Source organism: Aulostomus chinensis, chromosome 2 (assembly GCF_037954235.1).
Source record: "Aulostomus chinensis isolate RoL2024-O1b breed Wild chromosome 2, RoL_Achi_v1.0, whole genome shotgun sequence".
NCBI lineage: Eukaryota > Metazoa > Chordata > Actinopteri > Syngnathiformes > Aulostomidae > Aulostomus > Aulostomus chinensis.
In genome coordinates, this window is record NC_141321.1 from 17,859,279 (window position 1) to 18,001,616 (window position 142,338).

Below are 142,338 nucleotides of genomic sequence, written 5' to 3' on the forward strand. Positions count from 1 at the left end.
CTCTGCTCAAAGAACCTGTTTGACCTCCTCTTCTTATCTCATTCACTGGAATGACCTTCAAGAGAAAAACAGTTAATCTGGAATACAGAGAGAGGGTGTGAAAGAAGGGCCAGAAAGAAGTCATTAGCTTTGGTGGGTCAGTTATTTTGGAAAGTGCAAATCATTTTGCATCATCTAAATTGCCGACTCCAGTCGCGTAATGTTAAAATGCCTTTCCAGTTCAATCAAAATCTGCTTTCTCTTTTTCCTCAGCAAAAAATAAACTCCCTCTGAGTTGTGTGAAGTATAATTTGAAATAATTCCTCAAAGAATCAATGACCAGAACTGAATAAAAGAAAAGTCATTAAACAGACAAACAATTCAGACACGCATAGCTCACATTTGTATCTTTGCCAAGGGCGTATTAGAGCTCTACCCGTCTGGGATTTTTTTTTTTTTGTCCAATCCTTCCAATCCTTCAACCATTCGTTTCTGCAGGATTATCCTTTAAAAAATGATACATGTTGGTACAACCAGTCAGATTGATAATGGTTAAAAAAAAAACCCAAAAAAAAACAACAACCTTCAAGCAAATCCACCTCGAACAGGAAGTCGAAACTGGATGAGACGAGAATGCAGAGAATTGAGAAAAGATGTATCTTCAATATTCAGGACAAGTTCAGTGTATTTTAAAGAATGCTGTTATATGGTCAAGTTCAGCTTGTCACATTCCCACAGAGGAGCACCCAGACTAAAGGATTTAGTGTCCAACAAAGTTGGAGGGACACTGAACAGAATCACTAAAGTCAGGTTTCCAACCAAATGTATAACTGTATTTTCAGAAAAAAATTAGCAAAAGAAAATGCAAAATTTCTACATAATTCCGTCCATTCTTGTTACGTGAATATTACGTATTTCTTCATCAAGATAAGCAATAGGTGGGGCACTAATTCACCCCTCTACTGACTGGAGGAGGGTGCAGCTCAAACCTCAAATGAACATAGACACAAATGAAGGAAAACAAAACAACAAGATGGATATAAAACTTATTGAAAGTAAGGTAGCAGACTTGATGACCACCAGACTGAACTACATGAATGGGTTGCTGAATGTTTCCATTTCATTTTTTTTTCGCAGTTGTCTTTTATTGATACATCAACTTTTCCACCTTGCCTCAAGTGTTAAAAACCTAATTGTGATATTTTGAGACTTTATTCCAATATCGGGAGTTTCCTGATGACTCTTCATTAACTCACATGATAACTGTAGCTTGCGTGATAGCCTCTTATACTGAATCACAGCAGCTGAACTGCTAAACCAGTTGATTACTGGCAGGAGAGAACCCAGCAGGAAGAAATAAATCATGATTTCTGATTCTAAAAGTTTCCCTCAGATTACTGATGCTACACTACTCATCAAAAAGCTTTTGGCATCACTTGCTTTTTTAACTAACTTATGCCATATCAGTTTCTGCTGGGACTGGGCTCTATGACAGCTGTCACTCAAACAACACTCCTCTAAACTGGGGATCTCAGTCAATACATTGGGTTGTTACTCTTTACTGTAAAAGAAAAATGCAGGAGTGGTTTCTTGCCGTGAAACAACAGAAAAAGACATTACAGACATTGGACAAGGTGTGTATTTGCACAGGAAGACAGAGTGAAAAAGGGGAGAGAAGATGTTGCTGCTGGCCGCAGACGCAGCTGGTTCCTGCAGAGGAAGCCCAGATGGAGGCCCAGGTCCTGCTGCCTGCTGCTGTCTGCTACTATCACTGAAGCCAGCCCTGCTGCCTGGCCTCCCCAGGGGCAGGCAATACACACACACCACAAAACGCACAAACACACACTTCTCTTTTGAGCGGCAGTGTCAGGCAGTGCAGGAGGAGGGTTCACACAAGAGCACAACCCCTCAGGCTGAGCTATGAGACAAGATGACCTGACACACATACACTTACTTCTGTGTGCGGTTGCTACATACATGCTGCTGGAAAGGAGCAAGAACAACAGAGAGATGAACTGAAACGAAGAAAGGGAAGAGGATGGACAGTAAATGTGTCAAGTCTGCTGGATGTGGGTATAAACCTGTGTATCATGCGCGTTTATAAAACCAAGCAAAGTCATACGGATACATTGAAAAAGAAACTACCAGAACAAGCAAGAACCATCAGGAGGCGAAAGAAAGCAATCTTTGGAACTTTATAGCTCAGCCCATCTCTCTCCAGGGCAGTTCAATGGGTCATACCAGGATTTACCAAAGACTCATGCTGGCTGAAATATGAGGAGTGACTTGAGAAGCCTCAAGGCCACATTATGGGAGTGAAAGTTCAGCCAAAAAGACCTCTAAACTTGAAGTCTTAGTAGAGTTTTATTTTTTAATTTGTCTTTGCAACACCAAACTTCCTACAATTTATGTACAAGTAAGAAAGTCTGCATCATAACAGCTGAAAACATGTCTGCTGAAGTCCACTTGGAGCACCAGAGGAAGGCTAACCTGAGCGCTGGATCGCCATCATCACCGGCATTTACTCCTCGTGTCCCTACTGTCATGCTGGTCAGTCGCAGTGAGCTGAGAGGGAAACACTTTGCCCACAGAGTCCAGCATAGAGACCCTGATGTAAACCTGGCACCTGGTGGCCTATACAAATGTAGCGAAGGTAGGAGCCTGTCATTTCAAGAAGCCTGTTCTATGAAATCTTTTGGCACCATGTTACAGTGATGAGTGATGAAGCGACCTGCAGCTGTCAGGTCTGCTCATTACGTCAGAGTGATTGATGGATTATCTGTTTGTGTTGACTTTAGCAACACAGGGCAAAGTGAGCTTTCTTCATCTTGCTAGCAGACCTCATATTTGTTGAGGCTCTCAAGGTTAAACTGACATCAAAAATTACAGTCTAATCTATGAGACGATCTGATACTTCCTTCATGCTTTGAATTTTTGTTGTTGTGTTTCTTCAAAAAACCTCATGTTATAGAAGTTGAATTAATGAGTTAATCTAAATGAAAATGACCATCGAGTGCGTCTTATTCTGTCATGCATTGTGATTGTCACATGAGCTGTCAACCCAATTTAGCGTGGACAAACTCAGTGAAGCTAATGTGTCCTGTAGCATGGGAAAGGAAAAGGAAAGAGATTTTTAGAGAATTGTGTGGGTAGGGGATTTTCCTCTGGGCTTCCCCACACATGCGCACGCACAAACACACACACACACACGCAGGGAACTGAAGCACTTTCTGGAGTTTCATAGCTAAGGCTCCACTGTCTCTGCAGCATTAATGCAGGTTATGAGGGTACATCCCAATGAATGATGGAGCAAAAACTTAAAGGCAGCATTTTGCAGACAGATGAAGGATGCTTGAAAGCCTTCCAGGAGAGGAAGGCGAGAGAGGAGAAAAAAGGTAATTGATTCTTAAAGCACTGGCAACACTGAAGTAGTGCCTTGAGGTAAAAATGAAAACCCTCACTTAAATCAGCAAAAGTTCAGGAAGAGAGAGATGCATTAAGATTCAGACATTAAAAGCCTAATTTTATGGACTCTAAATATGTTGGAACCGTAAGCCAGAGAGGACTAATACCCAACGTAGTGAATTACCTGCAGCGCTTGCCGTCTCTTGGCAGTAATGAGCTTTGTGAACATTGCACCGATAAGGCCTCTATAATTAGGCTTAGTCATAAGCATCCCCCCTGTAATTCTGTGATAAAAACCCAGTAGAACTGTGGTGTCAGTGCTCCAACCCATTTGTCTAACATGCACACAGACACACATACAGACATGCACACACACACACACACACACACACACACACACACACACACACACACACACACACAAGTACTTCCATAAGAAATGAAAATGTGTGAACAGTAAACACAACTCTTTGTCTCAAGTCATTTACCTGTAACTGTGTGTGTGTGTGTGTGTGTGTGTGTGTGTGTGTGTATGTGTGTGTTTGTCAGAAGGGCTGTGGTACAGTCCAGTAATATGTTCACACTGTATATAGTAGACGCAGTGGTAGTGTGTGTCTGTGTCTGTGTCTGTGTCTGTGTCTGTGTCTGTGTGTCCTTGTCTGCGTCTGTGTCTGTGTGTCTGTTTCCGTGCGTGTGAAGCGTTGTGAGCTGCAGCATAGGCTTCCTGTGAGGGAGCAGATGTCGCAGAGCTCAGGCACAGCTGCGACGAGCGATAACCACGGTGGCAAGAATATGTCGGCACGCTGGCTCTTCTCCCTAGGCCTTATCAGCCGCGCACAGCATACAGTCAGACACACACACACATGCACACACACACACACACACACACACACACACACACACTCATATAGACGCTACAATAAGAAACTGCCACCCAGCTCTCGCACACCCTCACAGCAGGCCCAGATAGAAGGAGGAAAGCAATGTGAGAGAAGGAGAGAGAAGAACAGGAGCAAGGACTAAATGAAGGAACTTTGAGTGAAATGGTGCAGTGAATCCCTAACAGAGTCTTGGCTCACGTCTGCTGTATCATGGATGTTGTAATTTTGTGCCAAAGCTAATCCTTCATAGCTATGAATAGACTACTCTCTCGTTCCAAAAAAAAAAAATCATCTCAACGGTTACAACTTTAGTGCATATTTGGCTCTCAAATGCTGTTTAAGATCAAAATGATTTTGTGACAAGTATCATTTGAAAAACAACTCTGCGTTCAACCATGTTGAAAACAGTCACACATCACATTGTCTTATCAAGTGTAAAAATCTGTTTTTGTCAACGATATAATGAAACAACCACTATACTTACTCCAACTGTGGGAAAAGTTGTATCTTTAGTTTCATCACAAAATTCATGGTTCATGTTTCACTTTTGTTAAGTCACCTTATTGCAGTAGTGATCATAACCAAAATGACAGTCCATCCATCTTCTTCCACTTAAGGGTCAAAGGGGGGCGGGAGCCTATCCCGGCCAGGACTCGGATCCACAACCTTCTTGTTATGAGGCGACAGTGCTAACCACTGCACCACCGTGCTGCCCAAAATAACCATAGGGAAAAAAAAAACACTTAAAATTTACTGCAAACATGCAGTTTCACCAGTCCACTATTTAACATATCTGTCAAAAAACACAATGAAATAAATGTGGCTGGTAAATAAAAATGAAAAAGATGAACATTGATACTGATTATGCAAAGAGAAAGAGAGTAAAATAAGAAACTGGGAGAGGGGCTTGCCAAGTGTTACAGGAGAGGTGAAGTGTCAGTGAGAAATATGTGCGTGTGTGTGTGCGTGTGTGAGTTCATGCATGTGTGTAACAGGAGAGAGACAGAGAGAGAGAGAGAGAAGTGGGTAGAGGATAGAGTGAGAGCAGTTATCCTCTCTATTTTCTCAACACCAGCTTTGTGGTTTTGGTGAGGAACAGATGTTCACAAGTTGATACAGTTCCTCATCCTCCTCCACTCTTTATCTCCAGTGCCACCAACTGTCTGCACACACAAACATGCACACACCTTCTTGAGTTTTCATCATTTTACAGGATATAACTTTGACTACCATTCATTCCCCGCAGACTTACCCAAACCCTGACCATAATCACTACTATCCTACACTTAACTTAATTTTAAACCAATTCTCCATCCTATAATCCAGTGATTTATTTTATTGGGACTTCTTGTCCATATTAGGGAGGTGGATGTGTAGACAGAATTATGTGCTCCCAACACAAGCATATTCACCAAGATGCTGAGGATTTTCACTGTCCTTTTCCCTCGACACTCGGTCTGAACGCAGCTCTTCTTGAGTCAGCACTTTCATTTATCAGGTGTCACATCCTTTGATGCCATTTTGCGCCTCAGTTGGTCAGCCGCTACCTTCCAAAGCCGTTACAAAGCTGAAGTCCTTCACAGAGTGCAAGGAACACATACAAAAAACAATAAAATAACAAGAAACACAGACAGAAAAAAACACTAACACACATGCAAAGCCAGAGTAAAAAGAGGTACATCAAAAAAATCTAAAGAGAACTGTTGATTTGGAAGAAGATGAATTAAAAGCAATGGACACATTTAGCTGGGATTTGAAAGTAGTGAGAATTGAAGGTTTTTTTTCACATTTGATCAACATAGAAGTGGTAGATTCATCACATTAATGACTAAAAATGAACCAGCATCCCTGAGAGATCTACAAGCTTCTACCAGGGTCAGGTAAAAGTATCTTGGACCTTTAAAGTTCAGTGAGTTTCAGAAACTGAGCTGTTTGGGTTCTTGTTACAACTTTGGCAACAGCATTATTGATTAAGATCACTAAGGTGGTCGGATTGCTGTCTTTCTGGGAACAGTCCGATGTGGAAGTCCAGCTTGCTTGAGATAAAAACGTACAATTTTGTCTAGATTATGTATTCTCAACAAGTCTCTGAACCTTGTGATATCTATAAGGTGGTATAAGGTTGATTTTCTTATGGATTCAATGAGACAAACATGTAAATGGGAATCCAGGACAATGTGGAGGAGAGAAATAGATTCTTATTTTTCAAGGACAGACTGTTAGGCTGAGCACTGACTCTTATTCCAAATTCAGTGAGGTCAGATTTGTCTTCATTAAACTGAAAAACATGTATGAACATCCAGCTCATATACTGTCCAAGGAGGTCTGTAGAAGTGAACTAATTGATTTGACTTTTAAATTTGACTATAAAACTCTGAATGGATTAAATTCTGATCAAATTGCAGAGGCCCGAGCACTGACCCTTGCAGAACTCCATAGGACTGGGATCAACTCATGACCATCTAGGAGAGACAAAACCAGTGTTCAAGCCTGTCTTTTAGTTAATAGTGTTCACAGTATCAAATTCAGCAATAGTATCCAATATCGTGAAGCTTGATGTGAATCTATTAATGTCACTCAGGAACTTGATCAAATCAGTGCCTGTTTACAGTGATTGGGTCCAAATCAAGGTGGTTATTTTGAGCTCAAAATATGCTGTGCCAGCTCTCAATATTTTGGATTTCCAGGGGTGTTAGTAGTTTTTGAGTACTGTTGCATGTTTTTTGGGGGGTTTTTTTCAGCTTGATTGCTGTGGTTTTCTGGGCTTTGAAAGACCGTGGAGGTGAACTGCCTGACATCCAGGCAACAGAAAACTTAAAAAGACATCAAAATCTTTACCAGACCAGCTTACTGTGATTTATAGTTTAATTCTTCAGTTATTCCTTTTTTTGTGAAGGGCAAGGTCATTAACTCTGCAGAAAGAAATTTCTGAGGTATTGATACTCATACATTGATTAATTTACCCACAGTGGCAAACAGTGTTCAAGCATAATTATCTTCTAAATTAATAATAGGAGACAGAATTGATTGTATTGCATTTTTCAGCACTAAATTGATGCTCAAGCCTCTTCCTTAAGACACTTTAGTACATTTAGAGTTGGGATTTATTTCAGTTGATCAACATTTCAGCAAGTTCGTTGAGTTTTCCTCCACGATGCTCATGGCTTAGTTGAAGATTCTGGAGCAGCTCATCATATAGTGAAGATTTTATAATTAAAATTGGTAGATCATCATACAGATACTGCATTAACTGGTTTTATTATGACCTTGTTGTAGTAAATGATCCAAAAAGTTAGCATGAAGCTCAATGGCAGTGGTAATATTAAGATCTTTGGAGATAAGCAGGTCCAGTGTTTGCCCTTATTTGGAGTAGGCTCTCTAATGTGGTCGAGTGAGACTGATCATCCTGAAGACACTTAGAGACAGCATCAGTGATGCCTTTTTTTTTGGTTTAGGAAGTGATGATGGATCGTCTTTACATCAGACTAGAGGGGGCTGGCGTCACCAGAGGACGTTTCTTGGAGGTCGCTCCATTCCATGTTTAAGGGTAGGTTTCTGGAAGGAACTTGTTTTCAAGTTGCAGTACTTCAGAGGTTCAGGTTTGAGTAGTGAGAGAGACATTGGACCTTCTGCCCCTTCTCCAGGTTCAGATGCAGACCCCAGCTGCCTTTGAGCCCAACTATAGAAGAGCTGTACCTCAATGTCTCTCCCAAAAAGATAATGTTATCTTTGCATATCGAAGCGAAGTAAAATCTGGTCAACTGGACGTAAGTTTAATAACAATTATCTTTGCATTTATTTGTTTGACTGTCTCTATTGACCGTCTGCATTATGTGAAGAAAAAAAAAAACTACCTGGTGGATTCTCATGAAACTGTGTAGTTTGGTGGCAAATAAATAGGCTTTATCCTTAAATTTTTATTAATTTCTCAGGATACTTAGATATCATTGTTTTACTTCTTATGTCTGGAGCTGACTGAAGAAATGTTTTTCTAGGCTAAAATGATAAAGCTCTCAAACATAAAAGACTAACAGTGGATATCAGTAAGGATAAATACGTGGAGTAGAATTAAGCTACCATACCAGAATACCAACAGTAACGGAGTGTGTAGAGCTTTTATTTATGGGTTGTTTTAAGCACACAAGTTAAGTATTTTAAAGGAAATTACTCATTCCAAAGAGCGTGAATGAATTTTGAATTCCTGTCTTGGCTGTCGGATTTTAACAACCAACACTTTGCTGCTCGATTGCAAATGAAATGTTTGGGGGGGGGGGGGGGGTCTATGTGTGCAATTTGTAAAAGCAGCATTCCAGCATACGTGCTTGAGTGGGTGGGTCAATGATCCGTTTCACCACGCCGTATTAAAGAGAGTGTCCGTCTTTTGTGGAGCAGTTTGAGGACATGATCATATTAAAGATGTGGAGGATGTCACTCTGTCAGAGGAAAGAGTGTTTAAGTAAGACGACTCATATTCACTGAGGATGCATGTGTCTAAACACAACACCAATCATTATCTGCCTTTCAATCAGTGAAAGACAAACCAGCTTCTGTTTTCAAGTGAGACGTTTCATGATGATGACAGGAACTCACCTAATGTCTTTAACATCATCTCCATAAGAATCTGGTGTGTGAGAGATGGGAGAGAAATGAAGAGTGCAGGAACACAATGGGTCGAGCATTCCCTTTCAGTCGACTTCAGGGTCTTATCTCCTTTCAGCACACCAGCCTATGACTGCCATTATGGGGAAAGATTTACAATGTGTGAGGTGTGGAAATGCTGCAAACTTCTCTCTTTCATCCTACTTTTACTCTATCTCTCTTACCCCACACACACAAACACACACACACACACACACACACACACACACACACACATACACACACACATACACGCAAATACTCATACATGCACACATCATTTCCATACCAGCTAAGATCAAACCACAACTTCTTGCATATTAGAAAGTACCGCGATGCTGTTAAATTAATAGAGTCCAGAGGAGGTGGATGGGGGGGGGGGGGGGGTGTAAGGGGACAGAGAGATACAGATGGTGAAAGAAAGAAAGAGGAAACAAAGCAGTGTTCATCATTAATGCCTTCAAAGGGACTTCCAGTCGCAGTATTATGGCACAGAGAGTTCATCGAAGCGAGTTCCCACCTTGTGTGTTTCATTGTGCGGTTTATCAGGCCGACCACATGGAGTGTTGGAGCTAACCCACTGACCACTCAACAAAAGGCCAAATTAAGAGGAATGAGAGGCTGTTGTGGAGGGAGGCTGTCAGGCTGATGGACGCCGTTCTTGAGGAGAATAGCATCCTGTCAATCTTGGAGCTGTCACCTTGACAGGAATCCTTTCTTTGGATGCAACCCCTATCACGAACCTTTCTGTCACTCAAGACCACACACACACAAACAGACAGACACGCACACACGCACGCACGCACGCACGCACACACACACACTTTTTCTCAGTATTCTGCATCAGTGCCTCACTGGAAACAAATAAGGGCCAAAGACAGAAACAGAAATATAGAAACCTTCATCAACTCTGCATTCATCTCTTCGACCACTATACACACTGCTTCTCAAAGGCCGCACTTCTAATGACCTGTGAATTTGTGCATATTGTTGAAGGACCGTACTAAATGTGTGTGTGTGTGTGTGTGTGTGTGTGTGTGTGTGTGTGTGTAATAGTAATTTAGATCCACACATTTGGATGGGTGTTATGTAGTTAGACTTTGAATTTACTCCGTCAAAAATTGGTATGAGAACCTGTAATGTTCCAGTAACAGAGAGACGGGGCTTCCCCCTGCAAGCACATTATTGAATCAGAAGTGAAGTCCCAGGCTTCAAATGAAACTGACGTTTGTGTTGGAGGCTGGTGAGGCTGGTGGGACAGGAGTCGGGGCAGAGCAGCTGTCTGTGTGTACTTTACAAGCTGGTTCTGTTTGTTCTGCAGACACAGGAGGGGTCAGGAGTGTGTCAGCTTTGTCTTCTGTCGTCCTTCGTGTTTGTGTGTGTGTGTGTGTGGGAGTGAGTGAGTGTGTATATCTCCACCAAAAGAGTTAGTGCGGGAGCAGGTGGGAGGGGCAAACAGTGACCAACAGTGTGGACAGGTGGAGGATTCTCACTATGGAGGCTCCAGATATACCTGGCTGTGACTCTCTGATATTAACATCTTTTTGATTAAATATCCATTTATTTTGTGATTGACATTACAAAATTACAACATTAAAACCTGACGGAACTATTAGTTAATTCATAAATTTCTCTGTTGTATCATATAGAAATTTCCAATCACAAAACCATGAATTTTAAGGAAAACATGTTAAATATTCAATAAAATTCTTCATTCATTCATTTATTCATTCACGGAGTAATGTAATGATTGATTTGGTTAAAAAAATTTCCAACAAACATAAAGAGAAACAAAAACAAAACAAATTAATTCTTGGGAAAAGCAAAGTTGTGAAAATTTTCCCATTCTGTGCTGCTCTTCCATCCATTCATCTGTAGTCTACCTGGGTTTCAAGACTTTTCGGGTATTTGGGGACACACACACACACACACACACACACACGCACACACACACACACACACACACACAAATAAACGCGCACGCACACTCACACACGCATTCTTTTATTTCTACTCACCCCCAGAATGGAACCCACATTCAGTTGTGGGTGTTAAATCGCGAAAATCAAGTGTGCAGTATTATGAATTGAACTGGGACCGATGAGCCTCTCCTTGGTGTCCTCCTCGTCCTGATATGAGGAAACAGCGGCCCCCACGGGCAGACAGCGGTACTGTCAGCTAGGCGCAGCTCGATCTGCTTCTCAGGCTGTTGGGATCCGAACAGTTTATGAGAGCAATAATTAGAAAGCGTAAAATTCGATTTAGGCCATTTAAAAAATATGTAACGTGACGGATTTGCAGTGTAGTAACTTTCACATGAATCGGTAAATATCTTGTTGTTTCGGCTCATATTCTTGCAGAAATATTACTGTGTTTCATGATAGATCTTCTCTTAGAAAGGATTCCTGCACTGTAGCTGCCAGCTCTGATGGTACCAGAGAGAGAGAGAGAGGGGGGGGGGGGTAGCAGCTCCAGATGGTGTTTAAACGCAGACAGAAGGCTACAGTGGGGACAGAGAGAGAGAGAGAGAGAGAGAGAGAGAGAGAGCGAGAGAGAGGCGGAGGAGGAGAGAGCCGCGGTTACTGCGCACAGTGGACCCACCAGCTTCATTCATCACTGAGACTAAATTAGAGTGAAAACCCTCAATTATGAATTGACGGTAAAACAAACCTCAAAAATAATCCTACTTGATAGGGATTAATTATTTCTAGAAGTCAGTCTGGTGGCAACGCCATCTGAAGACAGACAGAGGATCGGCGCCTCGGAGGAGCAGAAGGACCGAAACGTGGTCGTCCGTCCACAGGGTGAAAAGAAACTGCATTTTCACAACAGAACAAGCGGACTAATTGATCTCATCGGATGTATAAGGACTTGTTTGTGACAGCAGAGACTGACGGCTGAACTGAGAACTCACAAGAGGGTTTAAAGTTGGAGGACCCGGCCGGAGACGCACCCTGCAGAGGAGCCGCATCTTCGTTTGTGTTTTACAGGGAGACCAGAGGATTTGTGGACTTACAGAGACGAGAACAGACACCGGTTCTATCCTCATAGTAGAAACCGGAACGCTTTTACTGCTGAAGCAGCATTTTTTTAAAACAATTTTGCTTTTTTAAACCTCCACTTTCTATAATGTTTAACATGCATAAGAGAGCGGATTTATTACATGAGCGGGACAAGTTGTGATCTTTCACATCAGCGTCAACAAAGAAGACACAAAACCAAAGACATCAATGTGCTTAAGGATCCCATATTCTCCTCCTTTTTCGATAGAACAGAAAAGAAATACCTCATAATTTATTATTCCTGGAAAGTCAAGACCCCCTTTTGAACTCCCAAAGGAAAGGAAACCATTTTCTCGGGGGTTTGATTTTGGCTCCTGCTTCTCTTTCCACTTATTATTAAAATAAAAAAATAAAAAATAAAAACGTCCAGAAAAAGGGAGTAACACCTGAATAGTTTTCCACACTATATAGCAAATGCTTTATCCCCCTTTTTGCCCAAATAATGAGGATTGAGGCGACATCAGAGCTGAATTAGAAACTATCTGCTGTGGATTATCACCGCCACATTTACCTCAGCTTGACCTCGACCTTCACCAAGTAAGTAGCACTCTTACTCCACAAACACCGGAAAACATTTCATTCACAATAAATGCGCTGTTTTGTGGTGATTTTTCAAAAACAGCCCTATCAGAACGTCGTTATGATAGAAGAAGACTGTGAATTATCTTAAGTTTATACTCTGTAACGATTGAACATCTACGGATCCTTGTTGTGAAGGTCAATACCGACCAGGCTGTTGTTTGTATTAAGCAGGTTCTTAACGAATGTGTATTTTTTTCTCTCTCGTGTTTTTTTTTTTTTACACCATTTCTGCCCTTTTAAATTTCATACCGTGGAATAGTGAGCTGAGTCTTCAGATGCAGAACGAAAAAGCACATTTCTCTCTTTCTTTTTGCCGTTGTGAGAGACATTACAGCAGTCCACACATCTCAGATGCACATTATTATCGCGAGTGAAAGTTAATTTCAGCTCCTTTTTTCATGGTAGTGTGTAAAATAGGAGAGAGAGGAGGGAGAGAGAGCAACAGAGAGCGAGTGTGTGTGCGTGCCTGTTTGGGTCTCATGAGTTGTTTTAGTCTGTGATGAACATCAAAGTAACGTTGAAATAAAGTGATGACACAAAATCTCTGGTCTGTGTCCACCTGCACTGGATGAAGGTGATGGAGGTGTGAAAGGATAAATAGAGACATTTACTCTGAACTGACACAGCAAAGATTCTCCGCCTTTCATCTGGTGCTGCATCATCCACTTATATCCTGTCAAGACATCTGAGTGAACTGTGGTCTGGCAAGTCAGATATTAAAGAGTGTTCAGCTGAACTAAAGATGGCAAATACATGTAAAATCTGAGTTTAAAAATCAGGATGTGAGAGTTTAGAGACACTCCCTGACAAGAAACCAAATGTTTTAGTCCCACTTGAACAGCCCCAACGCTCTTCTGCCTGTGAGTGCAACAGTAAAACACTCAGGCCTTTTTCTCTGCAGGACACAGCTCTGTATAATTGGCCCTGGTAAATATCATCTGAATTATTGAACAGCTGATAATAGTCTCAAACAATGGATGGGAGGTTGCAGAGGTGAAACCGCACTGCAGACACCCTGCCTCACCACACATTTTACTTCCATCACCGACCCAAGCGAGCATCTCTGGATGGCTGACCGCCTCGTCGCTCAGCTCGCCGCTGCCAGCCGCCTGCTAAGGCAGATGTCCCCACTTCATCATTAAGTAGCTCTCTTAAAAAGCATGCCATTCATTATGACCCCAGCCTCTGCTGAGTGTTTATTCAGGTTCCTTCTAGCACGGATGCATGAATGGGATGGCTCTCGTTTTTATACACACAGGGAAACATGCCAGGAGACTTTAAAAGACAGGAATACTCAATATTGTCTTCTACTTTTTAAGAAACAGCATCTGGAAAAGTCACAGGCCATGAAGTCTGCTCTATTTGATGACAGCGAGAAGAAACACACACTTCTTATTGCTTCATGGTGCTGTGTTGTTTTCTAGTTTTTATCATCCTGTGATTCATTGCTGCTATTTCAGGCGAGCCATGAGCAATGTTTTACCATCGAGGTATCTAAAACACAATATTTGTTGTGCTCTCCAACATGCCAATGCTTACTGGATACCTTATCAGCAAATTATGTTTAAACAGCAAAAAAAGTTGTTGACGGTGAAAGTTCTGACTATTTTTCATCACCTCGGTCAACATCTCTGTGATTAGATACGGCATTTAGTCGCAGCCTCTGTATATAATTTAAAATGTATGTTTCTCTATTACTTCATATTTAGAATTATACAACCTCTATCAAGTATAAAAAGTTCAGACGCAATAGAAAAAAAAATTTGATCAGGATATCGGAGGCTGCACAGATGAAACAACAGAAAACAGTTGTCTTATCTGATCATATCTGATGTAGGGCTTTTTGTTTTGCAGTCAACAGATGTTTAAAATTCTGGAAACTGTGATATCCTTAGCGTGTTTGTAGCGTTAATGTGTGGTCTCAGTGAGCGTGCTCTATGTGAGTGGTAATTATTGTGGTCTAAATGTGAGCAGTGCAGGTGAAACTGGCTGTCTCCTAATTAATGAGAGGAGCAGATGGCCTCAGGTGGGCGGGAGCGATGAACTCACAGTGAGCCAGTCAGGTGGTCAGCACACACAGACACCTGGGCCACAACAAGCAAGATGAGTCAAGCAGTTGACACAAGCCCAAAACATCCCTGTGCGTATGTGTGTGCGTGTGTGTGTTGAAAAGCTGCTGCTACCGATCATTTTAGTGTGAACAAAACAACTTGCTGCTTTTATGAATTGAAAACAGTGGTTTCGCTTAAGTTTAATTTGATCAGCACATGTGCATGAAACTACACTTGTAAAGATTATTAGCAGTGTTTAGACACAGTGATGCAAGCATATCCCATTTACTCTGTCTGTGTGTGTGTGTGTGTGTGTGTGTGTGTGTGTGTATTCCACTTCCTCGCATCCTTTTATTCAGTGCGTGTCTGATTAATGAGCCCCTTTCTCTCTAAAAAAAAAACACCCCGCCAAACATTTTTTTTACATGATTCTAAAACACTCACGCAAGGTGAAAATGAGGTCATGTTTTTGCATGTTGACATTTGCACGTGTGTGTAGCTCATCCATATATGCAGCATCGTCCCTCATAGATGTCGCACGAACGCAAGGGAGGCTGTTTCTCCGCTGAGTTGATAGGCTGTTGTGGCTCAGGTCCCCTTCTGTCCACGTGTTGAAGTGTCCTTGAGCAAAACTCTGAACCCTGAGGTGCTGTGAGTGTGGATAGGTGAAAGAGAAGCCATGTTGCTATATAAGTGCAGTCACAGAAGACACAGCTTCGTGTTAAAAGGATCAGTAACATTTAGTTGAGGTTTTTCTTTATCATGCAAACAAATGGAGCTGTAGAGTCTTTTGAGTGGTGTTTGACTTGTTCTTGTCTCTGTTTTGATGACAAATTCCAGGCTGATTCTCCCAGGAGAAACATTGAGGGCTGATAAACTGAATTTAATGGGATCAGTGTGTAAATGGAGTGACCCAGTGCTGAATCTCTATGCTTTCAGTGCTGTTTCTCTTAATATACAGTGGGAAAGACGGTTATGGCCGCCCGCCTCCTGCTCCGCTTCGCTCTGCCCTGCTCTGTTCCACATGTGTTTGACATTACTGTGACAAGGCTGCCCAGCCTCTCATGGGAGAGATGGGGAATGTGAAAGACTAGAGCAGAGAACCGAACAGCTTCCCAACATCTGATGGAATGAGAAACACACTCACAGGATGGCTGGCCTGCTGACGCCACAGCGTGGGAGCAGAGCGGAGAGTGGAGGCCAAGTAAAACCCCAAATGTGTATGTCTGTGTGTGTGTGTGTGTGTGTGTGTGTGTGTGTGTGTGTGTGTGTGTGTGTGTGTGTGTGTGTGTGTGTGTGAAATATCACTTTTTCTCTTTTCCTCGTCCTTCCTTATATGCACACATATTCGCATAGATTCCCAAGAATAACATATAGAGCAAACACACCCACCATTTCTTCACTGCTTGTCTGTTTTACATCCCGTGGAATTATCAGGTGTCTGTTCTCCTATGTCTGTATGCGCACGGCAGGCTAACGCTCCAGTTACCCCTCCTGTGACTGTCAGTGTAGAAAACTAACTAAATTATTTGGTGATTTCACTCTTCATTGTGCTAAAATTCTTTTGCAACTGCTTTTCAGAGGCTAAGGGAGGCACTTTTCTAGTTGACAGAATCATAAATGCTATCACAAACAAATGTCAAACCATGTACATATCACAGTTGAAGACCAAGGAAAGCACTTCCTCCTCCTCCCTTCCTCGTCTTGTTCCTATTTCACCTCATCCTTTCCTTCCTCACCTTTTACTTCCTCAGTTGCCCACTGACCCTTGACCTTTTTACCCTCTTTTTTCTTTTTCCCTCTTCTCCTGGCTGCACCACATCATCTTCCACCTATTCTCCTTCATGGGACCTCCTGGTAGGAAGTGTGTTCAGATCAGAGTCAGACACAGGAAACAGCTGGGCTAATCTGCAGTAGCACTGGGCTCTGTCTTAAATGAGGCAAATGAATAGGGCAGCAGAGAAAATGGGAAGTTCATATCGCCGCTGTTCCTGGATATGATGTATCCCGCCCCTTCCTTCTGCTTCTTTCTGCCCCACACAGTGGCCTTTATCACAGGCGGGGAGTAAACAAGCCCAAAAGAACATAGACTGACATGATTAAGGCCTCCACTCTTGATACGATGCTCTCTGGATGTCTACAGAGGTGCTGCAACGAAGGGGCATGCAGATTGGGAGGGAAGGCATCTCTCCCACTTCCTCTCTCCGTCTCTCTCTCTCCCTCTCTCTCTTTCTCTGTGTGTACATTATTTGTGAAATTAAAAAAAGCTGTTATCTCCTGGAAACAGATCCTGTGCCACACAGATGGTTCCGTCTTTCTTCAAATGGGAGGCTGAGCTGCCGAGTGCCGTTGTGTTACCAGTCAGTAGTACAGACCTTAATCTCGGCTCCAGCCTTCCTTCCTCTGCCTCTCTGTCTCTGCTCACACACTAAAACAAATGCACACGCACACACAAACCATACCACCACCCCCTTAAGATAAAATGTAGCACTAATTTCTCTATGAAATGGATATTTTAGCCTCCCGGAGGTATTTGAAGTGCAGAGGATGGAAATGTTCTTGAAATGTCAAAGAGCAGTGGTCACTTTGAGGGAGCAAGTTATCATCTGGTATTTCTAGACACCAGAGCCTCAGCAGGGTGTCAGGGTTGTGTTTGATGGCTTCCACTCAGCCTTTCAAGAGCCGCCTCAGAGAGAGATGATCCCATTAGTAATATGGTCTGACCCCTGCAGGTTATCACCCAACGAGAAGTCTGTACTTACCTCTGCAGGCTTCCAGATAAACAGCAATGAGGATTTGTGAATATATACGTGAGACCAGAGATTTACAAAGCCATGTTGTGAAGTCTTGTGATGGACATTTGATCACTTAAAACAGACCACATACACGATTCAAATGATATGTGGACTCAGGATGTTGGTGGTGCAAAAGAGTCATGTTTGCTTCTCTTTGAAGGAAGTCAATTATCCTAAAAATTAAGCAGGACTGAGTCCAGATTTAATTAAAATAAATGTAGTAAACTCAACGCTCTAGGATGGTTGCATTTCTCTGAGCAGACTGTTTATGCAGAGAAGAAGCTGTTTTCACCTGCTGGAAAGTTTCTCTCTGCTCTCCTTAAATCAGATGCGTGCCTATGAAAATGAACTTTGACCTCACAGGTTTGGGGCTCATTGTGCAATGTACACCATTATGATGTGTAAGCTAGAGCACATACACTAAGAATAGACTACATTCATTACTGAAAAGTATTTGTAAATTAATGGTGTTCAGGGATTTTCACAATAACAAATTATGTCTGACTATTTCATGAATGAGACCTGCTGTTTTTTTACACTAGAAGTCCATGATACCAGAAAAACTTACATATAGCAGCATTATTTGCCACCTATTCAATCTGACCATGACCAGGTTGCACTAATGTGCCAATTAGCTCATACAATCATCATTTTATTGGCACAGTGGTTACTTGTTCTGTTTCTGCGACGGCGTCCCATAGTCGGCTTATGTCCCAGAGGAGTAGCTGGTATTTATTTTGTCAGCTTCCAGTGTGAGCTGGCTGTAGGCTATGGAGAAACTGTCAAAGCTTCTCTCAAACCTGTCAAACGAATGCCCCTCACTCTACCACATTCTGTTTCCCAATGTGTGTGTGTGTTTGTGTATGTGTGAAACCTATGGCGTCTCGCAGGATAACACAGAGCCCTACCCACGTCTGGCTAATGTCACGAGCTATTGTTGCTGTGTCTGCAGGCCAAGCAGAGAGGTGCGAGAGTGCTGGCAGGCAGGGGAGCAGCTCGGGCTATTCAGACAGTTTTGTGAGCACTGACAGCTTCGTAGTGACAGAGCAGACATTTAACACTGAATGAAATGAAATACATGACATGAAGCAGGAGAATGACTAATCGCCTGTTTGTTTTCCTATCTTAACTGTGAGTGACAGCTCAGTGTCAGCTTTGTAATGCACACAAAACAAAGATCTGGAGACATGAGTGGAAATAGGCACCTACAATTCACACAATCCTTTCAATACAATGACATGATTTGGGGTTTATGAGGAGGAAGAACTGTGTTGAATGCATGTGTTGCCAGGCTCAAATCTAAGTCTTTTGTGCTTCATAAATTAGCAGGCAGCCATGGTGACGTCAGAACAAACAGTGTTGCTCCCTGCTGCAGCTGGTTGGAAGGAGGGAGAAACAGGAGAGAGGAATACAGAGAGGGAACAAGAGAGCAGGACAGCAGCTGTCAGGCCTCCATTGCACACCTGTCACACAGGAAGTGAGCGCTGGCCACTGTTTCCTGGATACACCTCCTCAAACACTGCTCCTGAAAGAGATGGAGGGAAGACATCTGCTCGATGTGAGGGAGAGACAGGCAGGCAGGCTGGAAGATCAATAAGTACGCATTTGTTGAGGATGTAGAATATATGCCATAGAAAACCATCAAATACAGAGCAGCACATGGCTGTGTTGCTTTTCTCATGTCAGCCGGTCTTGTTTGCATGTGTGTGTATTAAGAGGATGTTTGTGTTACTGCTGAGCTCTATGACAGACAGGTCACTCTGTGGAGACTCAAGCCCAACTCTCCCACAAATACAATAAGCCTGCATGCCCTAAACTTAACAGTGGGACATTCCCACGCTTACTCGTCTCCCCACCCCTTCAACCCCCAGCTACCCCCCCTCCTGTGACCAATATGATCTAATCCAGATGCAGTGGCCACTCAGATACACATAACTCTCTTACCCTAGTCTTCTGCCCCTCTCCTTCTTCTCCATCACTCATGTTCACAGTCTCAATCACCATGTCGAACTGATATGATCAGGAAGTGATGTCACTCCGCTGCGGCACTCAAAGCTCCTGTTTTGTTTCTCCTCTCAGCCTCCAGAGCCACTGTGTTGGGGCTGCTGTAGTAGAAAAACCTCCTCTTTGTTTGTCAAGCTTGTCAGGCTGGGTCCTCGGGAGACCTTCCTTGCCCTATTCCCAGGCTGTCCTTCATGCTGCCTGTATGCAATTAAGAGAGTAATTAAAAGGCTGATGAGCTAATTGGTGCTGGGTGAGGCTGCAGGTGTTTGGATGGTGAAGCGTATTTGTGTAAGTGCATTCAATATTAAAATCCTTTGATAAATAACTCATGTCCTTCTGATTGAACTATTGATTATTGATTAGAGCAGTCCATGCCAGTTAATTGAAATGATCAAAGGCAGTCCATTCAAGTTACCTGACAATGAGTTTAATTAAGGCAAGAGCAGAGGTATTCTCAGTATCGATTCTGTTTAAATAACATATTGCACCTATCCAATATCTGTGTCTTGTGAAATACATACAAGCACTGTACATAACCCTATGGATGTGATATGTTGTCATCGTTGCTGTATGATCTGGCTCAGGTTAAACTCTCTTTATTTCTGCTTCAGCTGGATCCTGGAGGCTATGATGTAAGTACATATAGCCAGGTGCTCTAGGCCATAGCCTGACATGCACCTACTTAGAAATATAAATGCACATTGCAGCGATGTTTACAGTAACAGCTGGGACAGTTCCTCTTTGAAGCATTCTCTGTGCACAACCACACCATCTCTTCCTCTTTTGTCATGGCATTGCAGTTACTTCGATAAGAAGCTCTATAAGTGAAGCCATGGTTCTCTGCTGGAAAACAGTGGATTGCTGTGTCCAGGTTGGTAGTGAATGAGGTATTGTTGGCGTGTCTATGTGGTAAGAGGTCTTGTGGTAGACCCAGAATATTCCAGAAGGATTGTAAGTCATCTTACCTGGGAGTGCCACAAGTGGAGCTGGGTAGAGGGCTGTCTGGGTTCTGTTGCTCAGTCTGCTGCCCCGTGATCCGGTTCTGGTGAAGTGGCAATGGATGGGTGGATGGAACTGTAGCGTGACCCATACACACCAGCAAATGTGTAAATGATCTCAACAGCATAGAGCTGCTGTATTTATGCCGCTGTTGTAGAGCAGTGAGGCAGAATTGATTTTCCCCCTTTTTGGAGCGCATGAAGTAGGTGGTATCAAGTCAGTGCATTGTGCCGTTTTTACTCATGATCAGCAACATTTCTGATAGTGAATTGCAACAACTCTAGTCTGCAGAGGGCTGGTTTCTGTACTGACCTCCCTCTATGAAACTTAATTTGACATGAAAATTACATCTTATGTGTACTAACAATGGATGTGGTTTTAAAAATAACATGAATGCAATGAAAACCTAGTTGAAGTAATTTATTCAGACCTTCTATGCATTAACAGATTTTCATTGCATTGTGGGGAGAAGGACAGAGTTTATTCGATTTGTTGGATTGTACAGTTAGCTATCAGTAATGGATGAAAGAAATATAGCTTCTGGATTTAGGTTTAAAACTTTGCTGTACGAGCCAGGTTAATTCAAGTCAGGTTCGTGCATCAGGTTTAAGTCCATGCACAAAATATATCAGTCATTCTCTAGGTATTAATATAAATTATGACATGCATGCTAACTGAGATCCTCTGCAAGAGAGAAAGACGAAGGAAAGTGGGATCTGATGTTAGAATGTGGCAGCCTGAGGCGAAGCTCTCAGCTGGCAAAATGAGGCACACGGCTGACAGGACGAGGAAAAGAAGAAGAGAGGGAACAAAGGAGATGCAGAGCAGAAGCTACATGTAAATCTCTCCTCATGTCTGTCTGCCTTTTCTGTTTCTCTGGCCCATTCCCAGGCACGGAGTCACTTCCTCACAGCTCTGATTCTCTTGTTCCTCACTTCTTCCACCATATCTCTGTTTCCTCTCTCTCTCTCTCTCTCTCTCTCTCTCTCTCTCTCTCTCTCTCTCTCTCTCTCTCTCTCTCTCTCTCTCCTCCCCTCCTCCTCCTTTCTGGCTGTGGCAGCTGTGCTGGTGATGGCTGTGAGCCCATGGTGCAAGCTGGCTGTGGGGTCCCAGGTGGCCCACATGACAGTTATTGATGTTCAGGTGTTCAACTCCTCTCACACAGAGACCCTGGAGCCACACACACACACACACACACACACACACACACACACACACACACACACACACACACACACACACACACACACACACACACACACACACACAAGTTCTTTTCTATCACTTCAGAGGATGTTACATTAATTTCCATTCATTTCACTACACAGTTAACAAACTAGAATAACTTTAAACCAAATGTTCAATCTAAGATTAAATTATTGGATCATTTTCATCATTTTCATTGAAGTTGAGGTGAGTCCCTACAATGTAGACATATGTATGTCTCCACAATATTAGGATTATCTGATACACACATGCGGAATTGTAATACCCATGGCTGCACTTCTTTGTCATTCACATGCATACACAGAATACATACAGAACCATGTATAGTTTCATACAAACTGCTAATCCATCCATTGCTACTGAAGTGTAACATATATACAGATGCTGTCGTGCAATGACAGTTTTCAATATTGAGGCAATACAATGTATGGAGTCCAGAGTGTTGATCTCTATGATTCAGTGTTTGTGATCATTTTCTGTGTGTGTGTATATGTGTGGTGGGATAATCAATGTTGGTACTAGTGCCCAGTGCAGTCCTATAACACACTCCAGATGTGTCTGGTTAGCTGAGGAGTTGTTCTTGGCACAGCCTGCCTCGGCTGAATGTCGCAAATACTTTCCTTTATTTAGGAATGGCTCTGGGTTAGTGGCTGGAGTGAAAGGAGGAGGCGAGGATGGATGAATCATGGTGGGAGGAGGTATGGAGCAAAGGGAGGGGATGCAGATGAAAGAAACAAAATAAATGATTAGCGATGTAGAGGAGCAGGCGAGGAGGGCTGAGAGAGGAGATATAGAAGGACAAAAAGATGGAGAGGGAGGAGGAGGGAGAGGTGAAGGAATCAGCCCCAGTCTAGCATCTGGATTTTATTAGCAGCCGTTGGGAAAATCTGAAAAGGAAGTTTTTTCTCTGCGAGCACGTCGGCAGCAGTGATATGCTGCACATAACCACTTCACTGCCGATGTGAGGAACCGGGCCCTCCCAAAGGAGAACAGATGGTCGCTAGAACTTCAATACAATTACATCAATAACAGCTTTCACAGATATGAGCACTGTATGACAGGATCCCTGCAGCTCAGAGAGACAGAAATACACCTCCTCTACCCTTCGCACCTAAGGTCCTGGATACAGTGTCTTTAATCCATGCTCACTCCCAGCTCGTCCTCAGTGTATCTTGGTCCCAGGATACCCATTTAAACTGTCTTTAAATAAAAACAAACAAACAATGATTTCATTGTAATATGCCAGTGATGTGTCTCTGGAAAACATATAGAATGGCTTTTGACAAGCCATTAAGGAGAATCTACCCACCCCCACCCCTCACACCCCACCCCATTTGTTTTTGTTCAACTTGTTTGTTCAGCAGACACTGCATGTGTACTATCACAGGGATGCTCAAGTAACATGGGGGTTGTGTCCACAGCACGAGTGTACACAATTCTATATATTCTATAAACTTGTGAGGGTCCATTTGTGTGTGTGTGTGTGTGTGTGTGTGTGTGTGTGTGTGTGTGTGTCTGTCTGTGAGTGCGTGAGTGCGTGTGTGTGTGTCTGTCTGTCTGTCTGTCTGTCTGTGAGTGTGTGTGTGTGTTTGTGTGTGTGTGTGTGTGTGTATGCACGTCAGTGTCTGTGTCTGTGCACTATAGAAGCTTGTCATTAGTTAGGGCTTTAAAGCATCTGAACTTTAAATCAGCTCAAGATGAGTGTGGATCTGTCTGCTGAGGCTCAAATACATGCTCACCCTCTCTCTCTCTCTCTCTCTCTCTCTCTCTCTCTCTCTCTCTCTCTCTCTCTCTCTCTATCTATCTATCTCTCTCACACACACAGACACACACAGATGCTCACATCTTACCTGTGACACAGTTTCAACCTCACTTGGATAACAAGGCATGTATCAAAGTATGACTATTAGGCATGCCCAGAGAACATATGTTCTTGCTGTAGACAGCTTTAGGTCAGCAGCACATGAGAGCTTTGCTACTGCAAGTCTTTCTTCTTTTGATTGGTATTCGGGCTGATAGTATGGAGGGTGCTGTAGGTGCTGTATCCCTGATTCTTAGGTCCAGGGCACAGGGCTACAATCCCCATGTTTTGATATGAAAGCCTGGTGGGGGGCTGGGGGCCAGAGGCTCAGGCTCTGTTTGTGTGGACTCCTCAGCGGCCTGATAGGGAACAGATGTGGGAAGGCAGGCGGCTGGGCAGCCAGCCAGAGCAGCTGGGAGAAATTAAAAACAACAGCATTCCTGGAGACTGGGGGAATTACAGTGGGAGGGAGGGAAGCAAGGAGCAAGAGGCAGAGAGAGTTTTAAGGCAATGCGGTCACTGACGAGAGTCTCTGTGGAGAACGAGAGATTGAGTAGACAGGGGGGATTTAAGGGGACTGTTCTACAGTGGTTTGCTAAAGTTGCAGCTAATAAGTTGCAGCTGTGTTTCCAGCAGAGGCACGAACACATGCACAAAGATATTCATACAGTCAACACACAGACATATGTGAAACAAGACTGAAATGCACCAGCATCATCTGATTAATAATTATTTACCCTTCTAATTGCTTATCATGACAAGATGGCTTCTATATATGTTTGCATTGTTTGTTTTGGGGGCTTTAGTTAATGTATATGTTCTTAAATCTATAATGAGACCTTGAAATGGCTTTATAAAGTTAGACAAACCAATACACTGTTTGCTCAGTAATAATAAGCTGTACATTACATAAGCTGTGATTTTGTGTCTTGCACCGATTTTTTTTTCATTGTCACATGTGAGCAGCTCAGAGGAGATATTAGAACTCAGACTGCTTACTTGGTGAGCAAACTTTTAGCGCCATTTACATAAAACGTGCTGAAATACAGCTGTTCAGAGAGTCTGAGATCGAGATAGAGAAGCAGAGAGGTGTTTCATTCTCAACTTATTCACAGCTCATCTCAGAGCACTAAATGAAAATCCTGAAGGTTACACACTGGAGCGTGGTTCATATGCATGAACCACCTCACCTTTACCTGGTATTTAGTGCCCTCCCCCTCCCCTTCTCTCTCCCTGAGTGTTTTGTCCTTCAGCACAAAGCACAATGGGAGCGCAGATGGCCACAGATGGGTTTGCAGACCTAGCAGACTTCCGAATGTATTAAAAGTGAAATCCAGAGCATGGTGTGTGTGGGTCTGCCTTGTCCCTGTAGCTGTTCAGATTAAACAGCTGTCTGTAATCCCACGTATGGAGCAGACAGACAGCGCTGTGCCCCCTTATCCTCCTCTATTCTATTTTACTTTCCTGTCATAGGTACACCAGCATCTGTTCCTCTACAAGTGCTTATTATTGTATATTCCAATGAATTTGTGCATATTGAAACACTGTCACAGTGAATGTGATCAAGGGAGGAGACAACCCACCAGTTCAGCATCGAGGATGACTTGTTTTTGTGTTTCTGTTTCTTTCGAAGAGAGTTGCTGCATCTATTTATACCCCCCATCTGCCTCTATCTACAACCTTGCGTGTTTATGTTTAGAGTGTCTGGCATGGGGAGAGTGCCCCTCGTGTTCTTGCGGATCACTGTGTCAATGGCCCTCACACAGCACACTCCAGAGTGGCACTCTTTAAATACAGACACCAGCTGCTGAACACTTCTACATGAGCTCTCAGAAATAGGCTAACACTGAGGAGCGAGGCCAACTGAGGCAGGAGTTTGTGTTGAGGAAAACATGGGACTCAAAGTTGCAATTTTGATTCAGCATCAGCTGGGGATGACAGTGAACATGGCTTACAAAAAGGCTCATAAAGACAAGGCAAAAGGAGGCCTTTAGATGTAGAGGGATGCAGAATTAGTCTTTGGCATTATTAATTGTTGTATGTTTTTGGACTGAGTAGGAACTAGAAATGCAGAGAGTAGAGGGAGAATGTACTGGAGTTATCAGGAATCAATGAATGGAACAAAGTCTGTTCAACATGTGCTCTTCTTCTTACTCTTTTATTATCAATGTACATGTGTAGTACAAGAAACGTTCATATTTCTGTCACACACTCATATGGAGTTGATTGTTTTTCATTGCATGGTGCACATTTATGCGCTCACTTGCGCACATGTAGACAAACTTTGAAACTGTCAAGCTGCTAAAGTCATTGCACTTCACAGCTCAGGTTTACATTGCGTGGAGATCTTGTTTTAGCAGCTGAAGACTGACAGACCAACAGAAACGTAAAGACACACCACAGATACATCAGCAGATACATATGCTGGTTGCTCAGGTGCAGCTCAGTTTTGTGTGGTTAAAAACAGTTTTGGGAGATTCTGGTCTTCACGCATGATTGTGCCCACTTCCATCCTGTCACCTATTTTCTTCTCATATCTCCCACTTGTCATCCATTCGCTCCAGTGTGGTGTTGCCTTGTTTGGTCCTGGTAGAGGACAGTGGAGCCTCTGGTAGCAGGATGGAGCTCTACTGAAAGCCAGACCACAGTGATGGACAGCAGCAGATCCAGCTGCACTTGTCACTAGCAGTCAAACCGGCTGTCTGAAGCTAGGGGACAAGATGGGACAGCCGGGGAGGAGTGTGTGTGTGTGTGTGTGTGTGTGTGTGTGTGTGTGTGTGTGTGTGTGTGTGTGTGTGTGTGTGTGTGTGTGTGTGTGCGTCGGGGGGTTGGAGGTTACAGTGGAGGGGCACTGATTGGGATGTCAGAGCTGCAGGGTGTGTGTGTGTGTGTGTGTGTGTGTGTGTGTGTGTGTGTGTGTGTGTGTGTGTGTGTGTGAAGGAGAGAGGGAAGGGGAGGGGGGGGCAGCAGCTGAGTGAGAGAGCAGGTGTTACTGTATGTCTCCTAGGCCTACGAATCTTGAAAGCGAGAGACACAATACAAGTTTGAATCCATTTCCACTCCCTGCATTGATTTGTTTTGGTTGTTTGATGGGGCTTTTGGTTAAAGGAAACAATCGATGGTTCCCAGGTGAAAATGTCAGTGCTCTCATTTCAAACCAGCTGTTTCTTTCCATACTGGATCTTGAGGACTGTTTTCTTCTTCTACGTCACAGGTAGCAGAGTGCAGAAGGTTGGAACAATGCCAGATTCACCTGCGGATGTGAAAACCCAGCCCAGATCCACCCCACCCACCATGCCTCCTCCACCCCCGGCTGTCAGCCAAGCTACCAATCGCAACGCTTCATTCACCCCAACCACCAGTAAATCAAGTAAAGACTTTCTCTACTTTCGTCGATTAATAAAAACATGACCTATGGTTGTTTAGCTCTGATGCTGTGGGATGTACGTTTCCTTTGACTTGAAGCAGCGCTGCCTCCCTCGCTTGACTGAGGCACCATGTCAGCAGCCAATAAACTAAGCAGGTGTGAGGAGTCTAGCAGCCGGTTACTGGAAGAGCTCACACTGAGCATCTAACCAGTCAGACATCAATGAAAGCTCAGCATGCTTTCATATTAAATAGGCTTCCACTTTTTGAATTCAAATTTTAAATTGCATTTTGGCATCCAAGCTCGAGCATGCATGTCACAGACAGGTAATGACTGACTTCACTTTCTGCTCCTGGTTCCCGTCAGGTCCATTGTCAGTTAGAATCAACAATACCCTAAAAAAAATACTCACAAGTGTGGGTTGTGGTTACATATTACAACTCCTTTTGTGTTACTTATGTTAAGATGAAATAATTCTTCCTTTATTGCAATCAAGCATTTATTTACCTCAATTTATTTTGTATTTTTTTAATGATATACGAGCACAGTGCATTCCAAAACACTCATATACAATGAAACAAGATGTTTGTTGTTGTTGTTGTTGGAATATGGGCTAAAGAGTGAGCTCCTTAACAATAGCCTGGAGTTTAAGAGGAACATTTAAAGAAAACCGATAAAGTAATCTGTATTTATCAATATCTGTATTTATTCTTTAATTGTCTCATCTTACCTAAATGAAAGCTTCTGTGTGTTGTGCTGGTGTTCACATACCATTTATACAGAAACATGATTCATCTAAGTTGGGAATGTATTTCCTGCAATAGCAGAATGCACCATCATTTGTCACTCATGAATGAAAAGAATTTCCAAGTATGTGGTTCTTCTCAGCTCTGGTGAACATGCGTTGAAGTTACTTGTGTGTCAGGTGTGTGTGTCTCTCAAATCATGTGTGGCGTGCAAAACGCCCTTGATGTTGACAAGTGTCTCTGAGCTCATGGGTGTCCGTGTTGTTTACCAGCTGGTGGGGTGGCAGCGATGCAGGGGGCATCAGCCAGGGTGGCGTTGGGGTGTGTAGACTACTTTCTTCCCTATATAGCAATGACAGGCTGTGTTGTTTCACCTGTTGTGGCGGGTGGTCGGTGGTGTAGAGCTCCCTCCTTGCACCTCTCTGTGTCTCTCTCTCTTCTCGCTCTCTAAAACCAGAACACAAGTGTTGCTATGGGTTAGTCCATATGTACTCAGGCCCCCAACCCACAGATTAGAGCAGCGAGCATGCTGGGGAGCAGCCATGGGGAGTGAGACGCTTGAAAACTGCATGCAGTCTTGTTTTCGAGACTAGTGGACAGGGTCTTGTGTTACAGTCCTAAATGGCTCTCTGTAGCATCCTGAAAATATAGTTTGAATTTTACTCAAGTATATTTCACACACTATCATGTATATATGTATCAAACTGGAGAGGGAACTGTTCAATAATGCAATTCAAACAAATAATGCATGTAAACATGTAAAAGTTAGGACACTTAACTGAACTTTTATTCACAAATAAATCACATCTTATACTGATGACATCTGATTTTGTGATTTGGAAATTAGGGCGAAGGTTAAAATTTTTTAGACATGTTTATGTATGTCTGTGTGTGTGGGAGCTCTGGTGTATTTGTGAATTTGTTTGTGTCCACATTAAGAAAAAATATGTGTGTGATTATTTATGTGTATGAACGCTGCGACTATTCTCAAGCTTAAAGCTGCAAATCTACTTTCAGCTGGTGGACATGTGCGCCGCCACATTTAGCTACACACCTGCTATTGGAATAAAAGTAACACAGGCCACAGGACTATTTTTGGCACCTCATTAACAAGTTCCTCTTATAGTTGTGCCCCAGTGAGTGAGTGAGTGAGTGAGTGAGTGAGCTGGTGGTGGGAGAGAGGGGTGAGGAGAAGGGTGAAACAGACTTCTACAGGGGCAGATAGAGAGGGGAGGAGGGTCAAATGGTAACACTTGTGAGAAAGATGGAGTTTCTGCCAACACACAACCTCTAGTGGCATAAAATTATGCCAATTAATGTATGCGTGAATCTCACACAGTAGGCACAGCGTTGAATTTGAGCCTTACGTGCTTTAATTGTCCACACTATCGATAATGTTTCTGCCTCTGAGGCCCCTCAGAGTCTACTGACCCACTTCAAATTGTCTCACCCGTCTTTCTGTTTATCTGCAGTGCTGAATGGGAGCAGTCACTCCCCCACATCGCTGAACGGTGCTCCGTCCACCCCTAACGGTTTCAGTAACGGACCGGCCATGTCCTCAACGGCCTCACTGTCCAACCAGCAGCTCCCACCGGCCTGTGGCGCCCGGCAACTCTGTAAGCTGAAGCGCTTCCTGACCACGTTACAGCAGTTTGGCAACGACATATCGCCTGAGATCGGAGAGCGAGTGCGGAGCCTAGTGTTAGGGCTGGTGGTAAGTTGGAATTTTGACCCTTCAATAACTTTTCTCGGGTGCAGTCATTCCAGGTAGTCTGCATGTGTGTTTTCCTGTGCGTCACATGAGCTCATTCTTAGCACCCCTTTTTGATGCTTATTCATACTGGCTGTTTTATCCTGGACAGAACTCCACCCTCACCATCGAAGAGTTTCACTCCAAACTTCATGAAGCTACCAACTTCCCTCTGAGGCCTTTCGTCATTCCCTTCCTGAAGGTAAATGTCAAATTTATGTCCTCAGGTTAAATTGTGTATCCATGAACAGTACTGTATGTGTGTGTGTGGGGGGGGCGGGGGGTTGCGTGCATGAATGAGTGTCAGACCTCCTGGCGTGAGGTGATCCCACACATCTGGGACACTGCAATGGAGTCTGTGGTTTATCAAGCAGACAGGTCTGAGAGAGCTATTTGACAGCACAGACACACACTCTCTCTCTCTCTCTCACACATACACACACACACACACACACACACACACACACATTCAATATACACATCAGCACATCACAGAGAGAGACACATGACAGTGGAATGTGTCAAGGGACCTGTCTTATCTCATTGTGTCTCTTCATCTATCACATTCTCTTTTTTTCCCCTCTTGAGTTGGCATTATTTAACTCTCACCCCAAATATTGACTGTTCCTCCATGAGTTTTGAGGCTCACCCCTTGTCCACTCAACACCTCGCTCTTCTACAAAATATTTTACTTCTAACACAAAGGTGTCTGTTTTCTCTCTCTCTACATTGCTCCAGGCAAACCTGCCCCTGCTGCAGAGAGAGTTGCTCCACTGTGCCAGGCTGGCCAAGCAAACGCCAGCTCAATATCTGGCCCAACATGAGCAACTGCTCCTGGATGCTAATGCCAGCTCGCCCCTTGACTCTTCTGAGATCATGCTGGAGATGAATGAGCATGGCAAGAGAAGGACCCCTGACAGGTAACACAGCTCCGTTATACTGTTTACGAGCATAGACACTGTAGAGGCGCACAGACCAGACATAAATTAATTATTTCAGGGTATTTCAGAATGCAAGTGACAAGAGGACACCATAAATCCTCTGTGCGGGAGGCGGAAGTCTGAACTGTCCTTATGCCAGGATGGCTCTGCCAGCTGACTGGGAGGACGACATGAGATAAATATGGAGTAGGAAAAGAAACAGGAGAGAGAGAGGGTGAGAGGGAGAGAGATGGCAAGAGGGAACAGTAGATGTCTTCAGCACAGTTTAATGATGGACACATAAACTAACAATGCGCAATGGTTCATTCCTGTGGTAGGATATCTTCTTTTTCCTTTAATTCTACCTTCCTCTTGGCATAATGCTTCATGTTGTATCACTTTAGTCTCTTTATCTCTCTCTCTCTCTCTCTCTCTCTCTCTCTCTCTCTCTCTCTCTCTCTCTATGGCTTTCTATCTCGCTGACCTGCGGGCTCCCAGCAGCTGTCCATATGTCTGGGATGTGTCCAGATGGTGATGTGCTGACCGTAACACTGAACACATCCTGAGTGGGGTGAAGGGGGGCGGGTGGTGGTTTGGATGGGACTGAGATGGGAGCAAAACGTGCAACCCCACTGTAATCCGCACACCTCCGCCTCCCGACCTCTGGTTTATACACTACGGGCGGGGCTCACTGGAAGGGGGTCAGGGAGGGGCAGGGTCTATGTCGTGCCAGCTGTACCTCCGAGTAGTCAGCTACCAGAGCCAATGATGAGTATAGCCAAAATGTTCAAAATACACACATGGATACCCACGCTCATGCACATTAACACACATCTACATGTGGCAGCGTTGCATTTATTCGCCTTTGATCCTCAGGATGATAAAGAGTGATTTCCATCCATGCCTGGGTATTGCCATCCAGCTAAACAGATTAATATCAACACTCCCATTTAAACTGTCCAGATGGCTTGAAAACACAGGCCCCCCCCCCCTCTCTCTCAAACACTCACACACACACACACACACACACACACAGTGTCACCAAACATCTGTCCAAAACACTGTATTCAGTCCATATTGCCCCTTAAGCCCGAGAGCAGGGTGGGAGGGAGAGAAATACTTGCAATCTAAGAGTAGGCCGAGGGATATTCAGATTAAGGGCTTGAGACGCAGGGTGTACGGTTGGACTTGGCTTTGTCTGATACATATGGCGTACAGCTGTGCAAAAGCTTTGGAGAGGCACTGCCTTACTGTAACCGAACAACAAGCAGCTCTGTGTGTGTGTTTGTGTGTGTGTGTGTGTGTGTGTGTGTGTGTGTGTGTGTGTGTGTGTGTGTGTGTGTGTGTGCGCGTGCATGCTTGCTTATACACGATGTGGGAGTTGATCTTAAAAACAGAGTTCATGCTTGCTTGAGCTGTCGGTATATTCCACAATAGATGCTGTAATCTTAACAATATGGCAGTTTGTTTATCAACTATGCCTCTCCTTTGACAGATAATCTTTAGTGATAAGGTAACATGTTTGTTTCTCCGCAAAGCTCAGTCCAAGAGTTCCAAGCATTGGCATTTAAAATCTTAGTCGCTGAGAATCTGCACATGTATGATGTAGGTAATAATGGTAGAGTTACTAAGATCTGAGTCCTTTTTTTCACGAATGTTGAGGGTTTGTTTACCTGAACTGTGAGGTGATACACTGTTTTTGCCTATTTTTCCTGGCAAAGTCATGTGTCATCCAATCTAGACAATAATTTCCTCCCTAACACATCAGCATGTCAAAAATCAGCCTTTAAATATATTTTAGTGTAGGAAAGAGCCATAAATTGCAAAATAGATATTGTTTTTGAACTTTTAAATGAGGAGGTTTGTGTTATCCTCCGTGTTTACGTTTCATGATTGATCCAGATTTAATCTGAAGGAGCCGAATCCATTTCTCTGATGGACATCTGTGGACACGCAATGGATGTAAAAATGTAAAATGTAGTCTGGCGATGCAACCTTAGTGCATATTGGCAAACTTAGAGCTGTGGAACAAAGATCCGTTTTGTTGTTAGATCATAATATTTTACTCATCCCACACTTCATTCCTCCAGCTGGAAAAACACTGCAGGCCTCAGTCTGTCGGCGGCCAGTTCAGCTCTCTCTGTGCTCAAATGTTATTTGTGTTGCTGTAGATGGCAGAATGTACAACATTATAACTACCTTTGACATTACCAGGACTAGTGCAGTAGATACCAGTAACAAGTGCACTCCCATACTGTGGATTACTGAATTACCACAGAATACAGTCGGATCCTTACAGAGCAACAGAAGATGGAAATCAAGACGTGCTTTTTTCTTGAATGCTATTCATTTATTTTTCTTGGTCTGCATTTCTGCTTAGCGTCTCACTGTTTTACCCCATTCTGTCCCCATTTACAGGACCAAAGACACCTCAGAGAGAGACGGCTTGCACCCTGAGCACATGGCAAAAAGACCCTGCACCATCAGTCCCAGCCAGCGCTTTAGCCCCAGCACAGGGCTTCCTGCTCACCCGCCTCCCAATGGCCTCCCAACACACCCTCCAAACGGCCTGCCGCACCCACCAAATCCTCAAATGGGTCCCCAACACTATCGCTTGGAGGATATGGCCCTTGCACACCAATACAGAGACGCTTACAGACATAATGAACACCGTGACACCCGAGACAGACACCGGCAGACAGGTAGAGCAACTGCTAGTCAGATGAAGTGGCGTAGTTAAATGAAATATTTGGCTGACGTGTATGTAAGGGGTGTGTGTGTATGTATAGAACAAAGGCCAGTTGTCACTCTGGTGTGATAATCCTCGTAGCAGCATGTCTATATAAAGCTCACAGCCATACACTCCCGTGTGCTACAACTGTGGCAACCATATATGCCTTTATGCTGCTCCCCCCAAAAGGAGCGAGAAGAATTCTATCTCCCTGATTAGCAGCGAGGCTATTGTACTCAACCGGCAAATGATTGCTCTCTGCTTTGTGTTATTTAGTGCAGCAGTCAGCTGAAGTTGCATTTTGAATCAGATGTGTTTGGGTAGTTTTTATAATTAACCGTCCAATGAACACAAACCACAAAACAAGCATTTAAGGTGTCACTCAAACGCCATTTCACATCCTTCACTGCCTTGCTGCTTTGTCAGAGTAAAGTTAGTCTTTGCCAGCCCGGGCGATTGCCAGGAGCTTGTCAAGTTTAGACTCGATTGAGGGCTAAAGAAGGCTAGTGTTTTAGAGTAAATTGGTGTGGGTTCCAACATTTCACGAATGAGGCCCAAATATACGAGGTATTGACTGTGCTGAATCTAAGACCTGTCCTGTGTCGGTCTGTTGCAGCAGTGCACGGTGCCCGCCAAGAGGAGGTGATTGACCACCGTCTAACAGATCGAGAATGGGCAGAAGAATGGAAGCACCTTGATAACGTAAGTATGGAAACGCCCCTCGGTTTCATTCTATGTACCTCCTCACAAGGGGAGGGGGGGATAAAAGGTCAGTAGCTGATTAAAGTTGATGTTAAAGACGCAAATGATGGGGACAGAAACTGTTGACACATGGAAGAGTCTCAGCTGAGTGAGCAGTTGACGGACATGTAACCTTAGGAGCTCTGTGTCAGTGTGATGAATTAACAAGACACACACCTATGTGGCTTCCTAGCATGCAACTTCATGATGGCAAAAAAAAAAAACATGAGAGACACACACACACACACACACACACACACACACACACACACACACACACAGAAACAGGGCCCCAGATGGAGCTCAGGACCCAGTAGAGAGCAGCTCCAGCTGGGGAGAGCAGCTGAGACAAGAGCTGCAGTCATGGAGAGAACCGGCCAGGCCTGGACCCTTGCCAAATTAGAAACACTTCACTGAAATAAATATAGCAGACAGAGAGGAGCTACAAGGGAGGGGCTAGTGGGACGGGGAGAGTGAAAGACAGGGAGGATAGATGAATAGGAATAATGATATGGATTGAATGTCAACCATGCTAAACCCAGTTAGTGCCACAGTTTGGTGTGTGTGCATGTGTGTGTGTGTGTGTGTGTGTGTGTGTGTGTGTGTGTGTGTGTGCGTGTGTGTGTGGGGGGCAAGAGGGAATCAGTTGAGTTGGCAGCGATCGGAGCAGAAGGGTGGAAGGAATTGGCTCAACTTTTTCATCAGCAGCCCAGCTGTTACATTATCGTAATGCTCTTAGACGTTGAAATTCACTGATGAGGACACATTCATGAACCGGGAAAGAAGCATGTTAGCACACATGCATCTGTTAGGTGGTACGAGTTGGAGGATAAATCAATGTATTTACTGGACTTTCCTTGTAAAATGTTATATCTGACCTTCCAAGTTCTATTGTTGTGTATGTCTATTACATGTATCCAGTGGTCTTAACCTATTCTTATATCAGCTCCTCAACTGTATCATGGACATGGTGGAGAAGACGCGCCGCTCTCTGACAGTGCTTCGACGCTGCCAGGAGGCCGATCGAGAGGAGATGAATCATTGGATTCGGCGTTACAGTGACGTGGAGGAGATGAAAAAAGGTGGGAGCAACGGACAGCACTGCCTTCCTCCTCCTCTTCCTCCTACTCCTCACCACAACTCCTCCTCCAACACAGCTAGCAGCAGCGAGGCACTGCCCAAAGGAGCCTCCTCCACTGCTGAGAGGCAGACAGGCAGACAGACAGGTAGACAAACACTCACAGGGTATGTTTGGCAAAGCAAAACACTCACAGCCAGGTAGGGATCATGGAAAATGAAAAGAAAAAAAAGGGTCATTTAGGTTCATGTATTTCTCAACAAATGTACATCCTGGATTCTGGATCTGATGATGAACAGACTTTTTTTTTAAAACATTGATTAACTTTGGAACTGCTTGATAGAAGTATGCATCAAATTATTTCTGAAACAGGAGATTCTTCCCTTCTCGTCGTAATATTGGTCAGGGCTCGTGCAGCATCGGTAGGAGGTACAACTCCTAGAATGTTACATATACATGTATGGAAAATATGCTAATAAAAGACTCTTTAAGGGAAAAGCATAATTTTAGTTTGAGGCACTTAACACCTTAATACAACTTTTCACATTGACAAAACAAAATAATCCTGTTTGTTTTGTTAAATATAGTGCTGATACAAAAATAATGTATGGCACTGCACCATTGCTGCCGTTGTACAACACTTGAAAGAATCAGCCCCCTTATATCCTGGTTTTCCTTTTTCTGTGCAGATAGAATAGATTTGAGTGGGTCAGCTGATTGATTGTCCTGGTGTGTTACCAGCATCCTTACATCCTTATAACCAATGTTAATTATTATTATTATTATCATTGTTATTATTATTATTTTCAAGAAACAGCCTGTTAATGGAATACATACTTGGTATTGATCCCTGAAATACAAAAGTATATGATAGGGAAGGCATGGGGTGTGTGTTTGTGAACATCTGTTACTTTGTCTAATGTGTGTGTGCGTGTGTTATTGACTGTGGGCTTACATATGTTTGTTTCAGAGATCCACAGAGACTTCTTACACAGGCCTCCATCGGGATACCTGCCGGAAGAGATCTGGAGGAAAGCCGGTAAGAGCCAAGCATCCGCATCCCCTCCTCTCTATTGTCTTGTGGATTGATCTCACACAGACTAACAAAAGTGTTTGCACACACTCACACACACACACACACACACACACACACACACACACACACACACACATACACACACACACACACACACACACACACACACACAATCACCATCATCAGTCTTCACAGCACTCACCCTAGCTACTGAGACAGACAGGACGGACGCCTTACAGTCGAGGGTCCATAAGGCCAGAGGATTGGAGGCTCTCTGTGTCATTAGGGCTAAATGCCCTCCATCTGTCACCACTATGAAAGGCCACTGCAGTTAAGCTGCAGTGAAAATGCAGTCACCTGGCCCAACGCAGGCCACAGCAGCGCAGCATGGTTTGGAGTCATAGCTTGATTTGTCTCCGTTGTTTTTAGAATCACACACGCTTGAGTTATCACCTTTTTCATGGTTTCTGAGTCTCACATATTACTGAAATTAGTCAAATACAGACATTTAGATCTAAAAATACATTTGTGGCTCTGTAAGAAGCTGAAGAATAGCAGGTGGAAGTGTTGCATTTCCTGGCCCTTCCTTCTTGTGTTCTGCATGTTGGGTAAAGCCAATCCCAGGAGTCCACCCCAGTCTCAGCACTATTATGTTCATACTCCAATACCCTGCGGAGCAAAGATGCTGCTGCTGTCGGCGAAAATTCTGTGCTGCATTTTCACCAGCAGAAAAGCTCTTTTAATTGCAGTTGTTTTTCATACAGGTACTACAAGCATCCCGCTCTCCCCAGCACTAAAGCACCTCCAAAACAAGCAGGGTGAGTAACAGATCTCACTCCCAGCCAAAGTGTGTGTGTGTGTGTGTGTGTGTGTGTGTGAGTGAGTGAGTGAGTGTGTGTGTGTGTGTGTGTGTGTGTGTGTGTGTGTGTGTGTGTGTGTGTGTGTGTGTGTGTGTGTGTGTGTGTGATCTCTATTTCAGCCAGGTAGCCTGACAAAGCTACTGCACTGCTTGCTTTTAATTAAAACCAGACACGTATTCTCTGGTCTGGTTCAGGTTGAGCGACTGCTGTGCTTTTGAAAAATAAGATCTGAAGTGTGAAAATGCAGACAGAAATAACACGTCTCAGGGACTTGGCAAAATCCCTGTGGAATTATAACATTAATATTGCTGCCCCCGTGTTTTCCATTAAGTGCTAATTGCCTCAGCATCTGCTATGCAGTCTTCTTGATAAGAATTAATTAAATTTGCAAACTAATCTTTGTGGTGCATGCATTAGGCCAGATAATTGAGAAGCTCGGGATAATGCAGATAGTGTTTGGAAGGGGAAGAAGAAAGACAAGAAGGGTGTAAGAATGGGGGGAAAAGAAGGGGAAATGAAATGAAGGATAAAGGTAATGAAGGGACGAGAGTTTGTGTTGACATGAGTGACAGAATATTACATTTTTCTACGTAGGAATCAAGCTCAAATATTCATACACAAACACAGTGCACAGTAGTTTGAAACAACCAGATGAAGCAGCAAGGAGAAGTGACAGTTATTTATGAATTCCCTCTCAAAGTGGAGGAAGTGTTGGAGAGAAATGAACCACCTCTTACTTGGCTGGTCTTACGCACCTGGAAGCCACTTGTATGAGTGTGTATATTCAGTGTCTCTGTGTGTATGTGTATGTAACATCTTGGTACATCTGGAGGAGGTGGAGCAGGAGGCAGAAAATTCATTTAATCTTTAAAAATGTTGCTGCCTTTGATAACAGAGAATAAATTATAGACTTAGTAGAGGAATTTATATCTTGTGATCAGGATATTCCTCATTAGCATTTGATTAATTGTTTATAAATGTTGGTGAAATTGGCAAACTATTTCTCTGGAGGCGAAATGAGAACGGTACATTTGTTGTGCACCACAAGACCCATAATAGCAAATATCTAAACGTAATCACTCCTGCATCTTACTGAGGAGAGACTGCAGGAAGGTTCTATTTTAGACCTTTTTCAGCTTCCTCACTCATTTACCGTGTAGCTGCTACACTCAATATAATCTACATTGCAGGAATGAAGATTTTCATTTCTGCTGCCTGGGAATTTATTCAGGTTGTTCTCTGTCTAACCCTTTTTATTACATCATTATGCAAACAGGGAATCCCAAGATGGTGCACCAACAGCTTAGCTGCTGACACCAGTTTGGAGGCATCTGCTGGACATGATACTGAAGTCTGACTATTTCTTGTTTTAAATCTCAGATGACAACAAGCATTCAGCTGTAAGAGCTTCAAGAAAGAATGATGGAGGAGGCACAAGCACTAACACCTTACTCTCTCTCTCTTTTCTCTCTTTCTCAGAGGAAGCAGTGAATGAAGTGAAACGACAGGCGATGTCGGAGCTGCAGAAGGCAGTGTCTGACGCTGAGAGGAAGGCTCACGAGATGATTTCAGCTGAACGCTCCAAAATGGAGAGGGCATTGGCTGAGGCCAAGAGGCAAGCCTCTGAGGATGCACTAACAGTCATCAACCAGCAGGAGGACTCCAGTGAAGTGAGTGTCACAGACCCCCACCAGCACCAACTACCCCATTTTTTTGTGATTCCTCGTCAGGCCTCTTTTCCTCTTTCTCAACTAACTTAGTTCCCTTTATCCTCCGCGGTTTCCTATTTGGGAATATGTTTGAGGTTTTCTAGCAAAGGTTTGGTTTGCTTCATTCAGCTGACTGCTCTTGGCTTGGTTCACCACCATGCTGTCACCATGACTGGAGAAGCAGTCCAGTTGTTTGTGTAATAAGGGCAGACAGACCCAGATGGTTAGAGCAGGGTGCCAGACTGAGGCCAGTGCAGAGCAGATGACCACCACCTGCTGGTAACACACGCCAGTGGCCCTGGACCAGGACTTAAATACTCCAAATCCTTGTGTAAAGAGAAAACATTTAGGAATTACAATAAATACTCATTTTAAGTATGAAACATAAATTTAAGTTATGTCAACATGCTGTCACGTCTTGGAACAAAAAAGAGACTTATTTTTATCAACCCACTCTCTTCCCACTGTCTCCCCAGAGCTGCTGGAACTGCGGGAGGAAAGCCAGCGAGACGTGCAGCGGCTGCAACACAGCTCGCTACTGCGGCTCTTTCTGCCAACACAAAGACTGGGAGAGGCACCACCATGTCTGTGGTCAGGGCCTACAGGGGCTGCCAGGGGGCAGCAGCGTCCCTCTAGGCACACCCTCATCCTCCACCACCTCCTCGTCAGCATCCTCCAGTGCACCCCCTACCCACTCAGAGAGCACTCCTCCAGGACCTCTGTCCCTGGCAGGCCAGAGCAGTATTGCAGGAGGAGCTGGCAGTGGCAGTGGAAGTGTTTCCGCTAGTCCCAAGGAGAGCAGTTCTAGCAGTGCCTCTCGCTCCACAACTCCAGCTACTCCTGCCCTACTGGATGCCACCTCTCGCTGACCTTTGACCCTCTCCTGCGTATTGATGCGACAGTGCCCACACTCCACACAAAACCAAACTGAGGAATCTTCATTGCACATTGCTCCATTTTCCACTTCCCTTATTTTATTTGATATTTGAAGAAGAAAAAAAACGCACTACCTGAGTGGCTTCCTCAACTTGTCATCCAAAAAGTACTTTCTCTCATTTCAGAGCCACAAATATTCCAACTTTGGGGTTCATTGTAGTGTGATAAGTACAGTGGAGTAACAGAAACATATCACATGTGTTTGCTGAGAACATGAGCTTTGACTTGAAAACTTGACTAGGATGTACGCTCAGCGAGCACAGTAAAACTACATCCAGCTAAGGACACAAGATAAGGGCTGTGGTAAAGCATCATCGATAGTGGGGGGGGGGGGGGGGGGGGGGGGGAGTGGGGTGACAAGACCAATTAGCACTTGATTTCCCTTTAATTTTAGCACCAATGAAAGAACGATACCCAGCCTTGATATGTGCACTACCAGTCAAAACATTTCACTCATGTGGCACTTTTATTACGGTGACCCAGCGGAGACAGGTTGAGGACAAATTACTTTTTTTTTTTTTTTTTTTATTCAAATGGATGAGGGAAGTGGAAAAACCAGTGATGCAATTTATTCCTCAGAATCACAACTTAGTATTTATTATTATATGTTTCTTTCTGGCTTTAAAGGAAAATAAAGAAAAGTCCAAATATTCTAAATAAAGAAAATAGTGATAATAATGATGATGCTGATGAATACCATAATAATGATATGAATTTTAAACTGCTAACTACCTTGCTAGCGAGCCAAGAAAAATCTACACCGGACTCACCTCTCTACACCATTGTGAACCCAAATGAATTCAAAGATGAAAAAAACAACATGATCCAAACCTTTGTATTACACTGCCAAAGTGAGTAAGTAAGCGATAAGGAGAAGCACTCATCTTATAACCAAACGCAAAGCAACATCACCTCCTCAGCAGATAAGCCAGCCCTGAGAGACGCCGGCTGCAGAACGGGACGCAGAGGTAGTCTGACATCTTGGATCTGCAGCTGGACAGCGATGCTTCAGTGACGGCCCAGACTAGTGAATAAGGACGATGCTGTGAACTTGCCTACAAGACTTAGTGAAATGGATGGAAATCCTGCCACAGTGTGATTTGTGTGAGAGGACAATATAAAGGAAACAAAAGAGGGAAGGAGAAGCTACACAGCCTCAAAGGAAAAATACATATGGCGATGGAGCTGCCAAAAAAAAAAAACTCGAAACAAACTTGAAAGCATTGTCAAATACTCTAGAGACAAATTCGTTTTTTTAAAAAGCTCCAGTGACGAGGTGATATTTCAAGGAATTACTCTTACCTTTACATTCACTCCCTTCTTTTCCAAAGCATGATGAACAGATGAATGAGCCTAGAAAAGGGCGTTGTAGACTTGGTTCTCCTCTCTCTTTCTACCTCCCCTCACCCCACATCACCCTTCTACGCTCTCGCCCGACTACTTGACTCTGCCCCTGCAACCCCAGCCTGCTTTGGACGGAGCCTCAGAGCAGTCACGTGGGAAGGGATCGAACCTGCTTGTAGATATTTTTCCTTTTTTTTAAAACTTTTCGATAATGTCTATTGTCGCTGATGTCCACATGTGCTGCCCTTGTGTATATCCAGAAAGATGGACTTTGTTTTGGTTTATTTTGTTTTCCTCTTTTTCCGTTCGGGCTGAGCAGTGAAGTCAGAGCAAAGACACTTGTTTATGAGAGGAAGCCCAACATTGTACTTACTGTTTGATTTGTTGTATCTATATTAATGATATGAAACCCCTCTTGTAGAATATTTTGTATTGCTCACATTGTAAGACAGTGAGAGGACGGAGGTGCAATATGAAGAGAATTCAGCTACTGAATGGAACCTCAGCAACTGCCCATAGGGTGTCATATAATATAGATACATATAAATATATTTAAAGTAACATCAGTAACTTAATGTGAATGTACATAGTATTTAAAGAGGTCCAAAAATGTGTTTGCCAAATAACAGAAACCTTTAAAATTTACTATGATTTTCTCACAGTACATTTGTTTCTCAAATTCTGTTTTTTTTTTTTTTTATCATACAAACACCTTCAATTCTCATAGAATCCAAGTGTCATGTGACCCTGCGCTGAGGAAACTGTTGGTAACTGAGGTAAATACATTAGCTGGTTCAAACAGATCCAGGGTGAATGGACTGCAGGATTTTCTGAACATTTTCTGGATGAATTGGTCCATAATATCTTACAATTTGAGACAGAATGACTTGCATTATGCTATAGAAAATACAGCTTTTATATTTTGCTTAATAATGTCAAATATTCACCTCTTAACTATATACAGTTCCTTCACCATCCTGTGCTTCATTCAGCCTGGATTTGTTTAATTGCTGCAGGAGGGGACTCAACAGTGGCTTAGTTTTCAAACTGATACTTGATGCCAGATTTATCAGATTTTGCCATGTTGTGAATCAGTGTGAAAAACGTTTTAGGCCACTGTAGTGAGTGACCCTCACCAACCTGTGTGTGTGTGTGTGTGTGTGTGTGTGTGTGTGTGTGTGTGTGTGTGTGTGTGTGTGTGTGTGTGTGTGTGTTTGTGCGTGTGTGTGAGTGCGGGCGCGCGCACATGTGATTAGCTGTGTTTGTTTGGCACAGGTGCAGGATAACAAGCCACTTTAGGACTAAACAATATGCCAGCGTTAAGCTACAGTAAAGCCAACCACAAAGCTAATTTTGATTCTCTTATTTTGGTTTTACTGATTTGAAATTTTGAGCATTAGAAGGGAGAACCATGAGGGTAGTTCAGCATTCCTCACATTTACCAGCAATATAATTATAAGTGGACTGGCAATTTAACTTCTACCGGTGCCACAGAGGGACAAACTAGTCAAGTTCAAGCTAATTGGTCTCATTAACACATGGACCAAAATTTTAGCGAGTGATTTAGCAGAAAACTAGGTAACACAACAGATGGTTTAAGGAAATACTTAATTTGGTTCAGACTATCTGAGACAAGGTCCCCCTGCATCTGTGTGTAGCATCATGTATGTGTGTTATGATGACCTTGCTATGACCTCAGCTTATTTTATGTCCCCATTCCTCCTCTTACTACCCCTCTCACACAAGCTACCTCCTGTGACCATACAGCTAATCACCAGGAGACATTGACCTGGAGTTTGAAAAGCTGGGCCAAGAGCAGACATGGATGTGCACATTCAGAAAAAAAAATCATTTCAATCTTTCTAAAAATGATTTGTAAAGGGTGTTGAAAGGCATTGCCGTTACTGCTGACTAATATCTTTTTCCACTAGATCTCGCCTTTTTAATCGCATCTAGCAAACGAACACGGACAGTGAAGCATCTTACTGAACTGATCACATGTCATTTGTTGTCCAAAACCAATAAAAGCACATACCAAAGTACTCCTGCATTGCCATAAAAGGCTTTGATATGGTGTGTATTGACAGACCAGACATAGTTAGGTGAGAGCTCCACTATACAAGTTAACCAAAGTGTCTGACATGCACAACACTCAGAGAACAAGGGAGGAGAGTGCGCTTTCAAGTGTATAGAATTCAAGCAGTCAAAGTGCTTGCTGTGTACATGCTGAATGGTGAAAACAGTAGAGGGATCTGCTTGGGAAAGCCTACTGATTGTGAGCTCTCGCCGTTACAAAGCCTTGCAGAGATCAAATGAATGCATGCTGGGTGAGTGTGAACGAGGCTGTTTGTTTTGTAAAATATTATCATTTTTCTGTGCGTCTCTGTACTTGAAACCTTCTGAGCTTTAATAAAACATCGCAGGCAGATTAGAGAGATTTATGATATGTAGCAACAGCTTTCTGCAGTAAAATACTGTCTTTACAGCCACATCAAAACAAAACTGTAGTAGTGACAGTGCCTTTCAACCTCAAGTGCATCCTTGCCTGCAAGAAAGCCCTCAGATAAACATACCAAACCCAACAGACCACTTATAAATGACCAAAATACAACCAGAAGTTTCATTATTCTTGCTTTGATTCCCCTTTTGGTTATTGTTTGTGTCCCAGCAGGGTCACCTGAGATTCTCCCTTCAGTTTTCAGTTTGAGCTGGATATATCAGACACATTAGGTCATGAAACAGGTGGGATTCATGCCAAGGTGTCATATACATTTCTTTACTCTCTGTGAAGATATCATAGATGGCAAACGCATAAGGGCTCTGCTGTGAATACCATCCAAATACATCAGTCACTCTTCTGTTGGTTTAACTGTGTACATGATTTGGGCAAAAACGCACGTTTTAAAAAAGACAGATTTTTTAGCAGGTTGGCTTTTGTCTCTCCCTGTAACCCCAGACAGTAACTCTACCAATGAAGGCTCATCTGATGGTGACGCGTCCTTCCTGTGGAACAGGCACTGATGAATAGTAGAAAGCTAAAGTGGCAAACAGTGGACACAGCACTTGTTTTCCTAAAAAGCCATGGCTCAGGATGGTCCTGTTTCTACCTTTGGATAAACTGATAAAAAAGGTTTTGTTTTTTTTTTAATGTGTAGGGAAGCATTCTATACTATATTGTGCAATACATTATTACAGAAAAAAAACATGTTTCTGTAGGAAAGGATGGCGCTGAAAATATTTCTCCTTTGTTTAATTTCCCTCTTCAAATTGTCCTGTTGCCGTTTTTAGATGAAGTACTGTGCCAGAGGAATTAAATTCTGATTTGTATTTATTTCTTGCATGCTTTCCTCCCTGTTGCTAAATACCGCTCTTTAACTGTTCGCTCTGTTGGATGTGTGAAGCTGTAAAACATTCTAATTCAGGTTATTGTCTGTGTTGAACAATGTAACTGTGTAATTAAAATATGAAATGAAATATTCATCACTCCTTCTGCTTTTCTTCTTGAAATCATGTGAGATTACACTCTACACTTGGATCAGATAACGTTTCGCCGCATTTTCGGAATGGCTGAAGAACTTCACGAAAACTAGCATTTAAATATTTGGTATTTGGTAAGTTTGAAAAAAATACACCAACTTCCCCTTCGACAAAAACACAATTACAGCGTCAATACATTGTATGCAGCGCAAACTAATACATTTTGTGGAGCTGTTAAACAGTAGTGGTTGATTCAAGGAAGTATTCCTAATATTTTGCCCCCTAACTTCATATACATGGGATTAACAAAATGTTCGACACACCTGTGTTGTTGAGTGGCACCACAAACTGCAGCCCTAAAAATGACCATTAAAACAAATTTACTCTTTTGTCAAAAAGATTCAGCAAAACAGTCTCTGATGATTCAGTTGCATCTCCATACAACCAGTTTATATCAGTTGGCTACACAAGCTACAAGAGTGTGCATGGCATTGTGGATCTACTGAATAGTAACTCAATAAAGTACGAGGACGACATGGTTTTGCACATGTGTTGAGAAAACAATACAGCAATGCGCTGATATTCAAAAGAAATGCACTCATGAATACTTGCTTATCCTTAAAAGCTAGTACTCCAGTTCTGTTACAAGCAACTTCCACTTGTGGCACATTAGTAGTCGTAGTAGAGTATCTCTAGTTTGAATGAAGTACTGGGGTTGTGCGGTGTGTGCTACAGTCTTTACAGTATATACTGTACATGTGTTGCTGTTTTTTTGATAAAGTTTTATTGAATCCAGTTGAACTGATGCACGTTGCTACTGATTGGCTTTGACTTTTCAACATGGAAAAAGTACAAGGTGCAAAGAAATCTGCAACTAAAATAAAGACACATTAAATATCTAATCAAATTTTGACTATGACCTTAATTTGTATTGGATACTTTTGGCTTGAGACTACAATAAATGGACCAGAAAACATCGTCTGTCAGAGTTTGGATCCCCACTTGAATATGAAAAGAACAAATGTACTCTGATTTTGAGGAATTCTAAATACAGGAAAAACTATAAACTTGCTGCAGCTGAATTCACATTTATTTTACTAGCTTTGAAACCTCAGCAATGATGGGGTGGGACGGGTGACCAGTGTTGGGGTCTGTCTTAGATGCGCCTCTGGGATGTGCGCCCTCCTCTCCCTGCGTCTCTCTCACGTGTACCTCTCCGCTGTCAATCAAACCCAACACGTCACCGTCAGACAGTCCCGTTCACAGGTGATGCTTATTAGCTTAAATGTGCTGCGTCCGTGGAACCGTCGTACCGTCTTCTTTCCCCTGTGAGCTATTTCTCTGGCCGTCATTGGCAGGCTGCGGTCGGCGGTGCTGATGCCATGTTGGAGCATTGAGCATGGCGGCGGAAAATCATCTGGACTACGGCTACCTGGAGGGCGAGGCCGCCGGGGAGCATTACACGGAGGACCCGGTGAGTGTGTTTGTTTATTAGCAGTAGCGTGAGATAATAGTGACGTTACTGTAATGCTAACAAGCGCTGTAAACTGAGGTGTGGTAAGCTAGCGCATCACCTAAACGTTCCAGGCTACGACTGAGCCACATTCCCGCATCAAGCCGAGTGACAGTCGGGTCCGCATTTCTACATGAAACTAACACACACACACACACGCACAAACAATGGATGTTACAGACACTAATAAAACCAATTGATGGAACTCGGAAGTCAACATCTTTAAGATGCACAGATGCAAGTAGTCACGTGGATTTAGGTATGGTACAGTCAGGCTGTCACTAGATGTTGGGATGGTAAAACGAATTTAGCGTATTAAAGCTGCTTCTCATTGACTCCAGCATTTGGCTCATCTGGATGCAGCTCATTTCTAAAGACATACCTTTTTTGAAGTCTTCAGTCGTCACTCAAATCATCTCCAGTAAATGACCTGACGACATCGTTTTCATTCAGATTCATTACATGACCTGGTGTCTCCCTCCTGCTCTGTATGAAAGCAACTCATCTTTGTTTCTGCACTTGTTTGTCACCTTCTTGTTTCTCTTCAGTGTCACTTTAAAGAAACGTCGACTCTTGGGGAAATGTCGTCATTTGCAGTCATCCCCAGATGACAACCTGGATACTATTCTCTCCTCTGTAGGAGCATTAGATTGGTGGGACCCTTAAGAGACCAGCTTACCTTTTTAGTTAGCTTAGCATAATCAATGATAGCGAAGTGGCATGTGAGCATACCTCTAAAAGTGACTGCATTAGTAGAGCTAGGGTTACGCATAATGTTTATAAGATATCCATTTAAACCAGACTACAGAGGCAGGAAAACAGAGTTTCAAAGCAGGCAGGATGGAGGTATGGTAAACTGTCAATCCACTAGCATTTACTGTGCTAAGCTAACCAGCAGCCAGTGTGTCTCCCTGGGTCTCAGCTCCCTGCTGCTTGCACATAGGAGAGAAGGGTATCTAACTTGTCTCGCTCTGGGGAGTACAGCAAATAAGTGTTTACCCAAAAGGTGGCATGTTTTCATGTCAGTGGCTTCAAGTGATGTTTATTCTCAATCACAGGAACTAGCGGCCATCAAGGCCAGAGTTCAGGAGCTGGAGATGGAGGAGTCGGAGAGACTGAGGGAGGAAGAAGACCGGTGTGACGCTGGAGAGATGCAGCTCCTGACCAGCAGCCCTCGTCCTGGTGAGCCTTCTGTCTGCCTGTGCTTTATTATTTGTCTTTGGTGTTGAGTTGATTCTGCCTTGTGGGGGCCTTGATGTTGTATTTTTAGCCAGGTGTGCAGCGCTGCAGCCTCAAGGCAGGTGAGTGAACCACATGTGACTAACACCTGGGCCGCTACAGAGTGGAGGTGACATGTGCCTCATCACTGCCCAGTGAGACAAAGCTTCCAGGGAAGCAGAAGGGTCCTTTTAGTGGATATATTCCCCCCTCCCTCCCTTGTACTCTCGCCCCACCAGAACAGCAATATTATCAGTAATGTGTATGTTGGCGCAAGTAATCATTGACCTGGAGCTGTGTATAAGCAAGAATGTCTCTTTCTTCCTCAGGGCCTTTCTACAACATGACCCCTGAGGAGAGGATTGATGCCGACAACAGATCCATCTATGTGGGAAACGTAAGGCCTGAATGTTTCCCTTCATACTGAGCATGTGTCTCTCACCGTTTGTTCTGACACTGTTCACCAAACCTCAGGTGGACTATGGAGCCACTGCAGATGAGCTGGAGATCCACTTCAACGGCTGCGGCCCTGTCAACCGAGTCACCATCCTCTGTGACAGGTTCTCCGGACATCCCAAAGGGTGAGTTCAGAGTAAAAATGGAGCCCACTTAGCTACTTGATATGACCCAACTTTACTTTAAGTTTACAGTCAAGTGGAGTCCATGAGCAAATGATTATTGCGCTCTGAGTGAACCACCATCATGGTTTTCTACCTATTTTGTTTTCTTTCAGTTTTGCTTACATCGAGTTCTCTGACCGTGACTCTGTGCAGAGTGCTATCGGTCTGCATGAGACCCTGTTCAGAGGAAGAGTCCTCAAGGTGAGAATCATTGAATGCATGTTGATGTGGAAGGAAAGTGGCAAAATGTAATTGTTGCATGTCCAGTCGAAACTGGACTTTTGAATTCTTATCAATACCTCTCGAGCCCTGCGGTGCACCTGGATCTCCTATCTAAAACCACTGAGAGGGCGGAGCATCGGCCTCGACAGACAGCTCCTGCAGCCAGTCAGCGTAACACAATATGTAACCTGCCAAATCCAGATTGAAAAGTGATGAAGACATCTCTTCTGCTGATTATCTTCACCAAGTGCATTCTCCTGTTCTTGGTTAATTGCTATTATTGACTCTTTCTCCAATAATTGCACTTAAAGTGGTGTTTATTCTCCTAGTATTTCACCTTGTTGCTTCAAGAGACACCATTTTCTGTATACTACTCATTGCCAATGACATCAGCTACCAGAACCAATTTGGGGCGACATTACTGTTGGGTGCAGAGGAGCGATGAGAACAGTTGTGAGGAGCTTCATTACTTCCTGTACAGTGGTTCTAGATGAGACGTAGCTGCGGGGCTCCACTTTAGAGCTCAAGAGATTTGAATGGCTTCACCAGGCTAGAACTTTAGTCCATCCCTGACAGTCTCGGGCAGACTGCAGGTTAATTTGCAGGCTTCTCTCGTGCTAATAAAGCTGTTGATGTGTATTTGCAGCACAGAGGAAGCAAATGTCATGTGCGATTAAAAGTGACTTCTGTTTATTTCCAGGCTGTAGGAGAGTTCTGGTCTGGGTGTTTTTAATCATTTGGATGGCTTTCACCACTTTGCTCAAAACAATTATAGCGAGTGAACAAAACCAATAGGTGACTCTTCAGTTAATGTCTGCTGACTTTGACCTTTGACATCAGCAGTGGGGTGTCAGGCAGTTGAGGATAATTTCCCTTAAAATGGCCATCTTTGGTTTTTCTTGAATCCACTTTGAAAACACTTTATGCTAACGAAGATGATTTGTCATCTCACTTGATTACAGGAAGATGGAACAGTCCATGTGAGCTGTGGTGATGATCATTAGGCAGTCCATGTACTGGATAGGCCCACTTTCAATACATGGATTTGTTAGATGCTGCTCATTCATTTGGGGTGTCAAAAGGCTTTTATTTGAAAAAAAAAAAAAAAAAGCTGTTTGTCTCCTTGCTCACTCTCATGTGCACTTGTTATAATTGTTTTGAGACATTTTATTTTGTACTATACAACATTTTTTAAAATCATGATATATTTCGGCTTCAGGTAATGCCCAAGAGGACCAACATGCCAGGAATAAGCACCACAGACAGGGGCGGGCACCGAGGTGGCCACTCCAGAGGCAGAGGGCGAGGATTCCGTCCCCCCCGGTCCCATAACAGCTCTCGAGGCAGGTTCCGCTACCAGTCTACCAGGCCACAACACCAAACACCTCACCCTTACTATGGCAGCTCCTCGGTGGGGAAGAGACAGTGGGGACACATGGATTACCATGAACAGATGCCTAAACGTTACCCGTGTCTTCTTCTAATCACGCCACCATCCGAGGAGCTGGGGGCAGGGTTGAGCGGAGAGCACTACCCCCAGCAGCGCTAGCACCACCTGCCGCTTGCTTACCAAGTGTGTGAATAAACTGATTTTTAACAAGCAAATGTTTACGAGCTGAAAGATTTGACTACAAGCTGCATCAGTCCTTCACGTAGATGTAGTAAAGATTGGGGTCAGGGCTTTTTGCTAAGGTGTTGTTATACGCTTCTGTTGCCGTGGTTGCATGGGACAATCTCACGTTGTTATGCTGCTTACCATTTTTTTACAACTTGATGCACATGTATTGTTTTCGCCTGTAATGTGTAACTAACTTATTTCTTTGCTATGTACTGTAAGTGAATGAATAAATAAAATGACCTGGTGTTGATTTTGTAGTAAAACGATGCATGTACAGTAATATGTTTTTATTACATTTCAATAACCAAAGCAACACAAAAGCAGGATTTATGTACAGAGGAGGAGGAGAACAGATGTCAACCCGACGGAACCATCATTCCAGAAACAATGCCATCAAAAGCCCTGGGGAAACCACAGCAGTGATTAAAATCTTCATGTGTTTAGATGTAATTTTACTCACGTTAACTCACTTGGACTTAATGGGGTCCCCAGGGTTGTGGAATGGGTTGCACATTACATCAGTAAATGAGTTGTGCAATTTTCGGAACATCTGGAAAAGTAAGAAAAACCAAGACTTCTGACACTGAATGCAGTCGATAAAAACAAGAAGGTAACGTGATGCAAGACTGAATCTTTTCTGATTATGTATGAAAAGTTAGAATTTAGATTTTGGCACACAATGATAAGTCATTCGATAACTAGTGAAGAAATGAAAGGCAGAGCGCAGGAGGACTGAATAGCCAGACAGAAAAAATTCTTGAGGGTTTGAACGTGTACTCACTCAATAGACTGTACTTACACTCCTTATTTCATTATCCCGCAATGAGGTATTAGACGAGTCCACAACAATGACAAACTTCACCTTGGAATTGGTTACGTACCCATATCTATTAAGAAAGTCAAGGATATGGACTAATATTTTTACCAAGGAAATCTTGTACTTTTTAGGCCACAACATGAACTCACTCACTCATTGCTGTTATTTACTGTATGAGGTGATTCTGATTATGAGGTGAACAGTGATTCTGTTCCATTGACTGAATTATTTATTCCCGCCTTTTAACAAATTATTTATTGTCATTCATCTAACACCTGACCCAACTTGAGGTCAGGAGAGTTGCACACATTATATCAATAATTAAATGTGATGAATATGTTGTCCCTCCGGTCGAAAGTGCGAGATGAATAGAAATGTTTACATACAGTTAAGGATACACTTTGTAGTCTTCGGTAGGATAGAGCAGACCCAGGTAGAGCTCCCTCTGGTCTCCTAGAGACTTGCCCACAGCTGAGATCTTCTCCTCCACCACATCCAGGGACGTGTGAACCGTATAGTGGAACTTCAACTCATTTTGAGTGGGAACACTGCGGATGTACAGCGGGTAGTTCTGGGGGGGTAAAAAAGACACGACAGAGGACAATAATACGACTCAACCTGCAGAACTACGACTGAGATGTTTACAATTTTGACACCAGCTAGCTTGAAACAATGCTAACATGTATATTGCTTGCTACGATTAGCGGGATTTCAACTTGCTGGATCATCTAGTAAATAGAGAAAAGTGAAATTTACTCAGAGATGATAATTTGATTTTGTAGAATATTCTTGCAGTCATAAATGCTGTAGGTAATTGTAAATATGAGCAGATAGCATTACCTCTTTTGCGATGACTGCTATGCACACCGCCATGTTAGTTTTTCTCTTCCGCCTGTCAAATGGAATCATGTGATGTGCCGCGTTCACGAACTATAAGAAAAATAGTAACAAAACGCCTTCGAAGTTCTGAATTTTACAATTTCTCTGGTTTTCGTCCTAAAACAACGATATAAAAGTCTAAATCTTAAAGTTGATTGTTTTTATAAATCCATCAAATCTCATATATATATATATATATATATATATATATATATATATATATATATATATATATATATATATATCAAAGCACGATTTTACCGACCTCTACCGGCAGTCAAACGACTAAAACTCAACACCGCGTTACCACCAACAGTAACAGCGAACTATACAATTTTAAAATTTACCAAGTTAATGAACTTATTTGTTTGAAACTAACGTGTAAACGCGATTGTCGCGCCGCGGAGTCACCTGAAGGCAACAAACTAGCAACTGCTTCCTCGAAGTTCATATGATCGGAGCAGGGCAGTCCGAGTGATGTCTACTCCAACTTTAGCTGTCTTGTGTGTGATATTATGTTGTTCCTGGGCACAGAAGCAGACAAACACTTCATCTCCCAACATTATAATCATGCTTATGGATGACGTGAGTTGTTTTTCTCGTATTTTCCTTTCTTGCTTTGCTTTTGTTTATCCATCAACAGAAATGTTGTGTGTTGTGTTGATGTTGACGTTGATTTCCGTCTATGAATGAGTGAATGATGAGCCTGTATTTGTTGCTTCTCTGGGTGTGTTCGTGCTCCTTATCAAGAAACTCTTGTCTGTTACTCAGATGGGATGGGGGGACTTAGGGGTCTTTGGCCAGCCCTCTAGAGAGACCCCCAACCTGGATGCCATGGCCGCTCAGGGCATGCTGCTTCCTAACTTCTACACTGCCAATCCTCTTTGCTCCCCCTGTAAGTCACCAAAAATGCTGCGAAACCTGAACAAGAGTTTCTTGTTTCCTAGATTCTAGATATGTCTTGGTCTGTCACGCTATTTGTGTGTTTTCATTTCTACATATTTAACGTTGGGAAAGCACTAAATGTTTTAGTGCTTATTTTATTTGTATAATAATGCTTGTACATTAACAGAATGGAACTTGTTGAACAGAGTTCAGTAGGCTATATCTCAATAGTGTGCACTGGAGGGAAGCAGGTATTGTAACACGTGGAAACCTTTTTTTGTCCATCTCAGACTTGGACATCCTCAATTGGGATGAATCTGGCCATGAAACCTCTGATAACCCCGCTGATAAACTTCAGAAACGAGCCTGATAAAACTGGAGACTGCTTTTAATCGTTTAGAATTACATCTGGCAACAGCAAAACATCAGTGAAAATGAATGCAGCAGTAAACCTGGATGATGAATGAGTAGTTGGTTGCAGTCGATATGAGAAACAGCTCACATAGTTTCACTTGCAATGAGATGCTTCCCTGCTGTATTTATTTGAACTCATTTTAGTAAAATACAAATGTTGAATTCATTTGTTTTTTTATGCGCAAGTTTATTTACACAGCATCTCATGCATGGAGGTCTTTCAGAGTGCTTTTAAAGAAAAAGACATAAAAGTAGAGATTTTAAGGATAAATTATAAATGCGGTTAGATTAGATATATTGATGAAAGGTCAGACGAGTTTGAATTCCAAGCAAAAGTAGCATTAAAATGATTTTATTTTTTGGTGAGAGTGTTAAACAGATCAGGGTAGCATTTGCAAAGTGGTGATAAACTTGATAGTTGTTGTTTTTTTTTTTCTTGAGAAAAGAGGAAGCAGGTTGAATGCCCAAGAATTCAAGAATAACCCAATACAAGTTTGAAACTTTAGTTATTTTCCTAGAGTTTGCCTGTTAAACACGTTTATAAAAACCAATAAATGCTCTTATTTTTATGTTGTTTTTTTTCTTCATGTAACACAGCCAGAGCCGCGCTGCTCACCGGGAGGCTGCCCGTCCGAAACGGTTTCTACACCACGAACGGCCACGCCAGAAATGGTAATATCTTAACTGTGCCATTTATCAGTTGCAAGTCATTTCCTGTAGGCTCTCTGGTTATGTAGTTTTAATGTACAGTGTGTAATGGAGGCATGGTCTGTAATTGTTTCCTTTTCATAGCATACACACCGCAGGATATAGTGGGAGGAATCTCCAAGAATGAGATTTTGTTACCTCAGATGCTGAAGATGAAAGGCTACGTCAACAAGATAGTTGGCAAGTGGTGAGCTTTTTTTTTTTTAAACAAATCTATAAATAAAGGGTCATACCACTATTTTATTTTCAATTCCTTTTCTTCCAAGGGAAATTTTTTAAACAATTTTTTTCCAGCTTCTCAGACAGGAACTGATGTGTATAGACATCTGTATGAAATTTAGTCATCAATAGATGACTATTATTTAGATGTATTAACTCAGCCAATGAGACTGTTTAAACCCACGTGGGTTTTTTTTTAAATTTTTTTATTAATTTGTTCACATGGCGGCACGGTGGTGCAGTGGTCAGCACTGTTGCCTCACAGCAAGAAAGTTCCGTGTGCGAGCCCCAGCTCCAGCACAGGATCTTTCTGTGTGAGTCTCCATGTTCTCCCTGTTCCTGTGTGGGTTCTCTCTGGTACTCCAGCTTCCTCCCACAGTCCAAAGACATCAAGAGGGGACGAGGCTGATTGATACTCTAAATTGACCGTAGGTGTGACTGTGAGTGTGAAAGGTTGTCTGTCTGTATGTGTTGGCCCTGTGATGGACTGGTTCACATTAAATTAAATGTTAAAACATGTTTGAAGTGTTGGTCAGTTAGTCACAGTGATCTGATTGTTACTACAGGCATCTTGGCCACAGGCCGGAGTACCTCCCTCTGGAGAATGGCTTTGATGAATGGTTTGGTGCTCCAAACTGCCATTTTGGACCTTACAACAGCATCAACACACCCAACATCCCGGTCTACAACAACTCTGAGATGGTTGGCAGGTAGCATCACACACAAGCACGTACATGTGAACAAGAGTGAGATGCAGACAAGAGAATGAAAATCTATAAAAATCATCATCCCTGTGACTCAGTGGAATAGTTTGGCTGGCTGCTTTTCCGGATGAGCCGAGCGTCTCCCCTCCTCTTCCTCAGCTGTACCAGCTGTGCTTGTATATTCCATTTTACGCCCATTTGTTTTCCCCAAAACAGCCATATGTGTATTCAGGGTCATTGGAACTGGCAGCCGGTCGTGTTTTTCGCTTAGCCATGAGTTTAATCAGCGCAACATACCTGAGTCACGGACAGACACACGCTCATAAACACAAATACAAACACACACACATGCCCTCGAGAGATGGCAGGTTGCGTTTGCTGTGTGCGTGGACACCTGGAAGAAGTGAAGCGTAAGAAAGAGAGATGGCTGTCACCGCTTCTCTGCTCGCTGCGCCTCAGCAACACCTCAGAACAGTTCCCACTGCTCAACTCTGCTGAGACTGTCTGTCTGAAGTCGTTCTGTTCAATTTGAAGGTGGATTGAAAGTCCTAACGAGCCATTGTAGAAGATTTATGTGGGCGAATGAACAGAGGAGAAATGAGTTTGTGTGGCAAACAAACTAACAATCAAGGTGTCCTTAATGACTCATGTCAATAAACTTTTCTTCCAGATACTATGAGGAGTTTAAGATCAACAGACAGACTGGAGAGTCTAACCTCACGCAGATGTACTTGGCGGTAAGTTGTACACAGAGCACAGCGCGCCCTGTGTCGAAAGGGCTTAAGTCTCTGAAATTGGAGTGGAGTATGTCAGGTGCACCCCATTTAGTTTATAACTTTCCTTTTTAAAGCAATTAAATAATCTATGTAACACTGCAATTAACGCCTGATTTTGGCCTTTGATCATGACTGTGACTTCCATCAGCAGAAGTGGATTGTTGACTTTTGCGCACGCTTGTACTGATTATCTCCTCTTCCTGCGTCAGCACCCTAACCCATTCTCTTCCTCCAACTTCAAACGACTCTGCAGGTGTAATGTGTCCTCACAAGAAGAGGATGGATGTGTCGTGCAGAGATCAATAAAGATCTTATTAGCATGTCAGATGCGACAAGACTGCTGTTGGAGCACGTCACTAACGAGGATGATTGCTCATTATTAAAACAAAGGGAGGATGGTAAAACAGAACATTATATTTGTTGTTAGATTGTGTTTTACCAACCACCAGAAATACAGAAATAAACAGTTGATTAAGGATGTGCTGGTCCAATACTTGGTATCAGTATCGGCCCGATACTGGCCTAAATCACTGAATTGTATACTGGAAATATGTATAAACATGGTCCCATCCATTACCCTAAATTACCATATAAATGCTCAAGCAAAGGCTGAGCAGCGTGTAGAAAAGAGAGAAGAGTCAGGGGTGTCCTGTTGTGTAACTGAGTCACTTTGCATGTTCTTTATGGAAAATATGGTGTATTATTTGTTTAGATTTAAATAAGTGAAGCAAAGTGCAATGAAATGAATATATTATTCAGGTGACGCAGAGTCCAAAAAGTGCATTTTTCTTTTCAAGTATTCACAAATAATTGTTTTTAACTCACAGACATTTTTTCCATCTGCATCACTTCTGCATGACTCCAGAATGCAGAAACAGCCAGCCACGTATATTTAGCTTAAAGCTAATAGCGACTGATGGCTATCAACAGCTACAGCTACAAAACAACAGTGAAACTGCCCACTGATTAGTAGAAATTTGTACAAGTAGAATATTAGAAAGCTCCATTCTTTCTCAAGGTAGTAAACTGAGCAACCAGCTAAAAGTAAAGATGTGGACAGCCCTCACAGCTACTGTAGATCATTTGACATCTGCTCTGCACCGGCCTCTCACACCTCCCACTCCTACAGGAAGGTCTTGACTTCATACTCCGGCAGACTCAGGCCCAACAGCCTTTCTTCCTGTACTGGGCAGCTGACGCCACTCACGCCCCCGTCTACGCTTCCAAACGCTTCCTGGGGAAGAGCCAGCGAGGCCGGTACATTAATATCCCCAGGCAGGATATCTCATGAGTATATTTGTCAAGAGGAGTGTAATGAGGCTGTGATTGTGGTTATGAAGGTATGGGGATGCAGTGATGGAGCTGGACTACAGCATAGGTCAGATCCTGTCGTGGCTGCAGACTCTGGGTATCGACAACGATACCTTTGTCTTCTTCACTTCAGACAACGGAGCTGCCCTCACGTCAGGCCCATTCCAGAGTAAGCACGACAGTCCGATAACTTTATTGCAGATAAGTTTGTCTTCTTCCATCCCACCTGTGCTTCTCATTCTTCAGGTGGTAGCAACGGGCCGTTCCTCTGTGGGAAGGAGACCACCTATGAAGGGGGCATGAGGGAGCCTGCCATCGCTTGGTGGCCGGGACATATCAAAGAGGGCACGGTGAGAAAAGACCTGCTTAGTTCAAATAAAGCCTCAGAGAAACAATCAGTCGCTAAATCCCTACCATCCCCTAAAACTTAAGGTTAGCTCTTGTTTTCTTCGAAGCATTGTTGCATCCCAGTGTTCTGCCTATCAACAGGTACCAGAACTGTTCTGTAAAGCTGCTGCTACTGTAAATCAGGCTGAGACTAAATGAATAATTGATTTCCTAATCCTCTGTATTGAATTGATTGTTAGTTTTTGTCTCTTTTGTGTATTATTTACCACTTTCTCTGACCTACTGGTGTTACGAGACCATAATCTTGACCATGTTCATCTTCTAGCGAGTGATGTAAAACTCCATAAAGATAAACTCTGTGATTTCAGATACAACTCTGGTGTACTTAAGGTTTCCTTATATTTTTGGCCAGAATTAACGCCCTGTCTCCCTTTCTCCCTCCCACCACCTAATTTAACCCCCCACCCACACCATGATCCTCTAAGCTTGTGCGTTCTGCAAATGACTTTTAATTGTATTAGGGGCAGCTGTGACACGGGGCTGTGATGCAGAGGGATTTGGTGGAGGAGCGAGCGGAGGCTGCAGTCTGCAGTAAGCCTTGCCCCTGGCTCATCTCACAGGGTTGTGCTGGGGCCTGATAGCGCTGCGGAGTAGCGAGGGAGAGGGGGATTGGGAGCGTCTTAAGCGGCTAATCTGTTTGTGTGTTTGCTGAGGTTGGATTGAGCTGTAATGAGGACTTCAGTATCTGAATATGCCAGGCGCTCAGGATAAAGGAACAGGCTGGGGGGGGGGGGGTGCAAGGAAGGAAGCAAGCAAGGAAGATGTAAAAGAGGTGGCTGGTGTGGAAAAGAGAAAAGAAGGAGGAATGCTAAAGAAGCTGGCAGCTCCATGCCACCAGGAACATTGTTGTGCTTGCAGGGTCCTGCTGCACCTGTGCCACATCATAATGGTCCACTGTGTCTGTGTAATGATTTCATGACCTTAAATGCCTCCATGCTTTCAGTTTGCTTGTTGGATTGTGACAGACAACTCTCCAGATGGTTGAAACGGTAGATATTAGTACGCTCAATAACAATGTGTGTGTTGGTCATTGTGAAAATGATGGCCTATAGATCTTCTCCGAGGCTCTCCGGGGTTGTGATGACAAAGCTGCTTTGTTGGAGCTACTGTACTGTGGATTTATCACTCGTTGCTGCTTGGGAGGGAGGATAGACTCAGCTAGTGCAGTCCCCCTCTCTTATAGTTAAATCTCTGTCCATTTGCACATTGGAAAGTCTGCAGGCTTTTGGAACAAAGTTCTGGATACATCCAACAGTCATTCAAGCTTTTGTTAACAGGGACAGGTTTACTGTATATAGCACATTTTTATGGGAGGGGTCATTTCCTTCCCACGTCCACATTAGTTATCCAGGCCATTTCTTCATGTGTTGATCTACTGGAATTGATACATTTCATGTTCTTGCAAATTGTTAAATATCACGTTTAAGAGGGTGGAAGAGGTGTTGTGGAATGAAGGAGGGTGGGTGCTGTGAAGCAGGTGCACATTCAGCATTCCCCCAGTTCCTGAGGGATGCAAAGGGGGGGGGGGTGAGCTGGGTAGGGGGGGGGGGGTCTGTAGGAACAAAGATGGGGAGGTGGTTGGGGTGTCGGCCCCCACAATGTTGTCGAGCGTCACAATCCCCTTTGTTGCGCTTTATCAGGCAGCAGACACACAGACAGAGTGGCAGAGACAGGGACAGAAAGCACTGCCTCCTCAGATAACCAGCATCACCACTCACCACACAGGAGGAAATGAGGGAGAGGAGAGAAGGGGGGGGGTGACAATAAGAGACAGAGAGTCAGAGAGAGAAAACAACGAGTGAAGAGCGAATGAAGTTCAGTGGAATGTGAAGCTAATAATGTAAGGAATTAAAAGGTGGGGAGATAAATCCTGTCAGAAGTTAGTTTTGGTCATGCAAGTTATTACAAATTTAATGTCAGTTTTGCCCCGTCTGACATCTTTTTTCTTGTCTTCTTCAAGTGTGTTTAAAAAAGAAGAAAAAAATGACTTGAAGGACTAAATCTGTTAGTATTTGTGTGTGTGTGTGTGTGTGTGTGAGAGAGAGAGAGAGAGAGAGAGAGAGAGTCTGGATGTGCAGATAGATCACGGAATGTATTGCACAGTCTGTTCTGTGGCGAGTTGTGGGGATATAGAAGAAAAGGGAATTCATTTCAGTGCTTAGGAGCTTGCGTCTGTATGTGTGCTGGCTGTCGATAGGAACACAGCGGCACATGGCGGTGCAGCTGCACAGGCCTGATAGCGCTATCTGATTGTGAGCGTGCCGTCTCCCTCTAAGGCTCGCTCAGGAGAGAATGGAACGGAAGATCAAGGATGACAGCGAAAAAATGGCATTTTATCTGAAAATAGTTCAAAGTTTATAAATAAAATAAAGCTTTTCACGGGGACTGGGAGAGGGAGATAAAACAGCAGCTCGCTCCAGCTCCAGCTGCCTCCTTGCCCGGGCCTTGTCCTCTCCCTACTTTCTCTCCTCTTTTTTTTCCACTCTTCTTTTTTTCCATTTTCCCCTCAAAAAAACTAATTTAGAAAGAGAGGCATTTTAGAGGTTTTGTACAAAAACCTGCTAGCAGAGATTAGCGAGACTGAAGAAATGCAGCTCTTCTCCTACAGGTGTACACACATGCACCAGATCATACCTCTACATTGTTAGCATGTTAGCTTTCATGATAAAATCCAGCGTAAAAGAGCAAGAATGTGGTATTCCTGGGATATTGAATAGACCATTCAGGATTTATGAACTCAAGTGCCACCGGTGGCAGAAGCAAGACAGAGTAGTACAGTTACATTAGAAAGTGTGTGTGTGTGTGTGTGTGTGTGTGTGTGTGTGTGTCTGTGTGTGTGTGTGTGTGTGTGTGTGTGTGTCTGTGTCTGTGTGTGTGTGTCTGTGTGTGTGTGTGTGTGTCTGTGTTTGTGTGTGCTCATTCTTACTGACACATTGCGGGTTAGTTAAGGTAGTAATGCCAACTTTAAGATATTGATTGAAACCAATGTAATGTTCTCCTGATTTTAATCTTTTTCCTTCTGCAGGTGAGCTTCCAACTGGCTAATGTTATGGACCTGTACACCACCAGTCTGGCTCTGGCTGGCATCGACCCTCCTGATGACAGAATCCTGGATGGACTGGACCTGACACCAGTCCTGTTAAACCAGTCCCACACACTAGAAAACAGGTTAGCTTTTGTTCCTCTACCTGATACCAGTTCTGATACCTAAACCGTGTATCCGCTTATACTGGTGAGGTAAAAATGCATATAAAGTATTTGTTTATCAAGTGTATATCACAAGCATTCCCTCTATGTTAGATGACCTGGCTCAGGATGAAAGCCTTTGTAAAACCGAAGCTACGGAACTTTGTTTAAGCACCTACATGGACATCCACCCCTCAAAACTGCTCACCCTGGGCAAGACAAGGGTGTGGTTTCGCTTGAGTACAGCGAGACTGTTGGTTCTAAACAACAATGGTGGCTTCTGAACAGGTTAGCATAGATGCTAATGTAGCACTGGTTCTATCAGAACTGGAGAGTATTTCATCTATGAGACAAGAGCCACACTGAAGGCTTACTTATTGTTCTTTTACCAACTATATCGTCCGTGTGAGTTTGCCGAAGTGGTTGTTAGCCTTAGATAGATGGTGATGGACAGATGTTTCATCCAATCACCTGCAGAGTCTTTCCTGAAAGTGTCTGACCTTTTTCAAACAGTTTCTAGGGAGGATTCCCCCGATGGTTCAGTACAGCTCACTATCTTGCTGGTCAGGTTGATACTGTAACAGTAACATTTTATTCGGTGAGATCATCTAAATGTTAGGGATTGCTGATATTTTTCTGGCTTTGTCCAACTTATGTTATATTCTAGTATTTTGTTTGCTCAAAAGCAGTCATTGCCAGTGGAAGCACAGCAAAACTTCCTGTGTAGGCAGCAAAGAAGAAAAGATTTCCTGTTTAATAATAATAATAAGAAGAAGAATACATTTTATTTATAAGGCGCCTTTCAAGGCACTCAAGGTCGCCGTACAACAGTTTAAAAAAACAATAAAACATGCACAATTTAAAAGAACAACAACAGAAGTCTCTAGCAGAGCACAGAAGAGGGCATTCAGCCATACACCTGTCTAAAAAGGTGAGTTTTGAGAAGTTTTTTGAAGGTATCAATGGAGTCAGTGTTTCTGATGTCAGGAGGGAGGGAGTTCCAGAGGCGAGGGGCAGAGCAACTGAAGGCTCTAGCCCCCATGGAGGTCAGACGGAAGGAGGGGACGTTGAGGCTGATGGAGGAGGAAGACCTGAGAGACCGGGTGGGAATGTTGGTGTGGAGAAGGTCTGACAGGTATGAAGGGGCGAGGTTATGGATGGTTTTGAATGTATGGAGGAGGATCTTGTAGTCAATCCGGTGTTTAATTGGAAGCCAGTGGAGTTGATGTAGAACGGGGGTGATGTGACTGATGACAGGGGTTCTGGTGATGATTTGGGCAGTTGCGTTCTGGACCAATTGAAGCTTATGGAGGAGTTTGTGTGGGAGACCAAAAAGAAGTGAGTTACAATAATCCAGACGGGAGGTGACGAGAGAGTGGACCAGGATTGCAGCGCTGTTGGGAGTGAGAGATGGGCGGAGACGGTTGATATTCCGGAGGTGGAAGTAGGCGGACCGGATGGTGTTGTTGATGTGGGTATGGAATGATAAGGTGGAGTCGAGGACGACACCCAGACTCTTAACCTGAGGGGAAGGGGAAACGGAGGTGTTGTCAATGGTGAGGGTGAAACTGGGATGCTTGTTGAGTGTGGATTTGGAGGAAATGAGGACTACTTCTGTTTTATCACTGTTAAGTTTGAGGAAGTTTGAGGTGAACCAGGATTTGATTTCCTGTAAACAGGCACAGAGGGAGGAGGGTGGGAGGGTGGAAGAGGGTTTGGAGGAAACGTAGAGCTGGGAGTCGTCCGCGTAACAGTGAAAGTAGATGTTACGCTTACGGAATATCAGTCCAAGTGGGAGGAGGTATATGATGAAAAGGATAGGGCCAAGGACAGAGCCCTGGGGAACACCAGAGGAGAGGGGGGAGGGATCGGATGTGAAAGATTTTAACTGAATGAATTGAGTGCGGCCAGAGAGATATGAGCGGAACCAGTCCAGGGGTATGTCTGATAGTCCAATGGTCGAGGAGGATGGAGTGAGAAATGGTGTCAAAAGCCGCGCTCAGATCGAGAAGGATTAGAATGGATAATAGTCCGGAGTCAGCTGCCAACAGAAGGTCATTATTAGGTTTATAATAGATCTCAGAGATATATTGGGCTAATAGATTGTGGTGTCAGACATGAAGCTAAAGCAGATTCTAAATTTTGACCCAGTGTTGGAGGCAGTTCTGATATTCGTCCCAGAATGGAAACAAGAGAACACATAACCTACTCCAGCTGTTTTGGGAATTAAGATTTGGCATTGAGGTCGCCTGGGTTGATGACTTTATTATGACTTTATTTTGGGACCAAGGAACCATTTACCTGAATAGTAAGAATTATGATCCCTGTTCATTGCTCATCTCGACAGGCCAATCTTCTACTACCGCGGGAACGAGTTGATGGCAGTGAGGCTGGGACAATACAAGGCTCACTACTGGACCTGGAGCAACTCCTGGGATGAGTTTAAAAAGGTGAGTCTAGCTATTGAAGCAGAAACCCTGTTCAAAACATCCCAGTTGTTCATTAACTACGTCTTTGTCTCTCTTAATCTCACTCAAGCACACAAACACTTTCACTGCTGGTGTTATCTTGAAAATGGCTCATCAGTTGACTGCTGTGTACATCAGAGCATAATGAATATTAATGAAGGGCCCCCAAATCAGCAAACTTGCATCATTCATCAGCCCGTTGACTTGTTTGTTCTAACTCCAGTGGAGAATTTCTTCCTTTCTATTTACATACCCACATTTCTTGCTGTAGACTCGTTTCTTTTGGCATCACAGAGCTGAAAAGAAACCAAAAAAAAGACAAGCCGAAGCAGGCAGCATCTCTCAACAGCAGTTATATCAACTCTGCAATGATTACATCAGGAGAAATGTGAAATCTGACTCTGAAGAAGCAGGATTGTAAAGTCCTTCTTTTTCTCCTCTGTCCATAAAAAAATGTCCTTCTCTCCTCCTGCCGTGGCTCTGCCTCTCCTGCGATTCGGTTTGTTTTATGCCCCATCGGTCGCTTAAATTGCTCTCTCCTTCAGGGCCGCTGAATCAATAGCAGCCTCCTTTATCATCTCATGTGAACTGAAGTGGAACTTCACAAATAATTGTGTCTGATTGCCTGCGAGTTGCCTATTGATTTGTGTGTGTGTGTATGTGTGTGTGAGTGTGTGTGTTTGTGAGTGTGTACAGGAGGGAGGTAGAGTGGACAAGACAAAACATGCACTCGCATATTCACTTCTCCATAAAGATGTGTGTGTTTATCTGGTGTGACACACATTAGAGTTCATAAAATTATAAACACATGATTTATGTGCTCACTTTAAACTGCTTCACAAAGTTTGAATTATATTGTGTGTGTGTGTGTATATATATATATATATATAATTGAATACAAGGAGCAACAATGAACAATATTAATTTTAATCAACTTTATAGGAAAGTATTGTCCATTTAAAAAAAAGAGAAAAGAAGGGAAGTCTGTGTTTGGCTACTCAGTTGAAGTACACTGAATTAATAATTCTCTTTCTTTCATCTACCGAAGCAATTAATCTGTGTTGCAACAGACACGAAAGAACTACTTTTTTTACAGGAACAAAAATCGTGTTTTTCTGCATCAGCTTTGGTAACTCTTTAAGTTCTAATTTGTTTTTCTTGCCACACAGTGCAAAATAAACAGGAGTAGATGGGTGTCAGTCAAGAAAAGAAAAAGAAATTACAGGTTAATAGCTGAGAAAAGTATCACTCTGTCTTGACTTGTTCATGCAGTTCAGCCATGAGGAAAATGAGAAATTTCACAGGCTTAAATGGCTTTCATCAAACTCTCCTGAGGCAGTGTAGTGATGTTAATATTTCGAAATATCATTTGTCATGACTGCAGATGCTTTATGTCTGGATTGCTGAGTAACCTGCGCTACAATAACGGCTCCATGAAAGCTTTAACGGGAGGTTTTTTGTCGTTTAGCCTTGTTAAATACCTCACAGAGCTGATGAATGGAAAGTGAAAAAGGGCCTGTTTTTCCCAGACATCACTAATTCAGTAGTTACTTAGGATCAGTTCTGTTTGTAATAGAATTGACAAGGCAACTTATTCGCAACTCGTTACAATTATTGAAAATTGAAATAAATCTCTCAATATCCCCCAAAAGTTTCGATTGATGGTAAAGCTGATGAATTACTGAAAGCATTTAAATGCAATGGAGACAGATTCAAGGACAAAATAGTTCAATACTATGAGGGTCAGGGCTTGTGGTCTCCATTTCAGTGTCAGTTTCAGTCAGTTTTATATCCTTCCTGTTGTTTTGTTTTCTTTCCTATTGTATCCATGTTCATTTGAGTGTGTAGCACACCACCTACTGCCTATCTTAAACAAGCACCTCACTATTGGCAGAACAGTATTGGATAAAAACATGCATAGATTTGTATTTTCTCAATTCAATGTTGCGATATATTTGGATGGAACCCGGAATGTTCGGCTTCTTGCAACTTAAACCGCAACATGGACAGATTTGGTTTCCCGAGTCATCAGCGACTCTGCGGACATATTAATCAGTGTTTCTGTAACAGATTATTATTGGGATTTTTTTCTTAGTCTAGATAAAGTTAAAGTATTTTAATTTTTTTCTTTATAACTCATCATATCGTCACAGCAACATTCATGTTCTTAGCTGTGGCTGTGAAGGAAACAATGACAGAGGTTACACTTTAGCGTGTCAGAACTGAATTTAAATTCTTTTTCGTAAAATGTTAAGATCTAAGGTTTCAGAGGCAGTTACACGTGAAGACCTCTGTGAACAGATCAACAGGTATGAAACGGTCCGAAGAGCAAGTTTTTACCTCTTAACTATTCATATCTGGGAAATTATGTGTAGATATTTCTTTTGAAATTCTTTTTAAGAAATAGACACCAAACATTCCTCTTTCCTAAATCCATCCTGCTACTCCTGGATGCTCCTGCACCTTATCATGTACCAGCAACTACTCTGCTCCAGTTTGAAAGCAGCCTAGTTGTATCCATATCATTGAAGTCAGGGGAGATGTGAGGTTCTCGCTGTTCTGTCTCTGCTACAAGAGACAAAGTCAGGGAGAGATACACTCAGCAGGCATTTCTGTCCTCTGGGCTGAGCTTTTCTTTCTTTCTTTTCTGCATTTCTAAGCTGTTGGCTTCAAAAGACAGGACACGTCTGGATCAGAGGAGCCTCTGCAGGGCAGGGGGCATCTTGCTTTCTTACTCCTCTCCTCTGTATGTGTTTGGAGGTGCTCTGTAGAGCGATCTCAGAGGGGGGCAGCAACAGTGCCTTTCAGATGAATGCTTTTTCAATATTAGTTGTGCTCATCAAAAAGTGTGTGTGTGTGTGTGTGTGTGTGTGTGTGTGTGTGTGTGTGTGTGTGTGTGTGTGTGTGTGTGCGCGCGCGCGCGCGCGCGCGCGCGCGCGCGCGTTGGAGGAGGCAGATCTCCGGGGGGTTCAGGAGAAGTGAGTGTGACTCAATCAGGCTGCGATCACTGCCAGGCTGCTGAAAGTGGAGTCAGGGAGCTGCAGCGAAGCCATGGAGAGATGAAGGAAAGGCAGTACAGAAAAGAAACGTCCTCTATTGAGGCCCTTCAAGCAGCTCTATGAATAATGGAGCAGCAGACAATATGCAATAAGACGCGATGAATCACAGAGAAAAGCAACGTTATACAGGTGGTACAACTAAAACATCTGACGCTATGTAAAATCAAACACATTGGACACCTCTGCAAAATTAAGAAACAAAGAAAACTGACATGAAGAATTGTTCCCATTGTATCGTATGCATTACTTTTAATTTTCAGTGCCTTTTCCTTTTTCAGTGTATAAAGAGTATAACTAACCCTGCATAAGAAGTAGATGGAGCATTGTGATGTATCCTGCTGGTTTTTGGACTGCGTTTTGAAGGCTTTAGTCGGTTGTTGAAGTGTATATCCACATCTACTGAAGAACCTCCTTTGAATATTTCCTCTTTAGTCAATGTCCACATGATGCAGTATGTCACTGCCATACAGGTAAACTGATTTTTCACACATCTTTTGTACAATGCAGGCAAAGGAAATCTAACTGGCTGCTGGATTAAAACTAAGTTTTGTCTGTGTTTGACCTCTAGCTTCTGTAAAAAAAAAGAAACCAAAAAAGTTTTTCTATTTTACAGGGTGTCAACTTCTGTCCAGGTCAAGAGGTCCCGGGTGTGACCACTCACAACCAGACGGATCACACGTTGGAGCCTCTCATTTTCCACCTGGGCCGGGATCCCGGGGAGAAGTTCCCTATCAGGTTAGCACAGTTCTGTTGCTGTCTGGGCGCTGAGCTCGTGGGAGAGGAGAGGAGAAAAGATGAGAAAACAATCCTAAGTAAAGCAGGAAAGGTGAGTCATCCACAAACAAGAGAAAAGAAGTGATGAGCAGAGGAGTGACAATTTGACTGTTGCAAGCAGCAAGTGGGGATGAGATCAATGCTGATTCAGTGGCATAAAAAAGAAGGTGGCAGATTGATCTGCTCAGCCAGAATGCGCCTGATTACACACTTGTCTTTGTGATTGCAAACAGCTCCTTAAAGATCGCTATCTGACCCTCCAGTGCACTGCTGCAGGTTAAAATTACAAGGTCTAAATTTGGAGCCAGTGCTGTTTAATAGAGTTTTGTGTTTTGGCCTCAGCAGAGAAGAAATTCAAGTGGTACAAAGAGGAGAGAGTGACGCCGGGGAACAAAGACAGCTCAGGCTGCACTTATTGCTGCTAAACAAGTATGGACGAGTGTCATCTTGATCTGCAGGGTGTCCAAGTATGACATTTGGAGATGAATCCAGGTTATATCAAGCTGATCTCTTAAGTGTGCTCTTTGGTGTCCACCCTGGGACCCTCCTGCTATAAAACGTCTCGATCGGGGGCCTCCAAATTGGGGGGTTGGAACCCTCCGAGGGTTTCTCAGTAATTTTTTTTTTTTTAAGTTCTAAAAAGGCAACAATAACTACTCTAAAAATAGCAGTGACATTTTTTCACAATCCTGTGTCTGGCTCAGCTTCTGAACTGAGGAGGCCACAAGTTTCTGCCACATTTGTTTTGAGGGTCCTGACTTTACAAATGTTGGAATGCCTGATCTAGATGAACCTGTCTCTTCAGCTTCCTGAATTTTTGTCTCATTCTTTTCTGGCGTCATCCTTTGCTTTCATCTCTGAAATGAGATTGGATGATAAAACATTAATGTTGTTTTTCATTGGCCCACCTTTTAGCTCCGCTATTCACTTGGAAGAACAAAAAAAAACCTTAAAAAAACGTTCAATATGCAGCCATGTGCTGAGTGCTGGACGTGCAAACACACACACACACACACACACACAAAAGTCTTCAGAGAGCAGTCGCTGAAGGTCACACCCAACCGTCCTCTTCACCTATTCACTCATCTTCAATAAAGTTTCAGCGTTCCCTTCTTTGTTGAATTTGAGAAAGAGCGTATTCACATTTTGGGTCCTCCTCATCTGTTGATCCTCCGACGTGATGGTGCGTGATGAAAATCGTAAAAAAAAATATTTTCGTGTTCCATTTCTGCTGCTTCATACTCTGCGATGCATCTCAGCTGATGTCCCTTTGCATCCATTGGGACCATCTTCCTCCATCCTAGTAAAGTGTGTGCATGCCTGCATGTGTGCGTGTATGTGTGTGTGTGTGTGTGTGTGTGTGTGTGTGTGTGTGTGTGTGTGTGTGTGTGTGTGTGTGTGTGTGTGTGTGTGTGTGTGTGTGAGTTTTGCTCATGTGCTCCTCGGTCCCCCAGCTGGACCGGCTGCCTGGCTGTCATTAATCTCTGCCTGCACCTAAAGAGCCACTTAAGATGATGTAAAGCCTGTCGGCACACATACCTTCACTACTGTTGCAGGCTCTGATATAGCAAACGCATAAACAATCAAAAAAAAGTAACATGCGAGCAGTAGTGCGTTGTTATTTTCCCACATAGGAGGTGTTTTGTTTTGTTTTGTTTTAGTTCTATTGCTATAAACAGAAGCTTCACTAAAATTAGCAAGTGCTGCACTGGTGGTCCATCTGTGTGGGACGAGACCCAAGCGGGTCAGCTCCCACCTAACTCGGTGAGTTTGCATTCCCTCCGGATGTGTTGAAAGCCTTTTCACTGGCTGCCCTACATCTCTATGACCTCCGGCCTCAAGGTTAACACATCCTACGATCCCACCGCCCTCCTCAGCCCTCGTCCCCAGAGCCGCGGCCGTCCACGGTGTAATCCCAGCACCAAACACTGCGGGCGGCCCTGCTCAGTCTGGCCTCATCTGCTGCCTACCACCAAGCACTCGTGTCCCCAATCAATAGTCCTCAGTGAAGTGCTCAATTTCCAGTGTGGGTGGAGGCGCTGGGGCGGAGGGAGGCAGGGGGGTAGGAAAGACAGATGCATTTGATTGTCTCCTCAACTCCCCCACCTTCTGCCACGCTGTTTGTGTGTATGTGGATGTGTGTTCCAGAAATAGTGTTATGAATCAGTAATCAGAGTGGTGACACACCTGAGCAATGCCCCGACCCCCCTTGGGTGCCATAAATTATAAATCAAAAGACTTCATTTGCATACAGCCTGCTTATTATTCTAGATTTTGCCTCTGCACCAGTAAGCTAAGGTTTATAGTCATGATAATGAGCTGTGCTGACGGTAGGCTTTTCATTATTTGTTTGCAGAGGGGGCATAAACAAATGATATTATTAGTTTTTGATTTAGAGCTTTGCACTGTATGATTTTCAGTGCATGGACAAAAAAACAATAGAAAACTTTGCGTTAGTGTGCAAGTTTCTCGGTGCTTTGCTTGCAGACTTGTGTGGTGAAATTGAATACACACATTCCTCAGATAAATCTCCCTTACATCTACTTGTCTTAAGTTGCTTCATCACTTATCACAAAATGAATCGTAACAATCAGTAGCGAGCCGAGATAGCAGGGGGAAAGGAAATATCCCTTGTGCTGATCGAGATCAGAAGGAGCAGAATTTGTAATTTCAGATAGCTGGAGCAAATTTAATGTCTGTGTTTTAACTGAGGAGAGTAATCTGGTTTTCCCTTCCAGCGAGGGTCACAATATGATAGTTTGCTTATGACAAATGTGGTGTACAAGGAGAGAGACTAATTGTGCCAGCAGTCGAGTAATTGTAGAGGAAAGTAAAGACTGCGAGTATCAAGGAAAGGAGCAGGTGCTGGCTGATGGAGGAAGCCTTGCTGCCCTGTGGGAGATCTTCCAGGGGAGGGGAGGTGTGAGCTGGACAGGGCTGGGGGTTATTACTCTAATTGACACTTCACCTCACACACATGCACATGATCCCTAGGGGCCAATCAGAAGGCTGGGCTTGCGATGGAGGGGGACGGAAGGCTGGCACAGGTGCTGCGGGCGAGTGTATCAGGGGTGTAATTGCACTGCTGATATTTGTCTATCCACGTGTCACGCCACCAGACACCCACTTCCCCCCAACACACACACACACACACACACACACACACACACACACACACACACACAGCCCATTAACCCTACAGGTCCTATTGAGAGCAGCGTTCCTTTGAAAGCCTTCAGGGCCCCTGTGTTTTACACACTGAATATAATAATGCACAGAGGTGCTCGTGCTCACTGGTGTCCAAAGGCAGTAATTGAGAGACAGGGGATGGGATAGAGGCTACATAGTTCACCCTGCTGAGTGTGCCATGCTGGATGGCCTTGTGTGTCTATGTGTGTGTGTGTGTGTGTGTGTGTGTGTGTGTGTGTGTGTGTGTTGTAGTTGTTTGCAAGCTGCTGATACTATGATATAATGAGTCAAATGTGGCGATCCAGTGTTTGAGTGCAGCACACATGAACTCATCATTGAACTATTTCGGCTTCATCGTGTGGGGAAACTCTGATTTATATGAAAAGAACAAAATGAACACAGGGTATCAATATGGCTGAGAACAACCATCGATCCATATTACCACTGAAAATCTGATTATTCTGTAGCTATCCTGTTAAGTAATCAATAGTTTTTCAGTAAACAAAAGCTGCCTCTGGTACTTCATCATCATAAATTGAATGTCTTTGAATTTTGGGGTTGGCAAATCAATTCAGGATGTATTGTGTTTGCAGTGTGTTGACGAAGGAGTACCAGGACGCTCTGAGCCGCATCTCTCCAGTTGTGGAGCTGCATAAGAAGATGCTGGTGCCGGGATATCCCCAGCTCAACATGTGTGATGTGGCTGTGATGGTAAGATTGCCATGTGTCATTGGTATCTTTAAAAACAAACAAACAATTACTTTCTTCAATTTCTCCTGTTTTTCTCATACCAGCTGATTGTTTTGACCAAATTCAAGATTAATTTTGCGAATGAATAGAAGCAGAAGTTTAAATAAATCACCTTCTGTCTGTGTTCTATCATCACACCATTACAGACAGATGGTTAGTTAAAGCAAAACATAAGGGAATTTGAAGAATTTAATAAACTTCAAAAATCAAGAAGCTCATCAGGTTTTTAATCTCCTGTCCTGAAAGTGCCTTGGGTCCACTGGATTTACTTACACCAGAATACATCTGATGCGTGATGATCGCTCAACTATCAATCTTCCCTTTGCTTAAGTGTGTTACACATATGTGACAAAATGATGCAAAGTAGCAGAATGAGTTGTGGTTGCTTCCTGAAGCAACAGAATGACTTGGCCAGGAATTCATTTGTGTCATAACACTCCCCCCTTGTGGTGACTATCTTCTCCAGGGCCGTGCTAGTCCAGGGTTTTCCAGCAAGTCACCTCATTCGTTTGTTGGGAAATGAAAGACTGGACATTTCGCTGTAGACTGTTGTAGATGTGAGTTGTGGAAAGTTCTGAGCCTTATCACAGAGCAGGAAAAGTACCAGTGTAAATAAAGTCATTATAACTGCTCCATTAAGTCAGACATGTCAGACAGTAAGTTTGAACTAGATACAGGATTAGCATGTTTGGATAAGAGTCCGTTAAACTCTTTAAATGTGAAGGAAAGGTGTTTCCTTTCTTATCTGTGTTGTTGGAGGATACACTGACTGGACCATCCTTTACCACAGGAAATGATGGATGATTACGTGGTCCCACAATTCCTTGCAGCAGCAGTATTGAAGGCCATGCACCATGCAGCTGCTTACTAAAAAAAAGGACCAACAACAAGGCATACAGATCATCATATTGTTGCTTATGAAGCATTTTCTATTTTAGGCCTTAAGCTGCTATATGCTTATCAAAATTAAGAGATCACTGAAGCTCGGTAAAGTTTTCTAATTCAGCCTAACTTGCGTCTATTATTTACATACAATCATACATCGTCATACAATGCAGTGACTAAGATGTGTTTAGGAACGTTTCAACTGTAGTTTCACCGCTACAATCCTGCGACAGTCACATCCTCCGTCACATTAGTACATAGCATTGTGCTGTAATAACCGCACACATCAGTGAGAGTGCAGCTCTGGGTGTCCTGTTCTTCACCCTCACGTCTTCCCTTCAACTCATGATGTTTTCCTCTGAGGTCGTGCAAAAGTTGCTTTGAGAAGATAGAGGATGTAATCTCTGTTGGACTGCAGCTCTGTTTTTCATGAAGAAGCAGCTGAGATTGGAGAATTTCTTACTGAGTGTTTTACACAACGTGTACACTCCTTGGACACCTGTCTGTAATGTCAGCGCCCATGATGAATTCCCTCTTTTGTTAATAGTTTTGTTAAATGTGTTTCTATTAGAAATGAACGAATGAAAGATTTTATGAAACATAAAAGTTCAATATTTATTAATTGATTCTGGATTCATGACATGACTGCCACAGGAGAGTGGACTGAAAACTGTACCACAAAAGACTAAACGCGTGTGTGTTCTCTCTCTCTCTCTCTCTCTCTCTCTCTCTCTCTCTCATGTCTGCTCTTTCAGAACTGGGCCCCAGTCGGCTGTGAGAAGTTAGGAAAGTGTCTCAAAGTGCCTAAATCTTCGCCCCGGAAGTGTGACTGGCCGCACTGAGAGTGTAACATGGTATATGAGGAAGCAGAAGCTGGACCTTTGTACAGATCTGACATGCACAAGACTATTTACATGAAGAATTTTGAGTTGTTGGTCAAACAGTGAGTGGAGTAGAGGCGGACGCTGGTACAACCACAGGGAACGGGTTCGTGTTGCAGCCGCTGTAAAGACGAATGGGATTTTGATTAACTGTGTTCTGCAAACATGATCATTTTTATTGATTTTGCACATGTTTATATTTGATCAGAACTAATGTCATAAATTATACTAAATAAGATTTTGATATTAGATTCTGATTTTTTTTATGTGTAATTAGAGTTGATTTATTCTTTAGGAAATGTGACTTGAAATAAAAACTATTCTGCTTACCTGGAATATTTTGGGACTTTTTGAAATCAATCATTTGGTAAAACGTACATGAAAAGATATTATCAACAAATGCTTGCAGTTTTGCTCATGTGATTTAAATGCACATGACTGTAATTTCTCCAAAAACTGACACATTGCTCCAGCATGATTCAAGGTCTCACATCTGCCTCCTTTTGATCCTATGCATAAGAATAAGCTCTGGTCGACTCAGTCTGACACCTGATGGAGCCTCAGCCTTTAGCCCTGAATAACTTTTTCTCATTTCCGTGTCTTGATTTCTCACTTGTGTAGCTCTGAAGAGTGGCTGCTGGCGCAAAATATTGCACATAATCTTACTAACAGTCATTTCCTTCAGCTCAAAGGGAAATTGTTTGGTTCAGGAAACAGACAGATCTGTTCTGCAAAAGTACGTGCACCATCATGTCGGAGGATCAACGGATGACGACGACCCGAAATGTGAATACAGCTTTTCTTAAATCCAAGAAGGGAATGCTGAAAGTAGCTGAGATGGTGAGATGTTTAGCTGCACGTTCATTCTGAGACGGCTGAAAAAAAGTGTTTGCAGTGTCACAAACTTGTCTGAAAGGAGAACAAACACATAGCAACAAAAGTTTGATAGATTTTATTTAATTGTGATATTAGTTGTACTGCATTGACCCACATGAACAAGCAAAAGAATCCACAGTTCCATCAATGTTTTAAAATATATTGTTTTAACTGAGAAGAAGTCAGACTGCTTAGTTCCTCTTTCTCTTCAACCGCGTCATTGTGCAACTGAATCAACTGGTCTGATGTGCTGCTCTCTGACTTTCAGGGCCGGTTGCCAGCAATAACTGTTGATCATTTACACGTAGCCTACTGTAACATAATCAATTCAATTTCTCATCACTTATTACAAATACACTTGTTAAACTAGGTGTGAAATCCTTGTGCTGTAAATGAAGTTTAATCCACAGAGACATTCTGACCTAGGGGTCGCCAAGGAGGCAGAAAAATAGTTTTGTTTTTTTCACTACAGAAAATTTCCATCCATTTTCCTTATTCTGATAAGGGTCGCCCACTTGATATCTTTGGACTGTGGGAGGAAGCTGGAGTACCAGAGAGAACCCACACAGGGAGAACATGGAGACTCACACAGAAAGATCCCGTGCTGGAGCCGGGACTTGAACCCAGAACCTTCTTGCTGTGAGGTGACAGTGCTGACCACTGCACCACCGTGCCTTACAAAAAAATTCTCAATTCCTATTTGCTCCTGTCTCATGTTTATCCAGCAACATACACACACATGCATATCACGGTCAACACCAGCTGAGCTCTGATGATGAGAGACTGAAGCACCACCAGTAAGAATATGTGTAATAACAATTTTATAGATATATAGAAATAGATATAGATATATAGATATCCAGGTACTCCGGCTTTTTCCCACAGTCCAAAGACATCAAGAGGGGACGAGGCTGATTGATACTCTAAATTGACCGTAGGTGTGACTGTGAGTGTGAATGGTTGTCTGTCTCTATGTGTTGGTCCTGTGATGGACTGGTGACCTGTCCAGGGTGAACCCTGCCTCTCACCCATCGCTGCTGGGTATGGCTCCAGCCTCTCCGCAACCCTTAATCAGAATAAGTGGAAGAAAATGGATGGATGGATATATAAATAGAAAGAGAGAGAGAGCTTGGATAATCATCACATACCTGCAAAAAGTAAAATGCTCAAGGGAGTCCCCTGGTGGTCACAGGGGCCAAAGTACGCACATACTGTATGCCTTAAGCTTCCTGCGGAACCTTCACTGCAGGAATGTGTCCATGATGTCATGTGTGATGTTTTTCAAGTTAATTCATATTTGCATGTTGTTTTCTGCTTCAGGTGACTCTGCTGGTGGCGTTTGTGTGTTTTGCTGCAGCATCCAGACCAACATACATCACGGCCACAGTCCTGGAACTTCTGATCACGTCACTGCTGGTGTTACTTTACCTGCTCAAACTCAACAAGAGGCTAACTTTCTTCTTCTGGCCTCTCATTGTGGGTGATGCTTTACAGAACACACCAATGTTGTGTTAATGATATTAGATCTCCTCTCATATTCTCTGGGCTTCTCATCAGGATCTATTCAACTCAGTGTTTGCAGCAGTCTACTTTGTTGCCTTGAGTGTGATCGCCATGACAACGTTCACTGTTACTGGAACACTAGTTGGAGGGGTGAGACATGTTCCTTTATGCTGCAATAGACCTCCATTGGCTCTCAGCTTTAGCATTGTCTCAGAAAGAAAACACAAGTCATTCCATGAAAAGTTAATAAGTGCCTCCCACTTGACTGTTCAGAGTCAGCTCATCTTTGAATCCATCCATCCATCCATCGTCATCTTCCGCTTGTTCCTTACTATTAAGGGTCGTGGGGGGGCTGGAGCCTATCCCAGCAACTACAGGCGAGAGGCAGGGTTCACCCTGGACAGGTCACCAGTCCATCACAGGACCAACACATAGAGACAGACAACCATTCACACTCACAGTCACACCTACAGTCAATTTAGAGTATCAATCAGCCTCGTCCCCTCTTGATGTCTTTGGACTGTGGGAGGAAGCTGGAGTACCAGAGAGAACCCACACAGGAACAGGGAGAACATGCAGACTCCACACAGAAAGATCCCGTGCTGGAGCCGGGACTCAAACCCGAAACCTTCTTGCCGTGAGGCCACAGTGCTGACCACTGCACCACCGTGCAGCCCATCTTTCAATCCATTTTTATTTTATTTTATTGATTCATTTCATTGGTATAAATATGTAAAATTTTCAGAGATGAAAAACACACCTGAGCTCTGTTTAACTTGTAGACAAATCAAGATGGCATCCTCACCAGGTGTCACACTCTTAACCCCAAATCATTCAGCTCGCTCACACACCATGGTTTGATGCCTTGATAAATACAATCTCAGGTTTTAAGTTTTGTAAGCAACAAAATATTCATGAAGTATTTAAAAAATTGCTTTGACACAGAAGAAATCACAGCTAGAAGCTGAGCCTGGTGTCCAAAAGTTGGACATCATGTGGGTGATGATATGACCCCTCAATATGACCCCAGTTTGCACTACAGTCTTCTCTGGTGAGCACAAAACATACACTGCTTATCTCTGTAATTCATGTGCCGCAGACACTAAAATTATGTAGTTTCTCTTTTAAAAATATGATAGATCCTCAGCACTGGTGGTCTAATTTGGTTATAGAAAGAAAAATGTGCTTAACAAAAACAAGATTTGAGCTTTATTTCATGACATTTGGAGTGGATATTAAATTCATATGCTTGCATTTTTTTGGCAGAGTTCAAATGTGTAAAAATTCAGGGGGCTATTTCCTGTGCTTGTGAGGTTTAAGATGGGAAATATTCATACAATAAATAAAGTACATATTTAAAGTTATGTACAACACAGAATCAGCTATTTCTAGGTGGTCATGTGGGAGATTTTCTTACTAAATTGGATTAAATGGAATGATGGAATGACCTTTAAATGACCCCAAGATTGACGCATGGATTTTTAAAATGAAGTACAACCACTACTGTCTTATTGTGTAGTAATAAGATCCCCCCAAAATGAGAGTGTGTTAGATTTATTTGCTGGATTAATTGATTCAGATCCCTGCTCTTCATTTGCAGGTATTTGGCTTGCTGTTAGCAGGCCTGCTGTGCGTGGACATTTACAACCTTTTCACCAACATCACGTTCAACAATCCAAGAAGTGAAACTCAAGCTCAAGACACATGAACTGAAATTGAAATCTCCCAGATCAAAACAATTGTGAATCTTTTTTGTTTTTTCAAACTTACAGATGTTCTTAGTTTTGGTATCTTTGATAAATGTGTTAATAAAGATATTTCAAGCGAACAAACCAGCAAATAACAACAATGCCTTCTGTCCGTGACATCATGAGGAGGACATTTCCTCTGAGAGGCTCTGGATTGGCCCTTCTGCAGATGGGGGCATCGCATTTCACATCTGGACTCGGCAGATGTTGCGCTCTTGCGCTGCGTTTCCGCGCTGTCATTGTTTCCGTTTCCACCTCCGAGCAGCTTCACGCCTCCACAAATCTTGCTGTATTGCATCGAGACCGTTTCGTTACGTGCAGTTTGTGCTCTCTAAAGTTGGAGATAAGTTTTCTTTTTTCTTTACAACAATGGGGGACATCGAGGCTCCCGGCACGAGTCGGCCCCGCCAGAGTGTCCTACTGTCCGTCCTCCCCAGCAAAGAGTTCGCCTCCTCCAGGAAGGGAATGCTGCTTATTGCTGAAGTGGTAAGAAATCACGCCTGAAACAAATAAAGCTGCCGCTGTAAGGACTCAAACTTGAAGAATGTGTTTCTAACAGTTGCATCGATGCGCAATCAGAAATAGACTTCAACTTTTACTTTCAGCCAAGGACGGTCAATGTTTCCGTCACAGGGTTTCCATTACTGAGGAGAGTCCTCAGCAAGGGTCTGTTAGAACGAAGTAAAGTCCGCGGAAACAACTTGTGTGCTACAATATTACAGTATAGCCTCCAGACAGTCTCCCACCCTTCCATGTCCCTCCCAAACGTTTATTACAACTTGCTTACTTCTAACTATTGATTCAACCAAGGAAATGAATGAGTGTGTAATGCTTAATGGGTGAGGGTGGTGGGGGTGATGTGCATTCATTGGAAGGGTCTCCCTGCTATGTGAAGATCACATTTGTGTCATGTGACTCTGGCTGTGAGACAGCAGTCATCATGCCCCTCTCTGGCTGTGAAGCCTCGCCCGGAGCACTCCTCATTGTGCGTGAATGCAGAACTCCAGGACCCTCCTCCCTCACACACTAAGATCTTCACTGGGTTCTTTGTAACCTGACCGAAAAACCCCCGGCCTCGACTGTCCTTCCGAGTTAAGATTCAATAGTATGAGTTAATTTTAGTTTCTGGGGAGGAGGGGCAGGGGTTCAGATGTAGTGCACTTACTTGTGAAAGCAGCACATTTGATGCTTAATTCTGCCGCACAGATGAAACAGGAGAGCCGTGAACACTTCTGTTGAGCTGCTCCTCTGTCTGTCCTAGAGGTTGACATGAGTGGCAAGCACCTCAGTACTGCGTGAAGTACGAGTTAGCATTCTTGTCCATAAGACAAGTGAAACTAAGAACTCTTACCAAGGTTACATAGATAAAGAATATAAAGTATCTTCAAAACCCACACTTAAATTCTCTCCTCAACTGCCAAAATTAGGTTCCTGGAAAAAAAAGATTCATTACATCTCCAGCGGCGCGATCTTTTTCTCACTAATTAAGATACAGAGATACGTACTTCTTCAGAGATAATTAACCATTCGAAGAGCAAAATAGGTATTATGAACCTCAGATCCACTTCCACAATACAGTCGAGATGATTTCTGGGAACCAAAACATTCTATTTGTCAAATATTTCACATGGACCTAATCAATATTTAACATGACATCTATGACATGTAAATAATGCAGCTAGTAAAAATGCTATCAGGATTCAGCATGTACAGATCCTAACTGGCTCCTTCTGATATCATCATCTTTCCACCGGATCTCATCAACATCAGACCATTACTTTTTGAGACATCCTGCTAATAAACGCGTGCCAGATCACGCGACCTCCTTTGCAGAGTAGATTGCATGAATATTAGCGAGCTGGGCCTGCGCCAAGTTTACACTTCAAGCTGCCATTTACAGTTGATGCTATGAGGTTGGAGCAGGTGTCAGCCCATGCATTGATATGTGTGTATCACATCACCCATCAGGACTGTTTGCTGTTGGACTGAAGAAAACGAACAGATGGACTCATTGTTGCACGTATCTGGGTTCCTGCTGGGGTGGTTGACATTTACTGTTGGTGTTTCTGCCTGCAATTTTTTGTAGCTCCTGCACCAATGCTTGCTCATGCTGGAAATGTCTTTTAATTAAATCTCAAATTAATAAGAGAGGGTTTATTGACCTGCTCTATTTGGAACGTTGCGTGATGAAATAACATTCATTGTGTTTTGGATTGCTGTCAATTTTGTGCCTTCGTGGCAGCAGCAGCAGTGACGGGTTATCCATCTGTCAGGGTATCTCAGGATCGCCTCAAGGCCGTGCCTTTAAATTTGGCCTTTAAATTTGGCATAAATGTCCACCAGAAGACACAGACAAACTGACAATTTTCTGGTAACAGAAGGTCAAGGTCACCATCACCTCACATGTTCGTGATTTCTGTCCCATTCTCATGAGCAGCATTAGCAGCTCCAGAGTGTCTTGAGGGAATTTTTCAAATTCTCAGAACCATCTACTGGGACTTGAGGATGAACTGACAATATTTAGGTGCTAAAAGGTCACTGTGACAGGCCTTCAACTGTAATGAGGCATTTCTAATTGAACAGGAGAGCTAGTCCTTTTAAAAGTGATAAATGTAGACTATACATACTCTAACTACAGGCTTTCATTTCAATTCCCTTCATTCTGAGAATCACATGTCATGATACATCCACTTTAAAATACTGTGTTTTTGCTGTTGGTTTGAAGCAATAGCAGTGTAAACACTACTCATCTACTGCTCTTCCTGGAGTGTTGACGTTGTGTTTTGTGCTAAGTCAGCTAACAGTGGCTGGACGGTCGGCTGTGGAGCTTCTGGAGAAAACAGCCTTACTGTTCTTGGTGATATTAGTCAGACAAATGTTCTGCTGAGCAAGCATTGTTATACACCATGTGTCAGAACAATGTGGATTTCGCATTAGGACGCTCGGTCTCTGCCAGCAACAAGCCGAATAAGGAATGTGAAATCAGGGTGTTAAAAAAGACAAAACAAAAAAACAGTTCTTTGTAGTAAACATGCTGTTCATACACGGTGAGGTCAGTGTGGGCAACATGTGCCTCCTTTCATGGGCCTGTAAAAACTACGGAATCGTGGGGTCGGTTGGGTTTTTGGCATCAGGATTTAGGGTGTTTCACTTGGTTTGAAATCTCACATGTGCTCATACAGCAAGTTTCAGAACCTCTGATACCTGCTTACTTGATTCACTGCATACCTTTTATGTGCAATAGCCGGAGAGCATGCTGTTGTTTATGACCAGGCTTACAAATACAGTGAGTCTTCCAGAGCTTATAAATTAGAATGAGTTGGGGAGTTTTCGTCGTTAAGTAGAAACTTGTTGCACTGATGTGCAAATCTAAGCCAAACTGTTTACTTTGTTTCTGTTCCCATCCTCTGCTCTGATAGTCCCAACATCTCAAATGTTATTTTTTGAACGCAAACATGCCTGAGGATCCACCCAGAATCTCTCGTTCAGTTTACTGTAAATCCCTGACAGGATGCTTTTCCGCCGCTCATTTCCAAGGAGCAGCAGCTGCAGCAGTCTGGCTTTAGCCAGGGGGAGTTCCTGCTCTCAGATCAGCGCAGGATGACTGACAGAGACAAAGACAAGATGGCCGGGCCTGAGTGAGACGACAGTGTCTGGACTTACTTTCATTTGTCCAGAACTCCTCATGGAGAAGAGGCAGAAGAAAATTTATTTTTAACATCTTTTACAGCTTTGAGTCAGAGCGTATTTGCAGGAGTGTGTTTGTGTGTGACGGTGGCAGAAAGGGATTTAGTGTAACAGTGTTCCAGCCTGTGTGAATTAACATTTAACAGCAGTATCTCCTTACAGGAAGTTAGCCTGAGGCTGAGTAATTCTCTCTTACCGTGTTGGGGGAGGACCATTGTCCTGAAGGGGGAAGATTAAAGAAGATGGTTTATTTATCAAATTAAAATTTTTGCCTTCCGCTTAAACCTCATTGCAAAATTGGTCTGTGGCAGTGATACAGTGATGAATTATTTTTGCCAGGTGGTTCAAATGTGTAAGTAGACATGGCTTTGTGTGTGGAACTATTAGAGATAGTTGATTAAAAAAAAAGTGGCTGAGGGTTGATGGTGTCAAGAAGATGGAGGTCAATGGTGAGAAATAAATACAAACAGATATGGATGACATGAAGGGACACATCTGGCTGCCAGGTCTGGACCACCTGGGCTAAAATTCATTGCTACATTTTGGCTAATTGGGAAGTGTGGTCTGCTACTGGGCCGGTCCAATGTTGCTGTGTTCAGAGCTGCTATATCAGCTAACAGAGGTACAGTCTTAACAGACAGTTGTGGATGAAATCAGCCTCCATGGTGGGGAAAATTGAAATTCGTTCAGACAAAAGTCAACTTTTTTCTGGTTCTGGGCTCAAACCTTCCAGCTGCCTGGAACATTTCTCTGTGGAGTTTATATGTTCTCCCTGTGGGTTCTCCCCAGGCTACTCTAGCTTCCTCCCACAGACCAAAAACATGCCACTTAATTGGTGAATTGGTTAATTAGAGAATCTAAATTGCCATGTGGGTGTGAATGTGTGCTCTCTCCATATGTCAGCCTGTCCAGGATGCACCCGCCTCACGCCCAGTTTTAGCTCGGATTGGCTCCAGATCCCCATGATAAACAGAATAGACAACGATGAAACCTCACAATCAAAGGAACTCGATTAGTCCTAGTCAGTCAAGAATTCCATTGCTTATCTGAATAGAGCTGGAAGGGTCCAGCTGCAGCTGATGGTTGTGCTAACTTTGTAGTTTCTACCAGTGCAGGGTAGACTGACCCTCTCTCTACTCTATCGGTTCCTTCAGATCAAAATATGGAGACTTTGTGTATCGAACCTTTTGAATGTTTGATACTCCTTTCAAAATATCCCACTAGTTTCCCTAATGATGCTAAAATGCAAATATTAACACCTCGATTCTGCGTTCTACCTGTGTGTAAGTAGTAGATATAAATGCCATTCCAGATATAGGAATGTGATAGGCCACACTTATTTAACACCGCTTTCATTTCTTCCTTATTAGAGAGTGTAACTGCTGCCACGTGTGTTTGATAGTGTAAGACACAGGATATCCTGCTGGTATTTAAAGTATTTGTGGTGTCAAAAATGTGTGGAAAAACTTACTTTCTCCTTTAAAATGTTGGTTTCACCTATGATTTGAACTCTCTGGGGAAGTTGAAGGTCATTGATGCTGTGAGAAGCGGTGTTGGGCACATTACTTGAAAAAAGTAATTGGTTATAGTTACTTGTTACTTCTCCCAAAAAGTCTGTGTAGGTTCTCATTCATCCAGGTCATCGTAGATCGAAGCGAAGTAAAATCTGGTCAACTGGACGTAAGTTTATCTTGAAGATTCAAGATAAACTTACGTCCAGTTGACCAGATTTTACTTCGCTTCGATCAACAGTCTAACCTCTGCATCAAACACCTCCTCCTCTTGTGGAGGATTTTGTGTAAATACACTTTCCACCTATTTTTCCTCATTTCTTTCAGGCTCTGTCCTTCGTGTCGTTTGTATGCTTCGCCGCGTCCACAGCAGCAGCCTTCGTGACTGTTCCCCTGCTGGAGTTCTTGGCTGCTCTCTTTTTGTTGTTTGCATACTCCACCAAGTTCAACGAGAGGTTCAAAGGCTTTCTCTGGCCACTCATGGTGAGACAAGTGTGACTGTAGTTGAGGTCAAATTAATAAAGGAAGAAATATAAAATTACCTGTAAATAAGAGTGTTTCTTTTTCCCCTTCTTCAAGGATTTCATGAGATGTGTGACTGCCTCCATCATCTTTTTTATCATTTCCATAATTGCAGTGTCCAAATACGCGGATGGTTCCTCCAAGGCTGCGGGGGTAAATTTAACTCTCCAGCTATCTTATTTATTATTGCACATACACACTTGTCCAATAACCTCTGTCCTTCTTTTACTTTACAGGTATTTGGCTTCTTTGCCACCATTGTATTTGCTTTAGATTTTTATCTCATTTTTAATGAGCTAGCCAGTTTCCTAAAGGGTGGAGGAGAGACCCAGGAGGAGCCGTCAAGACAGCAAGGTAAAACCCCCAAACAGAACAATTACATGTTTCTAACAACATGTATTCACTGTCTCTCTCTCTCTCTCCCTCCCTCTCCCTCTCTCTCTCTCTCTCTCTCTCTCACACAACAAACACACACGCACACATATATGTCAGGTTGGTGGAGTAAGTTTAGTAGAAGGATTTCTCTGAACTTCAGTTAATAACATGTAACCTCTCTGACACAGCTGTACACAGCAAACCTACTTACACTCTCAGTAGCGTTGTTCTTCAGGGTTTGGTTCTTGAGTGGAGGTGAGATGGAGTGAGCAGTGTAAGCATTTATGTAACTCTGCACAGGTCTGTTGTCTAAAGAAATCAAAGTCTACTGTCACCATGGTCACACCTTTGGGTGTCCGGGCTCAAGCCTGGTTTATTCTCATGTGTCAGGTCATTGTGGACCGACGCCATAGCTGATGCGAGAGCCCTACGCCATGGCGATTGATTCTATGCTGCAATTACACCGCCCAAAATACTAGTTGGCAGGGGCAGAGTGTAGATACAATCAAATTGTTTTGAAATTGGAGCTAATGTTGGAATGTTGAACAAAAATTACATTCACACTGAAAAGAGCTCAGATCAGGCGGCACGGTGGTGCAGTGGTCAGCACTGTCTCCTCACAGCAACAAGGTTCCAGGTTTGAGTCCCAGCTCCAGCACGGGATCTTTCTGTGTGAGTCTCCATGTTCTCCCTGTGTGGGTTCTCTCTGGTACTCCAGCTTCCTCCCACAGTCCAAAGACATCAAGAGGGGACGAGGCTGATTGATACTCTAAATTGACTGTAGGTGTGACTGTGAGTGTGAATGGTTGTCTGTCTCTATGTGTTGGTCCTGTGATGGACTGGCGACCTGTCCAGGGTGAACCCCGCCTCTCACCTGAAGGCTGCTGGGATAGGCTCCAGCCCCCCCGACCCTTAACAGGAATAAGCGGAAGAAAATGAATGAATGAAAGAGCTCAGATCAGAGTATAAAGGTGTGTAGATGCACAGGAGGAAACGGGATGTTGCAAAGAGTCACAATAATGCATTGTTGCATTTCCAGTGAGACGCATGTCAGCCATGCTCTCGGTGTGACCCAGAAGTGTAAGGCTGACTCATTATTCTTTATTCAGGTAAAAAATTATATTTCAATTTGAGCCAGTGCTGATTAGTTAGTATGCTAACATCTCTGCAACACAATATGTAGATTGCATAGATGTGTTTAACGCAACTTCTTTTTTTAATGCACAACGCACCTTTGAGCGTCTTTATTTTTTTAAGTTTCAAGTTGAATATTTGTGCTGATTCACATAAAGCACACCGACAGAAGAGTTGTGTTTCTCTTCCAGATGAATTTTCAGATTCCGATTCCGACTGAGACCACACCAATCCTCGCCTGTGAAAACAGAACAATCCACTGCAGAAGAAAGCGTGCCGTCTGCAATAATGCTGTGCACAGGAAGTCACATTAAAATCATATTTTCTGTTGATTGAGAGCATCTCTTGGCTATCGTGGAACCTTCATGTTGTCCTCTGGAGCAAAAATGTATAAAGAGGTGGGACCAGACAGTTTCCAGCTCCAGAATGTTTACCTGTATTGTACGTGACTATTTGAGAGGGCATATTTCACAAGTGAACCTCTAAAACAACCTTTGCTTGGTCTTTTTAATGACTGAATGCTAATTACAAATACATAGTAGAAGTAATACAAAAATGTCCATGCCTGCCCTGATGTCTGATGTTCATATTGGAGAATAAACATAAATGTGGTTATCAACATGAATCCACTATAAAGCTGTGAAATTGTTTGGCCATGTGATGGGTTAATTTACAAAAACAGATAAATACATTCTTAAAATGGATGAACAAAGATAAAATCTAAATCAAAATTCAAGTTACTGTTATATATATATACAGATATATACATATGTATGTATATATATGTGTATATATATATATATATATATATATACAGTATATATATATATATGAAATGTTCATCTTTTAGAATGTTTTTAATCAATTTAAAGAATGGCTTTGTTTATTTACAAATGAATTCCTCATGTTTTATGTTCTTACATTTAGTAATTTTGTGTGTGTGCTGTTAACACACTTAAATCCTGTCTCTTGAAGTTGTATTCCAACAAAGAGGGATATGAGAGGTGGCCATGTGTAATAATAGAACAACGGATGTGCAGTTAGTAGAAGAGCAGATTTGCTGGAGGTTGGCTGGTTACAACCTGTATGCTGAACTTTGAGTATTTTTTAATCTTTGGAGGATCAACAGACTTCTTCTGCAGCCTTTTCTGGGTCATAATGTTGTTTATATAGCCCTTAACATGTTACGTTAGAGAGCTGAGTGAATTTTAAGTTGTATGTTCAGACTTGACAATTTAACACAGATTTCTGCTCTACTGTTTTTGTCTACTGTATGTGCTTCTGCAAAACTCTGTTATGTGAATCATCGTTAAGTGAAGCCAATTAATGCCGTATAATTTTTGTTGAATGTCCAGTATGTGAATCTTTGGGGTTTTCATCAATCATTTTTTATATTTGTTGCTTTCTGCATGCACGTTGTATTCTTCTTCAGAAATTAGAGGCACGAGACAGCCTAGACTGTAATACACACCACTACAAGAGTGTTACACAAGAATACACACAACTGAAAGTTGGCATCTGCGGTTTCTGTTTTTCTCGTGGAATTTCAATGTCATGAATGTAAACAATGTAATGAGTAACAGAATACTTTCAAAGTAGTAGTTACATTCAGTAAACACACACTGTAGTGCCTTTTTCGTGGAGAATTCTCAATAATGTGTTCCCTCTGTGGTTTCATGTGTACGGAAGCTCACAACGTCCACGCTTGTAATTACTTTTTTGATGCTCCGGATCAAAAGTTCATTCCAGTATTTCGTGATAGCTGATGATATCAGGTTAATCGTTAACTTGAGATGATATGACCATTGCCGTCCTGAGACACTGTATTAACTTATGACCTTGAGTACGGCTTTATGAGTAATTAAACAATTCATTACAAACACGGCTGTTCATGGTTTCCATACATTTGCAACGAGGTTATGCTGACTGTTGCAGAAGTCTGCAAATGTTCAGAGCCTCAAATGTTCGTCTCTGAAAAAAAATCATCAAATGAGGAGATAAAACTTTTCAGAGTATGACAGGAGTGTTGGCATTCACAGAAATGTCATTTTAAACTCAGTCTTGCTGAACTTTTATTCATGAAATAAAGTTATTTGTTGTTTTTTTTAATTGTTTTGTGTGTTTTGCGCAACAAGTGATTGAATTAAAAACATGAACTATTAATACTATGTCCAATTCACTTTATTTAAATGTTCACTATAAACAGATGTGAGTTTTAAATCGCAAGATACAACGTTGGGTTCCATAGAACTTCATATGTTCAACAAAGTAACTTCATCCAAGAGATCCACCCTGTACTTTTATACCACAATCTGGAGAAATTTTCTCCTCTTAAATATAAATTCATCATAAGTTGTACACAGAGAGCTGTATGATGTTGCTGTACAAATGTTAAATGAATCCATCAGCATAGTGAGAAACATACAAACGGGATTGTCTATTTTAAACACTTTGATTAAAAAAAGGTGAAATAGCAGTTGAATATAAGTTAAATGACAAATCAATCAAACATACCATAATGCGATCACTTTAAAAAGCTGGAAAATAATAAATCAACAGCCATACAATTTTAATTTAATTCTAACGAAAAGTCAAATATAATTATGGTCCTTTTAAAACAAAACTTCATTTGTATCAATAGAAATCTTTCCTTTACGGGCGATCGGTGGCATTCACACACACACACACACACACACACACACACACACACGCACACGCACAAACACACTGTCTCACACACACATTTATCATGATCACTGTTCATCTCACATGAAATACATTTTACCAACCAGGAGGTGGAGCTATGGAGACAAACTTTTACCAAAGCTGCAAATAGACACAACATAGCAAACGCACGTTGAACTATAGATGAGTTACTATTGTAGATTCAATACATTCAACCATGAAAAGACAAAACAGAGTTTTTCCTTCATCCTATCAGACTGAGAAATATTAGCTTCTATTAATGTAGAGTTTTATAGCCTGCAGGAATGATCAAACTTCAATTATATATAAATTATGTACTAGTATAGAACATAGACCGACATTTTTAAATCTATCGAATGCGGCATAAAAGCTGTGAAAGTCACGATAAATGCACCTTTAAACTCACCCGGATGGTTTAAAGTGAGACTGTGTGGTCTCATCTGTCAGTTAGAAAAGCATTAAACAAATACAGCGTTCAACTCGAGGCACCCTGTGAGTTTACTGAAAAGGTTTTCAATCATTTCGTCAATGGTTAGAATTAAAGTTGGAATGTGTCAACACCTGAGATACAGTTCATAGGTGAAGAATCACCTGGCTAGATTACCATCACTGTAACCTGAGGCAACACTACCTATATATCTGGCTCCCTCACCTAAAACACGCCTGAATTTTTTGAATAATTGTAGGTATTTTAGTCAAAACCTCCCGTAAAGACACAGAATGACAGTCACATATAAACTGTACATTTTGGTCTACATGGATTTGTGTTTAATTTTTAGTGGAATCTACTGCCAGTCGTTATTGCAGATAAAAATGATTGCTAATGTGTGATGGCTGGCAGCAAAGCTCTTCATAGATGTCACGAAGGCGGGGTTAGTCGAGAGGGAAGAAGCTCTATGACACTACGAGTAAGCTTCAGAATAAAATATCTGACGTCAGCATTTCAGTATTGTGGAAAGAAGCGTCTTTGTTTTACTGCAGGCTGTGTTGCTGCTGTCGTGTCTTCCTATGATCACATTTATCACTCCCTCATAGACGGTGGTGGTGTGGCCAAAACAAATCCTACAACAGCTCAACTTCTGTCCTCCCACTTCTTTCACAGTGAAAGACAAAACTTAAAAAAAAAAAAGTAACGGGAGTTGATACACGGTTGTAGCGAACGTCTTCGTGTCTCCACGGAGGTCATCCTGAACTCTTACATGAGGATGAAAAGTTCTCAATCTTCAATTCTGAGTTTTGTTTTGTTTGTCTTTTTTTACAGTGGAATGTTGCACACGTGGACATCACCATGAACGCCGTACTGTTGTTAGGGCAGAATAGCGCCCCTCTCAGTCAGCTGCCAGTAATGTGATTTTTCCTTTGAGTCTCTTTGATTGTTTCAATCATGCAAGTTCAGGCCGCGCCTCCATTTCTCCACGAGACGCCGTGCGTGCACGTATGTACTCGCTGGTCTGGGTCGTTCTCTGGCATCCATTGCCGAGGCGCCACCTCCGTACCGCCAGGAAGGTGTTTAGGCCATATGCACCTGTCACCAGGAAGCCAAAGACCTGCGTACAAGCGGAAACAGGAAGTAGAATAACAATGTGTGAATGTGAATGGGAAGTGTAAACTTAACCCATGTGTGCCAGTAAATCTGTCAGAGCAGACTGGTTTGAGGCTGACGCCGTTACAAGAGACAAATCTACTCATTGTGACAAGGTTTAGATCAAAATGAACAAACACAGATCAGCCAGTTGAATCATACTTGCCGGAAATACACGCAAATACAGAAAAAACTCTTTCTTCTTGCTGTTCAGCCATGAAACTCTGAACTAACTATTTGAATCTAATTGTGGTCTAAACAGAGGAAGCAGTTAGAGGTAATTTAGGGATCTTATCAGAATGAACGAAGCCTCACCACCTCATCAGTTGGAGCATCACTCCCCAGCTAGCAAGTAATGTTGCCACAACACTGACCATGTTCTAATTATCTCATAGAAAACGTTTTAGTCCAACGCCGAAGGAGATGATCCTAAAAGGTTGAACATTCACTATGACAAAAAGGTTGAATCATTGTGAGGATAGTTTGAGGATGAGGTGGAATCATTAATTTGTCAACATTTTTAGAGAATGTTAACCTATTTTTCAGAAGAAGATTCTGGGAACATACTTTAAAAATTCCAGGCAATATAAGAATATTATTATTTTCTGAGAAAAAAACCCATTTCTAGCTAGATTAGTCGCTGCTGCTCCCATGTAATAATGCAGCTGGTGATGACTCTTTTATTTTCAGCTGACTGTGAAAATGGGGGTGGCATTCAAATTCAACACTTGTCCAAAGAGTCAAGAGAACCCTCAAAACAACCAAACAGCAACTTCAAAGTATGGACGTTAACATTATGAGATACGGCTTCATTAAAATCAATTAAACTCAAACAAAAGACACAATAAGTGAATCCTGTATGAAACTGTTGGGGTTCTGATGTTATGGCTGGATTTGGCTTGGGATGAAAATGAAGGCAGTGTTATAAAGAGTTCTGCTTCAGGGTGTTTACTCACCACTGCAGCTATTTCAGCTGCTGTCTTGTGGTTGATGCAGGCCAACACCAGAGAGGACAAGAAGAAGAAGAAGGTGCTGGCAGCCGTGTTCACCAGATCCTACATACACATAAACACGCGTGAGATAATCTGTCAATAGAGGCATTTCAGAGCTGCTACTGTTGTCAAAATACAGCACTTTTGATTTATGTTGCTCTCTCTGTAGGATTCCATGACTGAATATCTGTGACTGACAGAAAATAATAGTAGGATATCATTTAAACAGTTTCAATTCTTTAGCTCGATTTCTATTAATTTTGTGGAGAATTGTTTTTTGTTTGACTGACAAACAGTTGTGAGCAAGATACAAACGACATTCACAACAAGCCCTTTGACACTTTTCCACCTTTTTTGGTCATTATCACAGGTAGATTGCTGGTACACATGCAGAAAATATTACACGCACCAGGATGCGTTTATCATTGGTGTTGTGTGTATATATATATATAAGTTGTGTGTGATTCTGGCCAAATCAGTAAATCATTTGTTGCATGATGAGTTATTGGTTCTGCAGAAAGCATTAAAAAAAAACACACCAACTCCTCACAACACAACAAACACACTGTTCAAAAGCTGACCTGAGTGCAGGCACACGGCCACACCGAAAAACAGATAGTAGCGTCACCTAGCAACAATCTCAATGTCGTCATCATCAGTTTTATGAATGCCAAACATGAGCAGCATCAGATGGATCAACAGATTCATTATCATCATGTGTGCTACATTGTGGAAGGCAAGGGTTAATTATGGAGCGCTCGTCATGACTGGAGCATGACCTTCATGATGAGATGCGTGATTGTAATTACTGCAGTCATGGTCTGTCACATGACACACAACGCTCACACAATAGCGACACTGGAAAAAAAAGACTCTGCAGGGCAAAACATCAATAACAATAGGCCCCTGATCCTGGAGTTTAATCAGTGACTCATGAATATGTAAAAATAACCAACACAGTCAAAGTACAACCGTGTTAAAATCCTAACACGCAGAGCTCACGCTCAACTCACATCTGCCTCAGCCAACCGGTTAAACAGGATATACAGTGTAATCAGGTTTGAAGGTCCTGTTCTCACGTGCTTTTACACCCCTGATGCAGTCAGTTCAGTCTCTACTACAGTCTTTCCCACATGCCATCTGTTAAGCAGGACGGCGTTCTGTAAAACTTTAAATAACACAAGTGGAGACAAGACCAACCACTGTCTCTCTGGCTTATTATTGGCTCGCATCTCTACTGTTGCTGCTAAGATTCACAGCATTAAACACAACTGGCCTAATTTAAAGAATAAAGCTAAATTAGCCTTAACGTGCAATAAATGCGGTGCTGTGTTTGTTGGGCTCTCAAGACAGAAGCTGGAAATGCTCCTTGGACGACTGCTATGGAAAGTAATCCTCGAGGACGCAGCAGAATTATGAAATCTATTCTCTCGACAGTTGCAGCAGCTCACTTGGGGCCTGAGAGCTTCAAGCATGTGGGAAACAGGCGTTTACAGCTAGCCCTGACACACAAAGACAGTTGGTATCTTTAGTCTTGAGTGGGTGGCAAACTTGAGCTGTCAAAACTTTTATAGGATTCTTCTTGTAGGTAAAGTAAACACAATGAGCAAAGTGGTCTCAGCCCCGAAGTGATGAGTGATTAACGACTATAGCAAACGATAACCACAAGCAACAGCTGTGTGCAGATTCAGCAGAGAGACGTAGGTCATTACTGAGGGAAAAACACCAGGTCTCATGAGGACACATGATCACACACTGTAGATCATACTGACTTACGTGTGCTTGGAATATAGTGAACAACATAATTATAAACTTGGACATGTTGCACGTGTGTGTTTACTGTAACGCTGCCATGTTCGGTCATCGTTCTCCAGGGTTCTTTACTCTGAAGTTGCCGATTAATTAATTCCTGCATCAACTCTGATGAGATTCAGTCTCCTCCCTGAACAAAACACTTACGATTCATTAGGTTTGCTGGCAGGGAATTCAAACTGTTGCTCTACTTTCACTATAAGGACACAAATGTCTCTACTTCTCTCTCTTCTGGTTGTGGATGCCTTTCCCTCGCTGTCGCCTCCTCTCTGTCCCTGAACCCCTACACAAAGCTGATAGTTAGCAGCCCGTGTGAACGAGGAAACACTTTTTCTGCAGCCCAACTGTTGCTCATTCATGCTACATAAACCCTAAAACTTCAGTCACTGGTTTGGATGGCTGCTGATTTTTTGGCCACACTGTAAACATCCACTGATCTGGGCTAAGATTAAACCTTTCTTTAACATAAATTATACGATCAGTTTGTTACATAAGACTATTCAACAGCAGCATGTGTTGAAATTAACTCTGCTACTGCGTACTTGAGAATGGCAATGAAGTAATAAATATATGATAAATACCACACTCTAAATTGGAGCATTCTGCACAGTAACCACTCCAAAAAATCCTGAAGTGTGATCATCCAGGCTGTGGTCGGGACTTGTGTTTCCCCTGCAGCACAGCCAAAGTCATCATGGAGGATGAATTGGAGGAGGTGGAATCACATAGCACGTAATCATGTGATCAAATGATCCTTCTGAAACCGTAAAACAACGAAGTCGCTGTGGTGGCAGCAGCAATGGTTAGAAGTTCGGGAGGAAGAGAAGAGGGATCATGGGCTCTAAAATGCTTACTCATGGGGAAATTCCCGGGGGGACAATGTGACTGGAGCTGCTTTGAACTTGAAAGACATAAATAGTGAGGGGGTAACGCCAAGTATCCTGAGCTGGTGAACTGCCACAGTTAAGAACCAAGACAGAAAGCAGCCCCGACTTTCATACCAAGTAGGGTATTCAAAAAAATAGCGTTATTATTATTTCTGTCCTCTTTCCAGAGAAATCTAACAGCAACTAGCAAACTTTGTCACACATCTCCACACACAGAGGCATGAACAAAATATCTGCATTTTTCTTCTTGTTGCCACAGTTGGACGTAAGCACGTCTGTGTAGAACCATGTATGTGTAGACAAGAGAGGGCTGCTTCACATTTATCAAAGTGTTGATTAACTCAGATTTTGTGAGAAGTACTTGTCAAGATAATTTTCTTCTTTGTGATTGAAGTGGAAAACAGAACCAATCAGATAGCTGTGGTTTGATTTGGAGATCTGGCCTAATATCCGCTGTTTGACTCCAACATGTAAACCGTGTGGTCTCTGGAATTACACTAGTGAGCTGTTTTCCTTTCCCTGCAGCTCGGAAAACAACAGCGAGTCTTTATAAGAGAATATTAAAAGGCGACCAGTATAGAGAACAACCACCAGCTCATTTACTTACAGCTGACAATGCATTTCCTGGTTAACACTGGAAGCCCTCCCACCCTCTTCCATACTCACTCATGTCTAACTGTTGTAGAATGGGTTTGGGTGAAGTCTGAACCTCAGTGAGTACAAATGTGTGTGTGCTTCAAGCATTAATGATATGAGAATATTGAAATTATATCATAACAAGTACAATGCCGATGAAAGTAAAAGCAAAAGTAATCCACAGGTTGATTTCTGTTTTTTAAACCATCGACCTTCTGTGGAACTTTCCCATGACTGTGACATCAATAGAGTCTTCAGCCGTACTAGTGCCACACTTGTTTGAGCTCTTGCTAACGTCAGCAGTCCAATATGCTAACAAGACAAGCTAATATACTTGTACTGCTCCATGTATAGTATGCTAAGATTTGCTTTAGTTGCAACAAATTCATTCATACAAATTCATTCAAGCTCATTGCTAAGTTGCTAAAATCACAGCGATTCATAAAGGAGTAAGTAAGTAACATCAGATCAAGAAAGACTGAAATGATCTCAACTTTGAGTGTAATTTCCAAGTTTAATGCTGTTCAATAATTTTTTTCTCAAACCAGAGCTTGTTTTTTTCTGATTTTGTTTTGAATGCAGTAACTTTACTGCTGCAAGCACTGCTAAAATCTGACAAACAATAATAGTGTTTCAACCAATCAATGGAATAAAGAAACAACAGTTATGTTTAGACATCTGAAACTATATCAACAATGACACAACAGGCTGCTTTTCAATTTGCTATGAGGCCTGTTTGCTGAGGTTATTTCCATGTGAGAGAGGCTAACTAATCTGCCAGACACTAGCAAAAAAAGAAAATGATTCATGCTGTCAGTGAATGAAATACTTCCATACAGCAAATGTTTCCTAAAAATGTGATTCTTAGTGGACACGCCCATATTCTGTTAAGCTCCTCTGAAGTCCTCCACATCTGCATCTCATACAATCAATCTCTGTCAGCAACTCATACTGAATAACTAATATTAAAAATATTCTGGGGTTCAAACACTTCCAGCTTGTCACCTCATGACGAGACCCCCCCACACACACACACACACACACACATGCTAACTCTTATTTGGTACCAACCGTGAGGCTCCAGTTGACGTGGGGCACCTTGGTGTGCAAGTTGAGACTGAAAATGAGGAGAAGGACTCCCGTCACCACAAAGGCACTGCAGCTGACAAACTCGAAGAAGTAGACGCCTCCACATGGAGAACACATCATGATTGTCTCTATGCAGATGAATCCGATAAGTGATAGGACCTGAAGAGAGGAGGAAAAGAAGAGAGAGCAGTAGTGAGTTTACAGTCCAAGACCTGGACGGTATGGATAACGTAGCCACTTTATGCATCATGACACACAGGTTTTCATTTTAGCTTTCATAGAACATTGACAGATACAAACGTTTTTTTGTGTCTTCAGAAACACACACACACACACGCGCACACACATTCTCTCACTCCATGCTATTTGCCTGGTGTCACATGTTGATGGTGCACTACATGGCGTGTGTTGCTACTGTCCAGTAATGAGCCAGGGAGGAAGCAGGCTTGAATTTGCGTATTTGTTATTGCTTGCATTGAAGTAGCCCATTATGCATTTGAGTGGAACACTAAAACATTCACTTAAACCAGTGGTTCTCAAGCTTTTTTCAGTGATGTACCCACTTTGAAATATTTTTTACTCAAGTACTCCCTGACACGCCCAAAACATTTTTGGTAGAAAATAAAGAGGTACAGTGCTGTGTCTGATATATTAAAGTTCTGTCAGGTCCATTCACGTCAAGAAACACAAGAGATGATAATGAGCTTGATTTGTTTATTATAGTACAAATTGGCGGTATGGCTCTGTTCAGAGGAGTCCCCTCATAATTTTTCATGAGCACAATGAAACAGGGGACCAGCAGCGTGAGGGAAGGTTCTCCCAGTTTAAGACTGGAAGAGCAAACATACCCCCATGAACAGAGCAGCAACATGACATGGAACGAACTATGCCATGTATACACGACAAGGTGGAGCTGGGGAGGTGGAGGGTAGTAAGTTGCAAGAAGGAGCAACTGTACAGCAGATAGCAGCAGCAGCAGATAGCAGATAGCAGATAGCAGATAGCAGCAGATAGCAGATAGCAGATAGCAGTAGATAGCAGCAGATAGCAGCAGATAGCAGCAGATAGCAGCAGATAGCAGCAGATAGCAGCAGATAGCAGCAGATAGCAGCAGACAGCAGCAAATAGCAGCGGGCAGAGCAGCATAGCATCCAGAAGCTAGCAGAGCGGTAGTTGAGGCCGGGTGACATTTAAGTTGAGAGGGGCCAATCAGAAGCGAGGGATTTGATCAGCTGATGTGGAGCAGCTGTAGATCGGCTGATTGATCAGTTTGATTGATGGACGGGAAAGCCAATAGCGCTTGACTACCACGGCCTGACAGAACTAACGCTGACGCTCGATTTGAACAACTTATATCAATGATTTGCTAGCGCTGGCTAATTTCTCCCCACAAAAAAACCACAGTGCCTTGGGTGCCTACTTTTGGTACGTCGTTGGCTCTGGTTTCGCCTTCTTTTTCCTGTTTCTCCATATTTCAGCAGCATTGCTGCTGCCCTTTAGCCACATCTCCATCGTTACAGTCCGTCATCATAGCAACAGCAGGTTTTTGATGAGTAATGCTGGATCAATGGGTCAAACTAACTTGGTTTGGGGAGAGTCCGTTTTTTTAAGGATATAAAAAATTATTTAAAAAAATTGAATACTGAATATAAAATTCAGTGTATGAACATACATTTGTATTCTATCAAACTTTTTATAATATAATTATTTCTCAAGATTTAATTATTATTAAGATTATTATTTATTTATTATTATTATTATTATTATTATTATTATTATTAAGAAGACGAAATTTGTAAAGCTTCACGTACCCCCTGGAGTACCTCCACGTACCCCCATTTGAGAACCAGTGACTTAAACAATGGTCTTATTTCCATTGATGAAGTGTCCATCACTGCCACACCTTAACACTTTTCAGTATCATCTATCTTAACGAGTGTCAACCCAGTCAATTAACTCCAACACATTTGATTTGGATGATTGAAACTGTTGGAAACTGGACAATTATTTAAGTGGTGACTCAAACCAGTTAAATGATTAATAACAGCAGTTACTTTGCACGGATGTTAGTTCAACTCAGTTCACTTGGATGCAGTGAAATTTAGTGTCATCTAGAGGGACATTCTGGGACTTCAGACATCACGCAGTGTTTTATAAAAACTGGCCTGGTGGCTTTTGTATAACCCAGCTGGCAAAAGTCACTCAGACGGCACATCTCTGACAAGCTACAAGTAATAAAGGTTTTCCCTGTGTTCTACGGATCTGGAACCTAACAGGTCTCGTTGGCCCGTCTGCATCTCTCCACCAAGTTTCAAATGACAAAAACATTTTCTGCTTGTGCTGCTCTTTAGCATAGATGGGAATGTAGGTCAGGCCATTTGTCTGGTTTAATGTGAGTTTCTTAGGACTGAAATTCCAAGCTTTCCAAATGATGAAGTGATTGTCCTATGAATAGACCAGTGGCCATGAGCCCATCTCATGAGCCCATCTCATGAGTCCAGCTCCTGGCAGCCTGTGCCAATGCCTCCCTCAGCCAACATCCATCAGCAAACCACACTATGGGAAGAATTCTGCTATTTAGGTGCTCGTCTGCCATCTACACCCGGACGAAACCACACACAGATTACCGATTGGCTCAGAGAGGTCCAAAACCTAGAGACACAACAGAACCAGGAAAATGCCACTGTTACATGTTACAGGCCTGAAGTAGCTTAACTGGTTTAGATCAAATTTGGTTGTTCTATCAGTGTGTGGGGCAAGTTTAATGTTTTACATTTTATGTTTCTGGACTATGTTGTATACCAAATATATTGTATACTAATTTGTTTGCTCAGAATGGATTTTGAGAAATCTTTAACCTTTACTGATGTTATCACTCAGGTCTGAGGTCAGCCTCTACACACTTTGCTCAAAAAGACTCAAGACAATCCCCAGGGTCTTACTGCTCAAAATGTGTTGAAATTATTAAACCCGCATTGCAGAACGAATCCAACGTTTAGTTAGCAATAGCATGCAGAAGTAGTGCAACTGTAAAAACTGTCCTACTAGCAACTCGCGCATTGTAGGAAGAGGAAGAGACTGACTGTGATTGCTTCATTACAGAAGACAACTGGGTCCCAGCATCTTTTCTGCTAAGGCAAAGGGGGCATAGGTTTGTTAGTGGTGGTTAGTATCACTGTTCAAGCAACTGCCTGACATTCAGGAATCAAAAGCCTTTGATAGACAAAAATCATCCATGTCAGCAATTGTGACAGGAGCAATTTGCAGAAACATTTCTCACAAGAGCAGCTAATCATGTCCATAATTTTCTAATTTCAACTCAAAGTCATTCCTAATCCGAGATGAGAGGACAATAACTTTAGTGAAAGAACTTAAATGTCCACGATGCAAGACTGAACCATGTCGACGGCCAAATGTCAATTGACATACATCAATGGCATCTCACTATTACAAACATAATGAACTGAACATCAAGAGTAGAAGTTTCTGTTTGTGCAGCTGTTGAGGCCTACAACATGCAGCTGGATGCAGTTTTTCTCTGCAACAAAACCAAAGTGGTTACACCCAAACAGGAGTGGAGGGCTGTTCAGGCTGGGTGATGATGTCATGTCTCTTAGAGAAAGCAGATTTCTTCTCCCAAGTCCCTGTGTAGCAGGTGTCAGTAGGGGGCTCACAAAGCACCATATTGGATAATCTTGTAGGTAATTAATTCATGATGACATTCATCTTGACATAACCTGTTCCCTACTGACGTACGCTTATCTTTGGAATTATGGACAATATTAGTTGGCGTCTTAATCTCAGATCTCCTTCTTAGACATCAGTTTTTGTGAACATAAAATGACTGAAGGAGAAAAGAGGCCCAACTGCAAAGACTACGCTGCACTCCAACTGCTAAGGGACCTCACGTAGAAAAAAAGTTACTTGAGCAGCAGCCCACAGTCATCCGCGTGCTGGAAAACATAGCCTGTACGCAGGTTATATTTCACCCAAGAGAATAAGGTGAGTGTGTGTGTGTGTGTGTGTGTGTGTGTGTGTGTGTGTGTGTGTGTGTGGGCAATGGCATGCATGTATTCCCACATGCATGCAAAACATTCTCCCAACAAGCTCTGAATGATTCAAACAGAAGTGAATGCGGTGTCTCTCTGAGCAGGAAGTGCTCACTGACATTCAGGAGCATCTGGTAACTTCATTACATCCACAGACTAACAAAAAACCTGAACACAATATTTAATTACCACTTGTTAGAGTAGCACTTAAAGGAAAGAAACACACATTCACCATCATGTGCGAGCTGTTACACACACACACAGAGCCTGTTTGGAAACAAAAACAATCAGATAAGTGTAATGTCTGGGCCCTGAAGCATCTCAAATTACTGTCAGTGCCAAGGGCCATGAGGTGAAGCTCAGTTGTTGACCCAGTCAGGCCAGAGACACAAAGAAAAGCCTGCTGTTAGGGTGGACACACCTTGGTCAGGTTTCATGCTACTGGGGGGGGGGGGGGGGGGGGGTGTTGCTATGCATCCAAAGGATGACACATTTCTGGAAAAGCCAGCACAAATGCAAACGAACAAATGCATGATATTTGGCGCCTAACAAACACGGTTGCCTGCAAATATTAGAGAGACTTCACACAACCACTTCAGCATACTGGGTGTGGAGGTCATATAATCAACATTTCCTTGGCAAAGTCATAAGGAAGTATGGACAAAGGCCAAATGGGGGTGGTGGGGGCGTTACAGCTCACTAACTCCTGAGTGGAGACGCTGACTTTGGCACCACAGCAACTCACTCCTGCACGTGTGCATAGAGATCATGTTACATGTTCCATATTAGATTTATAACCATTTTCTGTATTTGAGTGACGATGTCCTGAGCTGGGTCACACTCCCTCTGTGCGTTGTAATCAGAGCTTCTCTGCTCTGTGAGTTGTAATCAGAGTTTCTTTGCTCTGTGCTTTGATAATCGGTCCAGCCACATGTGCATGTTATTGCACGAGTCACTCTCTGTGACCAGGAGCAGTCATAAGTCTAACAAAACATTTACTTGAAACCATCAAACTTAAGCAACGTTCAACATATGTATTGTTTCATTTTGCGTTAGCACGATAGCTGGGAAGCTAATAATAACGTTAGATGTTTTTTATGTCACAGGGCAGATTGAAATATTAACTACTCACTTTACCCCCACGAGACAAAGGGAGGGAGGGGGAGCTGTGCCACACACTTCTTTTTTTGATGCTCTAGTAGTGTTTGTAGCAGCAGTGAATGTTGTAAAGAAGCTAATACATCCAGTAAAAGACATATGAGCAGCAATGCTAATTATTACTCTGCTTTTTGTACAAAACAGAACTGAGCTGAGCTGCTTCAATGCACCTGCTGTTCACCCCTCTTGTCATTTAATGTTTCTTGAATATCTTCTACATTACAGTGGTTTGTGGTGGACCTTACCAAGTCCACAATGACACCCTCAACTCTTCCACCATCAACTCCTGACATGTGTCATACACCAAGGAGTAATGACCTTGCCACATCTGGGCCAGCGCTGATTGGAGGATCCTGAGCTGTGCTCAGACTAGCATGGAGATACAGTCCCTCCCCCTGGTCCTCGGTCTGCCCCGCGTTCCTCCTCCTGGTTGCCTGGGAGGCACCCAGGAAGCCTCCTGAGTCCTGACTAGATGTCCAAACCACTTCTACTTTCTCTTTTATATGCAAAGAAGCCCCAGATTTGACTGAACCTCCACCCTAATCCCGGAGGAGATGCTGACCATCCCTTCGAGAAAAAGACTTTGGATGCCTGCATTTGCGATGTCAAGCCTTCGGTGGTGACCCATATTTCATGACCATCGACCTGAGTAGAAACAAATACTGTGTAGCAGATGAGGAGCTTTGCTTTCCGGCTCAGCTCTCTTTTTTGTCACAACAGCGTCTTTAAGTGAATGCAATACCAGCTGTTCTGATTCTGGGTCCGTTCTCACAATGCATCGTCCTCTTACTCAAGAGCTAAACTCCAAAACCCTTGAATGCCCTAACATGGGGTAAGAACTCACTCTCTGGAGAGAGCAATTAGCAGGATTCCTGCTGCATTTATCACATACAGAGGTAACATTTTCACATTGCGGGTAATAAAGTTTTCCTATTGATCTAATCACATCATCTCAATGAGGACAGCTTTGAAACAATTAGAGCAGTAAACATGAAGGCCTATGAAGCACCAGCATCTGGCAGGGAGACCTCTGGGCCTCCTCTAAGACACTGAACACAAACTTGGATGACTTTCACCACTGATTTCTTCGTGAGTGAAGGAGATCTATAACTAGCTCAAGCTGGTGCAAATAAAACACTGGCAATGAGAACTCTGAATATGTTTGTACACTTGTTTTAACTTTGCCTTTCATTTGCTACATTTCATAGCAATACCAGTAAAAATACGTTTCCTTGCAGAAATACATATGAATAATGCATTAACTTGGTTAGTACTGCATTGTTCATTGTATGTGCTCTTTTGGAACATTTGCAAGGTATTTCTGTCAGCACAATGAGCTCCTTGGGAGCATTTATGTCTTATTTTGGTTGCTCGCAGATTTATTTGGTATTTTCTGTGGAAATGACGAGTGGCACAGTCTCCCACTCCTGATCTGTTTGAATGATCATGTATGAGCAATCTCCGACGCCAACATGACAGCACACAAGGGCTGAAACTAGCCATTACTTTCCCAGTCTATAAAATAGAAGGGAAATAGACTTGCCCTCCACTATAAAATGACAGGAAATTTTGAAAAAGCCCATCACAATAACTCAAAGCTCAAACTGATGAATTTGTTCAAATGGTTGTTCTGTCAATCAAACAGTCCAAAGACGCTTAGTTATTTTCCATAATGACCAAAAAAAAAAAAAAAAAAAGGCAAATCCTTATGTTTAAGAGTCTGGAATGAATGTTTGACTTTTTTACTTGGAGAAGACTTAAACAGGGATACATCATACTGGATTTATTAATGATATGCCAATATTATACAGCTTATTTTGGCTAATAGCTGGTATTTATTATTTTAGTCTATCAAAAGAAAACATACAGAAAAACACAGGTAAATGTTATGAATTTCCCAAAACATTTGAAAAAGCCTGTAAGTCACATACTCACTGATGTTTTCCCACCGGCGCTTGAGCAACACGGGGCTGAGAACCATCCTGATACTGATGTACTGTCTCAGTCTCAGGATACACAATAATAATCTTGGCACATTTGCTGATGCCGCTAATGTGCCAGAAGTGTTGTTCATCCCAAAACTGAAACAGTTCATCAATAATCCATATATCTAGTGACTCATTTTCTTCGTATATGAAGATACTGTTTTTAAGTTGTGTTTAGGGTGTTTTTGTGTTCCCATTCAGCATCCAAGTCAGGACCAATAATCCTTCATTTGCAGTGAAACAGACTGAATATGAACAGTAGTTTCTCCTCCCGCATGGATGACAAGTTAACTCTTATGCTAACACACACACACAAACATTGCACTTGCTTTTAGCTCATTCGCTGACTCGGCCACACCACTTACGCCTATTTTCATGACCTGCGGAGTTGGAATAAATACCTGATCCAAACGGAAAAGTACATTCCTGCACCTGCTGTAACTTCCTACAGGCAGGGAGGTGAACATGCCAGGTGTGCTGACTGTGGGACATTCAACCACCCACCAAATAAAGACAATTTCTAGAACAGCTAAAGCAAAGCCGGAGCTCTGCTTATAACACTGGCATCTTCCTTCTGTTTACACATCTAGTTTGCCATCCATCCATCCACAAATGTTGTTTGTGGTAATCACTAGTTTCCTCCACTGCTTGTTTTATTTCCTGATGTGGACGCACAGCTCCATGTGCACAGTGTGGGCCTGTGTCTGAGGCTTTTGGCAACAGAACAAGAGAGATGCCTCTGGCCGGACAGATATTTCCTCCTCAGCTGAACTGTCAGAGCTTTGGGAGCCCTCATTCTGCTTTGTCGTCTCCGCTCAAGAATTCAAACATCTGGTTCAAGGAAACAGACTTTGAAAAGTTACTCTGCAAATATAATTTTGACCCAATGATGGCTACAGCCTGATGCGTTAAATGGCCAGCAGATTTTTCTATTTTCCTGAAAAAAAAAGCATTCAGGATTTAATGTGTTTTCCCTAGCAGATCACTAATAATACAGGTGAGCAAGAGGAAGTCACAGAGTAGCAAATTAATTTTTCTGCCCTTTCACACAGCACAAGTAGACCCTGAGCCAATGTACAGTAAAACACAATTCAATACAGATACTATGAGGATGAGTCTTTAGTTTGAGAAGTTTGAAGGAGAAAACGAGTCCATCAAATAGACCAGTGAGCAGGGTTTTGGCATGGTTGAACACCTGCACAGGTGACTGACCAGTTTCAGCACAGCGGCTCGATTTAAACCATCTACTTTTATTTTGAGGTTTAACCCACCAAAATAAAATCCTGCTGGGAATAAATGTTTGTCCAGTTTTCCAAAAGAATCAAGCAATATGGTGTTGGCACCATTTGATGAACCACTTTCAGGAGGCTGTACAGTAGCCGTCTAATGCAAGGAACTTACCACTTCAACCACCTTTAAAATGCCAAAGTAAGACTTGAGGTACTCCACGTCGCACCTAATTCCCCCCAGAACATTCCTGGCGTGGACCGGCTCGGTGGTGGGTTGGTAGGGACTGCTGGCCCCGGAGATCATGGAAGTGTTGGAGGCCTCGCCGTCAAAGCCCTCCGCCTCCTCGGTGGTCCTCATGATGGTTTCAGGATGTACGTATGGGGTGAACTAGAGACTAGGAAGGTTACAGTATAAAAACCGGCTGGCTCCACCTCACGGCGCAGGTAATGCGACAGAAAGCAGCACACTTTGTTCCATGAATGCTGGAAGAGGAGGTGGAGGATGGAGGAACCACAGCCGACGGTCCGCTTTTTCTCATGGCCACCCCGCCGGGGTGCAGGGGTAGGTGCGCAGGAAAACAGGCTGGTGTCCCCGCGATGTTTCCTGCTGCCCGCGGTGTTGCGCCACTCTTATAACAACTGTGTTAGGCGGGTCACTTGTTCGAGTCCCACTTCTCTTCAGCCTGTTCTGGTTGCTTCATTAAAAGTAAGCTCACCGGGGCGTGTGACTCCTCTCTGCGAGCGAAAAACAGCCCCCCATCCCGACCTAGAAGGATCGAGAGCAGCTTATTATTGTTCGCAGTAGTCAACTCAGGCCCGTCCCGGCAGCAGCAGCCCGCAGTGAGGCAGCTACAGACGGCTTAGCTCACTGTGGATGGAGCTTGTCTCCGCCCCTCGCACATTCTTCTGTAGGCAATGAGCCCGTTTCAAGTCTTCCCAAACAGCCCGGAACCACACACACACACAGGCGGACTGCTGCTTTTAAAGGCTCCGATGTCCCCCTTTCTCATAGTTACCACACCGCTCCCTCCATCCAGGCCGGATAACCTTACTTATCCCCCCTCCACAGAATTATGTATGTTTCTCCTGCCCTACATCTGTTGGAGTATTGTTGTAAAAATCACACTGATCTTGTTAGAATTGTATCAAATGTCACACCTACCATGTAAAAGTTTCTGGATTCAGGAATAAAATTATCTTTCTTGACGTTAAATTTTCCAGCTCCTTGTGCTTTACTACCCCCATATGGTTACGAGCGGTATTACAAGGATTTTCTAAAGGATGCTGGACAAGTCTATCTCATTGCTTGCTATTGCAGATAATCCATATATGAAGCGTGAGGTTTCCAGTATTTCTAAAATCTGTCTTACCACTGTATCTTTTAATAACCACTACTGTAGTATGCACCTTGAAAAATGTTTCAAAAGACTGCAGTTTGAGGGCTTCAATCTAGAGCTGTAAGGCAAGTAAACCATAATAAGATTACGTGTTTTTAAATTTGTAACGTCAGAATTAATCACATATAGTAATATTAGCCGTGACAAGTATGTCAGATATTTCAGTTCAAATATATATTGAGTAAATATGTGAATGACTAAATGACTTAATAGATCAACTTGGAGGAATTTGTTTTTTTCATCATTTAGAACACTTTTCACCATCTATAAGCAATGATGGTACAAACTAACAAATATTAGCCAGATTTGCCTGGAGAGTATTTATGGTAACTATTATACAGTGCCTTCTTCCATTGTTTGACAAAGCCTCTGATTGTTAAATTACATGCGATATTCTTATTATAATTTCCCCAGCAAAGGTGTTTTACTGTCCTCCACTGACGACACAGCCTTCCATTTACAGGCTAAATCCACACATTGGGTCATGAGTGTGATTGACTGGGTTCATTTTCTTTGGCGTTATATTTTTTTCCTGAGTAAAACATAGTTTTACCAGCTTGTTCCACTCACTGCGAAAAAGCACGTTGTTTGGTTGTATTGTCCTGGTACACACTTTATCAACCAATACACCTTTTGGAAAGGAGTTACAAAATATGAGGTTGGTCCAGTTTGCTTCCAGCATTTGATTGGACGTGAGGTTGAACAGGTTTTGGCTCTCTACGGTTAATTTCATGCATTTATTGACATTTGTATCAATTCCTCTGCATTAAAAATGGGCAAAATGCTGATGTTGAACAAGTTTTACTCTGATGAAACTAATAAAATAATTCAACTCTAATCTACACTTCTTCATCAGTACATTACCTGTCATAACAATAGTCATATTTGCTTTCAGGCAGGGTATGATGATGTTTCTATAGTGATTAAGATTTTTTTTTTGGTCATATTGCAATAAACATTTGGATGAAAACAATAGTCAAGCACAGTTTGGATTCTTGTTTTTATTGAAGCCAGGGGTCTGAAACATTTTCCTTATTTTGTCAGCATAAGAAGCTAGAATCCACATGGCGACTTAGAGGCTACAGAGTTGTGTTTAAGTCATACAATCAAACTTCTGAATTACTTCAGGACACAAAAATGCAGCCAGCCATACGCTTACAATATCTTGATATCCTGAATACAAAAGGACTGGAAGCAGAAGCTCAGAGTCTCGCATCGATGTAGACCGTCATTAGTGGTCGAAGGCAATTCATTTAAGATGCGTAGAGGCAGTTGACTTCAACTGACGTTTGAGTACAAAAGTTGCATCTCATTATTCAATCTTGGGATCAACATCCAGTCTTTACAAAGAACAAGTGCAACTTTGAAACCAAGCAGCATGAGAGCACTTCATTCCACTCAGCTAAATGCCAATTTAGTGTGTGTATGTGGCCAGTATGGTTAGATTGGCATTTCAACAAGCATTAAAGAGAAAATGGCAACGGGCAAGTCCATATTTGACAACAAAACCAGTCTATTAGGAACAAAACACAAACAAGGGATGCTTTAGGGGGGGGGGGGGGGCAAACTTGAAAATAAATGGACATATATTTGGTTTATCTAGTTCAAGATGTCCCCAAAATATATCCACTGCACAATTATTTCTAGGATTGTGTTAAAAAAAATACAGTTGCCAGCAGAAAGGGGTTATTACATAATTAACCACAAAGGGCACCTTTCATCGCTTAAGCAGCAAATAAACATTGCAGTTCTACTTGATAGGTTCAGGTCTATGTTAATTATGAAATGAACTAAAGGCAAGGCAAACAGAAAAAAAAAATGCATTCTGTATCTTTAAGTGTTGCAACAGGGAACTGATACAAGTTTCAGAGGAAAAGTGCTTATTTCAACATGTGGCGTTCCTGCTCCTCGCCGTTCCTAAATTGTGCTTCATCCAACAGTCACTCAGGTGCACATTCCACCCGGTCACAGGAAAAAAAAATTAAAAAAAACAAACAAAACAGTAAGAGCATAATTTGGAAAATATTTGTGTGGCATGATCTGACAAAACCAATCATGCATAAAGTATACTGTACACCAATACGGTCTTGTGGTTATTCCCTCACAGAGCAACATAGAAAACATACATATATACACACACGACAAACCCAAAATGCTTTGTATTTGTAGACCAGTTTAGAAAGTTTACCACAATCTGCTTTCTTATGCAATTACAGTAACTTTTCAATCCCGAAACCCCAGATAAAGTTAAAGGAATAAGGCTTTTTCTTTGAACAGTTTTTTGTTCTGCAAAATGGACATGTGGAATGCAAGGGCTCCATGCAAGCGCCAGAGAACAACGGCCACTGGTTAACCTTATGGATGTCTACCAACTCTAACAAAGGCAGAAAACAGTGAGAAAACGATGCATCTTTGGTTCCATGTTCCAATTAACCACCTGTTTCTTTTGTTGCTAATGTTATTTCAATAGCAAATAGCTGCTCTCTTTGCATTCACCTTGAATACTGTGTGACAGCTAGTGATGAACAATATCCACAGGATTAAGCAGGGCCTTGCATACAGACTTATAAACGTACACTTAGATTGCGGTGTCATGAAACCATCGAAATACTATTACACATTATTTGATATGGTACAGTAATAATGTTTTAATAAAAAAAAAATTACCCCAAAAAATGACATAAGACAATTAAGCAACCCCTTAAGAACGCACAAATGAATTAGGAGCAATCCTGTGAAGGCAGGGTGCCCAGTGAGACAAACTGTTAACTGTACAGTGAAGGCAAAGGTCATTTTAGGGCACTGAGAGACCAAAACAAGAAGACCGGACCGGACAAACAGGTGGCCTACGGGGATGTGTTTCAAAAGCTACCTCTTGTAGAAACTAGGAATGTTTTAGCTGACATATGGAGCACAGCATGAAGAAAATGTGAAACTGAAGGAGGACCACAGTGCTGCGAAACAATGAACACGTCTTTGTTCAATTCACAGCAAGTGTATGTAAGTGTGTGCATTTTGGCTGCAAAGCGAGTGGTTTTAACCACAGTGAAGTGTTCATCGGGGTACACATAATGTGAATGCATCTTATTATCAGCAGCCTCTATAGTTTGTAGGAAGGCATTCAATCTATTGCTCTACCGAAAACTACCAACGAGGCCACAGAAATCCTGTTTCTGAAAAATTAGCAGTGACCACAGGCTTGTTGTACATTAACAAACGTGTAAAAAGAAATAAATTATTTGGATGATAAATGGACAAAGACCTTCCAGCCAATGGTGCTACAGTGTTTTTTCCTCTTATTTCGACGAGCACCTCTACTACGAAACAAAAAGCTAACTATGCGAGGCACTTGGGAGTTATAATAGGAAAGACACTGCCCAACCCCCCCTCCCCCAACTATACACGCCTGGAGCTAAAGAAGCGGTGCAACTTCAAGCCTGTCAGCCAGTCTCATTTAGTAAAAGAAGCCATTTTCAGAATTTGGACAGAATTGCATTTTATACACAGAATTATAACCTGAATGATTTTTTTAATATTATTATCTGTATTTACAGAATCCTTCAAGATGACTAGGGCAAACAATGATATGCTATCAGCTATCCAGACTTGTCAAATTTATGTCATGACGTCAGTGGTGTTTTAATATGTTACGTGACACAGATGAATGTTTCCTTAAACCAAGAAATGGCGCACAAAAATAAAATAAAAAGGAGGAACTTTGTATAAATACACCAGTATCATATCCAACAATTTTTACATACTACATTTGTTTGCAAGTATTCTAATCACTTTTCTCGATGAATACATTTAAGTTTAAATAACTTTTCAATCACAACCAAATTCCTTCCACAAGATATGCTGAACTAAAGGCCACAGGACCAGGATATTTCCACTCTTTAGCTCCATTAGGAGAGAGTGTGTTCAACCCCAGAGACTGGGAGGCCTGCAACCCAGTGTGTCAGGCTGGCTGCCAGGAGTGTGCACACGTTTCCATAAACCGACCTCCTTGACAAAATTACACTGATAGTGGAAGAGAAGACTGAAGTAAAGCCGAGCCTTCAGAACGTATCATCTCATTAACACCTTCCATTTCCGTCATCTCTCTCTTCATCCCACCAGGACAAATATCTGACAGCATCCAAAACTCATTTTGGTGGAACCCACTATGTGTGCTGACTGATATGGACATTGGGAATTTGGTCAATATTTGTTTTCTTAGTGCTCACATGTACATGTAAATTTCCAGAGTATTAACGCAGTGGACAATGCAGCTGTTCCTGTTGCCTTCACGCTTCGTTCTCTGTCGGCGGTGGTACACTGTTAGCTGAAACCATGGAGTCTTGTTTGCGAGTCATCCTGTCCAACTCAGCCTGGACGTCATTCAAACCCAGCTTCTGCCCTTGGAAACAGACGGGAGACAAAGCCCAAAAGTAATCTCCTGTAGCGTCTGTGTGTATTTATAAAAACAGTTTGCTACAGCCAGCAAGCAGATGAATGGGAGGTCGGACGGTCTCATGCTGGAGGGTAGTGGCTCACAGCCACTGTTAGCGCACATGCAAAACCAATCATTCGACAAAGAGGACATGAACTCATGCATTATCCTTTCAACTGGGTCTCAGACATGTCAACACTGTTCAGCGCTGGAAAAACAAACATGTGAGGGGTCTCATAGAAATTAGTTATGCAATGTTTCCCTCAAAGATTTACTGAGGACATTGTTATATTTCTCAAATATAACAAATAAAGGGAAAAAAGTATGTGCTGGAGCTGATGCACAAGTAAAACACAACGGGAAAGTTAGTCAAGCAAGAGAGCAATGGAGTATGACGTGAATTGGGTGACAACAATTTCATGGGGGCTTATGATTAGAGGTTTGGTGCATACAGGCCTGTTTCCTCCTCAGAGTAGATGTTCAGTCAAAGAGGACAAACCTTCCCCTTTTTCAAATAAGGGCTGCAGAGATAAAACTCCAGACAGAAAAATGGTCCACAGCCTCTGGCAGCAAAAGGCCCCGTTTCTAACTCCTCTAGCCTTTTAGCCCATTCTCTCAAGTATATCTAGAGTCAGAGGATGGCGTGTAGGTCGTAATAAGGATTAAAACCACAAGGCAAACTAAAAAAGAAGACAGGGAGACAGAGTGGCTGCCCCCGTCTCTGCTATCAGAGATGACAACACAGAAGTTAGACCTTTACCTGTTTTCTTGGCAGACCCTTGCACGCCAGCTCCAACTGCTCCAGCTCCTGGGCTCCCTGGGGATCCCGTCTTTTTACTCAACAGACTGTTGAAGAAGTTAGCCAGCACTCCCTCATTGGCAGCCCCCGCTACAAGAGAAACATGCCATGTGAGACCATAATGGGACAAAGACAACAGAAACTGTGACCACAGCATCACCGACCACAATCACATACCTCCTGAGCAGCAGGCAGATTACTGAAACAATAATTTGCAATCTCAATCAGTTTAATTCCCAATACCCGAGTTTCTCTGTGCAGTTTTAATTCCATTAACAGCTCTGTAAATCAATTAGAAAAGATTAACCGCCTTTATTAAATCTAGTTCAAGACAATGCTTAATTCCTTTTCTGAAGTTGTTCTAGCTAGCTGCTGTACTAGATGATGAGAAATTAGAATCAATCTCTGGAACAATGCCAGAGTCGACTGGTATGTGAATAATTTCACTTGTTACCTCTTGGGGGCAGCATAGAAGCATGACAAGCCCCTTCTAGCAGCAGTTTCAATAAATGGAGAGGATTAATGGCCAGTTCAAACTCCTGGGACACACTACTAGGCACCAGACTTGGCTAGAAACACTGAAATGAGCTGTTAAAAAGCATCAACCTTTCATGTTAGGGTCAGGCTTTTTGACAGCAGCCATTGGTGAGCCGCTGGTCACAATGGGTTGGCCGGCACGACCTGCAGGCCTGGGGGAACCTGAGGATGTCCGGCCTGGGGACTCCTGTAACGCAAACCCCAGAGGGTGAAGGGTGACATTGAGTTGGTCTACATTGACGATGTAGATGGATGCAGAATGAAGAAAAAGCAATAAACAACACTTACAGTTGCTCCTCTTGTTGGTGTGGCGGGCTGCTTTGCTAACAAGGACTGTAAAGAAAAAAGGTGAAAAGAATAATTTCCACTGCTACACAATTTCAAGGAGTGTCGTGTGTGTGAAAAGGAAGCCCTGGGTTTACTTCTGGCACACTCACACTGAACCACAGATGTTGTCCCAATCCTCTATTAGATAGGAAATATAAAAGGATTTTTAAAACTGGTTCTCCTACAGGTATGGTTGGACAGGAGGAGTGCCTGACGTAAACTCAATACTTCGATTTTCTACATTTCTATAACCCCCAAATACATATACTGCCTACCAATACTGATACTTACACAATCCCCCTCTATAGTTCGATGCAGAAAAAAAAAACATGACATGAAAAGCTTCAAGTTTCCTTATTTTTGCCACAAATTGGGCAACGGAATGCTTTGTGTGATTTCTCGTGTGACTGTGCGACAGTGCGACACTGGCTATACACATTTCCTTCAACCATCCATTTACTAGGGATGAGCAAGAGAACCATCCAGAGGCAACATCAGCCGTCCAAGGGAAAACAGGAGAGTTGCCAGGTGTAGAAGCTACAAGATGGCTGTGGCCTGCAACAGTTTGCTTACAAGTCCCTGTGCTTCATGGGGGACAACATGATAGCGGTTGTCTCAAAGAAATTTAAAACAATGTAACAAGGCAGCAATATCTATGATATAGCGCTGACCGTAATGTGAGCTGAAAAACACTGACGAAGAAATACATTTCCTCTCTCCTACTGTCTGAACTCATGCCTACAATGTTACTTTATTTTATCACCTGCTATAAAGCTGTATAAACTACTTCAAAGATTGTTCACTTAACTATGGCTAAATCTGTAAAATTTCAGCAATATTTTTGTAACTAGAGGAAAAACTTGCCAAGAACTTTGTAGGAACTAAACACACACCTGTTGCTTCATCAGGAATACTTGCTCATCCTCTGCATTTATCTCTTTGTCATGAACCAGCTGTGAAGAAGACACAGAAACAGAGCCATCAAAGAGGAGAATGTAGGATATCAAAGGAGACAGGAGAGTGTATGGAAATGCATTAGCTCACCATTTCATTTTGGGACGTAAAAACAATTACTCCATATTTTCACGGCCATACCTTTCGTATTGGAGGCTTTGTAATAAAGTCTTCAAATGGATCATCAGGTCTGACTGTTGTTATGTTTTCATGCACAATCCCAATTTTCTTCTCATTATCCCATCCAGATGGACTGAAATGAACAGAAAGTTATCAACTTTGAATGGACAGTTCAAACATCCAGTGTTTCACAAAAGATTTTTTTTGTCTTTGTTTTTGAGTCAACTGTGGGAGTCAAGATTAAGAAACTAAATTGAGTTAATGATACAAACTAAAATGGTGCTTCACTTACATGAACACTGCATCCTTCTCCACAACTAAGGCAGGTGTGGTGAACTGGAAGTCATACACTTTATGTACAATATATTTGTAAAGCAGATCCAGATTCTTCTCTTCCTTGACAGAGGTGTAGATCAGGCCAGCTCCATCTGGTTAGTCAGGTTAAGGAAGCTACTGCTGGGCTGAGGAACGTCTGAGAATTCAAGGGAAGCCATTTCTGTTTCAACTATGGTGATGGTGATACACATTTATGCAGGAAGGATACATAGTAGGCAAAATCGCCTGATGTAGGACTGGATGAAATCGAAGTGCTCCTCTCTGTAGTCATGCTCCTTCTCTAATACGCTGATTGCATCACACTGAAGGGTGAGAGAGAGATTCAGAGAGTTGAAAGCAACACTTGAAAGTCAAAACTCAACTCCTCAACAGTAGGTGGGAACTACAGTAAACCACTTCATTACTGTCATAAAAAACTTATTTCTAAGAACCAAACATCGGTCCAATTTGCCATGTCTTGCAGAAATGTTATCGATTGGTGATTTAATTACTATGCTGCTTCATAGGTGAGGTTATCAGTTTTGTGCGTTTATTATTTACTGTTTCTTTTGAAAAGAGGTGGCGATTGTACTCATCAAGATAAATTGAACAGTAAAATGATAACTTTCAAATTATATATAAAACTTAAAATTTTCCGCTTAATTTACACAGTAAAAGTACTAAATGTTCTTATGTTCTGACAGCGCACAGAGTCAGTTAGTCAAGAGATCAATCAAGTAATACCTTGAAGAAAGGTTAGAAGGTGGGAAACATTGGACACGGCTACAAGTTACTCTGGAAAGAGAATTCAATGAGGGCTGCTTGTGAAACACCTTCATTACAACGAGCAGAACTCCAAAGATGGCAACTTCCACCCTGACGGTGAGTAATTTAATGGGTGGGGGCAGTAGCTGAAACTTTGAATTAACCATCTTGTTTAATCAAAACTACAAACTTCATACTAAGTAATATATGCTCCATATCCATGGCTAAGATGAAGTGATTAGCAATAGTTGATGGTATTGAAAAAAGTATTCTGTCTACTTAGACCTAAACTCTCGCTGATAAAGGTTAGAGGCAGTGAAGAAAGAAAAGACACATTCACCATTTTCTAATCACGGCTAGCATGTGAAGCTCTGCTGATGACTACACACTTTCACAGAGCTCCTCTTTGCCTGGAGGGTTGACCATTAAGTATAATGGAAGCTTTTGATTCGTGGCCAGTATCTAACAAAGCAAAATATGTAGTAAAAGTATGCATAAAATAATGTATCCATAGGGGAAAACAGATTTTCCATACAATCTGCTTGTCATGGTTCAAGAGACCAGAGAAAGCTAGCAGTGGGGGCTGCTGCCACATTGTTGAGGGAAGCATCCAGGGGAGCTTAGAGAGGATTGGCAATGACAAGAGAAGATGACCCCCCCCCCCCCACAGCCTCTGGAAAATTAATCAAGGGACTAAGGCGTGGGGAGGAGGACCATCACTTCTAGAAGGAGGTGCTCAGTGATTTTTGAAGATATATTATCATTCATATCACCAACCTTTGTGCAAACTATTAGCACTGGAATGCCCAGGTTGTGTGTGAGTGTGCCTTCTCCAATCGGTAGAACAACAGCCTCGTCTTCCCCTGCTGTTGGGGCCCGTCTCTGTGGGGAGACTGGGGTGGCATCTTCTGGCTCTGTGTACTCTTGGAACGCTTTTACCACTGATGGAGACAAGAGGAGAACAGTAACTGTCATGCAGAGACTCCCAACACTAATTAGACTAGGACAAATCAGAGATTGGAATTAAATCTAAATTAGAGTATGTGCAAAATGTTCACGAGATATAAATCACATTTATAGCAAGACATTTAATTTTCAAGAAACTGTTCAAAAATCAAAGAGCTTTGATCATAAAATGTATTTTGACACCTCTGCCATGAAGTCTGGTACATGACATGACTTCTCCGGGTGCCAAGTGTGTGGATTCCCCCCCCACTGTTGACAGGTGAGATGCGCATGTGAGGTTGGACGTGGATAAAACATACTGACTAGACGAGATTCTTTCCTGAGACAATAGTGACTGCACACAGATCAATAAAGAAAAGGAAATACCACCCTACTGAGGTAAAAGGCAAGCAGACAAAGTTGTTCCAGAACAAGAGTGAATTTCAATTTGGTTTTCACCCACTTTTGAGCACTGAAGGAGAGGCAGGGGATGACAGGTGATGCAGAGTCAGTCTGCTTTCTGGTAGGTGACAAACACCAGTAGTTTGCTTATGTTCAATTTCATGCAGTTTAAAATGTTTCTTAAAATTTTTAATTTACTGTAACAGCACATTTACCTCTTAGCAGCTCCAGCTGTGTGTGTGTGTGTGTGTGTGTGTGTGTGTGTGTGTGTGTGTGTGTGTGTGTGTGTGTGTGTGTGTTGGGTACTTAGATGCAGGAAGCTTTGGCCTACTTCCTCAGGAGCTTTGAGAATGTAGCTGGGACAGCCCACAAAGCCAGATTGACTTACAATTTTGAGCAAGTTCTTTCACTTTGGAACATGGGATTTACTATGTGGGGCAACAACAAGTGTAAAACTCCATCCAGCAGGGAACCCTTCTTGGATACAGGATTACACAAATCCAAATATGCACAAACACCAAACCACCTCAAAACATCTTTACAAGCAGATTTTACAACATCAAAAGGACAAATAGTGTAATACTCAATCTGACCTCCACTGAGATTGATTAAAAAGCCAGACTCATCTAATTCTCTCCAGGGCAGAGATCAGAGGTCCACTGAGCCGAGACATGGCAGGCAACAAGGAGATTTATTGACCAGAGACAGCACAGACAAGTCACAAATAACTCTGCTCTGTTCAGCAGTGCACTGTCAAATCAATTCAGAAAACACTTCAGAAAAGAAATAAAACGGGTAAATTTCATATGATTAATAGCTTGTTTGACTAATAGGATCACATCCTATTTGCTTGCTCACTTTCACCTTGAACATGGGTGTCTGTGGCAGAACAGCAGGAAGTTATGTTTCAATTCATGTCTTTGGTCACATTTTACCAACCAAGAGTTGTCTGTGAAAGACAAATAATAACATCTAACTTTCAAGCCTACAGGCACTGGGCATTGTCTACTAAACAGAGATTTGCTATTTTGGGGTTGGGTATACAATAAAAAAATGGAAGAGACACAGCAACTTTGACCTATTTATTTGTTCCACAAACAAAGGTGAGGTCACACAGTATACGTACATACAACCAAGAACTGTTAGTCTTCTGTTTGAAATACAGTTTACCTGACAGAACAGTAAAAAACTGTATCCAAAACAGACTGCAAGAATAGACTGAAAAAAGGAAACACTGCACCACTTTATGTAAGTCACATGTCTAGCATGTAACAGATGTCTTGCAAAGTACCTCTTTTCTTTGAATTCAGTGAAACAAATCTAGAATCCAAACAAAATTACAAAGAATTTTTCCTACATTTTAATGACATATACTGTGGCTGAAAAAAAGTGCTCATTCTGTTGTAATCCAGAGATCTTTCTATCGCTCTTCTTTCTAGGCTGCTCCTGTAGTTTGACGTTAGACAACAGCAGCAGCCATCATCAGAAAGTCCAGCCCACTAACTGAACTCAGCCCAAGTTGGTTTACGTCCCTTCCAGACTGCTCTGAATGGGGAGGGAACCATGATGCAAGACGGCTGCAAGATTCGCTGGATAAAAGCCACTCACTCACGAATGCTCCCTGTCTCTCTGTCAGCCTGTCTCTCTCAATCACACTCACCCACTGATACATTATCTGGCCAGGTCTCACCAATCCGCTACTGACATCACCACAGACATGCTGGACGATGCTTTAACTGGATGACATACCTCAGCCAAACTGGAAATTTGACCTCATGCGTGGGTGTGGTCAGTTTTTTTCTCACAGACGTAGGAAACAGAACCCTAAATAATCTTAACTTGAAAAAAGAAGCCTTAAAAAAAGTCCTTACCTTACAAAAAAACCTCACAAAAAACAGCAGTAATCACCACCATGGTTGAACATGTACAACTGCAATGAATCAGGGACTATTTCATCTCCAGGGCATTTCGTAAAATCAACAATCCACAACAATACAGCTTGACCTAAAATTAAGGACTGAAGCAAGTTGAACCCATTGAACGTAATTACAACAATTTACTGTGTAATTAAAAGGAAAATGTGCCACTTTTTCACATGCATTGCCAGTCAGTAAATGTGGTCAGTTGAACAGTAAATTCCTGGGTATACTGAAAGAGATGGCTTCCACTTATGACACCGGTGTCACCATATCTGACGCACACACAGTGACATAATGGATGATAAGAGGTTATTTCAGCTTGAATATCTCATCTCTACTCGCGGATGCCCAGAGGGCATGCTACTTCTCAAAACCATTATGGCCTTATTCTTGCGGCATGTATAGAAAAATAGAAATGCTTCCAAGAGTGCAGAGAACAATCAGGGCTGATATATAGAGCATCTTATTATGAAAAATAAAACTCACTGGTTGTGCCATAACTCAAAGTAACTACAAAAGATACAGAATCATAGAAGTTGATTTCAGTGTAGTTTTGTTGGAGGTGGTCAAAGACACGAGGCCCCAAAAGTGCCTGGTTTCATTAAAATTTTGATCTGCACATGGACTGTGTATTTGAGACCTCATTCGGGATTCCTAAGATAAATTTAAAAAGAAAACCAGTGCCGAGACAGGAAATGACTATGAGCAAGTACTTTTTTTCTAACATTTATGTCAATTCAAGCGTGCACTATCTTTGAAGTAATGTTCACTGCCCCCTGACTCCTTCAACAAACTTCAGCCAATCAAAACCTCCCCCCCTTCTGCAAGATAAAATTATCTGCAAAAGGAATCTAGTGTTTAATCTGTCATAGTTTACACATCAACTCATCTTTTTGTAGTTTTAGCGTACAGGTACAATGACGCCATAAGGCTTGTTTGTTGTCACTAGATTAGTTAGTTTTAAGAATGAAGTATTTGAGCTCCTTTGCATCTTATCACACCTAGGTGGTGTATGAAGCTCATGTGAAATGAATTCTGGGGCAGGTAAGCGCTATCCAAACTGCTCTGTGAGCAGAGCTTTACATCGACAGTGATTGGACATCCACTTGAAACCGGGTGAATTTGCCCTTCAACAAAACTTGCAAGTACATTAGAATACTTGTTACTACTTGTCACTTACTTTGGCAAGTTACATGTTGTAACTGATTATTTTCGGAGCTACTCGATCGCGGACATGTTGTAGTATACAATACGACACACTGACAACATTAACACTTTCCAAAGCTAAACACAAAAACATTCTCCTGGTGTCAAGCTCTACATCCACATGTACATTATGTGCACAGCAAATAAGCATTTTTGAGTTGAGGGGGACTTTAGCTTTTTTTTTTTTTTTTTTTTTTAATGCTCACTAATTTCAGACTTAAAAGCAAGAAACCATGAGAGGCAGACCAGCACAAGCTCTATCACCCTGCAGGCTCAACAAAGTTGTCTGGAAAGCAACAATTCTTCTTAACACAAAGGAACTGTTCATAAGGAAGAGATGACCAGTTCTAAAATTAAGAGAAGAACAACATCTGAATACATCACACTCATTGATCTGCAGAACTTGCCTGTAGCAACAGAACACAGCTGAGGATCATGGGCCTCTCTGATGATGACCTAGAAACATCCATGGCAATGTGTAATGTTACACAGCGTCGCCTCCTGTGCTACGCAGCAACCAGTCTCTCCTTTTTCCAAGTAGCCAGTCAAGCAAGAAGTCTAGCTTCTATTACATGAGATGCCCATTGCTTCTACTCTGGGTTGCTTCAGGTGCCTTTTTGGAGTGTTTTCTGCTTTAAGTCCCCTCTACAGACAAAACCCATCCCCAAAAACTTATGCATTTTGAGACACAGACGACCTTGTAACAATCAAAGCAGAACGCTTGTCTTATAATTGAGATGAGTACCTGCCTTTCATTGCAGGTAAACTCAAGATGACCATTCAATCTATCAGAAGCTATTAGTAATAAGAAGTAGCTCATTACTTACTCTTGAGCTCCATTTCTCTCATTTCCTCAGGAGGGATCTTCAGCTTGTCCACATGGTCACGTAGCACGCTGGCCCACTTCTGCAGCGATTCCATTATGGTCCATGGCCGTGACATATCCGCAACGAACACAGCTAGACAACTGGTTAGTGACTGGGCAGTAATGGCAAACTTAAGTAGGCCTTTGTGGTACAGGTCTCCATCCAGGATCCACACGTTACACCGAGTAAGGTCTGCAAAGGAAAACCAAAATAGGAGTATGATATAAGTACAACTGTTAGGGCTACAAGCTATATCAACAAAATTGTGCCAGATGACTCACCGTCTCTGTCCTCATCGTGGACATTCAAGTATAGATACTCAAGTCCCCTCCCTTTCTTGTTGTGCTCGGCTCCTTGAAGCTTGGACATAAGTGAAGTTTTTCCTGATCCATCCTCCCCTGGAAGATTGTTGCTATTAATCACCAGCTTGCTACTTATTCAAGTCCTCATCCTCCTCAGTGCAGCACAATAAATCAAGTCACAATTGTAACATCAGGTCTATTTTGTAACACTTTTTTAATTCGTTTATTTTTTAATAATCCTGCATTCATAATTGTTTTTGGTTTATTTAATGCCAGTTTACATTTAAATGTTTGAATCGAGATGAACACATTTAAGTTTTCTTGAAAACTAATCAAGTACACGATACCTCTTGTTTATGTAGCACAATATTGTCCACCACAATCGCAATGATTTTCCCAGCAAATCGTGCAACACTAATCTTCATTCATGCATGAGTGATTTCCAAATTCAGTAACTCAATAGGTACTTAAAGTCACTGAAAATAATCAGGTTATCGCATCAATCCTCCTGTTCTCCAACAAAACAAACCCCAAAATAGTTCCTGATGATGGCTGGCCTCTTGCATGGCAGCCTTTAATATCAGTGTATGAATATGAAGATGGAAACACTGTAGAGTGCTTCGAGTACAGTTAATGTGGGGAAAACCTCAAATAAATGAAGCGCATTTAGCCATTTCTCACATGACTAGAATATTCCTCCATATAAATATGTTCCTACCCAGGAGGACATGTGTTTATTGTTTTTTATGCATGTAGGAGGAAACACAGATGTAGGTGCAGCCTGTTGGGGCTTCTTTGGTGAGTCATTGAAGTCCGGTCTCCACAAATATATTGCAAGTCCTGCACAAGCAAAGACTTTCACGTATGGCTTACTGCAACACTTACCAAATACCAGGATATTTTTTCCCGATGGCAACTTAGAACTTGATCGTGTGGAAACTTCACTCAATATCGAAGTCCTGCAAGAAATGAGTTCATGCAACATTATGGGAAGAGCAGACAGACAACTGACACCTATGTGGCACAATGACAACTCTCTTTTTTACACGCTAACATGGCGCATTACATAACTATAACTTGTAGCGATACCAGGGCTCATCTAAGCGTTTCTCTGGCTCTGAGATGTGTCCACGATCTCGACAAAATAGAAGCAGGAAATGAGAAGTCATCTCTGCTGACCGGCGTGAAGAAAATCAAAATCAACTATGGAATCTGAAAAACTAATGTCCCATAACAGTAACCTCAGTATTTTAATAAGCACTGACGGGCTTATTAGGGCGAATAATATCTGTCTATATAGTAAAATTACACGATTATAGTTAGGGTGTTGGTTAGCTTGAACGTTCCTATTAGCTTGTTGTATCCCACGTAAAAGTGGCAGAACATAACGTTAACTTGGTTGATGTCCTGTCATGGTCTGTTGAGGCATGACTAGCTCTCTTAGAGTTGACCCGTTCATTCCATGGTGTTCTAGTCTTGTGGAGATTCCACAGTGTGTTTAATCAACACTTAGCTCTACAGCTAACACAAGTAACATTAGCAAACTGACCGCCCAGCGTCAGTTTGTGCTAACTGCTAGCCGGGCCGGTGTTTGCTAAGAAGCAACCAGCAGTGACAAAGCAGAACCAGAACGGTTCTGCTGTCCCGGAAGAACCTGACAGGCATTTAGCCGCTAAAAGAATAACAGGACTTGCCAAAGGTTTAGTCCTTCTTCCTCTTCGTTGTTGTCGCCTGTCCCGGCTGCGCCCGGGAGCTGTTTCTCTACAACGGGAGCCATCTTCTCTCTACGACCACAAAGGCAAGGCCCTGCTGCTTGGGCACCACTAGCGCCGCCCTCATCCAAGTGGCCAGGGGTGCGTTACATTCATACACGGCACTCGGGTAGCTAACACGTCATTATTGACTGCAGACGAATTTATTTGACGGAAAATTGTTTAAATTATTCGTACAAAATGTAAGCGTGGCAGCTACATGAATAAGAAGGCGAATGCGCATTTTCAATTATGCACATCTTTTTACTAATTCAAAGCTGTTCTTTTTTTCCTTTAGCAGCTGAGACATGAGACATTGTGTTGAGAGGACCACCATGTGGCCATTGAATCAACACGCATGTTTGTTTAAAGTGGCAACACACAACTCGTTTGCAAAAATATATAGAAATGAAAAAAAAAAAAGATTGCATCAGTGGAAAAATGAGACCGTCTGGGTTTAGATTGTTTCCCCACTGTTCAGGTTTCCTGCAATTCAATGTTACTTCTAGTCAGATCAGAAGTTCATGCAATAACTTATGGCAGGTAGAGCAAACAGAATATCATAGCTGTTTTAACAGACATTAATCATTACGGATCTTGATTTTTGTGAATGAATTATTTAAAAGAATGATTAAATTAACTCCTCCTTGAGCTACCACCTTATTGCATGTCCCAATGATCCTGGGAGCGAAGTTGTCAGGGTCTTTCATGCCCCTCATAGGGTCACCCAAGACAAGCACGTCCTAGGGAAGGGACCAGACAAAGAGAATCTCAAGAGACCCCAATGACGATCAAGAAAGTTGGACCAAGTTTGCCATCACCCCGACGCAGGTTAATGGTTGTCTCCCTCCTGTTGTTTATACTTATGTGCTTACATATGCGCCAAATGGCAGATCAGAGCCCCCCCATTTTGGATACCCTAGAGGGAGTACTGGAGAGTCCCCTCCACTGGGGATTCTCTTGTTCTGCCAGGGGACTTCAACGCTCATGTTGGCGATGACAAGGAGTCCTGGAGAGGTGTAAATGGGAGGAATGCCCCCCCCCCCGATCTGAACCCAAGCAGTGATTTGTTAATGGACTTCTGCCCTCATCACAGATGTCCATAACGAACACCATGTTCAGGCTTAAGGGTTTCCACATGCGCACTTGACACCAGCACACCCTGGGCCTTAGTTCGATGATCGACTTCATCGTCGTGCCATCAGACTTGCAGTCATATATATCGGATACCATTGGATTGACCATGTGCCAATTGGAGGTAATGGACATTGAGTCAGAATGGGCCATGTTCCAGGCCTGCAGCGTCGAGGCAGCCGATCAGAGCTGTAAGGTGGTCAATGCCTGTAGTGGCATTGATCCCAGAATGTGTTTGTGGACACCGGCGGTGAGGGATGCCATCAAGCTGAAGAAGGAGTCCTATCAGACCTTTTTGATGATGATGTGGTTCTGCTGGCTTTGTCAGGTGGTGGGTGACCTTCAGCTCTTGCTTGATCTATTCACAGGCGAGTGTGAAGCTGCCGGGATGAGAATCAGCACCTCCAAGTCCGAGTCCTTGGTTCTCACCCAGAAAAGGGTGGAGTGCCATCTTTGGGTCAAGGATGAGACCCTGCCATAGGTGGAGGGATTCAAGTACCTTGGGTCTTGTTCACGAGTGAGGGAAAGATGGATCGTGAGATCGACAGGCGCATCACTGTAGACGCTGCAGTGATGTGGGCTCTGCATTGGTCCATCATGTTGAAGAGGGAGCTGAGCCGAAAAGGGGAAGACGCAGGACACGTTGGCAAGACTATGTCTCTCGGCTGGCCTGGGAACGCTTCAGGTTCCCCCAAGAGGACCTGGACAAAGTAGCCGGGGAGAGGGAAGTCTGGATTTCTCTGCTTGAAGGCTGCTGCCCCCGCGACCCCATCCCAAAAATTAAAAACAAACCACTGAAATTCACAGTGTGAAGTAAGAACTCTGACTTTTTAAGAATTCAAGTATATTTTCCATCCATTTTCTTCCGCTTATTCCTACATTCAGGGTCGCGGGGGGGCTGGAGCCTATCCCAGCATCATTGGGCGAGGTTCACCCTGGACAGGTCGCCACTCCATCACAGGGCCAACACATAGAGACAGACAACCATTCACACTCACAGTCACACCTACGGTCAATTTAGAGTATCAATCAGCCTCGTCCTCTCTTGATGTCTTTGGACTGTGGGAGGAAGCTGGAGTACCAGAGAGAACCCACACAGGGAGAACATGGAGACTCACACAGAAAGATCCCGTGATGGAGCCGGGACTCGAACCTGGAACTTTCTTGCTGTGAGGCGACAGTGCTGACCACTGCACCACCGTGCTGCCCAAATATATTTTCATCCTTTCAAATAAAATTTTCAAATTCGGCCTAAAAGGGGCTTCCATTCTGAGAACATGCGATGGCATTGCAAACCAAGAAAAGATTGGACTAAGTGATTAATGTGAAATGAAAACAATCGCCCTGTGCAAAAAATGCTTTTTGAATCAGAAATTTCTTTTAATCAGCTAATTTGTCTTGGGCTCAATTAACTCAACTAAGCTTGGTCAGAAACATTCTTTTGCCTCTTCAGCTAAATATCTTCACCAAATGGAAAAGACAGCAAGTAAATGGGGTTAGAGAGGGAGTTGTCATGGTTGCATTGACGCCAACCAGAAAGGTATCCATAGCTACAGTTGCACACACATCACTGATTCACTGATGCTTTCTTTCAAAGGACGGCAATCAGTAAAATGTATTTTGAGGGGAATTTAGAACAATTAATGTTCTGAGACACAATTTCCATTAATAACCAATTTGATTAATGGCTAATATATTTTTATTCTATATTTTTTTTAAACAGTATCCTAATGAACCCAACAATTGTTTCATTCAGTGTCCTGGGCCACTCATGCAACATTTATTCATTAATGATGGTGTAAACATGATTTATTTTAAACAATGCACTCAAGATTTCTAATAAATATGGAATACATTATTGATTAAACCCCTATAAATTAAGTTTTATCATAGAGAGCTTTTTTTATTTTCTTCTGGTATCAATATTAATATTATTGTGTCTCCAGAAGACAGTGCTATCATACAGTTTTGAAAATATCCATTTAGTGTTAAATCTTTTTTTATTAACCTTTTTTTACTCATGAACGTTAGCTCTGGTATAAGCATGCTGCTCATTTGATGTTTGATGATGTGTTATATGATTTACATACTCTCCAGTCATACTGAGTACCACACAAGCCCTGCAGTTTGAAACATTTCTGCACTCATGTCACCTCAGTCCTGAGCTATTAACTTGCGCACTTGCTTCTATGTTTCGCCATCTCTTCAGCCTTTGTGGGTGAAAGATCCAGAGCTTGCATATGCATATTACAGGACATTTGAATGATTGTTTGGGGGATTTTCCCCATGTATGTGTGTGTGACTCCCAAGTCAATGTGGAGCAGAGTGGTGGTAGCGGGTGCATTGGAATGGTGGATAAACTCCTGGGAATGCATTCCAGAGCCTTTGCATCATGTGAAACTCAGTCTTCACTGCCCCTTTGTCACTGTTTAGCTCTGCTGCCAACAGGGAAAACAAACAAGGTTGATCTTATTTTCCTGTTTTTAATAACAAGGAAACAAGAACATTCAGGCATCAAAACAGAAACTTAGATTGCATAAGATTTCATTAAAAAATAATCATGAATAATAATAGAATAAAATAACAACAATAATAATAATAATTAATAATAATAATTTTGGTATCAGACTCAAACAACCCTTTTCTGCTGTACCCTATGGGGATGAGCAATTTCAGTGTTCAGCACTTGTTCAGCAAAACTGTTCAGCATTAAACAAAAATTTGTACAAATAAATAGATTAAACCTCGTTCATCACGTATTATCGTTACATCACAAGGTTTCTCTATGGATATTTTGCTGTGCTGTGAGCATATTTTGCCAGCAGAGGGCGCTATGTCCCCAGTCATACTTTCTTGCTAGTATTATTTTTTGAGAAACATGACCAACAAAAATATTTATCTAAATTTCCCTGTGTGTGGTGAAAAGCTAGAGATGAGAGGAGGAAAGAAAACTTCACCTAAACTGAAAAAACAGTATATCAGATTAATCAGTGAGCATGTGAAACTAACAGGTTTAAGACCCTTTAAGTCAAATGATTTACTGTAATAATTTTCAATCTGCTTTCAAAACAAACTTCTCGAGGCATTTCTAGCTTTAATACCACTAGAGTAAATACATTTTACCCCTCTTTAGTTATGTGAACATATTATTTCATGAAAAGTCGACCTAAACTGAGCCAAAAGGACCAGTTTGGCTGCTTTCCAAAGGTATTTCATTATAAATACCAGATTGATGACGTTCAAAATAATCCTTCCCATTGAAGAAGGAAACTTGCTTGTATGAATTAACAGGGAATGACCCAGTCTTGTCCTTCAATTGGCAAAAAGGCTTGATCGGCTGCTGGAGACAAGTTTCTTATTAGTGTGTATATTCAGTATGTTTGTGTCGTTGGCTAGAAATAAGACCTCATAGTTGCCACTTTTTGTTATGCAACATGTTTGTCTATAGTTTTCCATGTCAGAAGCATGCAGATTGTGTTGAACCACTGAAGAGGCAAGCATGTTCATCTGGAAGGTCAGTAGTTGAATGTCATGAACTTTGCTAGTCACCCCCCCCCCCCCCCCCCCCCAATTCTGCACCATTAACACCAGGAAGAGAAACAGCACAGAAGCGCAATACATTTGAATTCTTGGTGATAAACTGAACTTTGGTCCTCCGTCATCTGACATGAATTTGAGCAGAAGACAACTCCATGCATACAGCTTAAACATATACATGCACTTTTTTTGTTTTCATTTTAAATTTACCAGGAAGCCTTTCAATTTTTATTAGTCTTGAACATCATTGTCTTGTTGTTAGATTAAATTGTTGTTCTGTTAAGAAACAGTGAAACAGGCAACAGGTGCTGTGCTTCCTTCTCTCACCTCTGCCGTGCTTCCATCCATCCATCCATCCATCCATCCACCCGTCCATTTTCTTCCACTTATTCCTGTTAAGGGTTGTGGGGGGGCTGGAGCCTATTCTGCCATACTTTATTTATGGTGTTAACATATCGGCATGCATGTATACACCTCATATTAGGTCCCTTCATGCGGCTCCATATAGAAAAATAAGATTTCCTTCATCAGAATGATCTCTTTAGTCCATGTACTTTATCACTACCCCTGTACAAATTCGAATCATTTACATTTACTCCAAAAAGAGTATGATGTCATTGCTCGGTTGCTGTTTGCTAAGCGAGCAAGGATGGTCATAGATATCCCATGCTCTAATCAAAAACAAAAAATAAAGGCATCACTGTTATATGTCTTTTTTTCATATTTAAGGTCAAAGCTCTTTGAAAGCACTTGTTTGTTTGTTTTTAATGTCAGAACTTGTTTTCATCTCTTCTACCTCTAATTGATAGTTTGTACCAATTTCTATTATGAAAAATGTTCCCTGGCAATAAATCGGATTCTAATCCCTCCCTTGTATAAATTGTACTATAATGCATTAAATATATATATATATATACTAATTCTGTTGGAGGGCCTAATGTTATAAAACATATTAGATTTTTTAGCAGAGTTGTTTTTTTAATCGAAAGTCTCTGAATAACCTTTCGTCCGTAGATGTGGTCTATAATACCGCTTTCACACTGAAAAACGCGTGTCAACAGAGAAAGGAGTAGTGGAAGGGGGTGTGTGCGCTCGGGAGAGGAGGGGTTAAAGATGGGGAGGGTATAGATTGCAGACCAGTGGGGTAGGCTTGCCTGGATATTGTGATAGCGACAGATGTCTAGAGAACTGTGAGGGGCACTCCTCAGTCCCACACTACACCTCGGAAAGCAGGGGCGGAATCTGCAGCTGTCACTCCAAAGGTTTACCTCCATTATCACAGTCAACCGGAGCTTTGGGGGAAAGACGACCACTTGATCTCTCTCCAGGAATACAGGTCAGACGCGTTTAACTGTTGTTTGATTCACATGTTGTATTCTACTATTAGAAGATGGGGGTTCAGGGGTGTAGGGGTTTTTCTGTGGATGAAGAAAAAAAACGGAAAGTGGAGGATACCCACTGCAGCGTTCCCCATTGTTCTCTCTCTCTCTCTCCCTCTCTCTCTCTCTCTCTCTCTGCCTTTGCTTCTTTCCAATTATGCTAATGTATAATTGTTTCAATAATAATGAAGCGTGCGACTCCTATTTTTGTTCTTCTTCCAAAGCGGTAGTGACTGTTATTTATATCTAGAGCGTCTTTACGGGCAGCAGCTTCTACTTTATAAATTGACACATTCGATGAAAAATCATCTGGTGCAAAGAAAATGCGAGGGGGGGGGGGGGCTGGTAAAGTTTGGTTTTGTGAAACGTTTATTTTCTTAAAACGTGTGAGCTCGACGTTTTCAAATGGACAAAAAGGGCAGTGCAGCTGGGAGAGGAGGAGGAGGAGAAGGAGGTGGGTGGGTGGGTTTGCGGGAAGGTTGAGAGATGGGGGATGGAGACCCCTCTGTGTCTTATCAAGTGTATGGCCAGTGTAGGTGAAATCTCACCGTATAGCCTAGTAATCTACTATTCTGTTACATCACTTGGTTGCCAGTGTAGCCCAGCCCATCCCTCTAGTCCAGGGGTCTAATGGTGAGGTTCTCCCATCCTTTGTTACCAGCTGGCACATTCTGCCCAACCTCCTTTCTCTCTCTCAAATGTGCTTCTGCATCTGTCCTGTTGCTCAGGAGTGATAGAATTTTCCTTGATATGATCACATTGCAATAATTTGCATATAAATATTGTTTGTTCTAATTACCTCAGGCCAATTAACACAAGATAGATAAGAAATGAATTTGGTTAGGTTGCTTCAAAACACTATTAGGCTGATATGACTTCATATAATAAGACGTTTGTCCAAATGGAGAGCTCATTTGATTGTTAATAGGTAAAATGGATATGGAGCCATCCCTGCCTGGTAAGTGGTGCATCCTGGCTTTATTGCTCCATTGCAGCACTATGGACAGTTCCCTGCTTGTTCACACTCGAACCCACACGCTGATCCCTTTGAATGTCTTTCTTATGCAAGTTTGGCAATAACAAGTGTTTGGCACCATATTGAGTTGGAATGACATCTATCAAATCAAAACAAGATGACCCGTGTTCTTTAAAGAACCTCATATCATCTGTACTCTGAAGAATCAAGGGTCTGTTTCGGATGGTTTTGTATTCAAACAGGTTGATTTCTGCGGGTCATCTGGAACACAGGCGGCAACATGAAGTAAAACTAACAGTTCTATGTTGGGTCACTGAAAGGAAGTTACATTATGTGGTAATCAGCAGCTTTTCCTCTACATCCACAATAGTATTGGGACATGAACGCAAAGCACCACATTGGAGGGCTGCATTTTGTTCCAGTCACACAACATGTAAGATCTGTTAATGCAGTGATGAAGGATAGGACAGAAAAGGACAGCACAGGACATTATAGGACAGTATAGCACAGTATAGAACAGGAAAGGACAGCAAAGGACAGGATAGTGTGGGATATGACAGTATAGTGTGGGATAGGACAATCTGGAAAGGACAGTATTGGGCAGAGTATTGGGCAGGACATGACAATGCAGGATAGGATAGTATTGGACTGTATCGGATAGGACCAGACAGTATAGGTTAGGATTGGACAGAGTAGGATAGGACAGCATAGCATAGCATGTGAGATTATAGTATAGGATAGGATGAACTTTATTAATTCCAATGGGTGAGACTGTTTTGCCGCCAGACAAAGACACTGTTTACTCTGTACACAAACATGTCTTTACAGAAAATCTGAATTTGTTTTTTGTAAATACAAGATCTGGATTGTCTCTGTCGGTACAATTTCTAAAAAAGTATATGTTGAATATCTTGGCATACTTAAAGAGCACAGTGTGGAATAGTTTTGCATCATCATCATCAATGTACAGCTCAGATTTGTGGTTTCTTTTTTTGGCATAGGGCCTTACCCAACATTCCTGAGGGGGTAGAGAGTGCTGTGGCGCTGTCTGATCTCAGTATGGTTCCCACACATTTACGTTTGTCTTTCTAACCCAAGCGTGTTTGGAAGAGAGCAGTTTCCTAATTGAACTTCTAGTCCAGTTGGCTTGTTCAGAATGGACCCCTCTCAATTCTGCTCAGTATTGAATACCTCTTTTACATTTGAAGGAACAGTGTGAGACCAGTGATACATTTTAGACTGAAGAAATAAATGTCTGTGTATAGACAAGGAATGTATTTCATATTTCAATGGCCTTAGATATACTCAGTGGTCTTATTTATTCAACTCACAGAAATTAGTATTTTTGAGACACATTTCATTTCGTTGGACAGCAAGCCAGTAAATTTAGCTTTGGTGATAGAATTACCTTCTAGTAATCAGAGGGTTACTGGTTTGATCCCTTTCCTCCAAAGACCATGTCTTAGTCTCCTTAAGCAAGATACTGAACTTCTAATTGCTTCTCAGTCTTACCCAGCAGTTTGCGAATACGTTAGTGAGTTGATATCTTCCATTCAACCATCTGCCAGCAACGAATGATTGTGAATATGGTGTAGAATGGTAAGAGTGGTTTGTAGCCTAGAAGGATGCTATGTAAATGCAGGTTTTTGCTGTTAACAGTAAATAGTGCAGTGCTTTTGTCTTGGGGCCATTGGCCATTGGGTGTGTGACATCACGAACCCACCCTGACAATCTAAGATTTTGTTATCAGTCATCCTGATCATGGTCATGCCAAATCCTCAGTCGCACAGACCCCAGACCCTCAGAGTCCCAGACCTCAGACTTCACTTTGCTTCCTTGAGGCACCAGAAATCCACATATCAAGTATGACATCAGTCAGACGAACAGGTTGTTGAGTTAATCGAGTCAGCAACAGGCATATAGACATATATCAATAGATTAAGTTCAAGATGTAGTGGAAGATAATAAATATGTCATCAGTGGCGATCATGACCTCTTATTAAATCAGCCTATGTCTTTGTCCATTCTTCTTAGGCGACACAATGGGAGCCAAACTGAGCAGAAAGAAGAAGGGATATGATGTGAGTGACCCTAAAGGGACAAAGGATGAAACTGCAGCAGCTGCAAATGCAGGTCAGTCTGTCAAAGTGGAAGATGCTGCCACACCAACAGAAGCCCAGCTGACTACTGAAGCAGGCACTGTGGTGGAGGAAGCTGTGGGCTCTGCTGTGGCAGCAGAAACTGAAGCTGTAAAAGCTCCAGAGGAACAACCCCCTGCAGCTCCAGAGTCAGCAGCTCCAGCACCAGAAGAACCAGCTGCAGTCTCAGAGTCAGCAACTCCAGCACCAGAAGAACCAGCTGCAGTCTCAGAGTCAACAACTCCAGCACCAGAAGAACCAGCTGCAGTCATAGAGGAAGCTGCTCCAGCACCAGAAGAACCAGCTGCAGTCATAGAGGAAGCTGCTCCAGCACCAGAAGAACCAGCTGCAGTAGAGGAACCAGTTGTAGTAGCAGATGAACCTGCTTTCTCAGCAGAGAAACCAGTTCCAGTAATAGAGGAGCAAGCTCTACCAGAACTCCAAGAGGCTCTAGCAGCAGCAGCAGTAGTAGCAGCAGCAGCAGAGGAACCGGTGATTGCAAAAGATGAACCTACTGCTCCAGTATCAGAAGAACCTGTGACAAGTGAACCCAAGTCTGCAGCCACAGCTGTGCCAGAAGCAGATGTTTCTTCTGCCAGCATAGAGGATCCACCAGTCAGCCATGAGCCAGAGCTCATCCCAGAGACTGTTACTGAGTCAGAGATGGTGGAGAAAGAGATAGTGATGCCTGTTCCTCTCATAGAAGATGAGTCAGTGGCTGAGACGCCTCAAGAGCCAGTACTGGAGCAAGTCCCTGAGCCAGAACCAGAACCAGAACCAGAAACAGAGAAAGAAGCAGAGCTACAGCCAGAGCCACAGCTAGAACAAGTACCAGAACCAGAAATAGAAAAATCCCCAGAACCTGAACAAGCCCCAGAGCCTGAGCAAGAGGCTTATGCTATGGACCCTGCTGCAGAGGAACAAGTACCAGAAGATGAACCTGAACCAATAGTGCTCAAATGTGAAATTACAGAGCCTGAAGCTGTAGAAGCACCTGAGGTCTTGGGGACTGATGCAGGTGAGGTCCCCCTCGAGAAAGAGGAATCTGTTGCAACAGAAGTCTCCTGCACTGAAGTGCTGGCTGAGCCAGAAGCAGTGGAACCTGTTCCTGAGATAATCATATCTGAGACGCAAGTCACAGCAGAATCTGACGAGGTAGCTGAATCCTCTGTAGCGGAGGTGCCTTGCCCAGAGCCTGAGGTAGACAGCAAGATGGAAAATGGAAATGTCGAGAGCCCTTCTCCTATAGAGGATGTAGCAGAAGAGGCTGCACCTCCAGCTCTGAATGGCGAGTGCACAGAATCTTCCACTGCCACCACACTCACAGAAGAATGTGTTAACGGGAGTGAGGATCCAGTGGAGATGACTATCAAGAATGACTTTGAACTGAAAAAGGATGTGAGTGGGGGCGTCCCGGAAGTTCCTGATGGTGTCGCTGACATGGTGGAGGCCCTCAGCACTGAGGTCACCCAGGCAGTCTGAAATCTATCTGATTAATGTGAATTCAGATGAATCCTCTGATGATGCACGAAAGCCATCAAGGTATCATAAACACAGCTAGGCTTTCTGAAAGGCTGACACCACCACAAAGTCTCATCATGGTAACTCAGGCTAAAGGATGTTTTCCTTTGAGTAACCAAAAATGAGACCACCTGATGTTGGAAAGAGAGACAGAGAGAGATAGCAAGTGAGAGGAAGTGCTGAGTGGAAGCTTGAGTTTTGGAGTTTGAGAGGTGAATAAAGTAAAACTGCACAGCCAAGTTAAAATACTATACTATGATATTAAAGAATGAATTGATTAATTCTGTCTTTGTGTGTGAGCTCGATGAATATTACCAAGTGGTTTGTTGGAACAGCATTCATCAGTACTATATTATCTGATTTGGAATTTCATATATCCTTTCTATAACGATGTGCAGAGACATGAAACACATGTTTTGGCCTTTTATAGCAATGGTACTTGTGAGATGTGTAAAATTTAAAATGATTGTTCAGAATAGAGAATAAAAGAGATTGTTATAGCCAACAGTGATCTTCATTTCTTTCTATGACTCAGGATCGATTTCATTTCACTGTATCTGACATTCTTACCAATTGATCAGTAAATCCTAACTAGTTTTGAAACCATAACATCTGTCACCTGGAGGAGAAACTGAGCGACATTCACCAATCATTTCAAACCTCTTGTGGAATGTTCACACTCAAATCTGCTCCAGTGGGTCAGAGTTTGTCTGATCCTCCCAGAAGAGCAATGTCCTGCAGGTCACTGCTCACATGCAAATATTTTGGTTGGTGTAACATGGCTGGCTTTTGAATGTAGCCGCATGGAATGATTGGGCAAGCAAAACTATTACATGTGTGAGTTTTCTTCCTCCTATCCCTCACTCTCACATCACCATGCCTATAGTTGGTGCTCTCGGCCTAATCAGCCCACACTGCACTGCCAACATTTCACAGAACCATACTGGTAAGTGGGGACTAAAGGGGAGGGGCAAGAATGCTCACAATAGGCAGAGAAAAGGAAGGCAGGGGGTGTTGTGGAGTGAATGCAAATGCTATGATGCTGCAACAATGAGAAGAAGTAACTCGAGATACAACTTCACAGACCTGAATGAGGCGTTATCACTAATGTCTAGGCAGTTCGGGTGGGGAAATTATACATGAATGTGTCTTCTTTACATGTTGCCTCCTTGGAGAATGCTGCCATGCCTGCTGTTCACACCATTGTCAGAAGATAGAGGGTCTCTGCCATGCAGGTGCTAATGCACATACATTAGCAAGGTGGAGCAAAATTAAACTTGTGTGAGCTAGTGTGTGTGTGTGTGTGTGTGTGTGTGTGTGTGTGTGTGTGTGTGTGAAGTTGAGGTGAGGTATTCGAAAAGTATGGTCATCCAACCTTGAAATAACTGCTGGCCCATGGGTCACAGAAAAAGAGAAGATCTGATAGTGATAACGGAAAACTTCCATAGAAGCAGCTTCATTATGGGCCAGTCCACATACCAGCTCTCTCTGGTTTCTTAAAAAAAAATACCAGCACTGCACATTTATGAAAGGAATGTTGCGGAGAGGGTTTGGGGGCTGGGGAGGACGAACTTGCTGACATGTTTTTCTCCTTCCTTGCTGAATAGTTTTGTCAAAATGTCTCACTTGGTATGCTTGTAAGCTGCTGCAATAAGTTGCCGGTTTTGAAACAGTGCTGCAAAATGAATCTGAAATCAAAGAAAAAAAATAAACCCCTGGCAATGGGATTTAATTCAGTAGTTTTACAAAGAAATGATCTTTATTGAAAAAGGTAATACTGGTGTATATGCTTCTACTTTCAGACTTTATTATTCATAAAAGTGTAGTTCAGGAAATATTAGTTTGGCAGTAACATTTCCTGCTAAACTTCAATGAATGACATACAGTGTACCCCTAAAAAAGCTCAGAAATAAGAAGAAATAAGCACACAGGTTATTGTACTCACATGGTAGAAACATCATCATGAAAAAAGAACCTTTTTAAAGGCAAAAACCAAGTTTAAAAGCCGTTTATTCTTGCAAAACATATCAATGATGCAGTCATTGCTTAAGCTCTAATTGTAACTGAATGGATCTCTATATTCTCTGCACTTCCTCATTTCTTTCTCCCTCTCTCTTCATGTGTTGTGTAATGTGTGTGCGAACAGGGTTCTTGTCTTTTGGATCTTGATTTAAACACTGCCTTAACATTGCATAGTTGTGAAAGGCCAGCTGCACTGCCTGGTTACCCTAACACTATGCACTCTATATGCAAACTCCTGCACAAAGCGCAGACTGTGTTCCGGCGTCTTTTTTCCCCGTGTGAAGATTAGCCTGCAGGCTTTAGCTATCACTGTCGGATGCTCAGAGTAGCCAAAAAAAAAAAAGAGAGAGAGAGAGAGAGAGAGAGAGAGAGAGAGACAGAGAGAGAACTAAATCCAAAGGCTATTTAATGGAGAAATTCATGAGGCGAAGACCCACTGGGTTTTCAAGTAGTTTTTCTTTGTGTGGTTTCTTTTTTTGGGGAAAACACAGCTTTTGAAATCACTGTTGACATATTTTGTTTTAACTAACTCTATAGGTGCTTTAATGATTGATTTACTGTCAATGTGTAAATGTGAGAAGGAAAAATAGAGAAGCGGAACTTAATGAACAATCATTTTAACCAACTTGCTGTGGAATATCTCTAACCATGTCAGTAGAGTGACTGTATTCCAGTGGCACATTTGTATCATCGGTATGAAGACATGGTCTCCATGTGTTGGAGTTTTATAATTACCGGTGTGCCACAGCCAGATTATCTCAGCCTTGAAACTTTCCCCATGAATGTTTGACTTCCCAATTCAAACACAGAGCTAATCTGCATCATCAAAACTGCTCAGGTGTGTTTTGAGATTTGACCCTAAAAATGTCATTAGATGTTGATTTAAATGTTAAATCCTGATTCTTGCGCTGATTTAAGTGGCCCTTTGTCTTATGTAGCAGTAAGAAGAGCCCAGACACACAGTCTAAACTGTAAGTAGTTTCCTCACTCCATCACATACAGTGAGAGGCTAATTGTGATGTGCTTTGTCATCTGTGAGGAGTGAAGCCTTTTGGTCAGAAAACTCATAACAAGCTTGCCTGAGACAATATTTAACATGGCTGTATTTACACACCTTTCCCTATCTGGAGGGCAGCTCTGATAAAACACTCCGCTGGCCTGTGTGCCTCTTGGAATCTCTGAGTTCACTCTACTGGAAAGTGTGTGTGTGTGTGTGTGTGTGGGGGGGGGGGGGGGTTGCAAGGGAACACTTCTCAGACTCAAAATGTCTGATAAAGGATACTTGTTCCCTCGCTCCATCCACTCGGCTGCCTGAGCAGATAATAAGAGTCAGGTTGCCAAATTATAGCAACAGCTGATCACTATTTATTATTCAAGCAAGAGGGTGTCAGACGAAGACAGACTCATAGGATGAGGGCAAAAACAAACAGCACACTCTTCCCTCTTCTCTCATCGCAGACAAGAGACACACTCACGAGTGCACGTCTAATGCTTTCATTATGATGACTGACTTCCTCTTGTCGTCTGTATGTTCTCTTAACAGTCAGCCATGAGAGGATGCACCGAGAGACTGACAAGCTGAAAGAACATTATTACTAATGCTTCAAACTGCTGACATAAACAAACTATGATTCTTTTCAGTTTTCTCTTCTGTTACACCTCTTGGTGTGTGTCCTACACACACGATCAGTGTCACTGCCCCTCTCTTGACTCTTTGGACCTGTGAATCTTTTTTAGCTTCTTTATCACTCCTTCTCTCTTGTTCTGTCTGTGGTTCACCCTCCCAACCCTGAACCCATCCATCTGGACATGTGCACTAATGCTGTCATTGAACCGGAGCAGGCAGAAGCCTATTAGACAGGACTATGTGGTCGTAAGGATCAATATTAATCCATAGGGTTGGTCTAATGGATGCTGAGAGTAGCAGTGATTCCCCTTTGTCTGCTCCAAGATCCCATCACCCTCAACTCCTCACACATGGTCCCTCTCTCTCTTTCTCTCTCTCTCTCTCTCTCTCTCTCTCTCTACCACACACACATAAACAAAGACTCTGCTTTCTATTCTGTCTCACTGTGCTGATGCAGCAGCTGCGCTGACTGAGCACTTTATAGCTGCTCATTTTCTTTTGTGTGTGTGTGTGTGTGTGTGTGTGTGTGTGTGTGTGCGTGCGCACGTGTGTGAGAGGGGAAAATGTTAACATGAGCATCTATGTTAACAGAGATATGGGCCTTTGGATTCTATGTCACTTCACCAAGGTTGCAGAAGCCAGACTACACATCTTAATTCTGTCACCATAGACCAATGCAGATCCGTGTCAACTAAAATTAGCACATTTCATCAGAATGCTATTTTAGGTTTTGACATCACAAAATGAAGCAAGGAGCAGTGTAGATGTCATCTCAGTTTTCATTTTGGCTCAACACTTGCCCAGATTTGCAGACCATTGTGTCAGTTGCTTGGTTGTGTGATATCATGTTTGCTGCATAGAACCTCGATGAAGACTGAAACGGCATCCATAATGGCTACAGCCATCATTCTTTGAAATTCAAACCAAGATACACATCTGATCTATTTACACCATATTCTAATTCCAATTTATGAGATTTTTATTCATTTTGCTGCACGTTACCATCCATCAAATCCTTATTGGGTTACCATGGATACACAGAAATACACATGTGCAAACAGCTAAATGCCAGTCAAGTCAGTTTCATTTCTATAACCAAGATTTTTTTTTAAAAACACGCACACACAAAGTGGTAGAGGTGCCCAAACCGTCCCCTGTAGAGAGTCACCAAATGCTGGGCCGCAGGACCAAAACTAACACATTTCATTTTTGTCTGTGTATCGTTGTCTCTCCAAAAACTTCCTGTTTTTTTCTTACTTCACTGCCAAACTGATGTCCTGCAGAAAGTGTTACTTGGGATCTAATCATGGAAATATTATTAATAACTAAAGATCTTACATATCTAATGACCATTTTTACTCAGAATTAAAAAAAACAGCATAATTTGTGATTTACAGAATTATTTTTTCATTGATATTCATTTATTTATCATATCTATTGGGCCTAATTTTGCCCCAGGACCACAATTTGGGTGGCCTGACCTTTCCCGGAAAACTCTTCCAGTGATGATAAAAAATGTTAATTGCCATACTGTAACTTCCCTCACAAAAAGTGCTTGTTTTTAACTCTAAACAACAACAAAAAGGTTTTTAATGGGAAATGCACAGTGGTGTGTGTGTGTGTGTGTGTGTGTGTGTGTGTGTGTGTGTGTGTGTGTGTGTGTGTGTGTGTGTGTGCTTTAGATTAGAGATGGAAACTCATTCTGTGTGCAGTCACCTTGATCAAGCCTCCAGGCTGTTCAAGTTCCAAGGAAACATGTGGCAAGGACTTATTACTCCATTTGACTTTACTATAAACTGCTCTGCTATGGGGTGGCACGGTGGTGCAGTGGTCAGCACTGTCGCCTCAGAGCAAGAAGGTTGCAGGTTCAAGTCCCGGCTCAGGCTCTTTCTGGGGATCTTCAGGGATCTTTCTGTGTGAGTCTGCATGTTCTCCCTGTGTGGGTTCTCTCTGGTACTCCAGCTTCCTCCCACAGTCCAAAGACATCAAGAGAGGACGAGGCTGATTGATATTCTAAATTGATTGTAGGTGTGACTGTGAGTGTGAATGGTTGTCTGTCTCTATGTGTTGGTCCTGTGATGGACTGGTGACCTGTCCTGAACTCCGCCTCTTGCCTGTAGTTGCTGGGATAGGCTCCAGCCCCCCTGTGACCCTTAACAGGAATAAGCAGAAGAAAATGGATGGATGGATATGTTGACCATGTTTCATCTGATCCTGAAGATGTGAAGACTCTTCATTTGTCATGTCATGTAATCAAAGGAGGGGTGGCATGGCTCAGATGTAGATCTAGCGACTGAAGGGTTGCTGGTTCGAGCCTCAATTCCCCTGGTGACCATGTCAAAGTTTCCCTGAGCAAGATACTGAACCCCTAATTGCTCCTGATGGCCCTGCGATGGACTGGTGACCTGTCCAGGGTGAACCCCACCTCTCCCCCAGTGTCAGCTGGGATAGGCTCCAGATCCCCTGCGACCCTTAATGGATAAGTGGAATAGAAAATGGATGGATGGATTTAATCAAAGGAACAATTTAACATTTGAAGATGAGAGTACAACATGTTTTCTTTAAATGTGAAACCTTTAACCTAAATCACTCATTTGGAAAGATGGACTGCTTTGTTTTGAGCAGGCAGCAGAAGAAGCTGTACAAGTGAACAGTACCAAAATAACTGCAACAAAAATGATAATTACTAAGATATACACATAGTTTTGCTAGCTGGACCAAAAGAAAGAAGTTAATGTGTGACTTTGATATCGATTTTTCATGTTATCAAGACAAAAAGCTGCTGCCTTTGTTTTTTCATCTTCTTCTTTAAAACCCTGGCACACAGTGTGCACCACGTAACAAAATTCCAGCGATAAATTGTTTCAATCCCAGCCAGCGTGGCTGCAGAGGAGTGTCCACTGGGAAGAAATGACCTTCACTGTGCTTCTGGTGACAAAGCTAAATCAAAGCTGCTGCTTGTTTAAGTCAGCCTCCACACACTGGCAGCATAGCCCCTGGTGAATTATTTATACATGAAATGAAATGACCTCTTGGCAGTGTCTGTAGACAGAAGGGGTAGGGCAATGAACAACAGAAATGAAAGCTACAGAGAGGAGGGACAGTGAGAAAGTTGCATACACAGAGAGGGGTTGTCTGTAGTGAACATGTGAATGAAATAGAGGAGGGGAGGTGGGACGAGGAGAGAAACTGAGCGCTCAGGAGGAACCTGCAGAAGGGCTTGTTTAAGATTTCTACCAACCTGTCAGAGCTGCAGTTCACGCTCTGTGTGTGTGTAGAGTATCAATCAGCCTCGTCCCCTCTTGATGTCTTTGGACTGTGGGAGGAAGCTGGAGTACCAGAGAGAACCCACACAGGGAGAACATGCAGACTCACACAGAAAGATCCTGTGCTGGAGCCAGGACTCAAACCTGGAACCTTCTTGCTGTGAGGCGACAGTGCTGACCACTGCACCACCGTGCCGCCCAAATTAGACAATTATACCACACTATAATAGTTAACAGATACCTGTGTTATTTGTCCAGCCTATTATTGCCGTATGAATAACACGACGATCTCTGAAGACATTATATGCTCTTCCTGTGTCTTCTCGGACATTAAAGTCCACTGAGTTATGCTGTGCACCAGTGAGCTCATAAAGAATGTAATGAACGTTTTTGCTCTCAACTGAAGGAAGTTGTGTGTCCTGTCAGTGCTTTTTCGACATTAACACTTAATTGTAACTCTCATCATCGTCACTCTCACCAAACCTTCCCAGAATCACCCATGTGGTCCTTGTCACTACCTGACCTGAGCCCATTACAGATGTGAGTCCACCTTAACTGTTACAGAATTGACCATCAGAACCACACCAGACCATAATCTGCCCAAACACTATCTGTTTTTGTAATAAAATTGATCTCTGACACATCATCATTTTGAGGAGTATTTCATCAAAGCACAGATTCTATGTCACTTCGGTTCATTTTTTTCTAACATGTCATGTTGACGGTAAAATGCAGATGATAATATGACCATTCAATGTCAGGTCTTCAGTGTGAACATCTGTGGAGATGTAACAGTGTGAACACACACTCAAAAATAGCTTGACACAAAGGAAAAACTACTGTCATGTAATTCATATGCTCCCCCATCTTTAATTGTTCACTTTATTTGTTCATTTTTTCACACCTTTAGTTGGAATTGTCACAAACACATTTGTCTATGCTGATGTCATCATTCCAATGTTTCAGAAGTGAAATCTAAAAGTTTAAATGAGTGAACTACTTCTTTTAAAATACATATTCGATCGTGACCAAAAGGACACAACGCATATGTGCATCAGATATGTGCGAGATATCGTCAGGGATAGAACAGTGATGACATCATTCTCTTTCTACAGGGGCAATGACAGGTTGCAGGAGACTGTGTAGACCATTATAATGGGCTGGTTGACAGTGGGGGACTGACTGGAATGAAAGCTTGAAAAACCACATTCTTCCCCTGGAGATGAACACACACACACACACACACACACACACACACACACACACACACACACACACACACACACACACACACAGCTCAAAAGTGCACGTCACCTCACTTCTTCAGGCAGTCTAACAACACAAACGCGCTACTGTAGGTTCACTAGTTTCTACTTTTAAAAATTTGTACTGATTGATGTGGTTGTGTTTGACACATAAAAGTGCCAGCGCTGCATAAAAGCTGGAGAGAAATGCTCCATAAATGCATTCCAGGGAAGTTGAAGCCAAAGTGTCAAAAATAAAATAAAATGTGTAAGTAAATGTCCCTCAAACTGAACATAGTGACTTCCTAATCAACCAGAATATTGTTTTACATCTGGTGCAGAGCGTTCTTTGTGTTCTTTTTGTGAGGCTGTGTCAACGTTTGTTAAACTGTGGAGGACGCTGAGCAGCTTTGACACATGATCATCGCAGCTTCTCACGTCCACTTATTTCCCGACATTGGAGAATGTTTTCTTTCTGTGCAAATTAGAAACCAATTGCAATGGATTAACACCAGTAAAAATGTCAGCAGTTTTAGAGAATTACATGTTTCACCATAACCATAAACAAGAACATTGTGGACATTTTGTCTTACAGAAAACAATGGTCATTTGTAAAATAACAACAGTGTTCTTATCCATTGTGGCTCCATATGAATTATCGTACGATGAGGTAATGTCATGTCTCACATAAATCATGAACAGGGGTTTGTATTTGCTGAAGATGACCTATGTAATTTTGCGACTGGTTTTGTAAACAAGATGTAATTCAAGCTATGTTTTCACAATGAAGAAAGCAGGATCCCCTCCAGCCAGCAGATACACACCCACCCAACCCCCAACCCCCAACACACACACAGACACACACACACACACACACACACACACACACACACACACACACACACACACACACACACACACACACACACACACACACGCACACACACACACACACACACACACACACACACACACACACACACACATCAGCTCATCATTTTTTTGCCTTGCACTATAGTTACCTGTTAACGATTTTATTTCTTGTGTGTTTGTGTGTTTGTGTGTGTGTGTGTGTGTGTGTGTGTGTGTGTGTGTGTGTGTGTGTCTGTGTGTGTGTGTGTGTGTGTGTGTGTGCGTGCGCGTGCACTTGCTTTAAAAGCGTTTTTGGGGCCTTCATTTGTTCCTGTGTCCCCTTGAAAGGGAAACTGAAGTGAAGGCTGTGAACAAAAGAGCTGTGATTGAAAGTGGGGGGTTAGAGAGAAGTAGGGAGGGGGGCTATTGTATCAGAGCAACAAGGACTTCAGTCTGGCTCCTCCCTCTGATGAGCTCACAGACGAATACTAGGCGAGTGCCGGGACCTCCTTCTGTTGGTGACCCCCTGCATGCCTCATTAAACCCCTTAACTCTGTCATAGATTCATCTCAATATACACATAGGCACACATGCAAACGCACAAAGTAAAAATCAAACAGTGCCCTACACCCCCCCCCCCCCCATGCATGATGCCCCTGGCCCACGGCACTGCCATATGTCCACCACACAGGCACTGGCAGTCTCACACTGCTTTGTGCTCTCCACACACACTTTGACCTACTGTAACATGGAAGACAGGCCTGCCGGGTGGCTGTAACACACTCCGGGCTTTTGTGAAAGATGGCAGACCCACTGTTGCTGCATAGACAACAATACACACAACCTAATTATTTCTTTTTCAACCTGATTTATTTTTTGGACAGGTTTGTTTGTATTGTTTTGTTGTTTATTTTGTTTATTTTTGATGTCACATCTTGTGTATACTGTGGAAAATATGAAGCATTTTTTCATTGGTATTGCCTCTTACCTCTTCTTATCATTGGAAGAAATCTTTTGTACAACATGTTCTCTGAATGTGCCTCTCACTAAGGCAGTGGTGCTGCCCTCTAATGTCAACTCTTACACCTTGGGTGTCTCTTGAACTGAGACTGTCATGTCTCAAATCAGTCACTTAGTACAAACACACAATGATTTGACAGAGCTAGTTTCCATCATCTAGGACATGACAACCATTGACAAGAGAACTATGGACCTTGCGCTTAAGACTTATCATGTATTTGTTAGGGCTTCAAGATATAAATAATATGTCTTTCTATAAATCAGAGAAAATATGATAACACAGAAATAATGGTTGAGACTCAAATTTGACCAACTACATGTGGGAGAGACTCTCATTTACAGTTGCATTCTATTTATGGTGTGCAGGGAAGCCAAGGCAGGACAAATTTTATGTTAGCTCACGCCATGTTTTTGTAAGAAACACTTGAGTTTTACTGTGTAATGCACCCATTATATCACTGGGGTAATTTGCCCTGAGAAGTGACATGAGAGGACATAAATAACGGGGATGTAAAAGATGTAAAACAGGCTTTCAGCTCCAAATCTCCCACAGAGGAGAGTGTGGGAAAGCAGTACTGCACCTAAAATACAAAATACAATTCTGGCAGTGAAAGTAGGAGGTGGCACGGTGGTGCAGTGGTCAGCACTGTCGCCTCACAGCAAGAAGGTTGCAGGTTCGAGTCCCGGCTCCATCACAGGATCTTTCTGTGTGAGTCTCCATGTTCTCCCTGTTCCTGCGTGGGTTCTCTCTGGTACTCCAGCTTCCTCCCACAGCTGACTGATACTCTAAATTGACCGTAGGTGTGACTGTGAGTGTGTCTCTATGTGTTGGTCCTGTGATGGACTGGTGACCTGTCCAGGGTGAACCCCGCCTCTTGCCCGTAGCCAATGGGATAGGCTTCAGCCCCCCCCCCCCCCCCCCCCGCGACCCTTAACAGGAATATGGATGGATGGATGGTTGGAATTCTGGCAGTGAAAGTAGGGAGATGAGACTTAGTGGCATAAATAAAAGTGTACAAAAATGCAGATGATTTTAATGTAAGCAATGGAGATGGGTCTTTCTCAGTGGTCCAGAAAACCAGCCTGGTGGGTCTCCAGCAAACAACTGGAACAGGTAGGGCCAACTCAGTGACTCAGCAGCACCGACAATGGCCACGTTGACCCAGATCCAACACCACTATGAATTTCTGATGCAGAAGTGTCAGGCAAAGCAGGTCAGAAACTTCCATCACTCCAAAGTCTTCCTGACATTTCAGAGCCAAAGAAGAAACAGCTTCCTTTGCATTACTTAGCAAGAAAGCCAACTCAGCTGATGCTGAAGGGAAAGCTGGAAAGCTGAGAGGGGGAGGGAGCCTTGTGGAGAGCTTGCACTGTGTGCGTGTGTGTGTGCGTGTGTGTGTGTGTGTGTGTGTGTGTGTGTGTGTGTGTGTGTGTGTGTATGTTTGTCAGGGTCTATGCTTGTGTGTAGCCTCCTAGAAAAGTTCCCAATAAATTCCTTTTCCAAAAAATAACAATAACAATGAGTTATCCTTCATAATGTTGCTGTGCAGCTACAGCACAAGCTGCTGACTTTGTCCTGACCCCTGCTGCTCTACCTATGAACACGAAGGCTTAAGAGTGATAAGATTGTCCAAAAGAAGGAACATAGCCTACATACATTGTATAGCCCCACTCTAATATGAGATTACAGGTCATTAACCATCTTAGCTGTTAGTAAGATCTCATTGTAATAAACTCGACAAACAATGCGCTATTGTTCCGAGTGGATGCAGCCTCCTGGCCAACATGGAATGTAACTCACTCCTTTGAGATGAGACACTCTGTGTTTTTCTTCAAAGCATGCCTGTAAGAGAGGAAGAGGAGGGGCGGCTAGCTGTGTGAGAGAGGATGTGGAGAAACCCATAGAGAGCAGAGGTGAACTCAAGCAGTGGTGCTCTTACTTGATGGTTACGTGACAAGGACACTGAGCTCTCAATGCTGAATAGAATTTGTATAGAGAATAGAAAACATATTAAGTGTAAACAGGCCCTAACTCATCTTACAATAAACTGATTATATTTTTATTGGGACATCATGAATTTGAGGTTTAATGGTTTCAGTGTTACTTCCAAAGATTCAGTGAGTGCTCTGTCTTTAGTGTTATGTATAATATTAGTTCCAAATTCCCCAAACTACTTGAATTGAACCTAAAAATGAAGGTCACACATATACTTAATGATATTTCTGCTTTACAGCCAAAATCGATCCGAAAGTGTGTCACAGTGAAACACGGAAAGTCCATAAACTGTGATGGATGCTAATAATAGTCAGCGTTATACTGCCACTGTTCTCCTTTGTTGTCCCTGCTAAGTCCTCCCATATCTGACTTCTTTTTGCAGTAACATTGTTATTTTCCCCAGATCTTCACGAGTAAGTTTTAGTACTGAATCACAGTTACGCTGATAAAACCAGATGCAAGTTGTTAACGAACAGGAATGTTCAGTTTTTGACCAAATTAAGCTGAGGTATTCCACCCATTTTAAATTTGTAGTGTAAATGTACAGCCAGTAGTAAGCTTAGCTTAACACAACCCATCTATAGCCAACAAAATGTGCCCACTATGAATCTAAACAGGTTATTATCCATTACGTTTAAGGTACAGTTTGTAAGAAATTGAAAGAAGCTAGTATCTCATGTTTTACACTCCATATCACTGTGGATGTTCAATCCCATTGTAAGAAACAAGAGGATGCTAACTTCCTTAGCATGAGCCAGGAGATAACTTAATTTATAATCCAACATTCACCTTAAGAAAGAGTTTGGAGATACAAGTGGTGGAAATGAGTTTCCTTAGTAGGATGGCTGGCTTGGGCCACTGCTCTATTTCACTACATTAGTCGTATTTTCATTAAACTGTCAAGCAAATTTTGAAATGTGACAGAAACAAACGTCAAACTAAGCATGTTTCAATCAATTTCGGAGCAAATAAAATATGCCGCGCGATGCACATTTTAGTCAGAAAATGGCAGTTGAGGCAACATTATACATGGCATATGTCTGAAACAGCCGATGAGTTACGTGAGTCAGCATCACAGATAATTTGAAAATGGATTTCTATCCCTCAATTTGTGTTTTTTCTCTTTAACATTTTTTTTGTAAAATAATGCAATAATAAAGTCAACTTTTTTGTCAAACCTATGATGTATTGTAGTAGTGTTGCAATCTACCATGTTTGGTTTGTCCCACCTGAGTCATGAAAAAACAACAGTTATATGAATTTTGTATTTAGTATACTGCCTGTAGATCCCCCTATATCCCACTGGCCCTTTAATACAAACAAAACCTGAAGATCAACAACAACAGTTTACAGTTTTATGGGGTTATATGTGCCAGATTATTTCTTGTCCAGAACCTGTAACATTCCAAAATATCCACCAAAATATCAAACAGTTGCCATAACTCTGTAGCTCAGAGGCACTTAAAAACCGCACATGATCAAAAA

General features: G+C 42.5%; 9 protein-coding genes across 23 annotated transcripts; 6 read left to right on the plus strand and 3 right to left on the minus strand.

Annotated features, from left to right (window-relative positions):
- The first annotated feature begins 1,812 nt into the window (after window positions 1–1,812).
- On the plus strand, window positions 1,813–39,621 carry cbfa2t3 (CBFA2/RUNX1 partner transcriptional co-repressor 3). 12 transcript variants are annotated; one of them, XM_086181912.1, is made up of 14 exons: window positions 2,503–2,632; window positions 7,721–7,812; window positions 7,910–8,032; window positions 26,639–26,794; window positions 29,010–29,251; window positions 29,400–29,489; window positions 30,026–30,207; window positions 32,626–32,909; window positions 33,555–33,640; window positions 34,626–34,905; window positions 35,728–35,796; window positions 36,558–36,611; window positions 38,133–38,323; window positions 38,839–39,621. In XM_086181912.1, exons 4-14 carry the CDS (start codon window positions 26,665–26,667, stop codon window positions 39,229–39,231), a joined length of 2,001 nt encoding a protein of 666 aa, XP_086038038.1. In that variant the 5' UTR covers window positions 2,503–2,632; window positions 7,721–7,812; window positions 7,910–8,032; window positions 26,639–26,664; the 3' UTR covers window positions 39,232–39,621. The 12 variants fall into 12 exon arrangements, with proteins under 12 accessions (XP_086037989.1, XP_086037972.1, XP_086038020.1 ...); XM_086181863.1 differs by lacking the exons at window positions 7,721–7,812; window positions 7,910–8,032 and having other exon boundaries at window positions 1,813–2,632; window positions 34,626–34,761; window positions 34,837–34,905; XM_086181888.1 differs by lacking the exon at window positions 7,910–8,032.
- Window positions 39,622–45,347: 5,726 nt separating this feature from the next.
- pabpn1l (PABPN1 like, cytoplasmic) lies at window positions 45,348–49,560 on the plus strand. Its single transcript, XM_086181941.1, has 6 exons — window positions 45,348–45,593; window positions 46,691–46,814; window positions 47,180–47,247; window positions 47,325–47,431; window positions 47,584–47,671; window positions 48,912–49,560. Exons 1-6 carry the CDS (start codon window positions 45,519–45,521, stop codon window positions 49,239–49,241), a joined length of 792 nt encoding a protein of 263 aa, XP_086038067.1. The 5' UTR covers window positions 45,348–45,518; the 3' UTR covers window positions 49,242–49,560.
- Window positions 49,561–49,582: 22 nt separating this feature from the next.
- Window positions 49,583–51,016, minus strand: trappc2l (trafficking protein particle complex subunit 2L). The gene is made up of 5 exons (XM_086181950.1): window positions 50,968–51,016; window positions 50,526–50,698; window positions 50,110–50,197; window positions 49,781–49,860; window positions 49,583–49,712 (listed from the first exon to the last, which is right to left on the minus strand). Exons 1-5 carry the CDS (start codon window positions 50,998–51,000, stop codon window positions 49,667–49,669), a joined length of 420 nt encoding a protein of 139 aa, XP_086038076.1. The 5' UTR covers window positions 51,001–51,016; the 3' UTR covers window positions 49,583–49,666.
- Window positions 51,017–51,330: 314 nt separating this feature from the next.
- Window positions 51,331–71,959, plus strand: galns (galactosamine (N-acetyl)-6-sulfatase). 2 transcript variants are annotated; one of them, XR_015109682.1, is made up of 14 exons: window positions 51,331–51,591; window positions 51,778–51,901; window positions 52,903–52,977; window positions 53,098–53,200; window positions 53,799–53,942; window positions 54,607–54,673; window positions 55,842–55,969; window positions 56,053–56,192; window positions 56,270–56,373; window positions 59,457–59,599; window positions 61,965–62,067; window positions 65,758–65,970; window positions 69,701–69,818; window positions 71,498–71,959. XR_015109682.1 is itself a non-coding variant. In XM_086181960.1 (14 exons), the coding sequence occupies exons 1-14, from the start codon at window positions 51,484–51,486 to the stop codon at window positions 71,582–71,584; spliced, it is 1,566 nt and encodes a 521-aa protein (XP_086038086.1). In that variant the 5' UTR covers window positions 51,336–51,483; the 3' UTR covers window positions 71,585–71,959. The 2 variants fall into 2 exon arrangements, 1 of the variants encoding a protein (XP_086038086.1); XM_086181960.1 differs by having other exon boundaries at window positions 51,336–51,591; window positions 65,758–65,879.
- Window positions 71,960–72,140: 181 nt separating this feature from the next.
- On the plus strand, window positions 72,141–75,805 carry cklf (chemokine like factor). Its single transcript, XM_086194417.1, has 4 exons — window positions 72,141–72,463; window positions 73,820–73,975; window positions 74,057–74,152; window positions 75,603–75,805. Exons 1-4 carry the CDS (start codon window positions 72,374–72,376, stop codon window positions 75,708–75,710), a joined length of 450 nt encoding a protein of 149 aa, XP_086050543.1. The 5' UTR covers window positions 72,141–72,373; the 3' UTR covers window positions 75,711–75,805.
- Window positions 75,806–75,970: 165 nt separating this feature from the next.
- Window positions 75,971–85,133, plus strand: LOC147269284 (CKLF-like MARVEL transmembrane domain-containing protein 3). The gene is made up of 5 exons (XM_086181991.1): window positions 75,971–76,236; window positions 81,276–81,431; window positions 81,528–81,623; window positions 81,707–81,824; window positions 83,171–85,133. Exons 1-5 carry the CDS (start codon window positions 76,120–76,122, stop codon window positions 83,197–83,199), a joined length of 516 nt encoding a protein of 171 aa, XP_086038117.1. The 5' UTR covers window positions 75,971–76,119; the 3' UTR covers window positions 83,200–85,133.
- A 17-nt stretch (window positions 85,134–85,150) lies between these two features.
- Window positions 85,151–102,324, minus strand: cmtm4 (CKLF-like MARVEL transmembrane domain containing 4). Of its 2 annotated transcripts, XM_086181982.1 has the most exons (5): window positions 102,267–102,324; window positions 101,277–101,870; window positions 92,666–92,842; window positions 88,224–88,322; window positions 85,151–87,232 (listed from the first exon to the last, which is right to left on the minus strand). In XM_086181982.1, the coding sequence occupies exons 2-5, from the start codon at window positions 101,460–101,462 to the stop codon at window positions 87,068–87,070; spliced, it is 627 nt and encodes a 208-aa protein (XP_086038108.1). In that variant the 5' UTR covers window positions 101,463–101,870; window positions 102,267–102,324; the 3' UTR covers window positions 85,151–87,067. The 2 variants fall into 2 exon arrangements, with proteins under 2 accessions (XP_086038108.1, XP_086038099.1); XM_086181973.1 differs by lacking the exon at window positions 102,267–102,324 and having other exon boundaries at window positions 101,277–102,135.
- A 1,725-nt stretch (window positions 102,325–104,049) lies between these two features.
- dync1li2 (dynein, cytoplasmic 1, light intermediate chain 2) lies at window positions 104,050–118,242 on the minus strand. Of its 2 annotated transcripts, none has more exons than XM_086182014.1 (13): window positions 118,085–118,242; window positions 117,276–117,349; window positions 116,370–116,486; window positions 116,050–116,280; window positions 111,528–111,691; window positions 110,215–110,308; window positions 109,963–110,098; window positions 109,692–109,803; window positions 109,490–109,549; window positions 108,558–108,602; window positions 108,339–108,456; window positions 107,694–107,822; window positions 104,050–106,895 (listed from the first exon to the last, which is right to left on the minus strand). In XM_086182014.1, the coding sequence occupies exons 1-13, from the start codon at window positions 118,165–118,167 to the stop codon at window positions 106,879–106,881; spliced, it is 1,380 nt and encodes a 459-aa protein (XP_086038140.1). In that variant the 5' UTR covers window positions 118,168–118,242; the 3' UTR covers window positions 104,050–106,878. The 2 variants fall into 2 exon arrangements, with proteins under 2 accessions (XP_086038140.1, XP_086038130.1); XM_086182004.1 differs by having other exon boundaries at window positions 104,050–106,900.
- A 5,726-nt stretch (window positions 118,243–123,968) lies between these two features.
- Window positions 123,969–129,325, plus strand: LOC147269287 (uncharacterized). The gene is made up of 2 exons (XM_086194423.1): window positions 123,969–124,148; window positions 127,202–129,325. Exon 2 carries the CDS (start codon window positions 127,210–127,212, stop codon window positions 128,785–128,787), a length of 1,578 nt encoding a protein of 525 aa, XP_086050549.1. The 5' UTR covers window positions 123,969–124,148; window positions 127,202–127,209; the 3' UTR covers window positions 128,788–129,325.
- Window positions 129,326–142,338: the final 13,013 nt, after the last annotated feature.

Coding starts and splice junctions, on each gene's coding strand:
- cbfa2t3 (XM_086181837.1), top strand. CDS start 2,428: ATGTCTGCTGAAGTCCACTTGGAGCACCAGAGGAAGGCTAACCTGAGC. Junction 32,910..33,554: donor AGACAGACACCGGCAGACAG/GTAGAGCAACTG, acceptor GGTCTGTTGCAG/CAGTGCACGGTGCCCGCCAA. Junction 33,641..34,625: donor AATGGAAGCACCTTGATAAC/GTAAGTATGGAA, acceptor TTCTTATATCAG/CTCCTCAACTGTATCATGGA.
- pabpn1l (XM_086181941.1), top strand. CDS start 45,519: ATGGCGGCGGAAAATCATCTGGACTACGGCTACCTGGAGGGCGAGGCC. Junction 45,594..46,690: donor AGCATTACACGGAGGACCCG/GTGAGTGTGTTT, acceptor TCTCAATCACAG/GAACTAGCGGCCATCAAGGC. Junction 47,432..47,583: donor TTCTCCGGACATCCCAAAGG/GTGAGTTCAGAG, acceptor GTTTTCTTTCAG/TTTTGCTTACATCGAGTTCT.
- trappc2l (XM_086181950.1), bottom strand. CDS start 51,000: ATGGCGGTGTGCATAGCAGTCATCGCAAAAGAG. Junction 50,198..50,525: donor CCTACCGAAGACTACAAAGT/GTATCCTTAACT, acceptor CTTTCTTAATAG/ATATGGGTACGTAACCAATT. Junction 49,713..49,780: donor GGGGACCCCATTAAGTCCAA/GTGAGTTAACGT, acceptor TGGTTTCCCCAG/GGCTTTTGATGGCATTGTTT.
- galns (XM_086181960.1), top strand. CDS start 51,484: ATGTCTACTCCAACTTTAGCTGTCTTGTGTGTGATATTATGTTGTTCC. Junction 51,592..51,777: donor TAATCATGCTTATGGATGAC/GTGAGTTGTTTT, acceptor TCTGTTACTCAG/ATGGGATGGGGGGACTTAGG. Junction 53,201..53,798: donor AACAAGATAGTTGGCAAGTG/GTGAGCTTTTTT, acceptor TTGTTACTACAG/GCATCTTGGCCACAGGCCGG.
- cklf (XM_086194417.1), top strand. CDS start 72,374: ATGTCGGAGGATCAACGGATGACGACGACCCGAAATGTGAATACAGCT. Junction 73,976..74,056: donor TCTTCTTCTGGCCTCTCATT/GTGGGTGATGCT, acceptor GCTTCTCATCAG/GATCTATTCAACTCAGTGTT. Junction 74,153..75,602: donor CTGGAACACTAGTTGGAGGG/GTGAGACATGTT, acceptor CTTCATTTGCAG/GTATTTGGCTTGCTGTTAGC.
- LOC147269284 (XM_086181991.1), top strand. CDS start 76,120: ATGGGGGACATCGAGGCTCCCGGCACGAGTCGGCCCCGCCAGAGTGTC. Junction 81,432..81,527: donor GCTTTCTCTGGCCACTCATG/GTGAGACAAGTG, acceptor CCCTTCTTCAAG/GATTTCATGAGATGTGTGAC. Junction 81,825..83,170: donor GGAGCCGTCAAGACAGCAAG/GTAAAACCCCCA, acceptor TTTCTCTTCCAG/ATGAATTTTCAGATTCCGAT.
- cmtm4 (XM_086181982.1), bottom strand. CDS start 101,462: ATGAGGACCACCGAGGAGGCGGAGGGCTTTGACGGCGAGGCCTCCAAC. Junction 92,843..101,276: donor TTTTAAAGGTGGTTGAAGTG/GTAAGTTCCTTG, acceptor TCCTCTCTTCAG/GTCCTATCACTTATCGGATT. Junction 87,233..88,223: donor CAGCTGAAATAGCTGCAGTG/GTGAGTAAACAC, acceptor GCTTGTACGCAG/GTCTTTGGCTTCCTGGTGAC.
- dync1li2 (XM_086182004.1), bottom strand. CDS start 118,167: ATGGCTCCCGTTGTAGAGAAACAGCTCCCGGGCGCAGCCGGGACAGGC. Junction 116,487..117,275: donor AAAAAATATCCTGGTATTTG/GTAAGTGTTGCA, acceptor ACAATCTTCCAG/GGGAGGATGGATCAGGAAAA. Junction 106,901..107,693: donor AGGGTCTGCCAAGAAAACAG/GTAAAGGTCTAA, acceptor TCTGTTTCCAAG/GGCAGAAGCTGGGTTTGAAT.
- LOC147269287 (XM_086194423.1), top strand. CDS start 127,210: ATGGGAGCCAAACTGAGCAGAAAGAAGAAGGGATATGATGTGAGTGAC.